This window comes from Phaenicophaeus curvirostris, chromosome 12 (genome assembly GCF_032191515.1).
Source record: "Phaenicophaeus curvirostris isolate KB17595 chromosome 12, BPBGC_Pcur_1.0, whole genome shotgun sequence".
Lineage (NCBI taxonomy): Eukaryota > Metazoa > Chordata > Aves > Cuculiformes > Cuculidae > Phaenicophaeus > Phaenicophaeus curvirostris.
This window is the reverse complement of record NC_091403.1, coordinates 7706655-7850833: the sequence shown is the minus strand read 5'-3', so window position 1 is coordinate 7850833 and position 144179 is coordinate 7706655. Positions and strand designations below refer to the sequence as shown.

General features: G+C 39.0%; 4 protein-coding genes and 2 long non-coding RNA genes across 10 annotated transcripts; 2 read left to right on the top strand and 4 right to left on the bottom strand.

Annotated features, from left to right (window-relative positions):
* Positions 1 to 12807: 12807 nt before the first annotated feature.
* CFAP161 (cilia and flagella associated protein 161) lies at positions 12808 to 19425 on the top strand. Its single transcript, XM_069867286.1, has 6 exons — positions 12808 to 12903; positions 14196 to 14431; positions 15639 to 15723; positions 16522 to 16680; positions 17942 to 18015; positions 18929 to 19425. Exons 1-6 carry the CDS (start codon positions 12841 to 12843, stop codon positions 19113 to 19115), a joined length of 804 nt encoding a protein of 267 aa, XP_069723387.1. The 5' UTR covers positions 12808 to 12840; the 3' UTR covers positions 19116 to 19425.
* Positions 19426 to 31049: 11624 nt separating this feature from the next.
* On the bottom strand, positions 31050 to 34826 carry LOC138725530 (uncharacterized). Its single transcript, XR_011338258.1, has 2 exons — positions 34567 to 34826; positions 31050 to 31144 (listed from the first exon to the last, which is right to left on the bottom strand). It is a non-coding gene; the product is annotated as an uncharacterized lncRNA (long non-coding RNA).
* IL16 (interleukin 16) lies at positions 32738 to 77991 on the top strand. 3 transcript variants are annotated; one of them, XM_069866527.1, is made up of 22 exons: positions 32738 to 32754; positions 42143 to 42196; positions 46227 to 46638; positions 56097 to 56233; positions 56883 to 57015; positions 59701 to 59794; positions 60251 to 60393; positions 61875 to 61985; positions 63447 to 63561; positions 63781 to 63854; positions 63947 to 64160; positions 65213 to 65330; positions 66339 to 66471; positions 67320 to 67407; positions 68131 to 68606; positions 71063 to 71201; positions 72387 to 73482; positions 73993 to 74176; positions 75654 to 75755; positions 75993 to 76245; positions 77117 to 77242; positions 77499 to 77991. In XM_069866527.1, exons 2-22 carry the CDS (start codon positions 42147 to 42149, stop codon positions 77690 to 77692), a joined length of 4392 nt encoding a protein of 1463 aa, XP_069722628.1. In that variant the 5' UTR covers positions 32738 to 32754; positions 42143 to 42146; the 3' UTR covers positions 77693 to 77991. The 3 variants fall into 3 exon arrangements, with proteins under 3 accessions (XP_069722628.1, XP_069722627.1, XP_069722629.1); XM_069866526.1 differs by having other exon boundaries at positions 71060 to 71201; XM_069866528.1 differs by lacking the exons at positions 32738 to 32754; positions 42143 to 42196; positions 46227 to 46638 and adding an exon at positions 55138 to 55223 and having other exon boundaries at positions 71060 to 71201; positions 77499 to 77986.
* Positions 45150 to 50778, bottom strand: LOC138725529 (uncharacterized). Its single transcript, XR_011338257.1, has 3 exons — positions 50635 to 50778; positions 46547 to 46604; positions 45150 to 45232 (listed from the first exon to the last, which is right to left on the bottom strand). It is a non-coding gene; the product is annotated as an uncharacterized lncRNA (long non-coding RNA).
* Positions 77992 to 80494: 2503 nt separating the features above from the next.
* Positions 80495 to 86849, bottom strand: STARD5 (StAR related lipid transfer domain containing 5). 2 transcript variants are annotated; one of them, XM_069866834.1, is made up of 6 exons: positions 86729 to 86849; positions 86601 to 86650; positions 85068 to 85200; positions 83550 to 83667; positions 82473 to 82566; positions 80495 to 81949 (listed from the first exon to the last, which is right to left on the bottom strand). In XM_069866834.1, exons 1-6 carry the CDS (start codon positions 86816 to 86818, stop codon positions 81802 to 81804), a joined length of 633 nt encoding a protein of 210 aa, XP_069722935.1. In that variant the 5' UTR covers positions 86819 to 86849; the 3' UTR covers positions 80495 to 81801. The 2 variants fall into 2 exon arrangements, with proteins under 2 accessions (XP_069722935.1, XP_069722936.1); XM_069866835.1 differs by lacking the exons at positions 86601 to 86650; positions 86729 to 86849 and adding an exon at positions 85396 to 85514.
* A 1992-nt stretch (positions 86850 to 88841) lies between these two features.
* On the bottom strand, positions 88842 to 110269 carry TMC3 (transmembrane channel like 3). 2 transcript variants are annotated; one of them, XM_069866432.1, is made up of 22 exons: positions 110082 to 110269; positions 108659 to 108802; positions 107325 to 107400; positions 105136 to 105217; positions 104329 to 104435; positions 103212 to 103310; positions 102977 to 103119; positions 101357 to 101504; positions 100390 to 100433; positions 100076 to 100223; positions 99180 to 99289; positions 98941 to 99019; positions 98215 to 98454; positions 96572 to 96700; positions 95846 to 95913; positions 95504 to 95632; positions 94571 to 94681; positions 93919 to 94044; positions 92467 to 92545; positions 92231 to 92273; positions 90826 to 91123; positions 88842 to 90111 (listed from the first exon to the last, which is right to left on the bottom strand). In XM_069866432.1, exons 1-22 carry the CDS (start codon positions 110189 to 110191, stop codon positions 89271 to 89273), a joined length of 3354 nt encoding a protein of 1117 aa, XP_069722533.1. In that variant the 5' UTR covers positions 110192 to 110269; the 3' UTR covers positions 88842 to 89270. The 2 variants fall into 2 exon arrangements, with proteins under 2 accessions (XP_069722533.1, XP_069722535.1); XM_069866434.1 differs by lacking the exons at positions 107325 to 107400; positions 108659 to 108802; positions 110082 to 110269 and having other exon boundaries at positions 103222 to 103310; positions 105136 to 105222.
* Between the last annotated feature and the right edge of the window lie 33910 nt (positions 110270 to 144179).

The following is a 144179-nucleotide window of genomic DNA, read 5'->3' as shown; positions in this document are numbered from 1 at the left end:
TTTGCCTGACACTCATCATATTTCATCTCGTCTTTGAATCTCATTTACAGGTTTCAACATCCCTTTCCAAACTTCCTGCCTTTACCCTTCATGTCCATACATCTCTGTCACTGCCTGCTGTACTTGCTTTGTCTCTAGACCTTTGTGTTGTCTAGATAGCTGAAGTAAAAAATATCAGTACTTTTTTTTCAGAGTATGTACAAATATATTATCCCAGATACTACCATGTCAAAGCCTGGAGATTAGGACAACACAGGAATCTATGAGAATAACATGTTGATGAAAAAAATGGTAAGACTGCTACAAGATTCCATCTGCTACCAGCAAACAGCTTCTAGTGACAAGCATGAAAAAACTATGGATAACAGCCTGGACAACAAAAATTACTATAAGGATGATGGTTTTTAATTTGAGTGCTTTGAATTGCCTTTTTTAAAAAAAATTTTGCACTAATAACTGGCATAAGCATATAAGAAATGTTACTCCAGCTATACCGTAAAAAAATCTGGACAGCTCCAGGTACTACTTAGCCATCCTGTACTGAAATGCCTATCTTAAATAATAAAACCAATTATGATCTATACTGGAAGAAAACTGCTCTAAAGATCTTCTTTCTCAGAAGTTCACTTCTCTCTACAAGCCTATGAGTAATCCTAACAATGAAAATGGTAACATACAAGAAGTTAATTTATTATAGTTGACTGAAAAATGCAAGATTCATTAGCCTGTCTCAACAACCACTGTAATAATTGCCAACAAAATCAGCAAAGCCCATTTTTTCACATGCTTTGTGAGGATAAAATGTATTATCCAGTGTACCTAGCCTCAGATGCGAGGAAGGGCAAAGCTTCTGCTGGAAGTTTTTGCAGCTGTAGGGTCTGACCTAATAACATAAAGATAACAATCCAGAGTGGGTTCTCTGTGCTGCCCCACCTTGGTTTGAAAACATCAAAATGTCTGAATGCTGAGAGAACACTCATTGGAGTTTGGTAGCTTGGTCTGTGGTCCTCGAACTCTGGGAGTTTTCAATGTGCTTAACATTTCCTCCCTGTTTTCCAACATGTAATTTTTGGGCTATAAAACCTAATTTCCCCACTCTGAAAGATTACACATCTCACTGGTATGTTACTGTTAGAGGAAGAGACAATAAATGAGGACACATTGTGAAATACATAAAGGAAAAGGTTGGGAACAGATGCAAAAGGAAAAGAACTGAGCACAGAACTAAAGTGAAGTATTTATCAGTAAGAAGGGAAAAACTGAGGGAATGATTAAAATATTATTTATAAATTTATATTTCCACAGAAAATTAAAAATTTGTGTATAACTACACCTAAGTATAACAGAGGGATGTGAGGCATTGCTGGAGAGTTATTATTGACTGCTTTTGTCATTTAACATACTAAGAAGGCAGAGAATCTCTTATTAGCTCGAGAGCTTTCAAACTCTATCGGAACTCTGTATTCTTAAGCATAGATATTAAAAGTTCATGGTTAATTTATGCCAGGTAGCTGCTCACCCTACCTCAATTTTTCTGCCTGTAAAGCACAGAGAAAAATAGCTGCCTTCCTGGGCTGTTGAAATTCCTCTAGCTAATTGTGAACATGTTTTGAAGTAAACACAGCTATGCACTACAAGCAAATTATTATTATATTCACCTGTCATTAAAGTAAGGAGGATAGCATAGAGTAGTTAAATATCTTCTTTACTACTTCTTGAACAAAAACCTGGTTTAATTTTTGGCATACTTGATAGTCTTTGCTAGAATTACTAATTCACCAGCTGGACAAAGGCTAACAGAGGAATAAATTAAATGACTGACTACTCTGTGCCAGAATATGTGAAACAATGAGAACAGCGAACCTTCGTAGTAAATTAAGCATGCTAAGTTGGCATGCAAATATAAACAATTTACAGGAGCAGCAGAAGTTATTAAAGCAACAAAGCTGTCCCCCAGCTTTCCAAGTTTAACTAGAATTGCGCAGGATTCCTAACAACACAAAATACGACATGCAAGAAAAATTAAGAAGCAAGAAATGCTGCCAAGCTTCCAGAATATTTTCATGCTGATGGGAACAGAATCATCCCTCATGATCTTACAGACTGAAGCTCTTGACTTTGATCAGCTTCTGTTAGAAGCTTAGAAAGGGCCAGGGCTATTCCTAACAACTTCTTTTACAGGTCTTGGTTTTGCATTTCCTATGTATACACAGAATCAGATACATTCTATGTTGCATCCATTTCTTCTTTCAGATACATGTTTATCCAGTTTGTTTGCTGCCTTCTTTTCTTTTTTTTTTTTCTTGGCATTTTGGGGGAAGAAAAACAGATTAAAAAGTCATTATTATACGTCAATGCAGACTGTATATTAGAAAAACCTTTTACTGAAAGCAGAGAAGTATGCAATCTTGTTATGAAAAGCTACTCAAACTTCACACAACCATGGTATGTACGTACAACTTGTGACACAATTTGCCACACCTAATTTCCACAACTCATTGTTGCTTTTAGTCACTTCCGTGCTTCACACACAACATACAGCCAGCAGAAGACACTTGCTACAGAAGAAAAGTTATAAATACATTCTTAAATTGGATATATTTATAAAATATATGTAAGAAATCACATGATTTTCAACATATCACTTAAAAAAATTAAGACATTGTCTTTCAATTTTATTGTGGCCTATCTTTTAGACAGGATATAATAAATAAGCGCAAGAGGAGAGGAAAAGAGCGTGGTGATTCCAAAAGGTAATAGATAAAATAACGAGAATATGTATGATAGTAAGTTCCTTCAAGAATTCATATCAGCAAAAATATCCATAAGAGTCTGATCTGAAGCACCTATGAACTCTCAAGGGACTAAGCAGCCTTGATGGATTCTATGAAATAGGGGATCTGAAAAAGAAACAACATGAATGAAGAAACCAACTTGACAGGTAGCAAAAGTAAACAAAAGGGAATTTGAGAGGAGCAGAACAACGAAAGAAAAGAGAACAGGAGGGGTGGGGAGGGAAATGTTTATTCTAAAGCTTCCTTCTCTGTCATGATAACACTATTGCATTCCTTATCAACCAGAACCACATGGTCAGATTTAATTTTTTCTTCATGTACTGAGCCTGAAAGAATCAGAAGAATGCCACTTATTCCTCCATCCAGTGGCTAAGAGGCAAACTTTTCTTTCTCCTTAATACTAGTGTTCAGATCCAGCTGATCTCCCAAGTTTAATTCACCTTTCTACTCCCTGAATTTATTCTCAGTTTCCCAAAGGCAAGTCATCTAGATTACCACAGGAAACTTCTTTGTTAACTTACCTAATTCTTTGATGTTTCTTGTTTTGCACATTCACTAATATTCAACATAAAAGCCTGCATCTTTTTATTTGTACTCTTAAGCCCTGCAATATGCATTCCTGCATGACCATGTCTATTCAGAATTTTTTTATCTCAAAATTGACTCTGCTAAGTTGTTTACATACCCTGTTACATCATGGGAAATCATGCCAGTCTTCTGTAAGACACCATTACTCCTTTAAGTTTTGCCAAAGACTGCTGCCAGGATCAACAGAGATTAAAAAGTGGTTTGTGGATTTAGTGATTGTTCTCCACAGAGAACTCCATGCCCACATGACTTCTGTAAGAAACAGAACAGTTTTTAATGTCAAAAGACTACATAAAGTGGAGATAAATCCAAATGTATTCCCTCTTTGATTTCCATTTTATGCAAATATAAGTCCATTTACTTCAGTGGTGTATCTTGCAACAAGAAGAAAATTCCATCAGCTTTTTCTCTTGTTGAATGTTGCTCATTAGTTTTTTTATTATTAGTTTTGTTCTTCCATTTCTTGTTTCCTGTAGCTACTATTGCTTAAGATGGCTCAAAGACAGTAGGGGGTTTTTACTTTCCCTGTGTAAACCCTAGTTAAAAAGCTAAGTAGTCCTGAAACTTCTGCAGTTATTTTACTTACTCCTCAGTAATTCCTACCAATACATTTTCTTAGGGACTGTGTAGGATAAGAACAGAATGTACAGATTAGGATGATTATGCATTCTTTTGTATATTTGCTTCCTCTCTCCTAGACAGATTCCTAAAAGATTAAATAATGGCAATGCCCATGACGTAGTGATCTTCATAAAGTACCTTTAACTTCTAATTAGTTCCGCATATGTTATAGAAATATATTATAATATATAATATAATGTATATATAATATATTATAACGGAGACACTGTTGAAGGAGGCAGGAAAGCTTCACTTTCATTTTCTCAATGAACGTAAATAAGACGTTTTAAAGACCTTTCATTCTGAAGTTAACCTCAGTCAAGAGCTCCCTATATCTAATGAGACAGAAATGCCATTCAGTGGTGCTGTCAGGGGCTGTGTTTCCCACGAAGGGAGCATCGCCACCCCCTTGTGGAAGCCTTGTGTGAGCCCTGCACACACCCACAGAGTGGTGCTCTCATCTCAGAGCACAAAACACAGTTCCTGTGGACATATATTCTGCCTCCTTTCCGAAGAACCCCAATCCTTGCTCTTACACTAATCTCTCTCTCTTCCCCCCCCCCCCCCCCCCCAGGGCGATTCAGGTAAAATTTGGGGAAAAACCATCCGATTCTCAATTACTCCATTCCACTGAAAATAGCAAACAGGAGGACCATAACCAATGCTTCAAAGTTATTTCAGCAAGAAATATACTTCTCCCCAGAATAGGTGTTCAAAGAATGAATGGTCTAGCTTTTAGTTTTGGACTAGTAAATACACTGTACGTTGCAATGACCACTTTAGTAACTGTGTTATTTATTATATTATTTGTGCTCTGTCTGTTCATTGAGTCCCCAGCATTATGTTGAAGTACCATTTCTCTCACCCAGCTCAAAGAAAAGCTACTAACTTAGAAGTGCTAATTTACTAACCAATAGCGACAAAGAAACATCAAAATTTTCAGTCTTAAATTAGAACGGTTGCCAGGATCTTCAGACGTATAAAATATTTTCTGTAGGCCGTGATGTCTGACATAAATGCACTGCCAGAGTAAGGTCATCCAAATCAAAACCATAAATAGCTGAATGGTGGCAGAAAATGTTAAAAACAATTACAATACACATGTTCTTTCCCCCTTAGGACAAAATATGCTCATCATGTTCCTTTTTGCTATGCCAGAAATATTTAACTGATTCATGTTTTGCGGTATAAATACATCAGTCAGTTTCTGTTCCTCTTTCTTAACAGTTCATTTATGTAACATACAGATTCATTTCAACCAAAGTGATGTATTCTGATCACTAACATTTCTTTACCTCTAAACCCTAACTACCACATATGAACTTCTGCTGTGGGGACAGTGGGATACAGCTTCTAACAAGCAAATTTAGCAAAGGTTTGCAGATGAACTGACATGCATCTCTAGTGTTATTTGTAAACGTCATTACTTTGCTCCAAGAGACTGAAGCAGATATTTCCACTACAGAAAACTGTTTTCTATCTTAACACTACCATCACAGGGAAGTAAAATCCAACAGGAGAAGTGACATAACCTGCTAAGATTGACAGACAGTCAATTCACAATAGGTGGTAAGGATCATGCTGCAGGCAAAGCTAAACGGGGAAACAAAGTTGACCCTAAGCACTATCTATAATTAGCCCTAAAGTGGGAAGAAACAGAATGAGATGGGTTCACAGGAGGTCATGCAAAAATGTTGCTTTTCAGTTTCAGGAGCAGTAGGTTCAGGTTGGCAGATCTGCATGCTTGGACAACCCCATAGTCAAAGTCAGCTAAGTCATGGAGATTAGGGCTTTTTTTTTTTTTCTCCCTACAGACAATCATACTATTGCTTTTTATAAGCAAAAAATGCTAACAAAAAGCAAATTTCAAAATCTCAAGCATGAGTTTTCATGGAAACCAAAGTTTAAACAGATCAGTAAACAAGCAAGACAATGACCTGATTTCCACCCTTTATAAATAGGACCACGCCTCATCCACAATGATTTTGTGTCAGTGCCTGTGAGTGATGACAGAACTTTGTAGTTCAGTAATTGCCATGCACTCAATATATTGGAAGTAGGGTGGAATAACGCTTAACAAAAGTCTCTTCAAGTAGATTCCTTGCAAGCAGTACTTAAAAGAAACTGACTGAGATCATATCATGCACATTAAATACTGCGAACTAAATATGAACCTTTTCTCTAGCCAATGACATGTCCAGTCTCACTGTTCTGGTCATGATACCTCAGACAAATAATCTGTAGCTTGAAAGATAAGAATTTTTAAGTTGCCTGAGGGTAGACTTACATAGTGCAAAGCCCTGTGAAGAAATAAACAAGAGAAGTAATATAGCTTTATTAATGGTGTTTCTGCTTGTGCTAATAAACACAGTAGTTCTCAGCTGAGCTATTTCTTGCTGACAGAAGTATTCTAGCTTCTTCAGTGTTAATGGAGATTTCTTTGTAAAATAAAATGTTATTCCTTAGAGACCTATTTCAATATTTCTATATTCTTTTCATAAGTTTCCACTCCTGAAGTAACAACATTTTTACTGAGAGATTCTGAGCTCTAGTGGTTATTCAAGCCCACCCCATGAATAAAATTTATCCAAGCACAGGAGAGAAAATCCTCAAGAAGCTAGCATGATCAGTCATGATGAAACAGCTCAATTTGAAGATAAAATATTCCATTATACAACAATTTCTCAAGACAGCATGCACTATACAAGTCTAAATTAGAGACAAGTAAAATGGAAATACCATGGAAACGGGGATAACTTGATCCAAACTTTAATTGGCTGGTGTTTGGTAGTCTTAGATGCATTGCAAATGATCCCCCACGCCCATCTCTCCAGGAAAATCTTTTGGTTATAAAATATCAATGAACAATCCTAGCAATGTTGGATGTCTTCAATCAAATGGGAATGGGTGGACTCAATGATCTGGTGGGTCCTTTCCAACCTAGTGATTCTATGATTCTAAATCTTATATTGGAAATCTTTCCACTTCTGTACCTACACCAGCAAACTTATTGCAAACACAGCACACAAGCATCCTGCTCCCCCTTCTTGTAAAAGGTAAACTGAGAAGCCTGTTCAATGGATTAGTACATTTCAGAAATTACTATACCCTGAACAGGTTGACTGCACCTCAGCAACAATGATGTCAGGAAAACGTGATGCTGGAATTCAAAGCCAAAGTGGGAGACAACAGCACAAGAGTCTGGGAAAACCACAATCCTTACATCTTATCACATAAACTACTTAATTCTTTTTGTACTGTGAATAGATGAGTGTTTGGGGAATAGGTTAAAATAAGAAACTGAAGTTATACTATTAACAAGAAAATTAATCATTTTAATAGCCAGAAACATAATAACAGCAATTTTATAAACTGCCAAACAGCAAACACAAGAAAATATTATCTTTTTCTTAATGAAATAAGAAGGTATAGAAGTGGAAGAGCTCACAGAAGAACTTAATGCTCTGCTACTTTCTCTAAATAAAGTTGGCATACCTCTTTCTTAGACTTAATATATGTTCATATCCATTCAGACTTTGCCCTTTTGCCAGATTCAACTAAACAATGATTATTTGTACTACTGATACATACTAGTGCATTTATATGTTAAAGTATTTAAAACATACTCTATCTCACACATTACTGACAATCTTAAGGCAATTAAAAGCCTAACCAGCCCAGTCTTTTATGGAAACTAATGGCTTATGCAGCTCTATAGGCTATTTTGAGTCTCCTCAATCATCTAGTTCTCTTTCCTTAAAAGATGAAAAGGAGAAAAGAAAAAGGGGAAAAGAGTTGTAACTCTAGAACAGTAGGGGAAAAGTCTCTGAAAGTACAGTAACTATAATCCTACTTAACAAAGACTTAAGAAAAAATAAAAAAAGATAAATACAAATACACACCTTTAAATCTGGTCAATTTGTATGCTGGCATAAGTTAAGACACAAAACATGGAACAATTCTTTCGCAAGTACAGCTTTTCTTCACACCATTTAATAATGCAAACAACTGTTCTGAGTAAACATAGATTTTATCTGGTTAAAAAGAAAGTGACATGAGTTGAATAGACCTGTAACCTTCCTTTCAGAGAAGCTGTTTGATTTACAAGCACGTTTATAGAGAGCTCTTTTTGTTTGTTTTCATGGAATACTATGCAATCAGAAATGAAAGTCTTCCAGGTAGCAAGGGTAGTCACAGCGTAATCCTACTGAGAGATGCGTGGAGATATTTCTGTACACAATTACATCTTTCTATATATCAGGTTGGTGCAAAAATAATTACTATTTCTGCCATTGCAATCTATGATACTTATTTTGGATCGAACTTTCATTTAATTGTGTTCACGTTGTGTACTATGTTGAAATGCACAATTTGCTCTACTTATTTATGCTAATGATATTTTTTTCACTGCTTATTCTTTTTTATGTTACACTGTCAAATTAAAGATGGGAAAAGAAGCAATTATGAGTGATTTTATTGTTTAAAAGAGGATGTAAAGCAGCGGAAACTGCTAGCAATATCAACCAAGCGTTTGTCCAGGGAACCATCAATGGACATACAGCCTGACATTGGTTCAAAAATATTCATAACAGAAACAAGAACCTTGACCATGAGGAGTGCTGTAGATGTTCTTCTGTGATAGAAAACCAGTTAGGGGCCATTACTGAAGCAGGCCCACACAAAACAACTTGAGAAGTTGCAGAGAACTAAATGTTGAGCATTTAACCATTGTTCAACATTTGTATCAAACCGGAAAATAAAAAAAGCTCAACAAACAGGTGCACAGAATCTCAATGGAAATTAAATTGACATTATTAAGTCTGCTCCGCACTTTTCTTGTGCAGCAAAACCAATCCATTTCTAGATGGCACTGTGACGTTTGATGAAAAATGGATTTTATACAACAATTGACAGTGTTCTGTGCAGAGCTGGACCAAGGTGAAGCACCAAAACCCTTCCCCCAACCAAAGCTTCAACAAAAGAAGATGGTTATGGCCACTCTTTTGTGGTAGGCCAGTAGAATCTACTACAACTCCTTGAACCTTAAAGAAATCATTGCTGCAGAGAAATGTTGCCAGGACATCAACAAAATACACCGAGAACTGCAACTTTTACAACCAGCACTGGTCAGTTGAAAAGGACTGGTTCTTCTCCATGACACTGCCTGACCACGTCTCACAAATGACTCTGCAGAAGCTGCACAAACTGGGCTACGAAACTCTACCTCACACAGCTTACTCACCAGACCTCTCTCTCACCAATTACCACATTTTTCAAGCATCTCAACAACTTCCTGCAAGAGGAGGTTTTCCACAACCAGGCAGCAACTCAAAACACATTTGAAGAAATCATCAATTCCAGGACTCCAGAATTCTGTCCTACAGGAATAAATGAACTTTTTTCTTGTTGGCAAAAGTGCATAGATTCTAAACGTCCTTATTTAAATCAATATGTTTTATTCTAAGTTGTGAAATATGGCTTTAAAGTTGATGTTTTAAAAAGGCAATTGTTTTTGCACCAACCTGATAACATTTGCATCAAAATCCATAAGAAACTAAGTACAGACAGTCCATAAGGTTACAAAAACCATGGAAGTTTTCTGTGGAGGCTCTGTTTTAGAATCACAGAATAACCAGGTTGGAAGAGACCCACCAGATCATCGAGTCCAACCGTTCCTATCAAACACTAAACCATGCCCCTCAGAACCTTGTCCACCCGTGCCTTAAACACCTCCAGGGAAGGTGAATCAACCACCTCCCTGGGCAGCCAGTTCCAGTGTCCAATGACCCTTTCTGTGAAGAATTTTTTCTAATGTCCAGCCTAAGCCTCCCTGGCGGAGCTTGAGGCCATTCCCTCTTGTCCTGTCCCCCGCCACTTGGGAGAAGAGGCCAGCACCCTCCTCTCTACAACCTCCTTTCAGGTAGTTATAGAGAGCAATGAGGTCTCCCCTCAGCCTCCTCTTCTCCAGGCTAAACACCCCCAGCTCTCTCAGCCGTTCCTCATAAGGCCTGTTCTCCAGCCCCTTCACCAGCTTTGTTGCTCTTCTCTGGACTCATTCCAGAGCCTCAACATCCTTCTTGTGGTGAGGGGCCCAGAACTGAACACAGGATTCGAGGAGCGGTCTCACCAGTGCCGAGTACAGAGGGAGAATAACCTCCCTGGCCCTGCTGGTCACGCCATTTCTGATACAAGCCAAGATGCCATTGGCCTTCTTGGCCACCTGGGCCACTGCTGGCTCATGTTCAGTCGCTGTCAACCAACACCCCCAGGTCCCTCACCTCCAGGTAGTTTTCTAGACAGACTTCTAGTCTGTAGCACTGCATAGGGTTGTTGTGCCCCAAGTGCAGGACCCAGCATTTGGCCTTGTTAAACCTCATGCCATTGGACTCAGCCCAGCGGTCCAGCCTGTTCAGATCCCTTTGCAGAGCCTCCCTACCCTCCAGCAGATCGACACTTCCACCCAGCTTAGTGTCGTCCGCAAACTTGCTGAGGGTGCAAGCTACACACAAAGTGACACAGAATGCATGTGTTCTTCTTAATATAGCTGAAAATAATACACAGTTTTATAACAATGATTTATTACTAAATATGATTTTAAAGTGGCTTAATTCCAAAACAAAATAAAAAAGACTTGAAGCTTCTTCAACACTGAGATAAGAAAATGCACACCATTTAAGTTGCAATATTTTATGCAGCTTTTAACAGAAGTATGATAAATTGACTTTATCGTTTGCATATCAGAATGATTAACCAGGCACCCTAATCAAAATCTTAGCTCAGTGAAAAGCATGAATGTAATTTCAAGTGCCAAGTAGAAATTACTAGCAACACGGGAAATTAATTAAATCTCTTTTTTTTAACCTTCAGATTTCAAACTACATAGGATAGATACAAAAGTATTTTATATTCGACCAACATGAACAAAGATTCTTTCCTATTTCAATTTAACAATTTCAGCATTGCTTCTACAGGGCTAGGTGTAGGAAAGCGTCGCTTACTACAAGTGACCACAAAGTGGTGCTATTTCAACAAAAATGATTTTATTTTGTCCTTAAAAGGTTTGTGAGGTGCTAAAAAACTTTTTATGGTTTCTATGTAATAAACTTTTGTTTTAAAAACCAACCCAAAAAAGAAACAGATTTCATGTTAGCTTTTGTAAAAACTGGCTGATGATAATGTGTGACTAAGCTGTCCATAGAAGAAACATCTTATTTTAAGCTTTTTGTTTTAAGCTGCTCTTTGCAGGACCCAGAAGGAGCACTCAGCTCATCTGACCCGGTTTGGACATAGATTGCATTTCATAGAATGATAGAATCATAGAATCATTAAGTTTGGGAAAGATCTCTAAGCCCATCTGGTCCAACTGTCAGCCCAACACCACCGTGCCTGTGAAAACATGTCCCCAAGTGGCACATGTACAGGTTTTTTTAACACCTCCAGGGATGTTGACTCCACCACTTACCTGGACTGCCTCCTCTAATGCTTCACTACCTTTTCAGTAAATAATTTTTTTCAAATATCCAATCTGAACCCCTCCTGGAGTAACTTGAGGCCATTCCCTCTCGTCCTATCGCTTGTTACTTGGTTGAAGAGACCAGCATCCACTTCTCTACAACCTCCTTGTAGTGGAAAGCGATAACGTCTCACCCACATCAGTCTCCTCTTCTAGGCTAAACATCCCCAGTGACCTGCTTCTCCTAAGATTTGTTCTCTACACCCTTCACCAGCTTGATTCCCCTCAATATCTTGTACTGAGGGCACCAACCGAACTTCAAGGTGCAGCCTCACCAGCGCCGAGTACAGGGGAACAATCTCTTCCCTGCTCCTGCTGGCCACACCATTGCTGATACAAGCCAGGATGCTCTTGGCCTTCTTGGCCACCTGAGCACACCGGTGGCTGATGTTCAGCCACTGTTGACCAGCACCTCCAGGTACTTTTCCACCAGGCAGCTTTCCAGCCCCTCTTCCCAAAGCCTGTTGCTTACACGGGGTGGTTGTGAGCCAAGTGTGGGACCTGCCACTTGGCTTAGTGAACCTCACATGACTGGTGTCTGCCCATTGATGCAGCCTGCCCAGGTCCCTCTGCAGAGCCTTCTTGCCCTCCGGCAGACCGACACTGCTGCTCAGTGCGGTGTCATAGAATCATAGAATAACCAGGTTGGAAAAGACTCACTGGATCATCGAGTCCAACCATTCCTGTCAAACACTAAACCATGTCCCTCAGCTCCTTGCCCACCCATACCTTAAACACCTCCAGGGAAGGTGAATCAACCACCTCCCTGGGCAGCCTGTTCCAGTGCCCAATGACCCTTTCCATGAAAATTTTTTTCCTAATGTCCAGCCTGAACCTCCCCTGGTGGAGCTTGAGGCCATTCCCTCTTGTCCTGTCCCCTGTCACTTGGGAGAAGAGGCCAGCACCCTCCTCTCTACAATGTCCTTTCAGGCAGTTGTAGAGAGCAATGAGGTCTCCCCTCAGCCTCCTCTTCTCCAGGCTAAACACCCCCAGCTCTCTCAGACGTCCCTCATAAGGCCTGTTCTCCAGCCCCCTCACCAGCTTCGTTGCTCTTCTCTGGACTCGCTCCAGAGCCTCAACATCCTTCTTGTGGTGAGGGGCCCAGAACTGAACACAGGATTCGAGGAACGGTCTCACCAGTGCCGAGTACAGAGGGAGAATAACCTCCCTGGCCCTGCTGGCCACGCCGTTTCTGACACAAGCCAAGATGCCAAGATGTCATCAGCGCAATTAGGGCAGGAGGGCGCCCTCCATCCCTCCCTCCACCCCCCGCCCATCTTGTTGCCATGGCGACGGCGGACGCCGTGAGGCCCAGGAGCCGCCATGGCCGCCTACAGCCCCCGGGTGCTCCTCGGGAACTGGGAGGAGGTGTTGCGCCAGGAGGAGGTAGGGAGGCGCCGGGACCCCCTCTCCTCTCCAGCCCCGATTCCTTACGTTCAGTTTCAGCCCGGCGAGGGCGCTGGGTGACGTCTCCCCTTCTCTCCTCCGCGAGCAGGAGCACCTGAGAGATTTTCTGCAGAGAAGAGAACGAGGAGAACTTTTAATACAGAAGATAAACAAACTTCAGGATAAACTTTTTAAGAAGGTAATTAGAATCATAGAATCATCTGGGTTGGGAGGGACCTTAAAGCCCATCCAGTTCCACCCCCTGCCATGGTTCCACCTCCCACCAGACCAGGCTGCCCAAAGCCCCATCCAGCCTGGCCTTGAACCCCTCCAGGGATGGGGCAGCCACAGCTTCCCTGGGCAACCTGGGTCAGGGCCTCACCACCCTCATCGTGAAGAAATTCCTCCTTATGTCTAGTCTCAGTCTGCCCCTCTCCAGTTTAGAGCCATTGCCCCTCGTCCTATCACCACAAGCCTTTGCAAACAGTCCCTCCCCAGCTTTCCTGCAGCCCCTTCATGTACTGGAAGGTCGCTATAAGGTCTCCTCAGAGCCTTCTCCAGGCTGAACAACCCCAACTCCCTCAGCCTGTCCTCATATGGGACAGGCTTAAGGAGGTTTAGTTCATCCTCTGTGATGCCACGTAGGATGGCATGGCTGCTGTTACTGTTTGCAACACATTAGGAATGCTATGATTAGCATTTTATTGACACAAAGAAACTTACTCTTAATAGTTTAGTTTAACCATTAAGGCAGGTACACTTTATACAGCACTGGAGAAGACCTGGGACTTGTCCTTAGAGTGCTTATACCCAACAGTGTTTTCAGAGACCTTTATATGCACAGAGGCATTTTCATATTCATGTTTTTCCACCAGGTGACAAACACATCTTATTCCTGGAACCTCATTGCATATCCATGGGGGATGAGATCAGTTCCACACAGAGTCGTAGCCATACACTTGGTACACCATACCTGTAGGGTCAATCTCAACAACTCTGAGTGACAAGAAGATAAGGGTTGTTATCATTATCTTACAATCATAGAATCATAGAATAACCAGGTTGGAAGAGACCCACCGGATCATCGAGTCCAACCATTCCTATCAAGCACTAAACCATGCCCCTTAGCACCTCGTCCACCCGTGTCTTAGTTGTTAATCTTGGTTTTTTTTAACACATAGCAGTTGACATCCCATCTCAACATTTACAAATCCCCATTTCATTATGTACTAAAATAGTTCTGATATTAGGTTCAGATAATTCCATACATATTTATATCTGTTTTCATTTAGATACAGCTGTCAGTATCTAAGGATGGTTTTATTCATTTTGGAGACACTGTGATGCTTTTGAACCCAGACAAGAAATCCTCAGTGGAGAATCACCCTGGAGCACATGGCAGTCTGTCTTTGGCAATTTATCTGGATATAACATCCGTATATTCAGTGGAATCATTGCAAGGCCCTTGTGGAGTTAGTGCAGTTGAGGCTCTGGACCCTGTGGGTCGAAATACTTTTTGTATTTTAAGGTTTGGTACTTTATTCTGAGTTGTTTTCAATTATTATGTTATCTTTTAGAATCTTTATATGAGAAATATGCAGCGAAGTTTGGTTACATACAAGTGAATTTGAGCTTGGTTCTGCTGTGCTTATTACTGTGAATAATTCCAAGGAAGTTTAAATCAGCTTAGAACTGGTGTGAAAGCAGAATCGAGTTCACTGCATCATTTGGTAAACTCTGCAGCTGTTTTCATGTGGTCATATTTCATCTGGAGAATACAAAACATGTCCAAAAACCACTTAGTATTATTATTCATTCTCCTGCAAATACAGTCCCTGAAACAGAAATTTGTGTCGATGTTTTTGCTGTATATAAGTGGGCAGTGTTTTTGATACAATAAAAACCCCCATAACCAAACACATTTCCTCTCTCAAAGACATACTTAGCTCCAGTTGTGTGTGGGAGAAGAAACAGAAGAACATGATCCTGATGAGTAGTAGAAGGCTCTGCCTGAGTGCACGTTGTTGTTAAATACAATAACAATGCATGAAAGTACAAACTAACCTGTGTAATCCGGATTGAACAAAACACTGCGAGTTAGACCTAAGAAAGAATTTTGATGCCAAAGGCATAATTTAGGCCTTCTAGAACTGCAACCAAAATATTTTTGCTTAGCTGCTGTCTGATCTTAAGAGTTGACAGCACTGAATGCTATCAAGTCTCCAACTGACTACTGAGTTTATCAGCTACACAGGTTTTTTATGCTGGACTATATTTAGAAAGCATAGCACTTAATTTATGGATTCTGGAAATAGAGATATACCAGCTTGTATGTTGATGTAATGAACCAAATTACTGAATATGTCATATATATTATTAGCAACATATGTTAAGTTGCAGAAAAACGCAAATGCACACTGTTCTGCTTTTAGTCTGTGATTTTTCAGATGCTTGTTATTAGGTATATTTTAAAGGGCCCCTCAGTGATGAATTCCCATTGAATTATTAATTGCATATTAATGAATAAAAAGTAATCAGTACAGTCCATTTCTGTTCTGTTAAATACTGTAACTGTTAAGTCAAGTATGAAATACCTTCTCAGTTAAGATATCTTACATATTTTTAAATGTAAACTTTATGTGAAGTGTTGCCACAAGGCCTAACTATAGACCAAACCAAAAAAAAAATAGTAAAATTGATTATTGGAACGTCTCTCTCTTTTACAATTTTAACAGTGTTGACGGATCTGCAGTAGGTGAACCGATAAGATTTGGACAAAACTTTGGCCTTGGGACAACAGGAGGGGTTTCTGACCAAATGGTAAAGTAATAAAGCCACAAGTGGCAATGGTAGCATAAACTGATGGTGTGCATTTAATTACTGTGTATGTGTGTATAAAGCTGTACAGTGGTTAAACATATTAGCTCTTCAGAACAGATTCAGAATCACATGTAGATCAAGATAAGCAATACCTATTTAGAAGTTCATACAACTTACCTGAGATCAAGTATGCAGGCCAAGGGGGCTCTCAGCCAGAATGACTGGATATAGGAGATTAAAAAAAGAAAAGAGCAAATTTAAATTAGTTTGTGAATCATGAAATAATTCATTATTAGAATGATTTTTTTACTTTTGCTTTAAGTAAATCCAAAATGAGAAAATTTCATTTCTTATGAAGATAAATCTCAAAAACTACTTAGCAGGCGTATGAAATAACGTAATATTCTATCATTCTGAGTGAATAGATTTCCATTAAATGTTAACATTTTATCCCTCTCGAATTTAGAATTAAATAAGACATTAAAAGTTACATATGCACTAAAAATACAACAGCACAACTTTGAAAAAAAAAATTCCCTTTGAACTACTTTAGTAAGTGAGAATCTTTGGAATGTAAATTCATTTTCTAATGACTATTCACCAATCTGCATATCAAATAGCTACTTAACGAGTTTATCATCAGTGTAGAATCTATATTATGGGGTCTGTGTGTGTAGCGTTAGCTTGGCAGACTGATTTTTCAAGAGCCAAGAGAAAGGTTTTCTGTTGAAATTTTTTTTCTTTCAAATTACTTATCTTGTTTCTGTTATATTTATATTGTCCCTATTTTATTTACAGTTCTATCTAGCAAGTGACCATAAATCATTTACAAGATTTGCTAAAATATCTTGCCTTCAGGAAGTGTTTTTGACAGATGAACTTTCCTTTTTGACGTGCTGGCAAGCTAACTTCTTGGATCCACAGCTGCGCCTGGAATACGAAGGACTACCAGTTCCTGTAAGAAATTAAAACTGTAGAAAATGTCATGAAGATTTAATTGAAACAGTAGATGGAGCACTTGGGAAAAGTTTATGTCCATTTTATTAGCATATTTTCCTTATGTAAGTTCTGGTCTGTAATTTTGGGAAGTGGAATGGGAATCATAGGATGGTTTGGGTTGGAAGGGACCTTAAATATTATCTAGTTCCAACCCGCCTGCCATGGGCAGAGACACTTCACCAGGCCAGGCTGTTCAAGGCCCATCCAACCTGGCCTTGAACACCTCCCAGGAGGGGGCTATCTTTTTAAACAGGGAATGTGCATGTGCAACTGTGAGTTTCGGGTGGTCATTTTGAGATGGACTTGCACAGTTTTTCTCCTCAGAATTTTTTAAAGGTTGATATTATCAAGTTCTGAGGATGCAGTGCTTGGAATCTGCTTTTCAGGACTTCTGGCCACTAAATTCCATTTCCAGTATTAGGAGCTCTGATTGATTAAAAACTCCTGTACATTAAATTTAAAGACTATTAAAAAAAAGACAAAACCAACAAAACAGTCACACAGCATCTGGATAAGTGGATGCTTTTCCAAATGAGGTTTTTAACCTTTTGTAAATATATTAAGCAGATGCAGTATTTTCCTGTTCCACATAACTGCTAGGCTTCCTGAAGTGCTGAGTATATAGCAAAGTATCACAAATATAACTGTTCTACAGCCTTGAGCTATGACTTAGTTACATGAATCAGCTCACTAATAAACACAGTCAAACTTATGCAACTGTCAAAGACAATATTCTTTCTTCACAGTATTGGTAAATTAGCGTGACTAAAAATTAATTCTGTTATACATAAAAAAATTGCAAATTGGTAAGATCCATTTCTAGGCTGTATCCCCAAACCATCTGGATCTCTCATGTGGAAATATCAGTTGTAAGTGGAATTACCTTGATGACACAGGCCACTGGAATGACTGTACTGCTTCCTTGACTTTATTTTATTTTAACGTGCCCAGCACAAGGGAGTGGAATGGAATGTATTGGACGTGAGAATGTGTCTGACCTGAGGGCTAAGCATTAGGCTGGTCTGAGCTGTTAAGACGATTGTGTTGACGACTGTTAGGGTGTAAAACATCTCACTATCAATGTACAGGAGTCTGAGTAATGCAGAGTATTACAAGCTTACACTAAACAGTAAACAAAAGCATTTAATTTGAATAAAAAGTGTTAAAATTAGTGTAAAAATGCCTGTCAAGCGTCTTCACTTGTTGGGTTTTTTTCCAGGCAAACTCCAAAATAGTTATTACTCATTGCCATACTAATCGGAGCTTAGCCATTCCAAGGAACTTTTGGACAAGGTAAGAATAATTTATAGTTGGCAGAGATGTGCATAATGATGTACCAACATCAAGAATTACTGCAAGAAGCAAGATAGTTGCTTTAGGAATGCACTGAGGAAATGGAAAAGAACACAGAATGGGTATTCTGCATTCCCTTATTTTATTTCTGGGCTGTAATATGTGCTGATGAGATGCTGCAATCAACTCAGTCTTACTTGGTTTTATTTCTTTTTAATTCATATAATATCGTGTTTGTAGTTTCTTTATGTTTCTCCCTTTGAATATCTTGAGCAACTACAGCTGTTTGGGTGTTTTTTTGGAAGAAAGAAAATAATATACTAAGAAGTGTAAGGAGTAGGAGAATGAAAGAAAAAATACTGCATAGAACTATATACATTGTTTATGTCCATATGAATAAATCTTTCAACAAATTGAAGTTAATCCAACCATTCAAGTTAACGTACCCGCATTGAAGTTATATTGATTAAGCATTGTTAAGATCTGACTGAGGATTTGTGTTAGGTTTTGGGGAATGAAACAAGGTGGGCAAGTTTGAGGCTGAAAGAGTTATTAAGTAGCCAGAGTCTTCCCGAGTCAAAGACAAATGGTGATGTTAATGACAATTGGAACCCAACCAGCTTGTACATACTGAGTTGGCATCGCAGTGTGTTATACTGATGGGGCTGCTTTAGCTCTGAAGCTAGAAAGGTGGCATTTCCCTTTGATTTCAAATTCTTCAATTATTCATAGGAAACAAAGTGGGTTATTATGTTTCTTATAAGGGCCTAATATTTGAAAGTGTGTGGTGATATTTCTGAATAAACCACTGGAAACATGAGAAAACCTTGAACAATTTATAGACAATGCAGATTTGCTGTATTTGTGTATATATTAATTCCCCTCTCTCATCCCCTTTTCTTTAATTGGGCAGGTCTTATTTTGGAAAAGAACATGAGGTAATTTGTCACACTTATTTGGACTCCCATAAAGCTGAAGAAGATAAGAATTACTGGGTAATAGTTACAGGAAATCCCAGCGATGAGGGTGGTACAATGATCAATACAGCAAACCCTCACCCAGGTGGGACTGGGAAGAATGAGTTTTCTGAAGAGACATAGAATATAAAAATCCCAGACTACAGTCAACAGAGGTTGAAGACTTCCTGATTCTTGGTTTTTCTGTTCAGAATTGAGAGATGTTTGTTTTAAAACCAGAAATTAATGTCTACCATTAGTAATATTGTATAATCTCATTAACACAAAGTTATGCAGTGGGCAAAACATAATAAAATTGGATGAACCATGCACGACATCAAAAATGCATTAATTGGGAAGAGTTCATTTTCCCATTTTCATGTTCACTAATGGCAAAAGATGTCAGAATCTAGGAAACCTAATGTATTTTCACTTCTTTGCAGGCAGTCAGAGTATAATTCATCCTTCCAAAGCCAAACCAGTTTCCAAAATACTGAAAACCAAACTCATGCAAGTTATCATGGGGTACTTGTACATTTAAAGTTTATCTGAAATAAACTTGGTCGCTGAGCTTGTGCTACCTAGCACAATATTGTCCATTATTAAAAATCACAAGTGAGGTCACTTTATCTTTAGATTGGCTTCAGACTTAAGGGAATTAATTAAAAAATTGAGGTTTTTACCTTTGCCCACGTACTCTAAACATTTAAATACTATGTAATCAAGAACTTGAGCACAGCAATACAGACTAGAAACTTCTGACAGCTTTATTCATGTGTCTCCATGTTCCCTTTGCCTCTTGCCCTCACAATTTTTCAATCCATAATAATTCCTACAAAGTTTGACAGCAAGGTGAAATTGTCAAGGAATCTTAAGCCCCCACAAAGTTTCAAGAGAATAAATGCCAAAGCAGAGAAAGAATAAGAAACGCCATAAATTTATCCAAAAAGAGAAAGATTGTCGTCTATGTTCCTAATTAAACACTAGAGAATCCACATGCAAACAATTGCCCAAGAATGGTAAAAAATTTCAGCTGTAGCTCACATTTTCTTGTACACTAAAATCAACCAATCATGAGACACAGAGATGTAGAAAATGTGTTATTACTTCATAGAGTTACCTGGCTTTATACGGAAGCTAAGACAGCACCACAGAGAATCATCTTAATATATGACATTCCATTAGATCCATTTAGTAAAGCTACATGTATACATATTCCAATTTGTACTGTACCACAGAGGCAGGCTCTTTTTGCTTAAAAGTATGTGGATTTCTGAGTAAAATACTACGTTAGTCTCCATTCTCAAAAAGAATTCCAAAGATTTTCAATCTTCATAAAGGTCAAATAAAACTTTTAAAGTTTCACCAAAGTAAAACCACAAAACTTTCACAGAAGAAAGGACCAATTAAAACATATTATGTCTCGAGCTCTATCCCAAACAGACTATCTGTTTCAAACCCTCTGATTAGGTTTTAAAAGTTTGTGCCTTTATTCAATATAAATTAAATCAGCACACTGCAGAATACCCTAAGTAGCACTCAGCATACAGGGTCTCAGGGCAAAGAGGTAGATTATGACGTGACGTGCAGGCTTGCTTTGGGAGAGTGTATCATAGTGAACAGTTTTGAATCACACTCTCACGTGCAGACATTCAAAGGTCTATTATAGATGGGGTATTAAAGAGGAAATTATCTCTAGAAACTTTTTCTTTCTCTTCCTATGTAAAGATATGATACCTGATGTGTAACAAATTATGCATGTTTTCATAGAGGCATTGTTATTACTCCAGTTTACAGAGACTATAATTCTAAACATTTTTACAATAGATATATGAAATTTTGCTTTGACATTGTAGGTATTCAACTAGAAAAACTTAGGCTGCTGGAGTGCACTGCAGTGTTTCTAATTTAAGCATTGTGGAAATTTATTGGTATTAGGGATAGCTATTTCAAATCTGACAAAGTCTCTTTCATCTTGGTTATACGTAAGAAATGAGAAGAGGCCTTAAACCAAACCCATTGCTGAAACAAAGCTTTCTGTGAGCTCATGCAGAAATGAGAACTGTGTGGGCAAAGTGCCTTGGCTGGCTAATGTTATGGACAGGAGTGTTTGTGTGAGTGTCTGTGCGTTAGTGCGGGCAAGAGGGCTGTACAAACACAAGTTTTGTAAGCCTTAGAGGAAAACCAGAGAAAAACACAGAAATAAGTACAGAAGTAGGCAATGTTTGAATTAAGTGCTGATTAAAAGTGGCTTGGAGACTCTTGTGTGTGTTTTGATTGGTCTCTGCTCATGGGAAAGGAGTTCCCGAGCTGCTGGAAATTAAACAGGGTTGAATCAAAAATTCATGATTCCACCATCAGCTCTTCTTCTTATCTAATACAGTTTTATGCCTAGCTTCTTATATCACATAAGACATATTTATAATTCAGCTGATTTGCTATATTGATTACAGATATTACCTAGTTTTTCTTTTAAAAACTGATTTTACATCTCTCAATACTGTCCACATGATGGCACCACAATTTTCTAAACAGCATGATCATTGCTACATAGGTAAAACAACCTTATGCGTTTAAAACCAAATAATTCCCTGATGTAATGCCACAAAAGCTAACCAAGGTAAATCAGGCTTAAATTTAGATTAGGAGATGTCATTAATGTTTTATCATGTTTTCTGAAGATTAAGCAACATTGGTCAAAGTTAAGCAACAAGGGTAGGTAGGAGAACATAGAACTGTATTACATACAATCAACTTTTTAAAGCTAATTGGAATATTAATTTGTCATCGAAACATACTTAAAGGAAATTGTCTTTAGGAGCCTTTTCTTTCATGTTCTATGTAAAGATATGAAACCCGAAGTGTGACAACTACTGCATGTTTTTATAGGGGTATTATTATTACTTGCACCAACATGTAGAGATTAAAATTCTGCGTATTTTCACGAGAGATTGATGTAATTCTGCTTTCATTTTGTAGATATTAAACTAGAAAAACTTAGGCTGAGTATAATATGCTGTAGTTTCTAGTTTGGCCATTGTGCACATTTAGCAATAAACACAGCATTTAATATAAAGAATTACAGAATTAAATATTAGTCCAGAATTTGAACAACCCTGCAACTGACAGTTAGAGACACAATATGGTCCAGTGGATTGGGCACTGGAGATCTGAACGATGCACAGACCTGACCATTGTGTAGCTGAGGGCTGGCACTGTAGTTTTCCTGTCCTAGTATTGTGTATCATAAAATATGGACAGTGATGCTTGCCTCATTTACAAAGCACAAGGACATGTAACAATGAAAAGAAAAATCATGTATTAAGAAAGCTTTTAATGTTCCTTCCAAATGAGAATCAATATGGATAGCTCTACAAAGCACATTGTGGGAAGATAAAACTTACTTTGCCTCCATTCCAGCCTGCTCAAAAGCTGTTAGCATAAAGCTGATCCTGAGCTATTAGACCTTGCTAAGAGGCAGGGCACATTAGTTCAGATTTAGTGCAATGCTAATATAGCTTTTCATAAGCTTGAGTTGCAGAGTGAACTCACAGCTGCACATATTTTTTGCAAATGTGTGTCGGCAGCATAATATCGAAGTAAAGAAGAATGCAAAGAGTCTGCAAAGGAAGGCATCACCCTTCTAGTAAACTCACACATTGGTAACACTGGAAAATGAAAAAAGAGTTTTAAATCTGCCTCTGCCCTTTCCTGCCTCTTTTGCATGCTTCCCCAACTCATATTTCACATCACATCGCATCACTTCTCCTCTGCCATGTAATCTAGCCCAAATGTACAGATTTGCAGTGGTTATAAAGTGCTCTTCCAGCACTCAGCACAAGTCCTTGGCCCTTCACCCTAATCACATCACTATCTTCAGAGGCTACTTTTCAATGGTAGTCATGAAGTATTGTTCTAGCTCAAACATCTGATCAGAGGGGGAGGCTGCATGCATAGCAACTGGATAAAACATCAGAGGAAAAAAAAAAAGCCCCCTCCCCCCCCAAAAGAAAAGCACAGAGACACAGAGAACATTACAATAAGAAATTCCACACAGCAGTGGAAGAAAATACCCAAGCACTGGAAAACTGGGTGGAGTTGGCAGGTAAGAGGGTCATTCTGTAACATCTGTGCCCACTCACCCTAAATTAATATCGCATGCCTGTTATAATCTGGTGGGTGGGGGGAATATTCTTTTAAAACCATAGTTGTAGTTAAGACTTTTCCAAGCATGAAAACTGAAATAAGGGGCCACAAAATAAAAATGCGGTTGTGAAATGCAAAATACTTTAAATGCGAGTGGAAATTAGGAAATCTCTACATAAGTTTGTCAGATATACTCTCTTCTAATTCTGTTTGGTTTTAGACTTTGTGCCATGTCTTTCCTCTTCTCTCTGCATAACCTGCCTTATTTCCCTGCCTGTATACAGAACAGAGAGGGGGGCAAGCCAGAGTTTTCTAGCTCCCCACTTCATGCTGCTTTGACTTCATCCTGGAAACCATAAAAAGGAATTTTACCCTCAACATTGCATTCCCCTGTGTAAGAGAAAGAGTGGAAAGTTCTGTTACCTTCCTGGATGTGTGCTATTTCAGCAGGGATATGAGCAGCCATAATAAAGTCAACTACATAATTTGGATGGTAGTTTACTGTTACTTATAATGAGAAGGACAAATTGCCCTAAAGACCAAGGGAGACCAGCCCATTTTGGTTTGTTCGCGTTTGGTTTTTTTTGTCAGCACTGTATATGGAGGGTATGTAATGAAACAGTTGATACTTTTCTTCTTTTTTTTTTTTCAACTGGAGGGCTTGTACAAGGCAATATCTTTTATACAAGAGACAGAATCATCAGTACTGAACTGGGAAGCATTGCTACAATGGTCACCTAACTTTCTCTTATGAAGTTCCCATATTTTTTGGCAAGGAGGACTCAAAACACAGTCGAATAGGCGCAAATGTTAAAAAAAAATGCCCGATGACATTAATAGTCACCTTGAATGATGAAAATAATTCATACACATGCATCTCTGCTGTATGTTTATATGAGAAGCGCAGAAAGCCGATTTCCCAACATCTGTTAAATGCTGCTTCATACAGGACGTCAAAACAAAACTAAACAGACCATCCAGTTACAGCCTGGCTAGTATGTGTGTTACTATAATGCTGGTCTTGTTTTAATTATAGGCTCCTTGGGGCAGGGACCTTATCTTCATCTATTTTTTCCCCCAAATACAAATAACGACAGCAGATAAGTTCAATAAGTAATAGCATTAAGATGTTATCAAAAGTGGTTGTAAGACAAGAAAGTGAAACAGACCTGGTGCAAGTAACCAGAGACACAGGCACATGAAATCTACACACAAACCTGTGCCAAATAGTAAACTCTTAGTGTGGGGTATGAAGATGCAGCTGCCCAAGTAATTCTGACGTTAACAGAAGTTGCTAAGAGAAGTGCCCACAAACCAAAGTGTTGGCCCTGTGGGTCTGACAAACCCACAGAGGGGAATAAGAATTATACATGGCATCATTTGTTTATATATATATATTTAGTTATTTAATTATATGGCATACTAGTTAAAAATACCTAACTGACTCCTAGCAGAAGTCCCATTTGCAAAAGTGTCACTGGTCCTAAGAAACTGAAGAGCAGTTCTGCAGCTTGTTCATATTAAAACTGTTAGGAATTAGGTTGTACATACCTCTCGAGATCTTAGACTGACTAAGAAAATCACTTTCAAAAATGGCATTTAGCTGTTTCACAAAATGTTAGCCATATACTTTACAAAAATGTTAAATCCCTATGCAAAATGAAAGCAAGAAACTATTGAATAAGCAAAGCTCTGAATTAAAGTATTAATTAACTTTCCTCTATGGGAAAAAACTCTTAAAACTCCTAAAATGCTAATTAGCATGGATTATTGTTATGGGGTCTCTAAAAGATTAAACACAGCAGTTCATGAAATCCACATCAGGCTGCAATTTCTCTGCTTCCTCTCTGGTTTCCTACTCCTCCTCTTGCTTGGGCTTTCTGCGTTCTCTATATCCTGAAGAAACAACTGAGCAGTTGTTGGGGAAAAGTTTAAGGTTCATCAGCTTTTCCGGTCTTTTCTGCTGACAATTTTGGCAGCATCAGTTTAGCCAGAACACCCAAGATGCATTATAGCCTCACAAATAACCAATGAATTTAACTGACTGTGAAGGGAGACATATCTTGCTATATAAATATACATACGCATATATGTATATACATAGCTATAGAAATAAAAATTATATACACATACACACAACTAGGTACTTTACTGCTGACACAGAGACAACGTGTAGTTCAGCATATGCAGGAGAACAATTTTTCCCTATCTACAAATATTAATTGGTTTCTTTTGAAACTACCTTAACTAATTAGGTTTTTTTCCCTGTAATCTTAGGTCATTGTGGACACTCCAGTTACACCTACTGCTTCACATCTTTTTTCTTATTCAACATCATTCCCCAGTTCTGCTTGCTGTACAATTGTGTCCTCAAATCCAGTTGACCTCAGGTTCTACTTGCAGTCTCACAGAGAAACTAGAAGGTTGCTCAGAGATGAGACGATTTACAAGCTGTGTTCTGTTCCTCCTAAGCCGATCAGTGTGATAATTCTCTCTAGAACTTGTTGAGTAGAGGACCTAGCAAACAAATGCAACTTTTAACCTTGGTTTTGTGATAAGGTCCTTATTTATTTTCCTGTGTTTTCCGAATTTACCTCCAAATGGGCAGTTGAATTCTGATCTTCAAAACTTTCTTATTGAAACATCAGCTTTGGATCAAATCAGGAATTCTGGCAGAAGTCACCATATTATGCAGAAAGGTTTCTGACCGATAAAACATTTTTAGACCTTATTTAACAAGGATTAATAATTTCAGCAGGTTGCTGAGGCAAAATGTTTTTTAGGAGTCCCAGGCAGGTGCAGTTGAATCCAAACTCTCTTAACAGAATGGGCAGCTTAAAAGGCAACTACAGAGCACGTCCTGCCTTGTCTCAAAGGGGAAAGCCAGCCAGGATGAAGGGGAAAACTTGAGTATGAAACTGCAAACCTTATGGACTTTGTGCAGTTATCTCTTGCCTAGCAGGTACTTGAAGAAAGAGGTCATGTATGGTAAACACTGAGAGCAGCATCAGAGGATGACACAGCTCAAGCTGGAGCTGTAGCACTGTCTTTTGTTTTTATGGTGTCACTGTAAATCAGCGATAACAGTACATAAAGGTAAAGAGCAAAGAGAAAAGCCAGGCTAAAATCTCCCTGTGTTTGAGCTCTGTATCTCCTGTCATTACTTCAAACAAAGACAAAACTCCTTCCATTTCCCTAGCTGATACAGGTAAGGATATTCTATTTTGCACCTTCTCACACATATATCATATGCCTTTTCATCTCTCATTTTCCACGTCTCTGCACCAGCATCACTCCCTGTTAAACAGGCATAACACTTTTCTCAAAAAAGTTCATAACAAGTATTCTGTGGATGTTTATTAGATGCTTAAGAACAATACAGAAATATTACAAATAAAAATTGAGCATTGTCCTTAAGTGTCTTGGCATTCTAAAATTTACCACAGAATTCGCGTGCACATATGTGCTCTCAAATGGTACAAAATTTCATTGGTAGAATTAAAATTATCAATGTTGATTAGGTCAACAATTAACACAGATGAAGATACTCTGGATCTATTCTATTTCCCCACATTCCTTTTCAGACCCAAGTGACAATTTGTTTAAAAAGGATCTATGTAGTTATCTAAATAGTTAAAATGTATGACCTTTGACACAACACAGCTTATTGTTCTCACTGCTCATTGAAAATCTTTATGTTTCCAGAAGACCTTGTAATTCAAAGTTTTCTTCTGTCCCATGCTAACTAATAATTAAATATATAACAACTGTTTGTACCATGTTAGGCGGTAATGGAATTTTTGTCATCAAGTGCTAACTGATTTTAAACAGCATCACGCTTTGGGACTAGTGAATGGTTTCTACTGAACACTAGGCTTTATGCAACATTCAGAAACACCAACACAAATTCCTGCTTCCTATGAAATTAGCTTAACAAGAATTTGGGGAGTAACCATTTGGTTAACTCTACTATACGGTTGATGTGTACAACTTTTTCTTCTAAGCAATTATTTCTGAGAACAGAATGTTCATTCATCACAGAAAGAATTGAGGCAAAGTCAATTTATACCACATATTTGGTTTGTTACATGACACAACCATTAGCTGTTTGGTTTTAGAAGTTAAGCATTACATACAGGCCAACAAGTGGTGAAGGTTTTTTCATCAGCCCACATAACCTATAGCAAAATCAGGTTTCCTGCAATAGCGCAAGATCAACATTGTAAAGAAAGACTTTGTCAGAATTTGTATAAATGCACAGAAGTGATTTTTCAAGCATATTTGAAGCTGAAGAATACTTATTAACACGTTGGGCTAGGGCAGCAATTTTTCCAAATGAACAGTGTAATTAAGTGAGAACAACCCTCTTGTGTAACTGTCATAAAGAGAGTATTCATCACCTAGAGTTCTTGTGCCTGCAACATAACAGCATCACTGGCTAAGACAGGGCTCCTGAGCTGAAGCTAAACTGATAGGAAATTAAAGCCATTCTTAGAGTTTGGAAAACACATCCATGAAAATAAAATTACTGAGAAAAAGAAGACAACACACTAAACCTGATCAAAATATATTTAAACTTGCAAGGCTACCTGTCCCTAAGGAGAATCCAATATGATATTTATTTTCCTCACAGAAATAAACAATGATCACCTTCACAATTTAGTAGTCAAATATAGACATATGTATGTTGTTTAATAACAGTCTATGAATTTTTGTGTTGATACCGTTCTCAAAACTTAAAAAGCGCACCTAAGGGTTTTAGAGATTAAAAGAAACCAAACAAACCAAAACAAAAAACCCACTTTGCCACATTTAAAAACAGTTTGCCCCGTATACTTCCTGTTACTGCAAAAGGTACGATAAAGCCATTGGTTATGGAATAAAAAGTGTATTGGGTTTAAGTTTCAAAGTACATTAATCTATGTAACATTTGCATGTTGGGTACAATCAGGCAACACCTAGTATGTTATAATTAATAGCTTCCCTTAGGTAAAGAACATAAACCATTAGTGAGGTGAATCTATTTTACCTGATTTTCGCTATTAGCATGTTACATTCTTCCAATCCAGAAGAACATTAATGCAAAATATGAATGGCTGGGAAGGCTTTTGAAAAAAGAGAACTGAACAGAAACAAAGCTCCCAAAAACTGGATACGAGGCTATTAACCATAGAAATGAGATCAGCCACTGTGCCCAAACCAGTGCGTTGTTGCTCTGGTAAATTGCATAGAACAGAATAAAAGATCCAGGAAGTCTTAATTACCTTAATGATGAACTTTCATTTAACCACATTTCTGATTCAAATGCATCTGCCTTCACATCCCAGACCTTTGAGTTTTGTTTCATGCAGGTTTTAAACAGACAGCTAAGAAATCATATGGTAACAATCTGTGGAAAGAAAATAATACAAATTCTTTAATTTCTTACTTCAAACATGCTCCTCAGGCTCCTAATAGTTGTTTTGTGAGCTCTTCTCACTTTGTTAACATCTGTGCTAGAAAATATGGATTTCAGAATTGGACAGAGTATCATTTAATGCTTTACTCAGTAGTAAAAGTGCTGCTGCTCCTCGATGCTTTCTGGCACATGCATCCATTTTCAGGGCCACAGTGAGGATGTGTGGCCTGGGACTTGCTGGTGTCACATCCTCCAACCCCTTCCTGGTCTCATTTCTTTTTGCTTGAGCAGTCTGACACCAGCACAAGCGGTTCCCCCAGGGTCAAGGAAACAGGGCTGGGGAGATGAAGAACTGTGGCTGGATGCACAGAAGAACTTGTTTGGGCTCAGTAGTTAGACCAACTGAGAACACCTGGGAGCTGCTCTACTGAATTCAGCTGTTAGTGAATTACTCCACACTGTTCTTGGGAGACTGGAAGGGACTCTTGTGCACTGAGGTTATGATTTTTCTCTCTCCTGCCATTCTGCTTCTGTAGGTAAATGCCAGCTTCCCCTGCAGCTACCTGGCTGAACTTCTCCACACGGAGTTTTAACATCCAATTGCCATTAAATTCTTTAATAGATAAAAGTATAACTTTAGAAGAATAACCTAGCTGTATATTTTAAGTGGTATGAAGTGTTTAAGGGTAAAGAATAGCTGAATACTAAAAGAAATACGACTCAGAAAGTAGTGAAGACTAAATAAATACAAGCTAATGGTTATTTTCAGCTGGCACGGATATTAACAAGAGGAAATCCCAAGACGTACCAAAACTGGGGTTAATTTGATACATTTACTACTCATCAGGAAAGCAAGTGTGCAATAGCAGAGACAGCATAATTGGGAAATTGTATGGGATTATTTAGAAAAGCCACAACTTAAAAAAAAAAGCCCAATTCCAAAGGAATGGACTGGCCAAGATGGCATCTGAAATTGAGTGTAGGTATGTGTGAGGTAACGTGTACTGAAAGGAACAATTGGAACTATTCATATACACTGATGTTTTTCAAAATCACTCAAGAAAATGATCCAGGGATTGCTGTGGACAGCTTAATGGAAACTTCTACTCAGTGCACAGCAGTGGTCAAAAAATCAAACAAGATGTCAGGCTACATTAAAGTTGGATTGGAGAATAGTATTGGAAATAACAACAATATCACCAAAGCCATCAATAAAGTATCCTTCATTTTAAGATTAGCCTCTTTTGCTTTCATTATCTAAAAAGAAGTCTCAGAAAAGGGAATAAAAGGGGATTTAGAGGCATAAATGAAATTCTATAAAGCAAAAGATTTTTAAAGGGTGTCAGAATCGTGACATCCTTCAAATTAAGTTGTTTTTTTTTCCTCTAAACAACTCTGCTCCTCAGATCATCAGTTTGTAAGTAAGGATAACATGAGCCACTGACCTTTGCCGTGTCTACTGAGATGAGTGGATTAAACAGCACACAGGCTGTGGACGAAGAGCTTTTGAGTACACAGCCTAAATGCTTTTTGCCTGCTGCTCCAGAGAAAAAGGGGAAGAGGCAGTTTTTCACTAAATCTCTTCTCTGCTCCCCCCTGAGCCCACTCTGCAGAGCCCAATCCAGCACCACATCTTAACCAGTTCAGGCTCAGCTGGTGCCTGTACCCAGCACCTTCTGTTCAAATCTTCACCCGCTTCCTCAAATCCAGCCTAGCAAACTAACTTGAGACCTTTCCTCCTTTAATCATTTCCTTCCCCTCATGCCTTGCACTCATGTATCTGAACTACCTTCTGCTGTTTTCACAGCCTCATGCTAGTTATCTCACTGCTCCCCATGTGGCTTTTTAGCCCACTTTCCCCTCACTGCAGGTGCAACACAGCAGTTTAATTCCTCCAGTGCCTGCTGGGAGGATTATCAGCCCTGCTGGATATCCATTAATTTGCATCTCCTACAGCATCTACACAGCAGGCTGCTTCCTCGCCTTCTGCAGGCTGCTGCTAGAGGGCATGATGCCCGTAACGTTATCAATTACTGTGCATGGCAAACAAGAAAAACCGAAATCAGAGGTTAATTTAGAGCAGAGGAACACCCCACCTCCCTATGCACAGTGCCCAGCTTAGGGCTGCAGCATCTGCCTATCAGTTAAGGCAGGAGGTTTCTCTCCTAATTACTTGACATGTCAGGTTGAAAGCTGCCCTGTGGATTATGGACAATGATACACACTAAACCTCTGTGGTTCCTAGGGTAGAGTCCTTGCTATAAATAGATGTCAGATTTGTAAATTTAACAGTGTTTAGTCTGAGGGGAAGTGAGAAAAACGAGAAAATCATTGGCTCAGCAGTGGGAGGGCGTGCAGTGTTATTTTCTGCTGGGGATTTTTATTTTTATTGCTAAACTCTTGAGAGACTAGAGATGGCACAAGGTCCTTTTGCTGCTATAGGCTTTAAAACCAGGAGGGGAAAATATGAACTGATGCAATTTTACGTGTTTAGCGTTTTCTATAACAGTGAAGGCAGGCAGAAAATTGAACTGTTTCCTTTGTGAATTTTATTTTGTTTGTCTGGAAGTTTGCTCTGTTCCAGCAGAACTGGCAGTAGTCTTGTCCGTAGCAGGGGCAGGACATTTTCCTGTATAAGAAAAATAAGGGGAGGAAAACAACAAAAAAATAAAGTTGTGCTGTGAAATGGCAATATTACCTCTCTAACAGGATGCACATAGAATAGTAGCATGCACATAGGTCTGAGAGCCAGGACGAAATCAGCACTAATCTAGACAAGCTGATTCCAGCTGTGGTCCTGAAACAAGCTGTTAGGGCTAGAATTTTATAAAGGCTAATAGCCATTTGGAAAGGATGATGAACTAAGGCAAAATAACACTGTCCCATCAGAGCTGTGCTACAGGTAGTCATGGCTGGGATGCAGGCAGGAGAACAAGGGTTGCCCACTGTAATCCCCCTTTTCTGACGGTGACTGGATCCACAGCAGTTATCAGAAATCAGTGTAGTACATCCTATGGAACAGTGACTTATCAAATAGCCCTGTTCTCTCCAGTATAGTACAGAAAAAGGAGCAGAGGAAATATCTTTACTTCAGACCTGTTTTCCACTTCTTACTACGGCACTCGCTCATGATTTCTCTTGTGCTTTGTCCACTGTGGCTATAGCATTTAATTAACTGATATTTATAAGCACCCAGAAGGTGGAAAGCCTACATATTAACTATTTAGGGCGAGTAATTACCTCACAGAAAGACATAAATAAACATTGACCGATAATGTAATTCCAGAAAGCAAAGCGCGAGCAGAGTCCTATAAACCCTCACAAAAATACCTCCTCCCTCCTCCTGCCCCCACTCACTTCCCCAAAACAATGAATCCCTCTCAAGTGGTCTGATATGAATAACATTTGCACCTCCTTTACTATCATCCTATTTTCACATAGCAAAAGGATCCTAGTATCTGTTTGTTTTAGCTTGATTCCTGCTATCCTTACACAAAACTCTTCCCTCTACTACACAGACTTTATTCACCAAAGCCCTTGCAGACCTTATGAAAGGCGTTTTCACTCACTTGGGTTAAATGAGCACTGTGTGTTTTCTTTCTTCTATTTTTTTTTTTTTTCTGGTGGGGGAGCGGGGGTGGTAAAAAGTAATAAATGAATCATTTCAACTTTGGGCAAGAAGTTTAGGTGTTGTATTTGTACCATGCGACTACATAAACACAGAACGAGCCAGTTAACCAATGAACTGCGGGAATGAGAAGCAATGAGATGATCTAAAATGTTTTAACACATTTTCCATATATTAGCCCTCGGACTAGTTTTGTTTTGCTTTCTTACAACAGACACAAGTCAGTAAAAGTCCAAAAGGAAAGTCTGAGGTTTTACATTTCTGTTTGTGGTACAGGAAAAGGGTTACGATCTCAGTGGTTGATTCAGTGAAATAACATCTCTTTTATACACATCTGCCTAGCAAGTAGGGCGGTAGTTGGAAATACCCAATCTAAAGCATTAAAGACTTGCTGGCAAGTAGCAAGGCATTTTCAGCAGAGGAAAAGTTGTTCTACTGAGTAGTCACTTTGAATGCTTAGGAGTTACAGTCGAATATCCAAACACTCTGGAGTCACACTGCATTTACTATTTTGTCAAGTATTTAACGCACTGGGAATTGACTCTGCTGCATGTTTCATATCCAAGAAGCCACGCTCGTAGTGGACTTAAATAAGAAGATACTTGGCAATGGTAAGTGATATTTTTATAGCAAATTATTTAAGCATCATACAGTCAGCTGTTTTTACATGTTGGTATGTATAAATTTTCAACTGTTTAAACTTGGGAATTTAAAAGAGAAGAGCAAACAGATAAGAGGTAAACTAAGTTATGTTTTTAATCTGTCTATTCACTGTCATTGCTGTTTTGTTTTTTTTAAATAATATGAGAAATCGGAAGTAAATTCTTGTTCATTTATCAGCATTATGACTCAAACCAGAGGCGCTCTCCATGGAATTACCTTAGTTTAGGACACTTTCAGTTTGCTGTATAATATTTCTCCTATTACTCCTGACATATATAAGAGACAGCAGAGTGAATCAGAGACTTTTGTGAGTTTGTAACTTTCTTCAGTTTTGAAGGCCTCTCTAAAACTGCAATATTATCAGAGGCAACAAAGAAACAAAATCACATATCTAGTCATTCATTACTCGAAAGAATTTTAAAACTACAAAACCTCTCTCACTGGCAACTAATATTTATGAATAAGAGAAATTAATTAAATTCAAAACCAGATGAAGGGGAGAGGATATGGGATTTTTTTTCTTTTTAGCTTTTTCTAAGTCCATCTTTCCCAGAATTGTTCCTAACCTTTTTGATAATTTCAACTCTTCTGTGTAACTGTAGGTTATATTCTTTAAATATTTTATTTTTCTTTAAAGAAGCAATGTAGAAAAATGCATGTCTCCGTGAGAACTGTATAAAGGTTGTATCTGAACCTCTGAAAACACATACACATATCTGAAACATTTTAAAAATAAACATTAATATGATTATCTAGTACAGTTTCAAAGCACAGTTCCCAGCAAGACATCCAAATACACTATTTACTTGAATCTCTGTATGAACCAGCCTATACAGGAAATCAGTAAATTGCTCCAGAGTCTCAGCCTCAAAGGGGATACGTATTTGTTTAGTCATATACTATAAATAACATCTGTAGACTTGAAACCTTGCCAGCATTATTAATGTAGTGTTCACTTAATAGCACCCTTTATTATAAGCCTCATTAGTAACTGATTCATACGGCATAAGCCTACAGAAAAAACACGCAGGCACACACTTACTGATGATATATTATCCATACTGCCCCTGTAACCTCATTTGCTGTGGAGCCTGGTACGCTCTGAGCTGAGCGCACACCTCCTGGCAAGCAGCCCCTTGGGAGACACAGTGCAGCGGCTGCTGGAGCTCGTCCTGTTGCTCCTCTGCAGGGGGATTATTGCTGTCAGGGCAGAGGTGGGGACCAACACTGCCCTCTTCCCTCACTGTGCCAGGCTGTGGCTGTGAAGAGGTGACGTAAAGTTGTGGGGCTTTCAAATTACTTCAATTTATGCCGAAGATCTGATGTAACAGATGATGGCCTCTTCATCACTTTTACAGCTCTTTGCTAGTCGAGAGCATCAGTGATGTGATCTGCTGCTTTCATTTGCCCAGTGCTGTTATAATATTTATGCTGTCTGTATTACAGTATGTGTCAGACTGTACACTGTAAAATAACTTGTGTGCTTGTGGAATAAACTTTGTATGCAATAGATTCTGCCTAATACATGATGAGTTGATGAAGGGTATCATTACTGGACACCAACAACTCCTTATTGTTTTCTAGCAGTAGTTGTTGTGCCTTTTGTTCTTTGTCCCATTGAAAAAACCCCAATTTAATTATCTTATAGTTCTTTTCATCAGAGGAATCCCCACCCCACACATCCAAGAAAGAAGGTGGCAGCCACAACTAATTCTTATTGATGAGGACAAGGGTTCAGAAATGAGGGAAAGTAAACCTACCTGAGGTCAAAACAGCAGGTCACCATCAGAGATGGAAGGAGGTCTCCATCCTCAACGCAGTGTTCTGTCAAAAAATGAGCTGAGGCAGATAGTTACTGTTTTACAGTGAGTGGTTTGTATTAGGTGTGTTTGGGGATGTTCAGTTATAGGTAAATTATGCCTTTGTCCCAAAATAATGCTGAGCCTAAACTGGTATTGTCAAGGTCTTAACATTTTTTCTCTAACCATTTTATGCATTTAGGTTCATTTGTTTTAGTCAGAAATAGCAAAAGAAAAAAAAAATCAACTCGAAGACTCTTATTCTTGTTTATACCTCCCAAAGGTCTGGGTATTCTTACCCCCGAATGTTTATTTAAGTCAAGGCTTTTAAGATTCACTCCATGAATTAACAGACAAAATTTAGAATCAGTTTAAAAGATGTTGATGAAAAAGGAAAGAATCGGAATGGAAATCCTGGTTTATGTTGGTGATTGCACCGTTGTCTTGGTACGTGATTTTAGACAATTACTTGGGACTTGAAGTCTAGAAGAGGCTTTTCTTTTGGGAAATCCAAACTGACACAAAGAATATAGTATTAATTTTTCCATAGAGAGAGATGATTAGCTATTCTCTGGATCAAAAATGAGCATACAGGAGAAAAGGACACTGGAAAATTTGCCCTCCCTGAGCTCATCTCTCTCTGCTCCAGCATTAGTGTGATTCAGTTGCCCTCAGGACCAAACCTACTGTAAGACCTGGCATTCTGTGAGCCTCAACATACTGGTTTACACATTCGCGGTCGTACATGCTTTTTGTGGGTATCCAGATGACCTTTCCAGATAGTCCATTCACAAGACCCCCATGCAGTCAGGAGGCAGACAATCTGTCACATAATCCAACCATACAGCTGCTCTTGTCCCCTCCATCAGCTGCAAAATAAATATAATACCTGTGAATCTGAGTTATATCCATTTCTTATGGATTAAGTTGCTCTTTCCACTCCTGAATGCTACGGAGCTTTATTACTTACTATCTGGTAACCCTGAACCGCAGATGCAGTAGACCTAGCAGTTATTTTTCCAGTGTTTAAACTGAGGTCACCACAAAACCCCCAGAGCAATATGTTAGGTCATATAATAAAGTTCTGTGACATCTCCCACCACATTGTCCCCCTTACTGTCTTCACAAAACGTTGTGGGGAAGCGATCAAGGGCCTTTACTGTGCTCTACTAGTAGCAGTCAACCTCTTCTGGACAAATACACAAATGAAAGTAAATGAGTACCATGAGACAGCAATATTTGAAAGAAATGGTAACTAACCAGCGTAACAATATAACTGAGGATTTAGCAAGTTTTCAAGACTGGTGGAATTTTGTCTTTACATTCAGATTTGGTGCTAATTTTAAAATATTTGCTTTACCTGGAACAGAAATTATTGCCATAAGTGCAGGAATTACAGGTTAAATTTTTCTCTTTGACAGGTCAACCAGACTAGCTAATTAGAACAACCTTCTGGGTTTAAGACCTGTGATTCTGCAGGAAAAAAAAATTCCAAGATCAGGAATTCTCAGCTGAGACCTCAGTCTCTGGCTCCAAGCTATGTAACATTCTATACTGCTCTGAAGGTGTAGGCTGATTTCAAAACATGAAAGAAAAGTCACCTCCTATAGACACTACATCCTAGACTGTTTAGGATGCTACAGCTGACTCCAGCACCATATATCGCACCTATGAGCAGGGTGTCATCCAATTCCATGAAACATTGTGTTTTGTGTCTTATGAAGGACAATTTATGGGGCAAATTAAACCTCTTTACCCATGAGAAACCTGTAAAATAATCTAGTTTCATCTTTATGTAAACAACAGTGCTAGTGAGTAATGTATATGGTGTATGCTATGACCAAAGTTAGCATTTAAAGCTACAGTACTGCAGAAGCGAAGGGCAACAGAGCTGTCGTTGGAGCTTTATACTGTTATCTTCAACACCCCAAGTAAAATCCATGCACCCAGCTTCGTTCTGATTGTCACAGCCTTAGAGATAAAGTCAAGCAGCAGAAATATGAAGAGTCCTCAAGACTTGTTTAGTGTAGAATTAAGCAGCAGCCTGTATTAAGTAGCTTTGCCTCTGCCAGGCACCAGGAATGACAAATACTCAGAAGCAGATACTCCTAAAGCCCTGCAGTTAAAACAACAAATGTACTTATAAATCTGGTAAATTAATCTTATTCAGGTGTATATAGCCAAGAGAAGAATTGCACAATTCCTCATCAATCACTGACAACGTTAATAAAAAAAAAAAATTAAAAAACCACCAAACAAGTCAAAAAATTCCACAAAATCCCTCTCTCAAAAGAAGCAAAAACCAAAAGACCAAAACCCAAACCAACAAACTCTGCAACCAAGACAGTTTTACACATGCTGTTTGTGAAATGCTAAGGAATAACAAGCCCTTGACTTCAGTGAGACAGGTCAGGCTGCTGTAGAAAGTGGTGCCTGTGCCAGAGTGTATAACGTGGCGCATGTTCTGCCACTGGTATTCAGATGGACTAAATATATTAATCCTTTCAGTATTTCCATTCATTCATATCTGTCTGTTCAAGGACTAAAGGAGAAGGTAGTGGTAATGAATATGATGGAATCCAACACAACTCACAATAAAACATAAAACCAGACAGGTCTAAATGCACCCTTCATACTGAACTCAGGAAAATACAGAGAAAATTTTAATTTGATTTTTGTATGTTGAGTAAGCTAGGGTTTTTTTACCCTTTACCTTTTTTTTCCTGATAAATCTTAATTTGGGCAATTGATAATTCTCCTTTTATTCAACCTAAAGGGCCCTTTATGTCAGTTCAGGGGAACATAAATCGAAAGAAATGCAAAGTCAGAAGAAAAAGGAACACTGTGTGATCGGAAACATGGAAGAGGTGAAGTCATATAACAAAAATATTTGTTTTAAATTAGAATGACACCATACAGGGGAGCTCACAACGTTTTTACTACTCTGATCTGGAAGTAAGTTATAAACTGCATATTGGTTAATGGCTTTAAAAAATTGATGAAACTTTTCTTCAATACCAGATATTTAGCAACTTCATAGCTGACACAAATATTCTGCAATGTTTTTCTAAGCATAGTCACTTACTCATAATCTATATGCCCAGTACAAAACCATTAATATAACAAGAAAACTCCACAACACTTTGTTACAAAGGTGCCGTTCTTGCTGTGCCTCATATACCACATCGTGACTATGGTTGATGATCTTTACACTGATAATGCTGTAATTTTTCAGTCACGCACTCTTCATAAAATACTTACGTAGATTCCAAGAGCTGGGAAGACAATGCCTGCAAACTTTTAACTCACAAGAAGGCAATTCAATCGGAAAACAGTCTAGAAGGCTGTGGAGCTGGATACCATTAGGAGGCAGTCAGGTAATAAAGTTCACAAAAGGAAGTGGATTTTTAGAAAAAAGATCTGAAGAAAAAGGAGGAGACCTGAACATATGAAAGCAGCATGAAGCTGAGAGAAAAGAAAGAGAGAAGAAGAAAAGATAAAAGTATGAAGAAGGTTGAGGATGACATCAGTACAGAGATCAATGAGGAAAGGATTCTACAGAGACTTGAAGGTCAGGACTTTTTTTCATAGTACAAGAACTGAATACATCTTAGAGCCAGTGAATTTTAACAATTAGAAGGAAGTACAGTTTTATGTAACACATGAAACTCATTGCCTCTGGATACTCTTGAAATCAAAAGCTTAATGTGAACCAGAAATGGATAAATCCCAGTTATATTATACGGGATTCATTTAATCTATAGAAGAAAAAATAATTCCTTGTGCTTCCCGGCAAAAGTTAGGTAGTAAATGATGAAAGGAATTAGAAAGAGTTTTACCTATTCTGACATAATGCAATACTTATCCATGATGGGGCAGCTGTAGCTTCTGCTAAAACAAGACTATCCAATCACAATGTAAAAAGCTTCAACAATTTTGGAATACATACAAACCCTCAATGCCAGCCTGCTCTTACCAATAAGATATTCAAGCAAGCAAACTCTCTCTCGAGCCTTTTTTTTCCCCAAGGTAATCCTTTTGAAGAATCTCTATTAGCCATTGCTGGAGAAGGACAGTGGTTTAACTGTGTTTATAGGATGTCTCAATGTGCCATGTTGCTATGTTTTGCTGGATGGAAGGCAGAGTGAAAGTTGCGAAACCCAAGGCAGAGATGACTAATCCAGCCCTGGCTTAGCAGCAAGAAGAGGATGGATTGTCCTGTACAACATAACTGTTTTCTGGAATATGGTAAAACGTGAAAATTGTGTCTGTAAGGCAAAAGTAATTAATCATTTGAATGAGCAATGTAAGGACAGGACAAGAACTACAACACTCCAAAGTATTGGCTTTCTTTCCTATTGACACAAGCAGCATTTGGAGTTGGGTGGAGATCAGGACTGGGGCTAAGTTCCATCATTACTTAGATTTGCTTTGCTCAGTACTAATCTTCTGCATAAATTTATATGTTCCTTTTTGGAAAAGGTTATCACCAGTAGCAACAGGCAAAATATTTACTACTGAATAGTCTGCATACTTGTCCTCTAGAATCCAAACCTTTGGATAATGAAAATAGTTTGGGAAAAACAGGGATCAGCTCCTGTATCTGCAATAGTTCCAGACACATAGTGGATTTAGTCAGGCAAAAGAGAAGAACTGCCATAAAAAATAATTTCAATGGCTCCTCTATTTCTTTACCCTTACTTTGAATAGACACTAACTCCACATGCCAGAAAAGTTCCTCTCTTTATGGTAACAAGGGCCCTTTCCCAGGGCAGAAGAATGGTTCTACCTGTGAATGACACTGTTTGACATATATTCTGAAGCAAAGTTGCTGTTCCTTCTACATGCTCTTTTCTTTAACTGCAGATAGTATTTTCATCAACTCTCCTTGGTGGGTGAAATCTCTGTCCTATGAAAGTCAAAGGCAAACCAGCTAAATTCAATGTGTTCATGATTTTTGCTATCTTGTTCCACACATTACTTACGCTTTACATCTCAAATATTTCCTTTTATTTGTCTGAACTCTCTTTGTTTTATTGCGTTCTTCTTTACCTGTCCCTCACATGAGAAGGCAGTAAAGAAACCCAGCTGATTTACCTTACAGTACCTATTATCTTATAAAAATATAAGCAGCTCTTTTCTGCAAAGGAGAGTCCACATAATTTCCATCTTTTAATAAAAAATTCCAGCCTCTGATCAGTGTTCATTGCCCTGGTACAATACCTGTGAGCTAAGTAATGAAGATTGACCACAGTATCCCATATCAAAGCACACCCTTAGTGCAACACGGCAGGCACTGAAGAGGTTCTATCTCTCTCTCACTCTCCCTTTCTCCTTTTCCTTACAGCTTTTAAAAATATCCTTTTCTGTTCACTACTGGGCACCGGACAATTACTGTACAGAGAAAATGGAAAAAACTGCAAAAGGTTAGGCTGAAACAGCATGAAAAAAGCCAGCCCCTCCTTGTGATATTTATGTTTCTGCTGCTGGCCCTGGCAGAAGTCCAGACTATGAATGAACAAAACTCCCAGTGGTTTAGGCACTACAGGATTCAGCCCATAGTCAGGAAATGCAATAGCATGTGACAATGGGAAGAAATAAGAGAAGCTTTCCAATGCTTTTATGCTTCCAGCTCAATAAGCTTGTATCAAAACTCTTGGGCTGTTGAGATTTTGTGTGAATGAGTTCTCTATTGCTAAACAAAAACATGTGTGTGTTGCAGTGTAAGACAGTTAAATGGTAAACAGTATGTGGCTTTGCTTCCTCACTGATATTTAATTTTTACAGTACTAGCACTATAAAAGTCCATTTTCTGTGTAAGGCCACTGTTTGTTCTATTCAAATACAGTCAGGAACCATTTCCCAAAACACAAAATCAGCTCCCTGTTTCTCCTCCTTTCCAGGAAAGCTACTTGACAACTGTCGTCCACTACTCCGTGTCCAATCATAGTTCTACAAAATTAGGATTTAAGAGAGTTGCATAATGTTCCATGTTTATTGTCATCTATTGATCCAGGTTAAAACCATTTCCTTTACTACAGGTTCCTTTAGGGAGCTAGTATCCTAAAAACTTAATTGTTAGGAAAAGAATGTCTTTTTTTTTTTCTTTTTGTTAACAGTGATGATATGAATTAGCCACAGCTGTGTTATCAGGAACAGAGTGTTTTGGGGCTCCTGTAGACTCTGTACAGAGCAGAGATTTCATCTTTATTTCTTCTCCCAGTATGTGTGTCATTCTCTTGGGGCAGATGCTTGTCTTCCCAGTCCATGCTTTATCTAGAAGTCACAGGATGACTAAACACGAGACCATATCATTGCAAAATTTTAAACCTATTTTAGAATTTCTCTCTCTTTTGCAAGTTTAGTGACAGACCAATAAAACCAGGACCTTCAACCACAGAACACAGGAGGCAGCAGGTGCCTAAACACTCTTGTTGATCCTTTCCGTGCCCAGACAGGGCCTGGTGTAAAATTCTGGGTTTTGTTTACATTTTCCTGAAAAGTATAGGATTTGTATTTTGTAAGAACGTTCCGAAGAGGCCTCACTATTGCAATAAACTAGCATTAACCGTTCCAGAATCAATTCTTTCTACCCTGTTTTTCAATTTGCAAACTCTCTCTGTATCTTATCACACAAATTCATTGAAAGAAAGAAAGTTTCTGGAGCAGGATTGTTATTTGTTTGAGCAGACTGAGGATTGACAGGTGGGAACTGACACATTGATCTGTGTGACTGATGTAAAACAGCTAAATGAGCCCAGGGACGTGGCAGAAAGGTGGGTACCTGCTCCTGGAGTTGATGCAACTCAAGAAGTGTTTCGTGGGGGGGTGTTGCCACAATAGCAGAACAGACAGTGAACGGTTTACTCTGCAGCAAATGAAAAGTGTAATTGAGGCAATTTGGAATCCATGGCATCATTCTCTTTTCCTGGATGCTTTCTGAAAGAGACAACAATTTTCTGAGTCCTCGATCATGTTGGATCATGAAGTTGCAGTCTAGCCCATAAAGAGGAGAGTATTTATGAACTGGTAGGTTAAAGGGACCCTGGTGCATGATACAATGGGTCGACATTCAAAAGCGGCTCCTATTCTGTTCTGCTCCTGGAGCAGGAGTGGCCTATGAAATTCTTATTGGCTTAATGCTTAAAATATCTGCTAAAAATTACAAAAAACATGCTTGCCTTCTCAGCCTCCAGCAGGAAACCCTACACTTGATTCTGGCTGCCCCTCCTTACCTCCTCCCAAGCAGGTTTAGCATGCCTGAAACCCATCAATCCTAGGATCAGAGCACCCCGGTTAAAAATAAATGACACAAACTCCTTAGATGGTCTGGCCACCTCTGGGTAGCGGGGAGCCTGCTGGAAACAGTTTTGCCAATACTGCATCCTATTGCTTTTGTTTATCTATCCTTGCTGACATTTTCTTCAATTAGGAAACAATAGCTCCGTTCCAATGTACTGAGCAGAATTACTGAAAGCGAGTCACGTGACACCATGGGAGTGTGTTTTCAATTATTTACTCTGTCTTTTTTTGCCAGGCCTATGAAGAGGAACAGCCTTCTGCAGGAGTCAGGTTTGTCTGCCTTGCTATTGTAAGTTCCTCCTTTTGAATATTTATTTTACTGTTAGGGATTTCTTAATTTTTTAACAGTAAACTTGACTCTCCAGGAGTTTCTTACTCTTCATTAGAAAACTTCCAGATCTCTAGCTCTTCCCGCTCCCTGGAAATCCTAGACATCTGCAGTAGTTCAGTGTTAATAGTGCTCCTCAGTAATGAATCTGGCAAAGATCACAAGATCTATATTAAAATGGGGTGCAAGATATCACGCTGTTAGCACTTCATAATGTAAAACTCATCATGCTCTGGCTAGTAAAGAAAAGCTCTGTCTTTCCTACTGTCTGCTTAACAGCAGAGCATTCACATTCAGTCTGGGAGCTACACCAAATTATTTGCATCTTGTAAATGCTCAGTTTAATATCCAACCAAAATTTGAACCAAATGGGCACAGCTCAAATTGTGTATTTTGTTTGCAGAAGACAGACTGAGCTAGGGGTTTTTAGATTTAAAGCTGGAAAAATAAAGCTTGGGAAAAAAAGAAAGAAACAGAGAAGGAACATTTGGTTTGCATTACAAACCACAGACAGCTTCCATCAGGCATTCTGGAGGTATAAGAATTTCAAGAGAAAATGACAAGCAGTGAGCGCACGGGAGGAGATGAATGGCTTGGAGAATCGACTTTGAAATAATTGTCCATGACACCAATAATACCTTGAATTAAATTTGGTGGAAGATAGCAATGAATCATAAAGCTTCTCTGGCACTTGCGATATTGTTTTCTGTGTAAAATAACATTTCTGGATATTTTTATTGGAAAGCTTATAGACTATGTTTTTGGTACCTTCTATATATCTGTCACCTATGCAACCCTGAATCAGCAGCTCTGGAAAGGATATTGCCTTAGTTAAGGCTTGGGCTGTGATCTAATACTTAGAGCAAGAGCAAACATTTAACCAAAGCCTGCAGGTCTACTGGGTTTATTTTCACTGCAGCTACTGGCTTGCTTTGAGATACTAGGTAAGTAATTCGGGGTTAAACTTGGTCTCTGAGCTGAAGGAGGCTGGTGGGGTGAGGGAAGAGGAAATAGCTAATTCTGTAGGGCAAAAGAGATGTTCTTGCTGTACAAGGTAAAGTTCCTTGGGGGCATTGCAGGAGGGTGGGATGGCAAAATACACTTAATGTTTCCTCCACTGTTTCAGCAGGTGCTTCTGTGTGTTCCCTGCATCCCAGATACTTAGCACAATCAGAGAGGCAACTCATGGAGCATTTAGTACTGATGGCACCACTCTCTCTTAATCTTAGCAGCTTCAGGCAGGGCAAGAAAGGGCTCCTGCATCTCCCCATCCTTTATTCTAGCATGCCAGTCTCCAGAGAGCTGCATTTTGACCATTAAGCTATTAAGTCCTCTGCTTACCTATGCACTTAATAGCTCTTTTTAAAAATTCTTTTTATTTGGGGAAGTAGCAGTGCAGTAAGTGCTTGTACAACATTAAAGTTCTTGAATGAAAAGTGCTATTACTTCTATTTTCCCCCCATAGACAGGATTGTTTAGGTCTGAATGTGGAACTCAGGCTCATTTCTGACAGTATTACTGCTAGCAACAATCTCTGTTGTTGACTTTGAGGAGATGTACATTCCAACACACCTGCAGCAAGTTGGCTCATTTGCTTCTTACCTGGGAGATAAGTGGAGGTCCTTGGAAAAATTCCACTCATCCTAGCCATCCTCTTGCTGTTTCCAATTCCACGTTCTGGTCTAATGGGCCAGACTGCATTTTTATCTACCTTTAAACGTAGAGAAAAAGCACCATCAAGCTTTACAAGATTAATTTCCTAATACGGTAGGAATGCTAACAGGGATTTCCCAACTCAAAAAATTGCAGTTAGGTACACACATATTATAGCAGACTAAAGATTTAGGCTTACCAAAAGACTAAAATCTTTCTGTTTAAAAACAAACCAACCAACCTTCGAAATCTTGGAAATCTATGTTTTAGTAGGAATAATTGTCAGCCAGCTTTTAACTAATGTAATCAGCAAAAAGCATACCAAAGATTGCAAACTTGTGATGCTGATTTACACCACCACCAACTACTCATTTCACTTCTCGAAACTGTTGGTCTAATGTAATACCTAGCACTTTTTGTCTTTTTACTTCAAAATAAATTACTGCATAGTGGTTCTGAAAAGTAGCTTCACTCAATAGTGCAGGAAGGGAGATTAACTGTAGACAAATAAGATCCCATGTCAACCGCAAAGCCTACATGTAAAGCTGAGCTCCATCTTATATCCTACCTTTCCCCACCCCCTCTAGACTCTGTGTCCTTGTACATAGGCTTAGATGTATTGCAGCAAAGCAATATTAGGATTGGTATGATAGAAAATAAGCTACAATTAAAGACTGTAGGAGCATTACCTATAAAAAATGCCAGGAAGGACCACACAAATAACATCTTTCTCTCTGAGAAACGTAGGGGCCTCTTTATGTCTCCTAAAAAAGCTATAAGAAAACCTTTTCTTTTACAAATCCAAACAAATTCAGATTCACGGAGGACACTGCATTTCTCCAGTGATGCCATATAGGTCCTTTAGATAGGTACTCAGTGGCATAGTGTTTTTCACCTGTTTTTGGTTTTCCTGGTTATTTTTATAAGAGGGGAAAAAAAATCCTGTAGATTTATTACTAGGCTGGCTTGTATTTATTATATGAATCTGGCTTGGTCAGAATGTGCAGGCCTGTGTTTATTGTTGTGGCTGTAAGGATCATTTAGAAGATTTGTCCTTTTATTTCTGTATCACCAGTGACATTTCAGATACAAAGTGTGTACATTCTTACCTAATTCTGCATAGAAGGAGGAGAAAAAACCCAACAACCCAAACACACACAACAACCTAGTTTAGAGCACAATGAATACGTTTTTCCTCCAAAAGATGTACTTGAATAGTACTTTTCAAATTACATTGATTTTTCAGTTTTGTTTATAATACCTATAGAATATTTGATTTATGCAAGTCCTTTTGTTTCAATAGGTATTTTCTCCAGAATGGCAGCATACAGTATCAATTAAACACTGTGAAAAAACATTAGAAATGTTTGTATAATAAATGTGATAATAAAAATAAAATAAGAAAGTCAAAGTAATTAATTTATTCTTCCTCTTATTGTATTTTCAGCATTGACACATACCCATCAAAACATTTATGTAAAACATTTTCTGAGAGAAAAAGAAATAGTTTAACAACGCTCCCCTTTGTTATCTTAACATGCTCATTACTTTACTCATTTTATAAAAGCTCCAAATTTTGTCACATTCTGACTGCGTAGCACTTCTTCCATTTTCTCTTAATTTTGTATGCTGAATCATATGCTGAAACAAACCTTTTCGTTAATGGGACACTTTTCGATTGATGTATTGGAGCTGTATTCCTTTATAGAGTTGAATTCCTAATCAGATATTCACATCTTAAGTGCTTCACTGGATGTCTCTGTTGCTGTTAAATGCATGATCTTAAGTGAGTTCTGCAAAGGTAGGAGTTTTGTAGCAGCTTGACATTCCTTAGTCTCTTATGGCTAAAATCTACTTTTGCTAAACCACTTACAAATTAGATGTGCCGGGCGGAGAACTTAACCTTGACAATTTGATTAATCTTTTTTGAATTACAGAGGTTTCATGAATCAAACTTCAGAAGGAGCTTCCTCTTTCCAAATAATGTTAGGAGCATAGAATAATGCTTTTAAAGTATCTTTCTTTTCAGCTTGGGATTTCAACATGCAAATTCAGCAGAAGCCCGAAGCGAGCATCACAATGGAAGCATCAAAAACATTTATTAAAAGCACTCCATTGTGCTTGGGGAGCATGGGAAGAGAATGAGAAGGTGAAGGAGAATTTAGTAGAGCACTGCTAGAAACAGAATTAGCAAGTCATGAGATATCACGTGGCTGTTAGCAGACTGAAAGGCTCTGTTGATTCGATTTATTCATCAGGGCTTTTCAGTAGTGTAGGTTATTAAGTGGGAGAAAGTGGGGTATGTTACAACTTACTTTTTATATTTCCTTTCCTGGAGGATGATTAGCACCAGAGAAGCAGAGAAAGTTACTGAAATTATCATGCCACATAAATGGGAAAATGATAGGAAGAAGAGCAGCATCACCAGCTCTCTGAAGATGGATCGAAAGAGCAATGCTGGGAACAGGAAGTCAAGAAAATTTCGCTCCATTTCAAGATCGCTTATCCTTTGCAATGCCAAAAACAGTGACGATGGGTCAAGTCCTGATGAGAAATACCCTGATCCTTTTGAGATCTCTACCAGTTGGGGTCAAGAGGACTTTGACTGCTGCCCTAGAACACAAATGCCGTGCACATCAGAGACAGAAGACAGCCCACCTGATCCTCCACGTGTGATCACCAGCATGGTTCAGTCCAAAGCTGCAGCAAATGAGAACTGCAACAACATGAGAAGAAAGTTATTTACCAAGGTAGGCAATTCGGTGAAGCATATTGTAATATTTTCCATTGAAGTAGTTCCTAAAATGATTAACTCTCATTTCCTAGGAAAGCACGATTCTATTGGGCTTTTTCAGGGCCTATGATCTTGTTCCTGTTCTGTATAAATAGCATGAAAATGTATTATCTTCCCTGCTTTGCTGTTGCACTCTGCTGACTGACGTTCTCCTGAAATCAGTGACTGCCAGGCCACTCACACAGCTGCTGCTTTTTACCTGCCATACAGTATTCAGCTCAAAATATAAAACAGACCCTAGAGTAAAGTGCATTTGTAAAGTTTGATACCATGAGATCTCACAAGCTATGCAAGTATGAGTTATGTCAATACTATGAAAGACACAAGAGATTTAGCAGGTAGATGTTCTTTCTCTCTGGTTCAGGAAGGAGCTACTTGTAACCTACCAGAGATGTCACTATTTCCTAGAGGTGTAAAAAATCTTAACAAGCCTCATATTACAACATAATTCTTTAATCAAGAACTATGCTAACCCTAACAATCTGAAAAGTTTTTCAGTCTGATGCCTTTAGAACGTTCCCTTTCAGTGACATATCTTAATTTTTCTACTTCCTCTCCACTTGTTGGTGTGATGTGCAAAAGGGACCTCACTGCAAGTATGACATGTCTTTTAATACAGTCTGTGTCCTCCTGGCAGGTCTATTATCACACACCTTTTTCCTATGTATATAGTGGCTTATGTGAAAGAACTGATTCTTTCAACTAAAATATTTCTTTCTCATATATTCTATTCTATTTTACATACCTCCAATAGGAACTGGCTAAAATTAGACCTCTGTGTCTAAACACACAGTAGCACAGTGGTATTGAAAATCAGAATCTCTCCTTAATCCCTGAGTTTTTTGCTGATGATCACAGCATGCAGCCCAGCATTGCAGACTGCAGCAGGACAGAGTTCTGCATGTGAGGTTTTTCAGCCTCTGACAAAGTCCCAGTATGAAGACAAAACCAAGCCAACTTTCTGTTACATTCTGACAGAAAACAAACAGGTGACACTGCTCCAAGCCCCAGAATACACTCAGTCACCTGCAAAACTGTATCACCTCCTTCCTTTTGGAAACAGTCCATATGCACTCTGCTGATTTCCTTCTATGAGTGAAGAAGGAGCTGGCCTCTGTGGACTCCCTTCTCTTCTCTTTTAACAAAGCTGAAGCACTTTCTTAGGTGTTTGTCAGCTGCCACAGTCTACTTGCTTGCATACCTCCAAAATATGCAGAGTTCCAATAACTTGTAATCCATACCCATATGAAATTACTCTATCCTACCACAGACTGTAATTTTAGATCATTTGCTCTTATAGCTGGCCAGCAGCTCTAATGGGGATCCAGGTAACAGAGTAAGTCTCATAACGCATGCTATTGCACAGATAAAATATAACTGCTGAGGGTATGAATCCACTCTTAAGCTGGAGTGTTAGTGTCACTGAACAGGGTGAGTCAGGAGCCTGGATGGATGGCAACATAAATCAGCCAGCAACCCAGTCACTCACAGCACCGTTTGGGTTGCTTAGTGCCATTGTAGCCAATGGGTGTGTTAAATTCCCTCTCCGGAGCCCTCACAGCAACAATAAACCTCTTCAGGTGATACTTACTAATCTTCCATACCTTTCAGAGTCATGGATCAGTGAGTGATTCTAAAAAGTCTTATCTCAGCATGCTAAGGGGATGAACTTCGGTAACAGCTACACTGACCTTACCCTTTACTACTGCTGCTGAGGCTTTGTCCTGTATTATGAAAGCAGTGATCTCTTACCTTCCCTATGATAGAAACGTGCCAGAAGAATCCTCCTGTATCACATGTCTTAGCTTAAGCTTTCAAGCCTCTCTCTTTAAGGAAGGAATCAACAAGCATTTTTAAAGTCCCAGCCTTACACTCACACTCTCCACCTCCATGTGGCAATTCAGAAATTCATGATGTGTGCCTCAGAGGTGAAGGATCCTTGTCTTTCTTCAAGAAAATTGATTCCATTCTTTCTGTGCTGTTGCTGAGGATATTCCACTATTCATCTGCTTTCCAGCACCTGCAGCCCTAAGAATGACTCTGAATGTGCTAATAGCACCCACAGAACTGAACAACTTAATTTTTGCTGCCATGTTGGAATAATGTTTAAAAGTACTGCATGATTTAATGCTCCCTGCACATTTCTTCTCCAGAGCTAAGGGGGAACTTGGAACATCAGTATTACAAATACTAGTTCCGCTCTTCTGTTCAAATATTTAAATATCTTTCTAAGCCATACTCTGCCAATTGCATGGTATTCACTATTGCATAAATTATGAGCAGATCAGTGTTTCAGGATTTCTGCACAAGTATTAAAGGCATATTTTCCTGATCCCGTAATCTTTAGGATCCCAAATAGTCCTATGCCTCGCTACTAATAGTCTGAGAAACTACTTACAACAAGGAAATGAGAGGTAAAAGGAGGATTTTTGAAGAGAGGGCATCTGTGCATCGTAACATCAATTAATTTCACTTCGGTCTTCAATAGAAAATGGTGCTATAGCTATTGAGGGAAGCACTGCAGCATTAGAACAACCTATCTTAGACTCTGGAGGTTCCCCACAGAAACACTTTGTCCTTCTTGCATTACCTGTAGAGAAGGCTTTGAGCTGGAATTCAGATCTTATTATACAACAGAGAATTTCCGAAGGCTGAAATTCTGATGATATCAGGTTTTGTTCATTCTTCTTTTCAACTAGTATGCATAGATTTTGGTGTCAATAGTATCACACTGACTGGGGTGGGACTGCAAATTGATCTGACACCTGACTCATAGCACAGTGCTAGCACGTGTGTGTGAAGGGATCACAACCTTGTATCCTGGATAAATTTGGCTCTGTAAGGAGTATTGCAAAGACTGGCCCCAAATGCAAAAAACGGGTAATGAACAAAACTCACATATGCCCGTAAGCGTTTTTGTTTTAACCAAAGCATCCACAGTCTGCATTTACACCATTAGTACACCACAAGGACAAATTATGGACAGTATTTAACTCTGATGACAGGGGTTTCAGTTCATTACGGAATCTTCTCAGCAACTTCTTTCCTACAGCATGTGGCATGGTGGCATAATCAACATGGAAAAGACAGATAGCTTTAGCTGCAGGGATTGACTTTCATCTATAAAGAAGTTATAACAAGTGGAGGGAAGTAAGGTTGGGACGAGACTTAAATCAACAGCTATTCAATAGTTCATTACATTAAAGACAAAAACCTCTCTCAGTGCTATGTCCATGTGAACTATGCAGTTACCTCAGACATTTGGATGACCAGATGGTCATTCACATCCTGCCAAGACATAATCTCTCTGTGTCACATAGGGCCCTGCGTAACAGTCCTTAGCGGTTACGTCCTCCTTTGACCTCAGCTTTCCCTGCTGCCACGCGTATCTGGCTTTGCTGCTTGAGTCCTATTTCTAGTAATTTTTTTTTTTGTCACAGAAAAACTGCTGCCATGACATACAGAGAATAAAACAAAACAGAAGATAATCTGAGAAAAGGGAAATGGAGAGGGAAGAGAGTGTGTGGAATTGCAAAGACAGGAAAAGAGGAAACAGTTGAGCGTGGAATACTTTAAAGAAAGGGAAGTGAGGGGAGAAGAAAGCAGCAGTAAGGATCAGTGAAGGTCTCACATCTGCAGCAAAGTGTATCACCTAACTACTCCTCACGTCCTACTAAATGCCACCTTCTTCTTTTCTTCTCTGTGTCCTCAGCATATTTTGTACCTTGCAGCAGCAGCTGCATTTATTTACATGTTTCTCTGCAGAAGACAAGTAGAGATGCTCCCACTAAGGACTGTCACTTCATAAACTTCCCAGCCATCTCTCTACTTCTGCCTGGTTGATTATGCAGGAAGGAAGCAGAAGCAAATAATAACTCACCACACATATACAAGCAAAAAGCTGTATCAAAATCTTATGGTACATAACAAGTCCTAATTTGTAAGACAGTACTTGGGAAAGAATGTTTCAGTCTGATTCATTAATCTCTACACCTTCTTCAAAGTAACTCCTTTCATTATGTAGTCTAAATAGCAAAGATTTTATTTTTCTTCTCTAATATATGCCAGCAACAATGAGAGCAGATGAACAGTCTTTTAATTCTGTGTTCCAATATTGGCTCCCGTTGACAATTGTGTCTACAGCCCCCAGGATTACCTGATTGGTATCTGTTTCACCAGCTCCCAGGTCACTTAGCTTCCAAGATGAGGTGCACTTAGTCTGGTACGGACAGAGCTGGAAAATGGGCTTGTCAATGTATAAACAAGCAGATTTTCTTTATAGTTGGCTTCTCACAAAATCAGCAATTTTCAGGTAGCCTGAAAGGAAAAGAGGAGAACAAAAACCAAACAAAACAAAAAAACCACCCCAGTGTCTCACAAGGTGTGCACTGACACAGCAAACACCGTGGAAGATGGCTTTGCCTGCTCATGTCATTACAGAGGCTGAAACTGTGCCTGTTCTAGGGAGAATGGGTAGAACTAGATAATATCAGCTCCTGTTCTTCAGAGAACAGAAGTTTCTGCTGGGTTTGAGAACTGCTTCAAGAAGCGTTCCCTTACCTCTTCCCCACACCACCAACACCCTGGGAAGCACTGAAAGCTGCCAGGCAGAGGGGCTGTTAGCAGAGTTTAAGTGCCATCTAGAATAAACTATAACAGGGAAGAGCTGACTCATTATGCAGACATTGGATCCAAGCTGATCTGACTGCATGGCTCCACTCAGTTCCAGAAAATTCTCTGTCCTTGCTTCCTTTAGTCCCTGACTCTTCGCTTGAAGGAGAAAAAAAGCAAAATGACATTTTTCTCCCTCAGTCATCACCAGAACATATTTTTATTAACTCAATTTTAAGCAAACACCAGTTAGCTAGTCCTTTGGTACCAGGTCAAGTGTTATGGCAACAGACTGCAATGTCTCAAACATGAGCCTGTGGGCAGGATGGAAAAACAAAGCCAGGAAAGGAGAGTGCATTTATGTAGACATTTATGTGTTCTCCTCCCTTTTCCTACTTGTTTTCTTTTTCTGTCTTCCTGGCCTTCTTGCTTTTGTGACATCGGGGCCATGCTATCCCCAGAGCAAGTTGGGAAAGAGGCTGTTATATTAAGACAGTGCCTGCTGCAAAAGGTTGGCCAGGGCAAAGGCTCCCAGAAAAACATCCCAAAGGCCAGATGATGGGTGGAAAGGTCTGTCTGTAACATCTGATGTGCTGAATTGTCTATCTAGGGCAAAACTGAACCCCATACTCCCTTCTTGCATCATCCAAAGGTTTTCTAGCTTCTGCCATTTTATTAACTGCGAAGGGAATTTGCTGCTGGGAAAATGAATTACATCTACTATAAATATTTTGAAAAGACCAAGACATTGGCTGGAGTACGTCAGAATCAGTGGAGTCAGGTCAGACACTCTGGCCCTTTGAAGAAAATCCCCAAAGACTGTATTCTCTTAATCCTCCACTTGGAAACCCCAGCCATTTCACAGTCAGAAGGGATAAAAAGCTAAATATTTAAATTTATTGTTGTACTGTTAGATATTTTTTTTTTTTGCCTTTTTTTAAAACAACAGTCAATCAGCTCATTGTCATAGGCATGGCTGAGTCAAAGACCTTACTTGAACCAGCCTTGTATAACACTTTATTTCAGACAATCTAACTACTGTGTCTTATGTTAAGAGTGCACAAAAGTTTTTCAGTTTTCCACAGATGCCATGGTTACCCTTATTACTAAACAACATCTGGAATTTGATGTTTTGAGACAGGACTCTGGGCTAGAAATGTCTAATGAGAGCATGAAGGAAAAAGAGACCTTTTAAATGGCAGATAGAAAAACATCTCCAGAAGCTTTGCATTTTGCACGACAAAGAGGGAGGAGGAGGAGGAGAGAGTTGGCCTGGAAGAGTAAATTGCTTCTCCAGAACTAAACACATGAAAAATTAATCTACTGTCACCTGTGACAAGAATGCATTCAGGAAGCCTCTTGAACTCCACCTTTGATTTTTATCTTTCAGCCAAGCATATTCAGTTTAAAGACAAATTTTGCTTATAGTGCACTCCCACAGACTTTCTTATCTTTATTTTCACAGTGATGAGTGGCTAATGCAGATACAATTTTCCCCAGTCTTGAACTGCTCAGTGGCAAAGCTCCTTATAATCAGAGATATTTTATTCACTGGTATCAAATGTATGTTTAAATATATGTTTTAATAATTAGTAGGTAAGGTTGACCTTGAATCCACCTGCCTACACACCAAACCTGCCATCTTTATTTTAGCAAGTTTTCAGCATTCACTATAAATCACCTTTCAAAGTGAGAAGAACACTTTAAAAAAAGAGGAGGATGCAAAATAAATACTGTCTGCTCTTGGAACAATTGGCAGTATTTCTATGCATAAAATAATAAGTGAGATGGGAAATAAAAGATATTATAGAACAAAACCCAAAGCAAAATGACTGCTGGCACATGAATTGCTCAAATGTTTATTTTCCTAAAGAACAGCTTTTATTAATTTTCTGTCATGTTGCAATAACTTGGATGTGAATATAGTGATCTATATCCAGGACCTAAAAAAGTGCAGATGCTGACAACACGTGGATATTTGCCACATGTCTCTACAGTCCAATAAAACCTTTTTTAAAATGTAATTCACATAAATGAGTTGCAGAAATGATTGACACACAGAGCTTGTTTGAAATGTAGCCCAACTTGGTAAGATGACTACAGTTTTAAACAAAAATTGTTCCCAAGATTTTTCTGCACTGTATAATGGGTTTAACCTCTACTTGCCTTCTGACTAAGTGCATGCAACTTATTCTTCTTGGAAAGAATATTTGTATCAGTTTTTATTTGGTGTCATTTCACATGCATGTCCCAATACAACCCAGAATTTCCAGCCTGGCATATGTCCCATTGTACAAAATACAGTGTCTTTCCCAAAGTACTTATATGGTGCTGCAAAGAAAAACCCCAGAGCCAAACCCTATGTGTTCTGTGATGTCCTGTGAAAATGATGAGAGCCAAATGATTTTTTGAAAATTAATTATGACGATTTTTAAAATCACCATGAACACAGCAGCTGTACACTGTGAAGAAGTTACAGGAAGAAAATCTGCATGACTGTGCTCTTAACAGTAATGAGTTGGGGATAGTCTGAAGAGGGGAACTATTATGTTATTATCAAGAATGAAATAGCTATGTTGTTGTCTGTGTGTCCCTAGCCAATATCCGGGAGAGGATATATGGATATTTCAAAGGAACAGTACACAAGAGAAAGGAGTCCTAAGAAGAAATGTAGGCAAGTTCAAACTTGAATTCTGACTACAAAAAAAAAAGGGAAACACCTTCTTTTTAAACACTGACTCTATAATACAATTATTCTTTCACAACAGCCCCAATCCATAACCAGCTGGCATCTCAAAATACTTATACAGATGGAGAATAATTTCTTATCTTTAATATCTATTACAATTCTCATGTTTTGGAACAACTGCACTACTCTACTGAAAACCATGTGACTGTAATGGATGCTTCCTGTGTGGAGAATCTAGCCTGTAGTTCCTTACTGATACCTAAACCAAAGGAACAATGCAAACACGCACAAAAGGTAGCTCACATTTGTTGCTACTCAAGATCTGAAATTTTAAGACATCAGAATCCCAATCTTTTCTATATTACCGTGTCAAAGACTTCAAAGCACTTTCATAAGGTAAAAAAACCCACAATGTAGTCCTGATTTCAAGTATATATTTTCTGAGATATTTACCTTGGATGGAAAGCAAATATAAAAGCTCCAAAACTAATACTAGCGTTCAAACAAACTGGTTTAAAATAGAATTCCGTCCATGCTTATACACTTACCTATTACTCACTAGAAGCACTCTTCATGAACAAAAGAGGCTTCGTAGAATTCAGACGCTCCTCATTAATGGCAGACAATCTGGAATGCAAGTAAAGCCACAAAGTTAACAAGTCAGTCAATACAAGTAGAGCCCTTACCCATTACTTAGTGAATTCAGCCTCCAGTAAGCCCAAGGCTCAAAGTTAAATACTACATTTATTCACAGCCTTAGATTTACTCTGGCAGGTCTCAGACTGGGGGACAGGCTCCAACAGTCAGCCTGGAAGATAATGACCCTTATTGACATTGCTATAAATTTGAAGTTTGTGTTTGCTACCAGTCAGGTGTGATGTGATCCCTATTGATTTGTGGTGAAGGGGCATAATGAGTCTAACCCTTAGGGCTCGATGAGCTCTGCTTAGGGCAGAAATGAAGCTCTAGTGATGGTGAAGAGGGTGGTTACACAGCTTTCCTTGTGCAGATTACAGATGACTGGAAACAGTTCATGCCATTCTGACCACGGGACTTGGGAGCAATACAGACAGTTGACCACTGCTATATTTTGTGGCCTGTCCTAACATATGAAATTTGCCTCCCCTTCAGAAATCTATACCTCAGTCATACAAATCTCTCGGGAACAAGCCTGGATCCAGGATACACTGAGAACCTTTTTCACTATGTGGAGTATGGAGAGGCTGGCGAGGGCAGAGGAGGTGGGTTCAGCTGGGAGCAGAACAAGTGAATACTTGATTTAGGAGACTTAATAAGTGAACAGAAAAGAAATTGTGCGCTAACTTTCCAGCTTTCCTTGTCTCTTTAGAATTTTTAAGTGTTCATGCATTTCTGCCGCAGGAGAATATTTCTTAGAAAAATGTGCTGTCCTTCTTGCGCTTAGTCAATCCATTCTTTGCTTTACTTACCCATATAGCCTAAGTCACTACTTCTATTTCTGCATGGCCACATGTTAGTGATTCATAACTATGTTAAAAATGTGCTTAAAATTAGTCCTCCAGATGCAACACGCAGACTACAGCACCCTCAACCAGTCTGGAGTGGACAAAGAACCTTCCACTGTTGCAGTCCTCTCTGCTCCCTTGCCTCCACTTAACAAGTCAACAACCGGGTGGAGCTTCTAGTGTTCTGTATACACTTATTTTCCATTCAGACCTCTTCTATTATCCAGAGGTTGGGTTGTTGTTGGTTTTTTTTTTTTTTCCTGGCATATGTTTATTTTCCTCTCTGTCTTTTCTTATAATAGTTAGAATAGGCAAAATTTATCCAGTTACTAGGAAGTCTATTATCTGTTCTCTTCCCCTCTATGCTAAGTATTCTAATACTTCCCTCTTGTTGCCAGAAGCCACTGAAGGCCTAAGGAAAACAAATTCTTTTAAACACTGACTGTAATACAATTACTCTTTCACCACTGCACAGTGTTAAAGATCTGTTCCTGTTCTGCTTGGAGGCAATCTGGTTCTAAGAACAAGAACATTTTTCTGTATTTCTTAAAAAGGCTAGAGATAATTGCAAATAACTTCTAACATCCTTGCTATGTTTTCTTTCATGCAACCTTTCATCTTCTGAATCAGGACAGCTGCATCTGCAGGCTGTGTACAACCACAGGGACCAGCAGCTCAGGAATCAGGCTCTCTAGGAGTCCAAACTGTGCGTCGCTCTGGAAAGGATTCACGGGCAGCCACATACCTGCTGGAGGCACAGCAAACAGGTATTTTTGACTTATATTTGACTTGTGGAGTCAGCAAGCTTATTAGGGAGCCTTTTGCCTGCATTAAATTTGCATGATCAGTTTTCTGTGACAAGCTATGCCTTAAAGTTCAGTTTCAGAGAAAGGCAGTGATGTTTGGGAATAATTTCTTACAATGCCTCCATTTGGAGAAACAGGTCAAGATTCTAGCAAACAAACCTGTGACCATCCAGGGATCTAATGCTTCTCAATTAGGGTAAGAAACAAGGCCTGGAAGATTGAAAGTTTGTACAAAACATCAAGTTTTTAAATGCTCTTTTCCTAGCTTCCCTATTAAAGGGTAATGTTGGATGTCACCATCCTAGCAAAGCACTGGAAAGGAATATTGCCTGGCTTGGGCTATTCCATGCTGTCATCTTAGCGTGGATGTAAGCTACTTGTAGAAAGGCATTCATTGATCACCAGGACCGAGTAGGAGAGAGCAGTAAGAGGAAGAAATCTTAGCAGGGGGTGGTGCATCACGCATCAAGTCATCTCACAGCAGCTCTTTTCAAGGCAAGGGGAGGATTGCAGCAAACTCCTCAGATAGTGAGGCACATAGCACAATAGTGAGATATTGTTTTTTGTAAAATACTATGCAAGCATGTTCCTTTTATTTTTTTTTTTAAAGGGATGGCTGTCTGAGCCCAAGGGATGAACTGTTAACACTAAATGGACAACCACTTAAAGATCTGTCCAGCAAGGAGGCTGAATCTCACACTCACCCAACAACACGGCTGATGAATGTTATGATGGCGAGCAAAGTAAGCATGAAAGTTGTGGTTCCCTCCCACAATGGTGGAATGATTTGAAAACATTTACTTGAAAGAAGGGGAATTTGTGCATCAGACATTTGAAGAACATAGTTTTGTTCTTCCTGACAAAACCCCAGACCTCTTGTGGTCAGACTCTGGTGACTTTCAGCATAGCTTTTTCCCAGATAAATAGAGGCCATGGGGAGGCCAAGACCCTGGGAAATTCTAGCAAGGGCTCTACAACCCATCCTTTTAGAAACACATAGCTTGCCAACATTAATTTTCTATTTGGAAGTTGAGCAAAGGCAGAGGTGGATTCAAGGGAAGATTCAGAATCCAGAGAGCAGGCCCTACACTGAAGTAATTTTGTGGATCTAGGATCTATAGCTAGGAAATTTCCATGGTGAATATTACTGGAGTCTGCTACACATAGAGGGGCAGAGGAGGCAGAATTAACAGGTCAGCAACCCTGGTTTGTCATAGATGTCAGTGGAAAAAAACTTTTGATCTTTCTTTCACAAAATCCATTCATTAGATTAGGCTGAATCTCAGGTTACTTGTCCTCTCATTCACGCCCCAAACCAGATGGCAACAAAGGCTTTTCACTTGCCAAGGCTGAAGAAAATTTGTGAATGATAGAATCATAGAATAACCAGGTTGGAAGAGACCCACTGGATCATCGAGTCCAACCATTCCTATCAAACACTAAACCATGTCCCTCAGCACCTCGTCCACCCGTGCCTTAAACCCCTCCAGGGAAGGTGACTCAACCACCTCCCTGGGCAGCCTGTTCCAGTGCCCAATGACCCTTTCTGTGAAAAATATTTTCCTAATGTCCAGCCTAAACCTCCCCTGGTGGAGCTTGAGGCCATTCCCTCTTGTCCTGTCCCTTGTCACTTGGGAGAAGAGGCCAGCACCCTCCTCTCTACAACCTCCTTTCAGGTAGTTGTAGAGAGCAATGAGGTCTCCCCTCAGCCTCCTCTTCTCCAGGCTAAACACCCCCAGCTCTCTCAGCTGCTCCTCGTAAGACCTGTTCTCCAGCCCCTTCACCAGCTTCCTTGCTCTTCTCTGGACTCGCTCCAGAGCCTCAACAACCTTAGTCCCCTACCACACATTTATCACTGATGACAACAGAACTCAGCCAGAGATTTGTTCCAGGCTTCAGATCTTGATAATCGAGATTAAAAGGCACCTTCTGCTTGTTATATGCAATAAGGTCACAAGGAAAGCTCTGATATAATCCTAGTCTGAGGAAAACACTCCTGACTGGAGGTGCTATCAGGTCTGAGTAGATTGTACCTCTTTCCAGGATACCAGTAAACTGTCTCACCCAGATGGCTGCTGGATTCTGCTAAGATTTTTGTTTATTTTCTCTCCTTTAAATGCCTAAGTGAACCATATTCAACTTCTGAAGCGTAGTACCACCCAAGAACCAGACAGGTGAACTGTAAATTTAAGGATAAGCCTGCACCAAATTAATTAAGGGTTAATTGCAACAGCTTTTCAAGCTACCTAGCTTAGTAAAAGAAACAATGCAAAATAATTTTCAAAATGCCTCCTTAAGGATCTTCTCTGTATTTTTTATTCTGAGTTCCCTAAGAGAATGGGACTGGAAAGCCCTAGTAGGATTTTGCTACTTGGCAATGCCTCCACCTGCTGTCAGAGAGGAAAATTATCATTCTTTAGTTCTTTAGGTATCTCCTAACAGCGCTACTAAAATCTGCCTTGTTGAAGTTAAGTGTTTGTCTTGGTTGGCTCCAGTCAGATTAGAACATATACATTGAACATATAGATTCTGCTCCAATATCACTCTTGTGGCCTTCATAGCCCCTGCAGAATATCACTGAGGAAAAAAAGCTTTTATATTTGAAGTTTTACTATGTTTCAGTTTGCACATGCTGTCTGCATTTAGTAATGTTCTCCTTTTAACTGCAATTCCCACAGCATTATTAATGACTTTCCTTGTGTCACAACAAAAGCGGGACTTTCAGGAACCATTTACATCCAGAAAGTATTCCTAATATCAACTGTTACTCAGATGTGATCATTTATTTATTTACAAACTGTTCTAAACCCCTGCATTTAGAAACCTGAATGTTTTATTTACATGTTTTTAAATGCTAGAATCAGCGGACATACTTCCAAAAGCAATCAAAAGTTTCTTAGTGGAAGGGACTGAATTTTAGGGAAAATAAAGCCTAGTCCTCAAAGGCTGTTAAACACTGGGATTGTATTTTGTCTTAAAACCATCTCTTGGAAATCAGCAAAGTTTAGACACCTATCTGCCATTACAAAGCTGGGCCTAAGCATTTTTCTTTTGAAAATAACACCTCTCTAAAATGATGGAAACTGAATACCCCAAAGCACCAGTTATCTCCAGAAATTAGGCTACAGCTTACTGATACATCAAAATATTAGTCTGTCTGAACCAGCCAGGGGTGTCCAACTAATTTTCTATCCATTTTGACTAAAGACTGGAGTCTATTTCTATCTTGTCACTTTTGCAAGTTGTAATCAAGTTTATAGCAAAGTTTTTAGCTGAATTCTCCTTTATCATCCTATTTATTTTAAATAATAAATTTTGCTCCATGTTTTTTGAGTGAGGGTGAAATTTACACAAGCCAAACTTGGAGAAATTTATTTCATTTTCAAGAATTTCTTGTATAACAAAAGTTTTTTTGTTTTTTTTGCTAGGAAATGCCAACCTGTAAGGAAAGGCCTTTGGAAATACAAAATGGTTTTCTGCACAGGAAAGCTGCATGTCAACGGACTCGCAGTAATTCAACCAGTAAGCTGAAAAGAAGTGGTCTTTCATCTTGTAATATTCAGGGAGCGCACAGTGCAGCACTTCATCCATCGTGTGATGATACTGCAGCTTTGGGAGAAACTGCACCTATTGTCCAAATTTAGTGTGGGACCCTCAGCTAAGAATTGCTGATGCATCAAAGTATCAGCTGTTTTATTCACAATATCCTGCTGTTGGGGTTTTTCTGCATAAGCATTCTATTTTATATTTTTAAGGCGTATTCTAAATAGGCCAGTGCTATTCTGGCAGGGGATGTCTGCTTTTTACTGTATTTAACATTAACGGCTATTCCCACAATGAGGGCTGAAAGATCACCCCCTTTGCAGAGAGATTTACAAGAAAAGAAACATTTCTAAGCAATATTTACATAGTAAAAGAGATGTGTAGAAATTTTTAGTGCTTGAGAAATAACCCAGCCTCTCTCCCCCCATCTGACAGGTGTAAGCTCGTACTGGATAGGGGACGTGGACTGCACGGCGCCTCGGAAAGCCGTGCCTTTCAAAGAACGCCAGCCCCACACTCTCCACACCAGCCGCAAATCTCTTTCCCAACAGCTGGACTGCTCTGGAGGGAGAACCCCAGTAAGTGCTACAGGAAATCACCTAAAAACCAGACAAAACCATCTCCATTAAGAGCCTCACAATGACCTTGTCAGTCCCTTTCCTGCCTAGCCCTACCTTCCTTGCTGGCCCTGCACGACTGCTTCTTCCACTTTTTAATGCTGTCTTTCCCTTGCGAGGAATAGGAGAGCAGGGAAGGCTCTGCATCAGTAAAACCCCACTTCTTCAGCAGCTTCTTCCTCCCATTGCCCCTGCGGGTTTTACAGTGAGTGTAAACCCCCCTGTGTGGTTCACATCACTTTGGCAACCACATGGAGCCTCCTCAGAGCTCACCACTGAACAGGCGCGTGCCTCCCTCCTGCTGCCTGTGGAGAAGCTCTGTGCACACGGCCAATAAATCCCTGGCCTGAGCTTTGACCCCAGTGCCCCAAGCCTCCCCTGAGTCACCTCCGCAGGTCCAACCATGGCCACAAGCAGGTAGAGACTCAACTTATGGCTGGTGGTCACTGCCTCTGGCTGCACTGGCTGCATGAGGCATCCCCCTTCTTCCCTGCAGTGAATCCCTTGTATCTAAACACCCTTGATATAGGTTAGACACTGACAGTCTCTTGCTCTCCAGATGGATGCCAAGCAATTCAACGCAGGCTAGAAGAGTGGAGATTGGGCAGGGTAAGGAGGGTGTGGGTATTAATGGTTGAAGTTCCCACGGCTCAAGCCTAGAGTGAAGTGATGGAGGTGAAGCTCCTCACACTCAGCAGCCACCTCCTGTCCCACCTCACAGCTGACTGGGGTGCTTGCTACTGCTCCCCTGCCTTTTCCTGGCCAGTCCCTCACCCTGGGAGCTCCACAGCCTGACGTAGGGCTTCAGCAGGTGTGAGGAAGTGGAAAACAGGAGCACAAACCCCAGCAGAACAACACCTGTGCAGACAGACAGACCCTCAGGGAGTTGCTGGGCTTCCTCCAGCTTCAAGGTCCTGCCTGGCAGATGATGCCCTTTGGCAGAGGCTCCTTGATGGTATCCTGGTTTAGAGTATCATTACTCACCACACATACAACGTACACCTCCTCATACAAAAGCAAAAAAAACCTGAAAACTTTGGATTTCAGATTCAGGAAAGACTCAACAAAATAAGCAATCACCCTCATCTGGCAGAGATGTACTTCTGAGAAAGGATGTTTTTGGTACTGCACAGACATTTCTCTCTTAATTATGTTAGCAATCTCACATTGAAGAAATAACCTTGTTTTCATGTTAGAATTGAGAGTTATTTTCTTACATATGCAGAAGCTGAAATTTTGGCTAATGTTAAACACATCAACACGTTAGTTTCACTTTGCTTCTGAAAATTAGAGAGAATTGATTTTTTAAAAAAGTATTTAGTATCATCAGTTATAAGAAGGAAATTTTGAAATACACAAATTGTCCTAATGGACCTTCAAGAACTTATCATTCTGCATTACAACCTTTTTTTGTTTGTCTGGGTTTTTTTTTCTGTTCACAGGCAATTTCAAGGCCTTCTAGATCACTAAGTACAGCACAGCTAGTCCACACATCCTGTGGCTCACAGGCTTCAGTAATCTCAAACATCGTGTTGATGAAAGGACAAGGGAAGGTGAGACTGGATTTGTTGATTTACCATAGGGCTTTACTTCATTTCACAAATGTAAGCTGCGAAGTTCAGGAAAGTGACTTCAGTTATTAAGGTTGCTGCTTCAGGTTGCCATTTCATGTTCTGGCTTTGCCAGGAATGACTAGTTAAGATCACTTGCTTCTTAACCTCCACAGAATCACAGAATTACTAGGTTGGAAAAGACCTCCAGGATCATCGAGTCCAACCATTCCTATCAACCACTAAACCATGTACCTGAGCACCTCATCCACCCGTCTTTTAAACACCTCCAGAGATGATGAATTCTGAAGTGTCTCTTTGCTGAAGCACAGTCTACAGGTTCTAATGACACACCCACATTGAGGCAGCAACACCTACACTGAAATTCAACACTACCGTTATTGGCAGCTGGAGGAAGGCTTGAAATCACAGACTGTGTCATCTATAAACTGCACTAGCACAGCAACCTTAGAGCTTCCTTCAAGTCACAGTTAAGCTGTAAAGGCCGTTCTGTTGAGAATGGAAACAAGAGCCACCAGGAACACACAGGACCTCAATAAAAAACAATAAACATTCGTAAAAAATCAATAGAGTCTGGGGAAAGACAGAAGACAGTTGTATCTACAAAAGAAATATCACTGAAGAGTCTTAAAAAGAGAATACAGAAGTTATGAACTTAAACACACAGCTGTTGAGCTTGTTATGAATAAGGTCCTGAATTCATTCATTAACAATCTTTTCAGTTAAAATATTTACTATTTTATTTATAAGTATTTAAGCTGTGAGATGACTTTCAGAAAGCATTCAATTAAGTATGCTTGTCACCATGATTTACAAAGTAATAATTTGTGGTCTGTATGTTGGGAGCCTAAGAGGATGTCATGAGCACAGTACTTTCACTTTTCTTTTGAGGGACATTAAATAGCTTGAGAGGCATGAATTAATCTTGTACCGTCCTTCTAAGGGTAGCACGTTGACCTTGTATAAAGGGAGGAAGGGCTAGGAATAAGTAGATCAGCAGTATCTACCTACAAAGGTGTATTTGTGTTGCTTAAACTTACAATACATGTGTACTCTGTTAGAGGGTAAGAAAGATCTCCATGAGATCGCCATCTCTGTGTCTGAGGTTAGTAGTAATATCAAGATTTATATGGTGTTTTGATTGCATTTAAAGGAGATGAAATTAAGGAGAAGAACAGATAAATTAATCTCTTAAGGTCACTTATTGGTTCAATAAGTGATTGTGTCTTAATTGATTGTAACAAACAAAAAGCAAATCATTAGGGTATTCTGCTGAAATTTTGATTTGCTTTTACTACTAGCATGAGGTTGACTACTTTTTCAATGATTATACTACTCTGTTGACTAGTACTGCCCATGTAGGTAATACAGAAGAAACTGCAAATTAATTATTATGAGAACTGAATATGGGCTCTTACACACTATTTTTCTTCCATAAATTAGGGTTTAGGATTCAGTATTGTTGGAGGAAAAGACAGCATTTATGGACCAATAGGCATCTATGTCAAAACCATCTTTCCTGGTGGAGCGGCTGCTGCTGATGGAAGGCTACAAGAAGGTGTGAAAGCTCTCTTCTTTCCATTTTCCCACTCCAGATTCCCAAAGACTAATATCTAAAGACATATTAAAGTGAAGCTGAAATAAGGCACAATTGACTTTTACACTCGCATCCATTATTGCATTTGCAAGACTTCTTTTCAGTACACATATATATCGTGTAACTTATTGCACAATGCAGTATTAATAATGCAGAGCTTTTTTTTCTCTTTAAAAACAGGTGATGAAATCCTGGAATTGAATGGAGAATCCATGCATGGATTAACACATTATGATGCTTTACAAAAATTCAAGGTTATATACTCCCCTTCCAGCACAACTTCTGTCTTGACACACAACACGCATGTGAACTCAACCATTTGTTCATTATCTTTTCTTTCTTGCAGGCCAAAAAGGGTCTTCTGACACTTACAGTCAGAACAAGCTTTGGCACACCTCATTCTGCTTCCAGCTGTCTGTCGCCTCACTTGTGTCAGTCACTGGGCTCTAGTACGTGCATAATCAAAGAAAACAGCTCTTTCAGTTCAGAAATTGCAGCATTCTCATTAAATGCCACAAAGCCCAATGACAGGGTCATTATGGAAGTTACTCTAAACAAAGGTAAGCACTAAAATTAGTTGAGCACCAGCACTGATTCACAAAATACCATTGATTTTCTCTCTGAGTGCCTTTCCTCACTAACCTGATATTTTTCCTTGTTTTTTTAATACACTACTTTAGATCTTGATACCTGTCTTAGTGCCAACAACTACTTATCACCAGCAGGGTTTTTGACAAAATCTGTCCTCAAGAACCAATCATTTTTTTTTCCACTCAAGCATTAGAGTCACATTCATATCTTTCATATGAAGAACCTCTTGGCAACAACTACCAACTCTTAAGTAAATTATGCAACTCTTAGCCTTTATTATGCAAGCAGTTAATTCTTGAAAAGGCTTAAAACCAAATAAAATACATATCTATATCTTCTTGTAGTTCTTTCACCTCCTCTCCAACTGTCATCATCTTCTATTTATAAACAACCACTGGCAGAATGAAATAAACTTTTAAATATGGGAACATCAAAGCAAGAAACGAACAAAGCAAAGTCTCTACGAGGTAACAGTATGACTTACCAAACACACAGTATGGGATCTGACATCTGAGTGATTGTCCAGAGCACAGAGGGTAAATTCACAAAAACCTGAAGATGTAATATAAAAAACAGAAAGGAGATTGAAATGATAGAGCAAAAAAAATAGCCACACCTAAATATTTTTGTTTGGTTTTTCCCCATTCTTAATATAGGTCTTTTTTTTTTCTATTCTATCTCCTCATAAAGACATTTGAATTCTGTAATGACAGATATTCTGCAAAGAAACCACCTGAATTGCATTGTGTCTGTGACACAGTAATGAAGTGCAAACAAGATCTGAGAACCCCACAAGCAGTGTTGGTGTGCAATTACTTTAATCATGGAGGGGGTGTGTGTGAGAAGAAAAAAAACAGTAGAATCAGCAGCTAATATTGAATGTGAAAGATTCATGAACACGAAGTTTTGGTTCTGTTTTGCATAGAAAAGAAAAATTAAATTGAAGACAGTTTGTGAAAAGGGCTCTCTGATGGTTTGTTTTGACTTCTTACGTCTTCTTTATTATTATTAATTCTTTCAGAGCCAGGTGTTGGCCTTGGAATCGGGCTATGCAGCATCCCTCACTTCCAGTGTATTTCAGGGATTTTTATTCATACTCTCTCACCGGGCTCAGTGGCACACATGGATGGGAGACTCAGGTAGGATGAGGAAGAATGTCTGCTTTATGCACAAGTTTTTCGTTGCTCTGTTTTATGGGTTTATTTTTGACCTGTTTGGGCAGGAAGTCCTAGTGCTTTCTGAGAGTTTAAGGTTTAAAGCACGTGTACAATTCTGAGGCTTTCAGCGCCTGTAATTAGATATGTGGGATATCCAGTTACATAGCAACCTAGTGAAATTACCGTCACTGGTCCACCCTAGGCTAAGTTTTGGGGGTCTTAGACAAGCATACAGCATTCTTCCTGGAGATTTCTAAATGAGAAAGTATCTGGAAAATCCCAAACATATGGCATGTTCTGGCTTGTTTGAGCACTAATTTTTCATAACACAAGCTCCTCAAATTCTATTCTTTCTTGCCCAATAGAAATACAGATTTGCTGAAATGAGCTCTAGTGGGAGTATAGAAATTCCCTTTCAGTAAGCCTATTTTAAAATATGAGTATTTGCAGTAGAGCAGAGAAGGGCAGTCTCAGTTTCCACATGGGCTAAATTCTGATTTCATCAAGAAAGATTCAGTCTAGCATTTAGCAGGATTACAATAGTTTGTCACTAGAATTTTTCTATCAACAATTTTTTCATACGTAGCAGAAACACAACGTCCTTTCAGGCCTTAAATAACACTAGAAGACCATCAAAATGCAAAAAGTGAAGTATTAACTTGAAAGGAAGGAAGATGTAGGTGGAAGCAGCAGCTGAGCTGCTTACAGCTGAAAGATCAGAGCCATGATGTGTGCGTAAATGAAACTCAAGAAAGCTCAAACATTGCATACAACAAGACAGTTAGAGCAAAAAAACCTTGATGTCCAAATCATTCCCATTCCATTTTCTGTAACAGGAACAGAGAGACAGAATGGTTTAAGCTGCGTTCAAATTAGAGGCCAATCACATGAATTTGGTGTTTTTATACTGTCACGTGGGTAAGACAATGTTGGAAGAAAAAGAAAATCTGTTTTGCTTACAATCTCTCTCTTTTTTTAATATCTCTGTAGATGTGGAGATGAAATTATTGAAATTAATGAAGCTTCAGTACAAAATATGACTCTTAATGAAGTTTATGCTGTGCTAAGCCATTGTGATCCTGGGGCAGTGCAGATTATTATTAGCAGACACCCTGAACCACAGGTAGACCCACTCTGCATTCTTTCTGACTTTGAATAAAGCACATACTGAGAACTAGGACTAAGTGAGGGAGCAGGTTCTAATCTAAAATTGGTTGAAAACTGTTGATAACAAAGCTGCTCTTCTCATTATAAGCATCGCTGCACACAAATACAACTGAGACACATGTTATATTCAGTATAAACATGTAAGATTTGAAGACCACTGGTGACAGTCTTGCATGAGTTTCTGCTGTGAATAAGGAAACTACAGAAACAACATTTAAGGAATAACCCTGAATATATTTTTTTATTCAAGAAAATACCCAATAATAAGAAAACAATTCAAAAGAGATAACATACCCTCCCCGAAGACATAACCATTTATACACCTAATTTCAGTTAATTAGAATTTATTTTTTTTCCCAGACAATATTTATAATTAGATTAATATTAAAATAAAATATTTTATTTTTTCAAGGTTTTTCAAAATGCTTCCTAGCAGTGAATACCATATAAATGATTATCAGGTTTAAATTTTTGCATGAATTATAATAAAAATTCAATATTGAACTATCTTGTATGGTAAATCCAGAACTCCACTTCTAGTGAAATGTACAAAAGAACATTTCTCTTCAAAAGATCCCTTTTTACCTAAACAACCAATATAAACATCACATTTGTGGATGTACTTCAGCTAAAATATAACAGTGTGCACTTAGTTTTAAAATTAACTTATGTATGATATATCTGGGTCTATTCATTTCCATTAGAGAACTTGCAGGACTCAGAAATCTTTGTGAAGGGAATAAATGTTTAATGTTGCTCACCCCAAGCAATCTCTTAAGAGTATAAAAGCATCATATTCCCTAGGTGTCTGAGCAACAGCTGAAAGAAGCTGTTGCACAAGCTGTGGAAAGCAACAGATTTGGAAAGGAGAGACATCAATGGAGCATTGAAGGTAAGTGCATTCATTGAAACATGGTAATTTTGACCTAAAAAATACATATGACAAGTACATGATGTATTAGAATCCTTGGTAACAGCAAAATAACCCAGAGCAGAAAAGAAGAGGAAGAAATTTCACAGGACAACGTTCCTAACATGCCTAAGATACATTACCAGCAAGATGAGAAAAGACTGCATCTGTTCCATCTCCAGCAAAAATTTTTGTGCAAGCTTGCTCTTGTTCATCTTTTCCAATTCTTAACCTCTGCTTAGAGCTTTTCAAACAACTGTCAGTAGGTGACAGGACTACTGATGTCAAGGAACTGTGCAATGCGGGTGATGCCCTGGGGACAAACAGCTTGTTTGTGAGGAAAATCATATGCAGCCATGGTTAGAGCTATTTGCCCAGTTCTGGTATGAGATCCTCTCATAGCAACATATTGCAATGATACTCCTTCTAGTGTCCTCATTTATTCTAAAGGACTGAAGGTAATAGATTCATCATCAGCAAACTATATGGCTGTAACATATATATATATATATATGGAAAATGTAATGTTATTTTGCTGTCCAAGAATGTAATGGCTAATTCTTTGACATGTAAGCCTTTAAGGCATAAATTATACCTTTGCATTAACTGGTGACAGTATTTAGCTGCAAATTTAATTAACTGAATCTTAGAAGTGAGCACTTCACATGTATCTGAATAGACATTTTAAACATCTTCCTGATACAGGTGTTAAAAAACTAGAAACGAGTTGGCATGGAAGACACCCGTGTGAAAAATACATTGAAAGGAATGCTGCTTATTGCAGCCGCAGGACACAGAAGCTAATGATCCGCTCCAGCAGTGACAGCAGCTACAACCCCAGGTCCTCATGTAGTAATGGTGCTACATACCAACTGATGGACTTGAAAGCCAGAGTACATAGTGTCGATGTACCAATTACCAGACAACCTGGCCTGCTGTACTCATTGTCTGGTAATAATTCAGAGAGAAGTTCCCCTCCTACTTGTAGTGAGGGAGGTCAACCCTTGCAAAACACTAAGAAGTCATCGGAGATCCTCGTTAGAAAACCTAAATCATCAAAGCCCAAACCTCCACCAAGGAAATACTTTAAGCAGGACTGCACATGTAATGACCAGTATAACGCAGACAGAAAAGAAAAGCATGTATCAGAAGTGGCTGTATCACCTTCTGCAAGTGTTCAGGTAAAGCAAAACTTGCAAATTTTTCTTGTGTTTGCATATTTGTGAAGCAGGTGAAAGAAGCAGCAAAGTGACATTGTGTGACAGCAGGAAGAAAGGGCAAGTGTGCATACATAGGTGAGGACTGGGGGAAGTGATTGAGGCTCTCCTGTTCTGAAAATAACCTATATATCTTAGTGAAGAGAGTTTACTTCAAAATGTGATGTTCAAACTAAGGTCAGAAGGCAGAGAAGCATTTAAAGAAATTTCCTTCCGTATCAAGGAACCTGAGTTAAAATCCCAGTAGAAGCAGCAGCAAGAATGAATGAGTCCTTCACTGTCATTCCTGCTGGTAATATTGGATACTTGCTTGCTCCAGTATGGCTGGGACAGCGATGTGCTCTGGACTGGGACTGGAGGAGTTTGCACAGCCTCTGATGTCAGCTTGGGATGGTAGAGCCTAAACTCAACAATTACAAAGTCAAATAATTTATAAAGTAGAGAAGCCATGAAACAATTTTTTTGTTTGTTTGTTTCAGCAGTAGATTTCTTTTGGGAGAAAGCACTAACATTAGGTACAGCAGGTAACCTTGGTCTCATACACTTCTTGAGACCAGGAGCTACTAAATAAACTAATTTAAATTGCCAGTCACATACTTTTTTTTTGATGAGCTACAGCATCTGAAGACTGAATGTACACTGATACATTAGAAAATGTCAATTCCCTTTCTTATCTAAGACAGAACCGAAAGACAGTGTTTTGCGTTAGCAAAAGCGTGAGAGATCGTGAGATCTGCATGTTGAAACAAAGTTGTGGTTTATTTAGAAATGAAATCCCTTTCCTCTGGGCTTAGTAATATGCCAGTAGAAATGAACAGATCTCAATGCGATGCAAAAAAGTGCCCCAAACTAGTTCCCAGGCTACAGAGATAAAAAAAAAAAAAAAAAAAATAAAATCTCAGACTGAATTCTGTGTATAATGTTAATATTGAAGAAAGTTTCAATTCAGCACCTCATGTAAGCTTGCTTTTTTACTGCCTCCTAAGAAGAAGGCAGTAGGAAACACATTCCTCAACAGATATTGAAAAATCACCTTTCAGAAGTAAAATTCAGGGAAATAAGTCTCTGTTGAACTTATCAGCACAAGCAACTTATTATTCTTCAAGACTCAGTTATTCTAAATGAGAAGGAGAAAAAAAATAAATCTTAAGATCAATAAAGTCCGTGAAAAGTCAAGCTCTGCTGATGAAGAGAACTCCCTCTAGTATGACAGCCTATATATCTCAAGGCAACAGCTCCTTTAAGTCCCCAGGAGAGAGAGTTTCTTGTCAGAATGTATCTCAGATCATTAAGAGAGGGTTTTATTACTGCTTTTTTTTTTTAACTTTATTCCCCTAACAATTTTTTTAGCCAGTTTGAGGTATGCATAACAGTTTTACATGGGGGTTCTGCAGACTGTAAGGTTGCATCTTCTAATCGAGAATGCTTAAGTGATATTTCCGACTGTGCTTTAAAGTGCATCAGTAAAAATGTAGGTATAAATGCTATCCGCAAAGCACAAGTTCAGACTATATGTTCATAGGGCTTCCAAACTGCCTACTTCACTTACTTAGTAAATGATGTACACATCTGACAGAACAGAAGTGCAGCTTTAAAGAGGGATCCTAGCAACCAGAGGATGGAGAAAGGTTTTCCTAGAATAAAAAAGTTGTATAACAAACACCACCCCATTAGAGAAAAGCTAAGAAATTGTTCAGTTTCTGACTTTTTTTTTTTTTTCCAGGACAGTCTCTTTTATTTCTACCCATACACTCTCTGCCCTATTTGGTTTTGGTTCCTATTAGTAATTCTGAAGCTTCTGTGCATAGCAGAGAGAACCTCCAGCCTCACAGCAGAGCAGAGAGTAACTTGGTGTTCTCAGTTACAAAAGAACTGAGTAATTCCAGAGCATGTGTTAATGATGTTGAGAGTGCCACTTACTGCAACCTCAAAGTAATCCTTTCACCCTATTTTCAGCCAAAAACAAGGAAGAGAGAAATCTGAAACGGCAGCAATGATTCAACTTGTCCAGCTTATGTTTAAGGACAAAAGGCTTCAATAGAAAAGAGAGTTTAATAGGAAGTTAGAGAAAATTTGCTTGACTGGTTTGGAAAAGTCTACTGAACAGCTGATTTTACAAAACCTGAAAGTTATAGTAGTCTGTCTTTTAGTTTATTAGTAAATTTTTTAGATGTCAATTGCATTTTTAAAAGTCCATTTAGAAGTACGACCATAAAATATTATCCCAGCACTCTTGAAATATAGAATAAATTAAGTTCAGTGAGGTTAACCTCCCAAGCAGAAGCAAAAGCTTGATTCCTATTCAATATTTCGTTTCAAATGAAAAACAAAAGAAAACATGGGGTTTTGTTCAGATTCAGAAATAGTGTGGCTTGTATAATTATATTCTGACACACTTCTATTTCCTGTTTGTGCAGCAGGAAGTTGGAGAACCAGTGCTAGAGGGACATCAAACTGATGTAACCCACAGTGTCTTTACCACTTCTCCTGCAGCATATGATACTGAACACACAACTGCTGTTCCAGCAGGCAGAGGTCAAGAAAGAAAAGCAAACTCAGGTATGTTTAATTCCATGAACTTTTTGTTTGCAGCCGAACCTAGCTTTAGTGTGGATTCCAAAATGAGTATTGAGCTGACTTCATCTTTCTCTTTAAATGTAGACTTAAACCCATATTTGTAAATTTTAGGGTGAACAGATGGAATTTCAGACTACTGATTAATCTTCGAAAAAAAAGGGGAAACTATATGAAAATAAGAACACTAGATGAGTTATTGCAAAAAATGTTATTAGACAGGTATACCATTGCTGTATTTCTTCAGATCAAAATGCTTATTTGCATTGAAAAAAATTATATTAGGGGTTAATTTTAGCATTTCTAAAGGATATTTTTACACATACTTTCAATGCACAAGTGTTGCAATGGCACAAGCCACTGATAATAAATATCTTGCTGTGCTAGTTAGAATTAAAGAAATTTAGTGTTAAGGAAACTTGGCAATCTCAAGAGGTCTCTTACAACCCAAGCCATATTGTAATTCTGTAACTCCTGCTCAGATCATTAAAATATAATGGTGTCTTAAAAAAAATCTTTTTATTTACACTGAAGTAGGTAAGATTAACTGTGCAACTGTGCAAACAATGTTTTGCTGCTATTCAGCACTACCATGTCAAACATTAAAATGCTTAATCAGTCTGTGATGTAAAAAATATTCTTACATTAGAATTAAGATTTTACTTACTAGTAAAATACAACTGGAAATGCCTGCACAAATTTAAGGAAGCATAAATATTTATCAACAGATCTTCATGAGAGAATCTTTTTGAGTAGGTTATACTTATAAATGTAGGAAAAAAATTTAAAATAATTTATTGCAACACCAGCTTTTTGCTAGGCTGCAAACAATATTGCAATTGTAGCCTTCTATTTTATCTGTTATAGACTACATCACAACACCCCAAGATTTCAGGTTACCTTCAAAAGTTGCAGCCCCTTTAGAAAATGGACCTTGTATACAAATACAAAAGAGTCTTGTTTTTCAGTTAATTTCAGTTTCAAGAATTAGAACTTGTAATCGGGAGTTCTGAATTTTAAAAAGGATAATAGTATATAGAAACTTAAAGAAATTGTATTTGAGGCTTGAATGAAATGCAAATTTAATGAATTAATAGCAATGCATAGATAAGGAATGGAGGAGGAGAATTAGAAGACTACTTATTAACAATCAATGTTTCTCAAATACAGGAAATTCACCTTCATCAGTACAAAGGCCTATACTTAAAAGACAAGCACGGATAGATTATAGTCTTGATACAACAACAGAAGACCCTTGGGTTAAAATTTCTGACTGCATAAAAAGCTTATTTAATCCTAACATGAGTGAAAACAACGTCCACTTAGATTTGCAACCTGGCATGGACACAAACAAAGAGAATCAAAATCGAAACAACTCAGAGACGGTTCTGAAGAAACCTGAATCAGAAATAGCTGGTTCAAAAGCACTAAAATCAGATGAAAACGACAGTGTGAAAAAGGGTCCTCCTGTTGCACCCAAGCCAGCCTGGTTTCGGCAAAGTCTGAAAGGACTGAGGAAAGCAAATTCAGAGCAAAAATCACAGACAGATCAAAGCACTCCTGACCTAGAAAGTATTTCCAGCAAAGAACTGCAATGCAGCTTATCCCGTATCTCTCCTAGGGGATCATCAATAAAACAAAGAATAAGCTCATTTGAATCCTTGAGTGCTCCGCAGTCACCTGAAAAAGTAAACCGAAGGTTCAGCCTGAAATCATCAGTCCAGAAAGAACAGTCTCCCAGCACAACAGGGTCAGAAGTGGTTCCAGCCCATTTACACCAAGCCTTTCTCCAACATCCTGAAAATAGCCAACGGCAGTCAAAGTCACCTGTGGTCACAGGTACAAAGAGTCTAGATAGATCTTCCTCTCCCAGGGAAGTCCTTGCTGCTAGCTCAAAGAAAAGCAACAGTGCCAACACTGAAAATTCTTCGGGTCTCTTAACCACGGAAGTCATTGCAACTTCCCATGTTGTCTCCGTTGCAAAAGCACACGGCCTGAGATCACGAAGCTTCCCACTTACTGCTACCCAGTCTTCTGAGATGATGAAGCTGTACGATGAAAAGTGTAGCAAAATCTATTCCATCAGTAGCCAGGTGTCATCTGCCTTAATGAAATCTTTGCTTTGCCTTCCTCAGTCTCCCGTCTCTTCTGGAAACAGTGCATGGGAAACTCTGGACACATTGTCTCAGTCCTCTGTGGAGGAGGATGGGACTTCTTTCTCACCTGCAAGTGAGAACCATCATCTGGACACTGGGTTTTCACTAAAGTAAGATACCATATTTAAAAATCAGATTTGCAAATCAGCATTGGTGAGCATCTGTGCTGATCCTCTGACAGATTAACATTCTAAGGTAGCAGCATTCAATAGAAAAACACAGACTAATTTAAGAGCTTCTGAGAGAATAAAGCTTGAATGATGCATGTGTCTGTTACAGTTGTTTTTAATCTGTACTATATAATTGCACGTGTATTTCAAGCTTTCTCTTGCATAAGGAGAATTATTTCTAACACCTTCATGATAAAAAAACAAGTCTAGTTTTGCCTCAAGCAAAGAGATGATTCCTATTCTTTGACATGATGGATTCTGCATCTGTTAAGCTAACTTGAATAATTTACATTTGTACGTATTTATAATACTTATTGTAGGAGCCACCATCTCAAATAAATGCTGAAAAGATCAAAAGATGACTGCTTTAAAATTGTCTGTGCTATGCTTTTGTGGGTATGTGCTTTCATAATTCAATGTTTCTTTTTTATTCTTGTCACAATGGGACAGCCTCTCCGAGTTGAGAGAATATACTGTGAGCCTAGCAGACAATGAGAAAGAGGAAGAGAAACAGGAACACAGCTCACCTCAAGCATCTGGCGTGTCAGGGCAGTCTGTCATCTCCCTCCTTTCCCCTGAAGAGTTAGCAAAGCTTATAGAGGAAGTCAGATCGCTAGATGAAGAAACCTTAAAGGTAAATCTGCTTTTTCTTTTTCTGCATGATTTTCAGAAAGCTGTGGAGTGGATGTGCCTGGTTAACCATTGCCACTTGATGTTATAACAGATGAAACAGTCATCTCAATATATACCAGTAGTAATGTTCAGCTCTTTTAAAAAAAATATCTTCAAGAAGTCTTCCAAGATAACTAGGTAAGAGTAATACCCGTGTAATTAATGGAATATGTGTTATTCAGTAGGTAAAGTCACTGTGTGCAGAAGCAGGTATTGATATTTTGGAGGCCCTTCTTTTTATTCGGGCTGTCAATCTGAGATACTCAATGCCTCATTTCTAGGATACCGAGCAACATTTAATCAGACTGGATTCATCTAAAACTGTGATAAAGCTCAGAATAAGTAAAAATCAAGGTTAAATATCTGCATTCTTGAATCGTAAAGACTTTTAAATACTGCTCACACTCAAAGAAAAAGCAGATAATGTTCAGAGCTCTGTGCTGAAAACAGTTCAGCTTCTGCTGGCAGCTAAATGCCTGGTGTGCTAAAACACTCCAAGCTGTGAAAAAGCAGCATAATTACATTAATGCACCAATGAATCTAAGCTAACACAGTTTTTGCCACGTAGCCACCTCCAATTGCATGTCTCTCAGTCCTGATTTGTGTCTGTACTGCATGAAGCAGTTGGTTGGACTCGATGATCCAATGGGTCTTTTCCAACCTGGTGATTCTATGATTCTATTCTATGATTCTAAGCATGGGTAGAAAATTCACGTCTGCCTGTCAGAATACTAGGTAGATATATTCTCACGTCAGAGACAAATTCTTACTGACTACGTCAAACTTTGCTAGTATGTTGCAATCTAGAAGTTTGACATGCAAATTTAAAGAAAGCAAAGTTTTCTATTAATTGGTGTTTCTTGTCAACATCCCACGGTGGTATTTTTGGTCTGATTAGCAATAGAAATGATGTTGCAATGCTTCCCTCAATGGGACATTAGTATCTCTTCATAGAACTCTCAGGACAATCTCTGAGCAGCACATACCCTCTGCCTGGTCACAACTGGCCAGTGGATTCAATTGTGGAAGGAAACAAGACAACACAAAAAAAGTACGACTTACAGTTGCTCGCATACTGAACATGTTTGTGAAATTGTGGTCAAGAAAGCCACATTTCTTTAGGAAAATATGTCAAATAAGAGTTGTTATCCTATACAAACTCAACACATTCAGAGACAACTTACTCTACTTGTTACTAGAATGTTGTTAAAAAATAAAAATAAGATTGAAAAACGGTTTTTAAGCTGTGAGACTTACATCTATGTGACTTGTATGCCAAATTCTTTTTCCTCTTTTTCCACTCAATGAAAAAAGCCTCTAACATAATTCAGCAATACTTTCTGTTTATATTTAGACTTATAAAATATAAAATGGACTTTTCCCAATCATCCTGACATATCTGTTGAGAAGGTTTTGACATTCTTTCTTTCTCTGCGTAGGAATTTGATGATATTCATGTTACAGTTTTGCATAAAGAAGAAGATACTGGGCTTGGATTCAGCCTGGCAGGGGGCATTGATCTAGAAAACAAAGTGATAACAGTAAGTAGCACCTTTCTTAAAAGAAACTTCAAAACCAACTAACGTAACCTTTCTGTACAATTTATTCAGCCCTTAGTCCTGAAATGTTTTAGAAGCAACTTGTTCCTGGCAAAAAAAAAATCAAAAAAAATTGAAAAATACACGTGGTAAAAAGTATTAACTATGTGATCTAGTGATTTGTACATTTTTTTCCTCTTTCCTTGTGTGCATGTGTGTGGTGATTGGATTCTTCAATAGGTTCACAAAGTGTTTCCCAATGGACTAGCATCCCAGGAAGGAACGATTCAAAAAGGAGATGAAGTACTATCCATTAATGGAAAGTCTTTTAAAGGTGCAACTCACAGTGATGCCTCAGCAATCATGCGGCAGGCTCGACAACCCAGACAAGCTGTTGTCGTCACTAGAAGAGCCAAAGATGGAGAAAAAAATCGCAATGCTTCAATCGACTCTAGTACATCTTCAGTAGCGAGTGATACCTCACAAGAGTCTGGTAAGTTCAGTGACTTTGCCTTGCTCCCACCTGCTAAGTGTTTACTCATCACCTGAAATCCTGGGTGTTCATAACACAGCTCAGTGTTGGCTGTGTAAATCTAAGAACCATGATTAAAGACAGCACGGTTAATGAAACATTGCTGAAGCATTTGGAATGACTTTGTTAGAAAGGGAAAATAGATTTCTAAGATAAAGGAACCTTTTGAAACAAGGCAAGTCTGATCCTCTGTATGAATTTCTGTAGATTATTATTGTAGTAACACACCTAATTCCAGGTATAATGACAACTCACTGAGCAGTAATTCTTCATTCTAATATTATTACGTTCCAATTTTCAAGATTTTTTTTCTGTGAAAGACAATTTCAGGTTGAACAAACAGTGTACTATTGTTTGACATAGCAGGTGGCTACATCTGAAACACAGCAAGGTCAGATTTTTGCAGAAACTTTCACATTCTTAAGATATCTTTGTGGGTTTTTTCCTAAAGCATAATTGGAAACCTGTAGTTTTATTTACATACTACGAATAAGCATTATCATCTTTGTAGCTGATAACGATTCATAACTAACATCAAATTGAATATGCTTACCTTAAATTTTGTTCATTAAACAAATTTTTCTAATTGTAGTAGATGTCACTAGCTTTTGTTTTTGGATTTCAATTATGCTGTGAATTCAAACATAACTTTCTCTCCCCAGCTTTAAAGAAGGCCTTGCAATGACAAAAAGAGGAATTAAAAGTTAGAGTTTTATCTTGCATTTAGCAGTCTATGGTGCCTTTGCAAACAAAACAGTTCATTTTTTGCAGCAGATGTTTTAGCTTTTCAGACTATGTGGTGCTCATCTGCTAAATTTCCATTTGTTTTCAGCAACTGAAGATACAATCTGCACTATAACTCTAGAAAAAACACCTGCTGGTTTGGGATTCAGCCTGGAAGGAGGGAAAGGCTCTATTCACGGAGACAAACCCATCATCATCAACAGGATATTTAAAGGTAAACATGCTTAAATGCATACACTGCAGGATTTTAACCGATTCAAACTTGTGCAGTTCATGACTGACTGCTGATTTATACCCACAAAACCTGCACTTTTTGTCAATGCATCATTATACTGTACAGTGCCAGTAATTTGTTGCCTGCTGAGACCAGGTGGTTAATACCAAACATGCTGGTGATCCTTAATAAGTGAAAGATCCGTTAAAGACTCCTCCACACAAAGAATAAAAGGAAATTCGTTTTCTGTCTCCAGGGACTGCATTAGAACAAAACAGCCCTGTCCAGCCTGGTGATGAACTATTACAAGTGCACACAACTGCCATGCAAGGACTCACTCGTTTTGAAGCATGGAATATAATCAAGGCCTTACCTGATGGTCCCACCACAGTGATCATCAAGAGGAAGAAGCCAAACTCTGTTACCACTAAGTCATCTGAAACTTTGTAGGAGGATATATTTGTAATATTTGCCAATATTGCAAACAGAAAAATGATTTTATTACTTGCAGCCATTTGGCTAGCACAGCACGATACTCAGAAAACACATACAAAAAGTACACGATCTCACTGCCAGTTACAGAGCAAGGTACCTGGAACAAAACAAGCCGTGCACAAAACGTGCATGATTCTTATTTCAACATTCAGAAACAGATGTTCCAAAATGTAGAATTATAAAACAAAGATTATTATTAATATACTGGTTGTAATAAAATTTGTGACAGCTATGGTACTCTCCTATTTTAAGCCATTAACATTAAAAAAAAAAAAAAAGCATATTCCATGTTAAACTTTCAGTCCTACAAATCTTGCTTCCTGCCTTACCTTCCCAGAAGAAAGAAATGTGTCTACAAGCCTAAACATTGAAGAAAAGGAGAACCTAGAGAGGATGCGCTAAGGTCACAGAAAGGGGGATTTAACTTTTTGTGTCAAAAACAACATGACCTGAAAAATTCCAGCTTTTCTATTCAAACCACAAAACAACTATAGAAGTCAAAATCTGTCTAGGCTAACCTTCTGCTACTGGTTGGTGGAGCCATCTCACGTCCAGCAGGCAAACACAAGGTGGGTGGGGGGAGGAGGAGCGTCTCACAGTGTCGCTAAGGTGAGGCAGGATGCTGAGGGTATTGTAAAAGAGATTTTCCTGACCTTTCCCTGGCCAGAGCTCTCAGAGGACTACAGGTAGGGGAGTACAAGGCTGTTTAGAACCAACACTTACCTTCTAACCACACACATTTTTTGGTGTCAATATTTTAAGGAAAAGTACGAGAGAGACTATTTGGGAATTAAAAGTTCTGAATCCAAATGGTTATTCTGGAAACGCTAAATAATTTGGAGATAATCTCTGCTTCAGACGTTGCTATCGGCATTTTGGCAGTGCTCTCCAAGCGTTGTATGGAATTCTACCAGAAGTAGCTCATATATCTAGGACAAGACAGTCTCGTGCACCCATTAGGGCTTCTCTGACCTATTTCTCTAAAGGGAGAGATGCCACACCAGTATGGCAGTAACAACTCACCAGCTGAAAGCCAGATGGCTGTATTTGTTATTGTCCTTGGCTGTTCACCTTTCCATAGTCAGGAATTGCTGCGGTCTTCTTCGATTACTTAATTTCACTAAATCATAAGCTGCAGGAGTACAGAAGTTGTTTTCCATGTACTTAACACAATGACACAGAAACAGCAATTGAGAGAAAGGGAAGTAAGAGACAGCAGAAGGTATTAATTGAATCCAGGCATGTAACTTGCCTTTCCTCACAAGTCAATTCTATGTTAATATCCTGGAAAACACATTCTTGCCCCACCACCTCCAAACCGCTTCCAAACTGACTTGTCTTTTCCAAAAGCCAACCAACCCAATCCTCCAAACAAAATTTCTGTAGATTGAGCAGCAACAAGAATACGAAAAAAATGTGAGAGGGAATCTTTTTGTGCATTTTTTAACCAGTACTTACCTGAAACTCCCTGAACATTTAAATAAATGCCTGATGTATATAAAAGATTCTAGGATTTCTCAGCCACTTGCTAATGTCACCAATATAAGAAAACCTGAATGATTTTGTACAGAAAAACAGGTCTGAACTCCTTAGCATGTTAAAAATATTTCCTGTGAAATCAAAATTACACTTTTGAGTCAGCTTTGTACCTTTAATGAGAGAAACTGGACTAGCTACAGCCATGGCACAGAATGCCTTAATTACTTCAATGCCATCTGCTGAATGTGTCCTCACCTGAAATAGCTATTTAATTTCATAATTTAAGAATTTATACAGGAACCACCAAGTTGAGTTTGATCTCATTTCTTTCCAGAGGTGCTCTTACCTGCACTGGAACAGGCTGCCCAGGGAGGTGGTTGAGTCACCTTCCCTGGAGGTGTTTAAGGCACAGGTGGACGAGGTGCTAAGGGGCATGGTTTAGCATTTGATAGGAATGGTTGGACTCGATGATCTGGTGGGTCTCTTCCAACCTGGTTGTTCTATGATTCTTACTTCAATTCAATAGTTTTTTCAAGTTCTTGCGTGCCTCTGCACTTCCTGGTATCTGCCAAGATCAAAAGTCAAAATGTGCTGTGTGACAGGAGGTGTGTGTCACTGGCAAGCCCTCCAAAATCTTACAAGATGATCTTTGCCAAGATGTTTCCATCTCCAATTTGGCAAGGCAGAAGGCTTAATGTTAGTGTTAAGCACTCAGAAAAGGGATCTTTAAATTATTCCAAGGAAGAGCCTCACCTACCACCTTTATTGCTCAGAGCAATAAAAAAACATGGAATATATAATAAATAGCTGCAAATGGTTTACTTGCAGGAATAATTTGTGTTGACTTGAGCTCTACTCCTTGATCTTTCTGCTAATTAAATTAATCCTAATCCTGCAAAGACTTGCCAACGTACTAAACTTCATGTCTAATAACTTCAGTACATTTTGATAAATATGTATGAGCCTCTGTAATATCAGGACCCAAATCTCCTCCAGGTGAATTTGGTACTCTCCTTAAGTACAGAAAACAGCAATCTAAATTGGAAATAACAACCAGCCAAGGGCAAAGAAGCTGGGATAGTGAGAGCTGTCACCAAAACACATCTATCCCCAGTTAGTGCGGAGTGTAAAAGGTAGTGAAGACCTTTCCCTGCCTTGCTGCATGGAGTTCAGAGAGGTGCAGGAGGTTTAAGTGGTTCTTACGTTTCCTTGATGGCAAAGCAGACGTACAAAGAGCCATTGTAAAGGATGATCCCAGGAAAACAGCAAAATGTAGCAGAAAAATATTTATTTTACCATACTCATACAAGTTTTTACATTTTTGTACACAAAGGAGATCAGATTAAAATAATGTTTTCTTGAAAAATCTATTCCATAGTATGAGATTTACAGAAGGAAACTTGGTATGCAAGTCCAAGCTCTCTACTAAATATAAAACAAATACACGGACAGAAAGCAGACCATATTAACGTTGTTAAATAATCTAGTTATAGCATTAAAATCACAACCTGCATTTAAATTCCTAATTCAGCAATTAGTTTTCCTTTTGTAATTATAGGTAACCCACAGTAAAGTCTGATATTCCTGCAGTAACCAGCACCATAAATATTTCCTAAAGCTGCACACAAGATCAGCAGCTGATTTCCCAAGATAGTGCTGTGAGGCAAACCAGTCTTAGAAAAAAAGCAATGTCTTTATGGCCTGTCAAGTCACTACAAAGCTACAGAAAAGATTATTTACCCGTTAAAACCTCTCACCACAAGAGATTGAAAAATGTTCAGGTGCAGTTTAAAATTAGCAGTTAAAGTGCTGAAATCTCCTTATTTATTGCCACTCTTTCAGTGCAGTTTGTTTCACAACACTGGAAATCACTGCTTTTGGTACAGAGCGCAGAAAGGAAGAACATCTACTCGCCAGCCCGTGGACCTATGAACTGATTTGCACTGGTACACCTTGACCTAGAAAAAAAACCCACTTGAGGACTATTCACCATTAGTATTTGCTGGAACAAACAAGTGGGATCCTCCACACAATCCAATTTGTTCTGGCTTTTACCATTTGCTGGCTTGGACACACTGAAGCATTTTAGCAGCTTGATGAGTGCTGGCAGCAAAAGAGCTACCTCTAATTTAAGGGAAGGAACATTTTCCAAAGGAGTTTATGGGGGACTTCAAAGACAAAGCAGGGCTGACCTATACCTGGCTGATGCCATAGTTTTAAGCGGGTTTTAGCAATGCTCTTCCTCACACACAGTAACAAAGTGTGGGCAAGAAGAGATCTAGTACCTACATCATCTCCCTGCAGACAACCAGCAATGCTGCCTCCAGGATTCTTCCACCCTCTGGCATCATATATATATAATTATGAAAATGAAAGAGATCATATTAGAAAAAAATGCATTGCTTTGCATAGAGACAGGTAGAAAACGCCGTTTTAAAAGCTCACTTTACTCAATCCACTGTTCCCCTTTCACAAAAAAACTCTGCTGGTAGTAAAGTCTGGTACAGCAAGCTTCCTATTTTTGCCCTCAGGCTGCCAGGTTTTCTCCTACCCTCAGCTGGTGGTGATGTCAGCAATTCGTCTTGTCACACTTTTAATGCCTTAACAGCTTTGGTCAGGTTGCTGTAAAATCCAGCTATACTAGCTGGAAAGAAGGAATCCACCACTGTCTGAGGAAGATAGCCACCAAGATCAGTCTGAAAGAAACTGAGGAGTTGAGTCCTGTCTGGCTCCCTGCAAAGACAATGCAATGATTTTATAGAGTGCAGTTTAAAAGCATTAAGAAGTTTACGATGACACATATATGTACTGTCTGATCATAGATATTTCTAAGCACTTTTCTCTTAAAAAACAAACAACAGACATTAATTGAAAATTTAATGAATATGGCTATCCCTACAAGTGGAATTACTTAAACTAGCCCCTAATTAGATCATGACTCTGTTTATGAATGGCAACAATGTAATAAACAACCAGATACTGAACCTCTGCTTAGCAGATCAGTGGGAATCCTACCATGATGACGGTTCCTGTAACATTAAAGATTTCCCTCTAGGAAGCTAAGAGATACCAATTCATTGCACAAAAAAAGAGAACAAAAAAAGGCACTTGGTCGTAATGATTATCGGTCAAAGGAAGACAGAAAGATGTTACTGCCAAGAGGCTACAGATCCCATGTGGTCATAAACACAAACACACTGCACAACACATGTGAAGGGCTTTAGTATATATAATGTTCAACTAGACCACTTCTTACCCTGGAAGAGGTATACAGAAACAGCCACAGGGATAATTAAAGCCTCTCACGAAATCTGGTTGAGGAGGACACAGCGGGTGTTCCACATTGGTGGCTGTTAAGAAAATGCATTCAGGAAAAATGTTATTTTCACAAGAAACGGGAAAGAGTCTTTGGTACTCAAAGCACCATCTGAGAAGAGAAAATACTTAAGAACAGCAGCATAACCTTTTCAATGCGGGGCTGTGTCATCCAAGTGGTCAGAAAAGACCATTAAAAGGAAACACTCTGGCCATGGAACAGAGAAACCAAAGAAATGTTAAATTTAGAAGCGATTGTTACTAATTCTGTACTGAGCTCTGAACGAAGCATCAAGACACTTTGAGGGAGTTTCACGGAACCCAAGTTGTGCAAGGGCATTGCTTTTCTTGAGAGATTATTCAAGTTACTTCCAACAAATCCATGACACAGAAGTATATGCCGCTTGACTGCTAAGAAGCTGCACTCTAGCAAGCACATAAGTTCTTGGCAAGGCATTCCTGAACAGGATGGGAAAATGGGACAGCTGAACAGTGAGACAATAAAAGCTTTGACTTGTAACAAGTAAAAAACAGGATGAAGGTGAAAAAACAAAGAAACAACCTTCTATGCAGAGGCAGCCCCTTAAAAACCAGCACTTTTTAGTTCCATAAGAACAATTATTCCCACGTACAGGAATGGTATATTTGTTCAATGACTGCACTGAAACCTAGACGCGTTGTAGAAAATGCTACTACAACACTTAGCCTCAACAGAACTCCTTTAGGAAATTCTGTAAATTCTTAAAAAACAACAACAAAAGCTTGCACAAATACTCATTCAATCTCAGCAGCATAGCAAAGGAATAAACCACAGACAAACAGTATCATCATTATCTGTATCTTAAGGACTTACATACTCCAAGGACAACGATGCAGAGACCACTAATAATTTATCGTCTGATCCAGATTAACAACTGTTAAACAGCATATTACTTATTTTCTATTTAAAATTTATTTTCAGTAGCTGCTGGTTATGTCTTCACATAATGTGAACATGTTGAGAACAAAAGAACCTCACCAGCGGATAGCATCGTCCCATCTTCATATTGCTTGATGAGTACCACATCCACAAATTCTCTTGGTGAAATAATCCTCATGAAGGCTGAGGGAGTTGTGGTTCTGCACACAGAGACAGTCTGGAAATCACAAAACAGTTTTGTATCAGTTGATGCTTTCAGAAGTACAGCAGAGAAATCCCTGTACTTTCTGGTATTCTTTCAGCTACACTTTATGAACTGTATTGAGGAGTTCTACTACACCCTCTGTTGAATGAAACGCAAATCAGCACAGTCAAAAGGCACTACACTATGTTGATGGAGGACAGTCTAACGGAGAAAAACAGACTGATAATACATTGCTCCCATGTTGTTTTAAGGACAAGGGATGCTAAAAAGTAAATCTGGCATATCTATTCTCACAGGACAGTTAAAATCCTTCTCTAACTAACAAAGATAATTTATTTGCATCATATTACATGGGATACAACTTGACAACCAGACCTGTTGTACTGCAGAAACCTTAACGTTACCACTCTCTTCTGTGCAGGCTCTGGGGTAGCAAGTTCCCCAAAACGGACATTTCTACCACACTGGTAAGTGCTGGCAAGGCTGATAAAGTCTATGAATTTCAAGGGGAAGGCTGCAGCACTCCTAAAGTTTAAGTTTGTAATTAACACTAACTGCTTGTAAGGTTCCCTGAAGAAAAATATTTTTTCCCAGGACTTCCACAAACTTCCCTAGAGCTGGTTTTGCTTGTACCCTGGTTGCCTCCGAGCACCTACACCCACTTGAGATTTAGGGATCTAAATCCAAAGCCCTTTTAAGGTTCTGAAATGCTTAAAAAAAAACAAACAGGAAATTAGACTGTGTAACTGCAGCAGCAGAAAACTACTGCTCAAACACAGCCCTTTTAATTTGTGATCCTCCAAGTGCAGTATCTGCGTTTTAATGACAGAGATACTGAGGGAAAGCACTGAGGGTGCCAAGGTCAGTCAGCCCATTAAAGGCAGAGTACGACATGCACAGTGCAAAGCATCACATGCTGCCACAGTGAAAGACAGGGCCTCAATTAACAGCTGATGTCGTGAACCCTTCACTGCTAAACTAAGTCTAAGTCAATGTATTCTCTGCACCTCCTTCTCCCTCACAAATAGCTTGTTAAAAAAAATGATATTTTGCTTGATCTGCAGCATTAACCACATTGTGGTGCTGGAATCTTTAATGTTAGAAATTTACATATTATTAAGTATGTAGTATTTGGCCATGAATGTATCAATAGTTTCTTTCAGAAAGATAAGCCAATGTTCAGAGAACATAAACAATTTATAAAAAAAAAAGGAAGAAAGAAAGAAAAGCTGCCCAGTCCTAGTACTGCTACAGAACCAGAGCGGCTGCACAGCTTCCTGAAATCTTTTCACATCCCTGCATATAAAATCAGCTGTTTCATGAGGCTCTGCAAGGAGGGGATCTATGCAGAACTCAATGCTTCTCAATACTGGGCTGCATTCATTGCACCAAAACAGTTTGAAGGAACTTACATCATTGACAGCTTCGATGACCTCGAAGTCCTTCACGTTTTGGTCCCACTTGGTTCTGAGCCCACCGGCCACTGGCTTTATACATTCCCAGACCATCTGTGGGCTGGCGGGCACAATCCCTTCTCCCCGGTACCTGCAGTATGATGAAACAAAACCAAACCCTGCTGCTGTCCCATGCCTGGCCCCATCGCCCTGTGGTGGGGGGGGGCACCCCTTGGGAGCAACACAGCTGCCAAGACGGTTCACCGTGTCCTGAGGTGCATCAAGCACAGCATTGCCAGCCAGTTAATGGAGAAGATTGTTCTGCTCTGCACTGGTGTGACCCTACCTTGAGTGCTGTGTGCAGTTTTGGGCTTCGAAGAATAACAAGGACATCAAGCTACTGGAGAGGGTCCAGAGGAGGCCACAAAGTTCTTGATGGGAAGTCGTACGAAAAGCAGCAAAATCACTTGGTCTGTTCAGCCTGAAGGAGACTGAGCAGGGACCTTGTAGCAGCTTACTGCTATCTCACAGGGGGAGAAAGAGCAGGCACTGATCTCTCTGGTGACAAATGATAGGACCCAAGGGAATGGCAGGAAGATGTGCCAGGGGAGGTTTAGGTTGGATATTAGAAAGACTTTAAGATATTAGAAGAACTATAGGTTGGATGTTAGAAGTACTGGGGAGTGCTGGTGATAAAAAGCTCGACATGAGACAGCAATGTGCGCTTGCAGTCCAGAAGACCAACCGCATCCTGGGCTGCATCAAAAGAACTGTGGCCAGCAGGTCGAGGGAGGTGATTCTGTCCCTCTGTTCCTCTCTTGTGAGACCTCATCTGGAGTGTTGTGTTCCTTTCTGGAATTCTCAACGTAAGAAGGATACGGAACTGTTGGAACGGGTCCAAAGAAGGGCTACAAAGACAATCAGAGGGCTGGAGCAGCTGAGAGAGTTGGGGTTGTTCAGCCTAGAGAAAAGAAGGCTCCGAGGAGACCTTACAGTGACCTACCAGTACCTGAACAGGCTACAGGAAAGCTGCGGAGGGACTGTTTACAAAGGCTTGTAGTGACAGCACTAGGAGCACTGGGTATAAAACAGAGAGAAACCAACTTAGACTAGACATAAGGAGGAATTTCTGCATTACAAGAATAGGGAAGCACTGGCCCAAGTTGCCCAGGGAAGCTGCCCCATCCCTGGAGGGGTTCAAGGCCAGGCTGGATGGGGCTTTGGGCAGCCTGGTCTGGTGGGAGGTATCCCTGCCCAGGGCAGGGGGGGTGGAACTAGGTGATCTTTAAGGTCCCTTCCAACCCAAACTACTCTACGATTCTCTCTGGTGACCAACGACAGGAAACGGCAGGAAGACGTGCCGGGGAGGCTTAGGTTAGATAGCAGGCAAAGGTTCCTCACTCCGCGATGCTGGAGCACTGGAACAGCCGTTCAGGGAAGCAGTCACGGTGCCGAGCCTGCCAGCATTCAAGCAGCACTCGGACCCTGCCCTCAGGCGCACGGAGCGAACGCCGGGAGCCGTGCCGGACGATGCCCGCCGCCGGTACTCACACGCTGCCGGCGAACTCCGCCGAGGGCCTGCAGGACACCGCCACCTCGCCCTGCGGGAGGGGAAGCGTCAGCCGCCCCGCCGGGCGCGCCCCGCCCCGCCGCCGCCGCCGCCCCCCCCGCCCGCTCACCGTGCGCCGGCAGCCGCGCCAGCCGCCGGGGTCCCGCCGGTACAGGCACAGCTTCTCGGCCGCCGCCTCGCCCAGCGCCGCGTACTCCATGGCCGGGCCGGGAGCGGGAACAGCAGCCGCCGCCGCCGCCTGGGAGAGACCGCGCCGCCCCCTCACCTGAGGGACCGCGGCCCGCCCCGCCCCTAAAGGCTGGACCCGCCCCGCCCCTAGAGGTTGACCCCGCCCCTAAAGGCAACCCGCGCCCCCTAAAGGTTGGCCACGCCCTCTAAAGGCTGACCCCGCCCCGTCCATAAAGGCTCCCCCACTCCCCCCGGTGCCGGCCGCGCCCCCTTCACACAGCCCACGCCCCTTCGCACAGGCCAAAGAGTTTCCGGGCAGCGTTGCTTGTGTGCGATTTGTCTCTCGTGGAGCCCCTGGGGGAGGCTTTGCTGCTCTCTGAGCCCAGAGACGGCACCGGGGTGCGGTGGGGTGAGGGGTATCAACCCGAGGGACCCAGAGAGCTTGGCCCTGGTGAAGCTTGTGCGGTTCAACAAGGCCTAGTGCGTGGTTCTGTCCCTGGGGCTGGGCAAGAGCATGCAGGACCATGGCCTGGGTAGGGACTGGGTTGAGGAGGGCTTCAGAGGGAATCCTGGAATCATAGAATGGGCTGGAAGGGACCTTAAAGGTCATCTAATTCCAACCCCCCCAGTGTGGGCAGGGACACCTCCCACCAGACCAGGCTGCTGGAGGCCCCATCCAAAAAGCTGCTTGGTTAGAAAAGACCTTTGAGAGCATCAAACCCAGCAGCACCTGCCCATTACTAAATCACATCCCTAAACACTTCATCCACCCATCTTTAAATACCTGCAGAGATGGGGACTCATCCACCTCCTGGGCAGTGGGTTCAGAGTTTGAGAGCCCTTTTGGTGAAGAAATTTTTCCTGGTGTCCAATTGAACCTCCCGTAGCGCAGTTTGAGGCTGTAAACAGTCGTAGTCAAAGGCTCCATGTCCAGATGGAGATCCATGACAAGAGGTGTCTCTCCAGGGCCTGTCCTGGGATCAGTGCTGTTAAATATCTTCGTCAATGACATAGAGAGCAAGATTGAGTGCACCCTCCGCAGGTTTGCAGATGGCACGAAGCTGAGAGGTGCTGTTGTCACACCAGAAGGATGGGATGTCATCCAGAGGGGCCTGGATAAGCTGGAGTAGTGGGCCTCAATGAATCTCATGAGGTTCAACAAGGCCAAGTGCAGGATCCTGCAACCTGAGGCAGGGCAGTCCTGAGAAATAGCAGGCTGGGTGGAGAATGGATTGAGAGCAGCCCTGAAGAGAAGGACTTAGGGGGTGCTGGTGGATGAGAAGCTCAATGAGACTCAGCAATATGGGCTTGCAGCCCAGAAAGAAAACCAAGTCTTGGGCTGCATCAAAAGAAATGTGACAGCAATGGTGAGGTGATTCTGCTGCGTTTCTCTGCTCTCATGAGACCCCAGCTGGAGTCCTGTGTTCAGTTCTGGAGTCCTCAGCACAGGACAGAATGGACATGAATCTGTTAGAGCAAGCCCAAAGGAAGGCCATGAAGATGATCAGAGGGCTGGAGCACATTCCACATGAGGACAGGCTGAGAGAGTTGGGGTTGTTCAGCATGGAGAAGAGAAGGCTCCAGGGAGATCTTATAGCAGCCTTCCAGTGCATAAAGAGGGCTACAGGAAAGCTGGGAAGGGGCTCTTCATCAGGGTTGTGCAAGTGGGAATGGTTTTTAGCTGAAAGAAGGGAGATTTAGATTAGATATTAGGAAGAATTTTTTTATTTTGAGGGTAGTGAGGCACTGTCATAAGTCGTCCAGAGAAGTTGTGGATGCCTCATCCCTGGGGGTGTTCAAAGCCAAATTGGTTGGGGCTTTGAGCAACTTGATCCAGTGAGAGTGTCCCTGCCCATGGCAGGGAGGCAGGGTCTAGATGATCTTTAAGGTTCCTTCCAACACAAACCATTCTATGATTCAATCTAGAAGACTGATGCTATGATCGATTAAAGCAGTTGCCCATGCATTACACTCTAAAGAATCTCGCTATTCTCTGTAATTAATGAATTACTGATTTATTTGAGCTACAGCATATTCAGACTCAGTACATATTATAGATAGCAACTCTACCTGTAGGAAGCTGATTACCTGCTGAATTTATTCAATGGAAGCTTCCTTAGCTGTGGCTTTGTCAGAGAGACAAGAGAGCCTCATCTAACATATTTTTGTACTGGTGTAAATTAAAGTGCCCCAAGTACATAGCTTTTGATTTTTCCATGTGTAGGGGCTTTGTTTTTTAACATCATAACAAATAAGAAATTGGAATAATTTTCTTTTCCAAAATTTGCAACGTATCAGTTGCGTTGTTAAAGCGAGGTACAGTTAACAGTAAAACACAAGGCTAACTATGTTTTTCCCACCTCAAATAGCTGCATATACTGTTGTTGCAAAGACTGTGCTGCAGTTATTCCAATAGGCGTCAAACAGCAAGTACAACAAATGCACGTACACCTATTCAGAACACACAGAGGTGAGGCAATTTCTCAGACATTTGAGCATACCAGTTCATTAGGCTCGGACCTATTTAGATCAACACTGGCTTTTGATTTCTTTTTGGTGAGTTTTTTCCCAGATTTTGGATACTTTTCCTTGCTGTGAATGACCTGGATATACTGGTCATTGCTGCTGTTCTGCGGATCACTGCTGGATTCAATGGAAATGGAATCAGATTCTGTTAGAGATTGCTCCAGCTTTTGCTTTGATTTTGGTTTCACGTGTGGCTCAGGATAGTCCAGGTGCACTTTCCTGTAAGCATATGGAGGCCTGTGCAAGTCTAGCTCAAAATCATCATCCCAGGATTTGTAATGCACTCTGGCTAGATCTTTACTCATAAGAATGTGGCCATCAGCACGTTCCCCAATGTAAAATCGTGGTGCTGGGCGAAGATCAGACAGTGAGCGAGGGCGATGGGATCTGTTTATGAATTCTCTCTCAAGTTCCTCTTCATCTTCCTCATCTTCACTGGCTTGAGGAGAATACATCTGATGTGGTGTTCGAACCACGTATCTTCTGATATTGCGTGGGTACAATTCAATAATGTCTCCTGAGTCATCTTTTCTGAAGTGCCTTTGGAGTCGGGAGGTAGAACGGAGTGATTTTTTGCGGGGCTCATTTTCATTAACAACAATATACCTGGTAGCATATGGTCTACGTCCCACAAAAACAGGAGCCTCTGCCCCAAGGGCATTTGGATTTACCTGCCGAATGCCTTTTCTGAAGAGAGGCTCAGAATGAACATCTTCAGAGTGCTTTTTGAAAGTCACTGGTGTGTAGGGCTTTGTTTTACAGAGCTCACTTGCACTCCCATGCACAACACTTGGGTACCTTCAGGAAGGAAAAAAAAAAAGGAAGGAAATACTGAGATACACACTTAACTGTTACTGTAATTAAAATGTATATATATATAAAGTCATTGCTCTGGAAGTCAAACACAAGATTGTAAGGATGGGGATTACAGAATCTCCATTGTTCCAAGTTTTTAGGCTCAGTTTGGGAAACGTACCCTAGGAGTTAACATATATCTGTTCTCCCCTAGGAAAAGGCAGCAGACAATTGATATCTCAAAGTTATGTGCCCGTTCTGTTTTCTTATTCTGAGAGCTGTTTAAAAATGCTCTTTATCTGATCACTTGGAAAACAAAAAACAACCTACAGGTTGCTTAAAGCATCAGTCTGCTGATGTCCAAAACCTGTTGTCCTGCAATTAGACCTGCAGAAGCATTCTGCACAGTTCCTTCACTCTTGTGTTTGTCTTGCTCATGGAAACAGTGTTGTGCACAAACTATTTTAGTCATATGCCTGAGGGGAAGCTTAGTATTTACTTTGCTTAAGGTGCTTGTAAATCCCATCAACTGTGTTATTTCCGAAGTTTTACAATCCCATCTGAATTAAGGTAGAGTTACGGAAGTGGTGTCACTGAAAATTCTTCAGCTGTTTTACTGCCCCAGACAGTCTGAATACATGGCTGTTTTGCAATAAAACACAGGTTTGTCAGGGAGCTGCTGGAATAAATACCATTTCAAAATCAAAATGGTCTTACCTGCTTGTGATATGATCATTTCTTTGTTTCTGAACACTTGATACTGAGGGAGCTGGTGTTAAGGAGGTTGAAGTTGTGGGAGTTGGGTTGACAGGTCTTTCAACATCAGTTGAGGGCACAGTTTGGGGCACAGACTGAGAAATGGTTTGTATTCTGGTGCCTTTGCTCACAGGAGACTCAAAGTTCAATACACTTCCATTCTTCCGGGGAGTTGAGGACCGAACAGAAGACTCCTGGCTGATCAAATCACCTTTGTGCTCTGGTTTCTTGTCATTCCCATCCAGATTTTGGATTCTGGCTAGAAAACAGAAATTATTACAGGAACTATCCAGGCATTTAAATTTAGAAACTGCTGTGTAAGCGCAGTGGCTCAAAGTCACGCTTCCGTCACGGGAGCCATGCTAACAGAACACCCTTGTGTTCAGAAAAGAGAAACTGGTGTCAGTGCGAGACACAGTGATAAAGAGGTGGATCACCATACTACACCACACGGCAGATATAGTAATGGGGAACATATTAAAAATACTGAACATTGCACTGTAGGATTCCAAAATGGGCAACAAGCTGATGACTCTTCAAGAGCCCTGTTGCAGTTCACAGTGTACACCGCTTCCAATTTGAAGGTGTCCAGATTCAGCAGACTGCCTCCAGTAACTGTGCTGGTTGTAGCCAAAAGTTGAATTTCATTTCTGTAGCAAAGGAATTCCAACTAAGACACACACCTTATTAACTGTAATAGTTACTCCTGATCACAATGTTGCACTACATCTGGTATTTCATCATTTATGTATCCACTAGAGAGCTATAAGGGTGACAGAGTAGCATAAAGATCTAGCCATAAGGCTACTAAATAATACGTTCTCTTTGGCTTGGCAAATTTTGACTTGTTCCATTCCTGGGAGGCATCAAGAGGATGACATTCTTTCTATGGTTTCTCATTGCTAAAATCTAAGAAGCAGAAGGTGCAGGTTCCAATTCCCTCAGGCACAGTACACAATTAAATCTGAAATCTTTTCATTGCTGATAAAATATTTAACCCACTCAGGTCAAAGAATAGGGGCCATTACCATCCTCCTTCTCTGCCTACTGCTCTCTGAATTTTATGGAAGGTCTGACAGGATTTGAATCATCAGAGATGCCTCTCCAGTTCTACCCTGTTGGTGGTAAAAACAGGAAAACTATCCAATCCAAAGATCTCAGCATAGTTTAAGTATTAACTAGACACCTTGTTTTCCAATACTGGCAAGATTAAGTAAAACTGAGCTCAAAAAACATTTAAAAGGAGGACTCCGTAGGAAACAGGTTTTTAAATGTAGTTTAACTTCCCTTTGTATACGAGAAATGAAATTGGTTTTGCATCCAAGTGCTTTGTTTATAGTGGCATTTCTAGAGCTCACCAACTTACCTACTGCCATCTGAACCACCTTCTTCTTATCTTCAGTTCTTTCCTACAATATATGCAGGAGAATGAAAAGCAATAAATTATGGATCAGAGAGTAAATCTACTGCTGTTTATGGATGAAAAACACAGGATTGGTCTTACATTGTGAAACACTGGAAGTGACTTTAGATATTTAATTAGGTTAGTACTTTCCTGAAGAACAACCAATTCCACGCAAAAGTGTTTTGCACTATACTTACTGTTTGGATCTTCATTCTCAGCTGATTGTTGGTGAATTTTAATGATCTTGCAATACTTTGTAGGTAATAGATCAGCATGCTAGAAGTGAAAGAAGTGATTGTGAGTCACTTTGAAGGTTCTTGGCAGTTTTTTCTCGAGGCTTTATAGGTCATCAAAATGAGGTACAAGTTCAGTTGCTGCTTTGTAGCATTTCTTTTATACTGTGATAATGGATCACAGCTTTCTTTGAGCCAAACATACATGAGAGAAAAAAAAGACACTCAAAACGGATTAAACAGCAGTTCTAACTGTGCCTGCACTTTTTGCAGGTCTTTTCATTGTGAATGTAACTCTGGGTCCATTTCTAGGCATTTTTTTTGCTTAAATTCTAAACACACTATAAAAATGAAAATTTTGGTATTTTCTTCCCCTTCCTCCCTCCCCCTCACCCCTAGTCCAAGGTTATGGAACAGAGACACCAGAATTACTGCTGAGTTTGCTCACTCATACCAGTCTAATTCTGTTGACTGACTGGAGTAACAGGTTGTTTACACTGGCACAGCCAAGATCAGATCTGGCCTGACTTAATGGGTTACACTGGCTTTCAGATGAAGCAAAGTCTTATAGGTAGACTTCATACCACAAACATTTCCATATGTGCTTAGCCATCAGTTTGAAGTAGTCAAGAGATCTACTCAATTTTGTAAACATATTCATATTTAAGTGGCTGGGACCTTAGAGGAAAAAGTTAGAAGTAGGAAGTATTGCTTTGATCTTTTTAATTTGTCTGGAAAGTGCACTGGTGTGACAAACTGCATTGGGCTGTAGTTTACAGGGAAAAAAATGATATCAAGGTTCATGATACACAGACAAATGATAATTTGTCAAAGCCAAGTGAATTTCAAACAGCTCAAAGTAAATACTAATTCTGAGCTGTGAACAATTATTTAGAGACTGGAGTAAGAAGGGACTTGCTCTGGAAAGTCTGCAGCAAGTTATATTACATTAAGCACTTAAGAGCAGACCTGCGTAATTTATTTATCTTGTCAGAAATCAGGATGATTGAGAAGCTTCTTTATATTATAGACTGAGCCCCGTTCACAGTCATAAACTGAACTAATGACTGTGAGGAAATTGAAAATTAATTTCTGAGGCGCTCTTGAGAGGGAAGAAGGATCTTAAAAGTTCCTAGAACCAGGAGCATTGCAAGCCCTGACATAGTATAATGAACTTGCTCTAACACAGTATCCCTGAACAAGAAATTGCTTTTGAAAATGCAAGTACAGCCTTTTTAATATAGCCCGATTCCTGTCTGATCCGTATATTACATATTCAATAAGCTAGTTTTTTTTCAGATACACTTAATAAAATTACAGCATTGTAGTGTTTGTCCCTCAACATTTGGCTCTCTGGAGATAAGGCCAGTATTAATACAGTTCATTTAACCCTTCTGTGAAGAACAAAATACTTACAATAAAAGTAGTAGTGCGGGGAGGACCACCACAGGACTGCTGATGTAAGCAATCACTGTGTTGAACCATGCAGGAAAATCAGTTTTAATTGTTTCAGAAACAATATCATATATTTTTTCTTGCCCACTAGGAGAGAAAAAAAGAAAAAAAGAAGGCAAAGTGGTAAAGTTAAGTTGTCAGAAATCCTGGGTGCATAAATTTGTTAAGCAGTGTTGGCAGTGGATAAACAAGGAGTTTAATCCAAAACTACTTTGGAATAGTAGAGTGAAAAGAGAAAAAAAAAAAAGATAAAAGCAACTTGATTTGCTTTTTAAAAAAATTTCAAAAGCACAAAAATGTTGGCCATGCTTGGAGGGTGCCTAAATTGAGACACAAGACAATGATATGTGCCAGATTGCTCAGTGCCATATTATGTTGTGTAAGTGGAAAATAACTGAACCATGTATATAAAACAAAATATCAAGCCTCACTCAGAAGATCAACATAGCCACCTAATTAAATCTTAAACTGGAAAATACTGGCAGCAGAAAAACATTGTCATGTCTATATTTTTTTAATTAAAAAAAATATGGGGTACTTTTGAACCTGATGACTTTTTTGTGATAGGGTGAAATAAAATCTTTGCAATTTTCATTAATCCATTATAACTTACCTGAAGGGACCACAGCTTAAAGACGGTTTGTATCTGGCAATAGCAAAAATTGTTGGCAACATGCATAAGAACAGCATGAACAGCAACATGGCCAAATAGAAATTATTTGATCTGCAAGAAGGTAACATGTTTCAGATTATACTAATCAGAGAGCAAAACAGAGGCAGCATAAAAGGTTCAAGTCTGTATCTACTGAACAAGTTCAATATCTACATTTCTGAAAGATCATTATCATTCTGCTGTGATTAGAAAGTCTGAACAGAGCCAGTTTAAACAGACTCTTAATGATCACAATCATATTTGCACAGTTTCCCAGATGCCACTGCTGCAGCTGGAGAACAGTTTATAGCACCCCTTTATAAAAACTGACCCTACTGTCCAGTTGTGTTAGGGGAGAAAAAGAACAGTGGCAGATGTTGATTCACCTTCAAAACATGATTTTGAAGAGTTAAAGATGCCCTAAAGTATTGCCATTTTGAGTAAACAATTAAGATATTCATCATGATAGAATTAAAATGGGGAAATCTGCTGTGTGATGCAACAGACAAAAGCAGATACTTCATAGCATTCAAAGAAAGAATCATCAATAAATAGGATTTGCAACAGTCAGCACATGTAGGTTATTGTGCTCAGACTTTTTATGGAAATAAAGCATTTGTGTTAGACTACGTATATCGGCATAGGAATATTCCCTGACATATTTTTCAGTTCTTGCATATCTTTACCCTGCTTTACAACCCTCCAGTTTCTCAGTAACTGTGTGTTTAGGTTTTTTTTTATTCTCACACAGACATTTGCTGTCAATATTGCTGTCAAATCTGGTTGTCAACTTTCAGAGATAAAATCTCCTGTCATTTTATTCCTATGCACAGAAGACATTTTCATTGCCTGCACTGGATTTATTCTTTCTCCTTTCTTCTTATTTTGACTAACCGAGATGCTCTGAAAACCTGCTGATGTGGTACATTACACGTTAACACAGCCCAGCTTCTCAGGTACATGAGTCCAATCAACTTTAGGACATTGAATGCTGGTAAACAAGGTGAAAAGAAGGCTCCCATCCTGCAAAAATAATATCATGTCAGTGCCCAGCATTGCCAGAAGCAATTTTAACAGCAAAACAACAGAAGAAAAAAACAGGTGAACAACAGCTCACTATAAACAGAAAATCCTTTATTATAATAATGTATAAAAGATTGCTTTAACCATCTCTTACTTGATTCACTTAGTAATCAGCTAAAATGGACCGGAAAAAATCACTTATGGATTACCTACCAGATCATTCCTTGGTTGTACACCAAATGCAATACGTTCTCTGCAATTTTGAATTCTCCATATTCAGGCTACAAGAAACAAAGTGTAGGATGAATACCTTGCCTTAATATTTTTTTCAGATCATTTATTAGAAGCATTTGACTGAATCAGTTTGCTGACAGCACGTAGCCTAAAACATCCAGATAAAATTCCAGATTTTGTTAGGCAGTGGGAGCACAGAAGAACCTACTCTGCAGCAAGAGATTATATAAAATCGTTCCTCTCTAGTTTACTTCACTTTTTTAGTTAAAGACAAGGAACAGTCCTCAGCGTTTCATGGCAACATCTTCTTGCTAACTAAATACTACTCACCATCATTTTCTTAAAGAGCTCTCTGGTTTTGTTTACCTGGACCACTACCTACATTATGGAGAGATGTTACAACTACAGAAAAGAGGATGTGGGGAGCAACTCCATGCCCCCTCTCTCATCTTTGACTGCTCCATGATCTCATTTTGCAAAAGAATTTTTTGCACCACAACCATGGGAGCAGGCTTGAGAAAAACATCCAGTCTCAGCATTTACCCTGTGACCTCCAATTTAAACTTAGTGTGAGCTGTGTCTTTATAGATGTGTACTACCAAGATACTATGTACCTGTTGAAAAGCTTTAAGGACATTCAGCACTGTGGGAAGGAGCCTACACATCTTCAGTATCTTAGCTTGATAAAATAAAGACTGTACTTACGAACTTGCTTTCTAGATCCCAGCACCAGCAATCACTTAAATATCGGACACACAGTCCACGGAAGAAATCAATTAGCAGGATGCTTGCAACCGTGAAAATCATGTCGATAATTGAAAGCTTTAGCATCTCCTGAAATACACATTTCACACGTACTGAGTCATTCTGAAAGCAAACTGCGTATGGCTCTTTTGCATTTGTGCTTGTATTTCAGTTCAAGCTTAGGATGCTGATATGATTTGAATATATAAATTATTTCCTGTTTGACTTATCCCTTACTTGTCTTTGTTGTACCAAAGAGGACAAATATAATCAAGCTTCCAGTGTGCCTTCTATTGCTTGCAGCAAAACAACTCTCGTCATGATGGCTTCAAGCTTTCTTTTGAATGACTATTCTGAAAATTTATCTAGATAAATTGAAATGGGCTGTTTTTTCTATTGTATCCAATCCTTTATTATACTGCCTTTTGCAATACACACATACTTGCTAAATGCTTCACAAAAACCCAAAACGTAATGGCAGTAGGATTATCAAGCCGTAAGAGATCTGATTACTGCTTACAGATGAATGGGGTTATCTTATATTTGAGATTTAAACCATAAAATCAAATAGAAGATACTCAATTCCAAACATTTCTAGCCCATACAACTCATCAAAACACCCCATGAACACTGATTCTAAAAATTTCCTGATGCCTGTGCAACAGGAAGAGAGATATACAGGAACAGAAGTCAGACTAATAAATCTAGGAGGGGTCTTTTGCTCCAGACTATCAAACAAGACCTCTAATATTGCTCACTCTAGAACAAGGAGCAAGCTCAGTGAATTAGAAACATGCCAGCAGCGTTCTTAGTCTAGTGGTCTAGACTTAAGGTCAACACTGACAGAGACTGAAGTACATTGGATCAAATTACATCTTTTGAATTTTGTGTGGTTAAAAACTCACTCTGTATGTGTTGCTGCCACTGCTAGTTACTTAAAGTAAAGGTCACAAACAATGTACGCTTCGCACCTAGGGAAGCAAAAAGTGTTATAATAAGCCTGCAGGTTTTCTGCAACCTAACTGTGGGAACATGAATATGTGGCACTACCACCCAACTGGCTCTAATCTTATGAACTAACAGTACTTTTAAAGCTTTGTTGGTGCCCTCTTTCTCTCTGAAGAAGTGAAGAACGCTTGATTCTCTAGTGATTTAGTGAGTCAGAATGAGTAGAAACTTCAGAGGTGCTGTACAAATGACCAAGAGCCCAATCTCATGCTTGGCTAAGGTCTGCATCCCCATCCACTCAGGCAGCAACTTGAATCTGCACAGGGTACATGTTACTGCCTTTGTATTTTTTATAGCAATGAATTTAAAATAGGATCTCTATCACAGATCTGTAGAGATCTGCCTGTCCAGAGCTGAAGACAGAGACCAAAGCCTGGCAAAAGAACATTTGTACGACACTAAACACAGAATAAACAGCTTATATCTGTGCCCATATCACTTTTCCTAGTCTTTACTCCTTCTACATAATCCTTAGCTAAATTCTGGAATTTATACAAAGAAAAACTCTTAAGATTGAATACAGCACAACATGATTTTAATTTTTTGTCAAATGTCAATTAGGAATAAATTGATGACATAATAAAAGCATTACATACTTGACCAACATATGTCTCCCAGCACTGTTCCTGTGGGTTCTGGGTGTTAGAAGAAGCTGTTTTGTTAACCAGTGAGTCAGAGACTGTTGAGCCTTGACTGTGACTATCTTCTGGTGTGGCAATGCTGCTTCTCTTAAATTGTACATCAGGAATGGTTGTAGATAAATTGTCTCCTTTAGAAAGAGTTTGGTTTGCTGATAAATTGGTAGAATTACTTGTACTGTTGTTAACATTAAAGTCCTGAAATAAGAAATATCCCAAAAGCTGCTTTTTCAACTGTACATACATGCAGATGTCTGTACCTTCTACAATGTACATACATAGATGCATTTCTTCATGTATTTTCAAGCATCTGGATGGTGACTGTTAACGAAGTGTCAATGTACAGATGCAGATGAAACTCATAAGGAGAATTCTGCAAACTGGTTTTAGGTAGCTGGAAAAATTCGGCATAAATTGATGGATTTTTTATAAAATAATTAAGCGCTGCAAGAAATCTGTTTATTATAATACACTAGCAATCAAATGAATCCAGTTATCCTGATAAACTAAAAGAAGTTGTAAATGAACATTATAAACTAAATCTAACTTTACAATTCTATCAAACTGTAATATGCTTTAATCGATTAAAAATTTTTGTCTGACTTCATATATGTATCGCAATAAATGGAATTCTCTCCATAAAGTCTACTAGATTCACACATCAGAAAACATTGTTAAACTTACAGTGATACTCATACTGTTCACTTTATCCAGGAGAGCAATGATTAAACTGTAGAGGTTTCCCAGATATAGAACAAGGACCCTGGAAACAAGAAGAATAAGCGAAGAGTTACTGACGTCTTTATCCCATTGGCTTCTCATACATTCTCTGGTTTGGCTGGACTAAAACATGCGACCAGAACACATCTCTCCTCTTACTCTCTTTTTCCTCAAGTATTTTCTTTACTGCATAATGCCCATACCTGGCAAGCTGGAAGCGAAGAGTGGTCCTTGGGTGATACATCTCCAGAGCTGCCACAAGTTCAAAAGCAGAGGGTGCGATCATTGTAATCAGTGACACAACTACGCTTACCTACAGAACAAAAAGACACAGCATTTTTATAGCTTTGCATGTAGATCTTCTATGGCACCTTGGCTGCTGATAGGAGCGCTGCTGGTGCATGTGCTTTGGTGATGGCTTTTCTTGGAGGAGATACTTTAAAAAGTTGTTATTGACATTAGTAATAACATTAGCTGTGATCCAAAATTATAGATCTGGAATACCACTCGGGAATCTTTACTGCAGGCATTCTAGCTTTAAAGTTACTAGTTTATTGATTAAAATAAGAACTGAACATATGGGAAGTATGAAGCCAGCATCTTCCTCTGAAACGGATGAGTAGCTTTTCCATGTATATTCACTTCCTGCTCTTAGTATCTCCTCATTCCTCTGAATGGAAATATTCACAGAACGTTCAGTATCCCCTAGCCAAAATCAATAGCTATTTTCAAAGCTGATCCTTTTCTAGTCAGTTGGCCCAGGGTTTGATCAACTCAGTCATGGGCACAGAAGTACATTTCTAAGTGACAAGACAGTTTATGCTTTGTCCTTGCCAAATAGGGGCCAACTGGAACTGTAATCTCTGTGAAATGAGGGCCTGCAGCATCCCTGTGCCCACTTCAGCTCTGCTAACACCTTGCTGCAGAGCAGAGGAAGCAACCGTGTGAAGACAGATCCAGGTAACTGCTACTCTGCCCTCTCCTTCCCCTTTTCTCCTGGCTAATCTCTTGCAATTTACACCGCAGTGCACACTGTTGCTGCAGGGAGCCCTGAGACAAGACCTGCTTCTAACACAGAGGTGGCATTAAGGCAGCGTACCTCATTTTTTTCCCAAAGAGTCAATTCCTTTTTGGTGCGCTCTAACTTTTGGGATCGATCCACGACAAAGTATATGATGTAGATACTTCCAGCAAGTGAGAGAAGCACAAGGATGTTTGCAATAATTCTCAGGCTGATAGTCACTGCTCTGGGGGGGAGGTAAAAAAAAAAAGACAGAGCCGATACAGTATGTTGTCCTTTATCACTAGAAGTCTTTTCTAACATGGTTGTTAGAAATATGAGAGAAGCAGATTAACACTGCTATCTGTATTGAAACATTGCTTTGAAAAGTATCTCTGGTCTAATATACGTACAAGTTTTTGCTTTTCTTCTTTTCCTGCTCCTCCAATATAGCTTCCTTGAAAGAAACACAGCATTGTCATTTTAATAGTGTTCAGCAAAAATAACATATATCTTGCACAGAACGTATCACGCATACTAATAAAAAACTTCACATTCTGGAAATACAAGTAGATAAATGCCTCTCTGTCCTGCATCGATTTTTAGAAGTGATAAGTGAGCTTAAATAGTGAAGGAGATTTCTGAGAAACAAATATGCAATAATCAAATACTTGTGCACTTTCAGTCATGTGTCTTCAATGGGGTACAACCAGTGGTTTACACCACCGTGCAGGACATGCCAGTGGAATCCATGTGTCAGTAATATAATACAGAATTGTTGAAAGTTTACTCATTGAAATAACTAAATAGCATAGCTTATTAATTTATCCTTGACACAATTTCAAGTAATTTTGTTCAATGGCCTAATGAGAATACACCAAATTTGGGAAACAAATTACTTTTGATGAAAACCACATCTGTTCTTAAATTCTAAATGGAAAACATCTGTATTTAAAGCAATTTTGTAACATTGAGAAAGACCTGTAAGATGTCCCTGGACCATTTGTTATGAAGAGTTGAAATAAATGAGTGTTTTCACATCGTTAACATGAATTTGATTCTACTACTTAATGAATTTGCATCACAAAAAAAATGTGTTTCTGGTTATCTAACTTCTTGTCACACATACAGGGGCATTAAATATAACTCTTCCAAAGAAGAATACAACAGCCTTGATAGGACAGAATGACAGTTGTCAGTAAGCATAATGTGACTGCAGTATCACACAAAGATGCTATACCAGCCCTCCTATAGGCGAATGGATGTGTAAATTAATAGCAAAAACCAATAGGAAATGCAAAGGAATAAGAGGGAAGGCCTATATAGCATGCAGATTAACAAACAAATTAACTCTAAATAATTTGAAGCGCAGTTGCTCACTCTGATGCTGTTAACTATGGCAGCAGCTTTGCTCTCTGCAGCCTCAGGGTTTCCTATTAAATAGTCCCAAGCACAGAACAGTCTCCAGCAGAAGGTGTAATTTTCATCAGAGGCACTTGCTAAACTCATTCTTGAGTTCTTTGCCATTCTGTAAAAGAAATAACAAATATTCAAATCTTACTAATGTGTGAAGATGAATATGAAGGAAATCACTGGTTTGTTCATAGTTTTCAGATGTCTGAGCCTTTAGAACTACCAAAAGTTTGCAGCAACTAGTGTCCTCGTTGGCAGCTTCATGAAGAAAATAAAACAGGGTGAGGCTCAGAGCATGAGCTTCAGTTTTGTTCTAGTGCAGAAGTGACTCACTATGGAAGGGCATTTTGATATTTACACTCTTCATAGCCAAGACAAAGCAAATAAATCTGACTAGAGCTGTTGACTTAAACATATTTAAGTTTTACAGCCTTCAGGTAGGATCCAGCTGGAAGACACTATAATAATCATCATTATTACCATGGTTACAAGCTAGTTTGGCAGAACTAGTGATCACATGCATGATCTGTTTTCTATATAGTTTCCACCCTCAAAATACATGTTTTTGCAAACTAGGAACTCAATGCCATTTTACAGACCTTGGGAAAATGATAAAAAGCCCCACATACTCATCTCAGATAAGCAAGATAGCAGAATAGTGCAAAGTGTAAGAAATAAAATGAAGATTACTGTCATATGAAAGAAAGGGCATCAAAAAGGATATTGTTAGAAGGGGAAATGTGAACAGCTAAGAAAAGAGTCAGTGAGCTGAGAGAGAGGAAGAGATAATCACATCCAGAAACTGCAGATGCATAAATCATTGTCAAACAAATCAGTGATCCTTGGCACAAACCAGGAGGTAGAATAAAAATAAATTAAAAGGGAAGGTTCAGCTTCAAAACTGAGTTTTATTATAGGCGGTGCTAAAAATGTCCCAGGACTGCACCGTGCTGGATAAATAGGTATCCAGAAGGGAGAGGAAGGCAAATCAAGAGAGGATAGAGTGACCTTGTCCCTCCCTCTCCAAGCTTTGCACATTCCTAGGATTTATGGTCAGTGCTAGCAGTCTTGATCTCTCTGCTAAGTAACTCCTACTCTCAGCCCTTCAAAAGCAAAACAATTAAGCTTGCATTGAAATGGGATGCCACATACCAGCTCAAACAATGCAAAGGATATTAGCTCTAGGATGTCATTTTCATATTTGTGTTTCAATAGATGGGAATAATACTACTGAAATCATTACAGTGAAAATAAATATTTCTGCTATGGCAACGTTTATACTGGAAAAGGGGAAAAAAGAAAGGACTTCCATGTTTGTCAGACCTTGCACTGTACAAACACAAAACACAAATCATCTTTTGTGCTGCCCTCCTTTTATAGACTGGAAAACTGAAGAGAGAAAGAGGATAAATGATTGCAAAATAAAGAGCAACCTCGAATTAAAATCAGTCTGCACCCCTGGTATTAGCAGACTTGAATAGGTTAAAAGAGCTATGCGGAAAAAATACGGAGGAAATGGGATAAATAAACCATTAACAATTGCCTGATCCTATAAGTTTATGAACAGTAATAAATGAGCAGTCTTACTTTTTTAAGAGAATGATGAAGCTGTAAGCAAACACTGCCATCCCAACAAGGAAGTAGGCAAGAGGCAGCCGGTATCCAGCTTTCCCAATCTTCTTGTCACTCCCGTAGTAGCCATAAAACAGAACAGAGTATTGGAGGTAGCCCTGCAAAGACCAGAGGCCCTAAGTAAGAGCAGTAATGAATGGTTACCAGAGAACAGCACTAGTGAAACAAGAAAGAACGGTTTTAGTCTTGCCCCTAGTGACCAGATGGTGTCCAGGTCTTGAGCGGATCCAATACGGTCCTTGGGAATGGTCTTGCTGTCTCTGCTGCCGAACGGTGCTCCGGCCAGTAGCTGGGAAAAAGGGAGAAAGTCTCAGAAACGGTCTGACCCAGGGCTGCCCAGCAGAACCCACCGAGGGCTGCCCACATGGACAACGCTGCGAGGATAGCGCGTATTGGGTCATTCCTCATTCTAAGTGGGAAACTCCATGAGAAATCCTACATTTATTTTCCGCTAAAACAGATAGGAGTGTTTTGCTACATGTGGTCTCCATATAAGGAAATGTAGTGCTCTATAAATCTCCTTGAAATGGCTGAGAAATTAAAAGAGAGATCAACTAAAACCATTAACAAAGTATTATAGCTTTAAAAGTTATGTTTGTTTTAATTTAAGCATTTTAATATTATATATGACAGTGTTTGATCTCAAAATGTTATTTCAAGAATAACTCTACTTTTCCTTAAAAAAGTAAACAATTAAAGTGATTGACTTTTTTTTTTCAGTTTACTTCTTTGTTTTGAGGCTACTTACTTTTTTTATTTAGCCAATTAGAAGAAAACTCAGATATTCCCATGTTTTCTGATAATGTTATTAAAGCACAGTATAGGTGAGGCAAATAAATATTTATGAATAATTTAACAAAGTTTACAAATAGTCTTACTTGCATGCAAGAGCGAAACAAAATTGTGGCTGTTCAGAACTTCTAGAAAATTACTTCTAATGGACAATAATGCAGAGTCTGGAGAGGGATGTTATATTTTTCTGCCTGTAAATGACGCTAAGAGGACCTGAGCATACTCAACACCAACTACAGATTTTGGGATTTAGATCTCCGTTTTAGTAATTGGATACAAACGTATTCTGTAAAAGCACTAGTACCATGTTGACATAATATCATCTCTAACAGTAATAGCAAAAATCTCTTATCCTGTGGCAGAAAAAACATCCTCTTAATAGGAGACTTTATTTTAAATAATTCATTTTAAATTGTACATTTCAAATTGATGCATACCTTTAAGTGTGGCATGTTTAATTCAGAAAGGAAAGTGCAAGAATAAGCATTTTTCTGTAAATATTAACATGTTCTTACCTCTGGTAAGACTACAAACGCTCCTGTCATTATGGTAAGGACAATATTGATTCCAAATAGCCATCTCAAAAAGATGAAGTAAGAAGCAACTCCAGATCCAAAATGACCTTAAACCACAGAAAAATGTTTATCTGACCTACGCAGTTTATAAAAGCTCATATATTTTATTCATGAAGTATTATTTGAATAATAAAGCAAAAGAAAAACCTTTCTTATTAGCATAGGGAGTACAGCAAAGTAGAGAAAATTTAACATGTCCTTAGGAAAATATAATTCCAACACAGACTCTGTTGGGGAAGTCTCACGATTCCCAGCAGCATTTCAGAAGAATCTGCTAAGCTGGGTGATATTGTGCATCCATTTTCCTTAACCATTGGAGCACAGGGGTATGACCTGACTGCTGAGGTAGTGTCAAGAGCTGCTTTAATTCAATTCAAAGGTTCAAGGGCTAGTGACACAGGTTGCAACCACACTGAATCCTGGGCAGATCTGGGATGTGGCCTGAGGATGCTGCCCCGTGGACTGTGATAAACTACAACCAAATCTGGCTGCATTTTCGGAACCATAATGGGACAAATTTGGCTTCTAAAAAGCTTACTTCTAGTAAGACCATAAATGAGAATTGTACAGTGTCTAAGGCATGAGGAAAAGAAAAAAAGTGAAGTTTTAAATGAAAATGTCACTGCTGAAAGCCTGCAGTTAATTTCCCAAATGTTATTTATTTAAGTAAAATAAAAAACTAAACCCTGCTACCCAACATTTTAGTAATCGCTTTACTGTTCAATACCATTAAATCTCTATACTCACTCTCGATTTTCTTTATTCTCATTTCCCAAGGAATAAAGAGCACCACAAAATTATATGCCAGTCGAATAAACTTCCTCCAAAGCTGAGAAAAAAGCAGAGAAATACTGCATGACTTTACAGTACCCACAGAAAAATAGTATTTATATGTACTATAAAGTATTTTTAGTACAGCTAGATATTAAAAAAACCCTCTCATATATTTTAGTCAGCAACAGTGTCAATATTATATCATCTAATCTAATCTCCTAAAACCAAAGAGAAGTAAATAACATTTCAATGACTGAATGTACCATAAATCTCTTTGGCCAAAGTTAATTCATTTTTAAAGTGGTAGGGGTATTTTATTGCACGGATGGGAATTATTTTAATTAAACAAAGGGACTGTAGATGCTATGAATTGCATGGGAATTGCTGGGATTGCTGCTTTCGTATGAGAACTGGGTTCACAAGGCTGAGGAAGGAATCAAGGAGCTTGTGCCAGTTGTACTACAGATTTATAAAGTATACAAAAGCTGTCTATGGGGAAGTTGTATTTGTTAAAATTATAATTGGTTTTCTATCATCTCTTTTCCTGTTTACTGTGCACCTGAATAGATACTATATGCTGTTAGAATCCTGAGCACGGGCATCTGGCATTAATCGCAAATTTAAAAAAATACAGTGAAAATGTAATTGAGCTGAAAAGCAAAAATACTTACAATAGCAAAACAGTCAAAGGTATTTTAACTTCAGCTTTCATTATTAATACCATGAATGAATTGTCCAATTATGAACAGTTTGTAGGCTGCCAATTTTAAAAAATTATGAACTTATAGCTGCATTTTGTTCTTAGCACATGCTCAACAAGTAAATTCCCAATTTTGATGAAGTAGTGCTTTCTTTGCTGTGCTGCAATTTTGTCTCCTTGGTCACCATGCTATTTTCTGAGAAAATAAATGAAAATGAAGCTTTTCCAGGTAGGAAAAAAATATGCAGTTGCATTTGCTAAATTTAGCCCTGATGTAAACTCTATATGCCCTAATTTGTGCTAGGAAAAAGAATACAGTTTCCCTAATGAGTGGTACTAATTAACTGCTGAATTATGTCCCTGTGCTGAATATTTTCAAGCAAATACACATTACAGAGGCAATTAAACTAGATGCAAACTTTTAATCATTATGAACTCTAAGATGACAGCCTTGATTTTGTTATGAGAAAAGGGAGAAGAGCAAGTAATGAGCTCAGTCTCCGATTTACTGACATGTACTGCAGACCCTTAACACTTATTTCTCATTCTGGGTAACATCCTAGTTCCACTCAAGTCAAAGGAAAAACACAGTATTTATCTAAATGGCGTCCCACTTCCACTGCATTTGCCGCATGTATAAAGGCAGAACAAGACAAAATAACTCTTTCCTACCTTGCAAAGTAGTACTTTTAACCTCTGCTGTGGGCTAGCATAATAGAATAACAGATAGATATGCAGGCTTTCGCTTGTTCACCGAATAAAATGCATGGTGTTCTACTTCATTATTACAACCCTGCCTTTTTGAATTAAGATAAGAAATTCATTCAAATTTTACTCATTGTGATGACAAAAATATTCTTGGCTACTTAGAGGACTAAATATCTCTTCTCTGTTAGTTGCATATTAGGGACAGTTTCCTATGTTATTAGTTTTCAGCTGCCAGGGCCATGGTCTGTTTTCAGTGGTGTGAAAAGAATTAAAGTCTAATTATAGCAAATCAATAACTATTAGGCAAGCAAAACCCTTCCTTCACATTGTATTTACCATAAGCTCTTGTAGAATTGCCTTCCAAACTAAAAGCTAGACAAATTTTTCATACTAAACTATTAAACTGTGGCCCCAGAGTCTGGTGAAATTGCTCTTTGGAGAATAGTGACATCATGTTGTTGGTATCCCATTCTCATCGCCTCCTTTAACACGCATCAACATTTGTAGAATATTTGAGAGGGAAGCTTATACTGAGTTAAAAGAAAGACATTCCTCCCTCAACACATCAAATTAGCCTGCAAAAATGTAATTACTGAATTCACAATAGAAAAAAGAAGCTTTTAACTGCTTTTCCCTCCGTGTATGTAGTTCCCAAGATGGAGATCAAGACTGCAAAGCAAATGTGCACATCTTTAAATGAAAACCACAGATGACTGTTGGTAAAGAGCTGTAATTTAAAGAGGAGCAGCCGTACCTCTGCACCAGCAGCTTGGTAACCTCTTGTTCTTGTAAGCCTCCCTTCGTACTTCAGCACAATCTCCTTCGCCTGCCTGCAGAAGAAGGCATCAGTTTGTTTTACTTAGATCCTTGGAGCCCCTTATCCTGCACAAGCAGCAGCTGGCAGTGTTGTCAAATACACTGAAACACAATCATGGACTGTCTCACCATAAGTTTCTCAACCAGGCGTAGGTTTATTTTCCTACTGAGGTTTTAACTGACACTTTAAAACCACTGAGAATTTTGTCTGAGAAAACTCAGCATTCAAAAGTTTGACTGCAGGGAGAGTTCACTATTCCTCCATTTTTTTTCTCGGTCCTTTTGATTCAAATTCTTTATTAGCTGAACCCAAAACGTAAAATAAAAAGATCCCTGTTATAGTCCAGTTAATCTCACACCTCTTCTGCAAATATGGTGTAGCGCTCTTATAAGAAGAAGAAAGGTGCGTATTCATTTGGTCGTGTGCAGTCTTCGACCTCAGCAGAAGGTCCATAGGGACCACCAAAATCTCATCAACACCTTAAGCAAAATATAACTCTTTGTTTCCAAGATTACACGAGGGCTCTACTGCTGGTAGGATTTCCTCATGACTGAAATGCTCTCCTAGCATCAGGCAGAGTTTTAAGAGAACAGTGCCAGGTGAAAAGGACAAACAAAGCAAGCCCGAAGTAGAACACACTGTGAAAGAATTGACAGTTTAGACAGGCAATCCAAAGAGTTAGGAATTAATATAATAATTGTAATTAATATAATAATTGCAATCTTAAGCTGTGAGACATTATTGATACACTGAAAATACCTTTTAAACTTACAAATGTCCAGCGTTTCCTGCCATTTACAATATATTACCTGAAGAGTATGACTGGCTTCTGTTCTTATACCACACAATCATCACGTGCAATTACCTTGAAAATGGGAGACTGTTTTTCCTTTTGGGGACAGAGTGAAACACTTCAGCTTAAAAATGTGTTACTGAGCATTACCAAGAGCCTTTCCTTACGCCACCAAAAGGCTGACACACTGTTTTAATAGTTAATAGCCAAAGCATGATTTCTTCCTCTCTCTTCTGTACAGAGGCTGTCTTGAGGGAGGCACAGGAGACAGCTTCACCTGACGACTTGCCTCCCTGTGGCTATTGCCCTGACTTCAGTTAACTCTCAGATCCTGGCAGAGCATCCTTGTGGCATGTTTTCTTAGCAGCTCTTAATCATTTCTGTGCATAAACCCTTCCAGCTTACACTGAAAAATTTTTGAAGCTGGAAGCACTGTCACTGCCATTGAGCCTTAAAGCTTTCCTGTAAATGCCTTTACCTGAGCACCCTCAGCTTTTGCCTCATCGGCCACGGTCGGCAGCGTATGTTGGATATAATTTCTTTCTGGTACTGGATGTTCTGAAAGATCTGCTCCGGGTCATGGCTCTCAGCCTTTTCTCCACCGATATCATCGTCCGAGTTGCTGGCAGCCCAGGACAGACCCCACGAGACAAAAAACACGATGAATTATTCCCATTCAGATCACTAGTAAACTGTTAATTTGCAGAGGATCCAGCCTATTAGAGCAATATAACAGCAGTGAGCTAGGGAACTTGCATGACTTTATTATTTTAAAGTTGATGAATAATTTGTATGATTTTTCCCCATCTCCAGGATGTGCCTCCTTTCCTCCCCACTGCCTGCTTCTCAATTATAAATTATCCCTGCTCCCTACCACGAATCCCAGCCCTTCCTCTTGGAGCATTTCCAGCCATACAGCTTGTATATCACGCTAGCAAGACTCAATATATATTTTTCTGGAACAAAGTGCTGTCTAAACATTTCCAGCAAGAGCACTTAACATTCATTTACTCAGTGTGTGGTTTTGGCCTTTTATTTTGATTATAATAATGATAAAATATTTTCTTGCTAGAATGGGGGGAACAGGCATTTAGATTGTGGTCATCCTTTTTTCCTCTTCCCTGCTGAGGGGGCCGGGAGTGTGGGATCCCACACACCAAGAATTACTCACCCCTGTAAAAAGATTAATGTGCTATGATGCACATGTGGATGATTATTAAACCATATTTTCTGATGCTGCCACCACATTTGCTAAGCTACAGCTCTCACGATTCCCTGTTTGAAACAGGGTATTGTATATGAACCAGCAGCAACATTCATTCTTGCAGAGGCTTAAGTCTGAAAACCTGTGGTGACTGTTTCCCCTTGAATGAAATTAAGGGATCTGAAGTATTGCAACCATCACCAACAGGGAAGTACCTAGAGATACAATTAAAAAACTTGTTGGGAAAATCGCCTGCAATTTTGCTGAAAAAGCCACACCTTTTAATCACTTTGAAACAAATTGTAAACTAAACAATGCCTTGTAAGAACATTCGAAAGACATATTCATCAGCTCACTGACCCATCAATCCAAAGTCCTGGTTCCTCGATCACAGGACATTCAAGGGAAATGTGTGATTACACAGAAAAAGCATAGAGAGATTTCTTACCCTGCTGTACTGTAAACCCATTGGAGTCACGGTGCTTTAGGTACAGTGTTTTTGTTGTATTACAAAACATGACTTTTGTGAAAATAATAATAAAACAAAAGATATTTGAAATATATCTAAATATAGAGATTTTTCTCATGATCCTTTCCACGTTACCACGCTCCGTCTAAATGAAAGTGAAAAGACAAGATCCCACTTCTGTGTTAGATAAGGCAGATTGACTCTCCAGGAGAGAGCAAGGTCTCTTACCTGTGCGGTGGCTCCTGGTAGGTGTAGATGCCAGCATGACGCTTCACCGTTCGGTACTTTTTGCAGGACTTGGCAGCTTTTGCTGCAGCTGATCCCGCTGCTGCTTCCATGGTGGCAGCTGCCGCCTGCTCCAGGTGAAACTGCCACGCTGGAGGGAAGCCTTTCGTTCTCGGGTCAGATGTCTCATAAGCAGCCAAATGTTATTAAGCAGAGAGCAGCGGGTGAGTGTGAGCCCTGCAGAGCAGAGGATTGCTGCCTCTGCCTGGTGCACCAGCAGTGGTGAGGACCTCCAGCTGGCAGTGCCTGCATGCCTTAAAGTGGCAGCGCACAGCAAGGTGCTCAGAAGCAAGGGATGGAGCAGAGTCCAAGCTTGGACCAGCTGCTGGCTTTAACTCAAAGCCATGATTCCTTGGTCATGGTTGACAAGGCTTAGCCTGATCTAGTGGGAGGTGTCCCTCCCCATCACATGGGGGTTGGAACTAGATGATCTTTAAGGTCCCTTCCAACCCAAACTATTCTATGAGTCTATGGTTGAGGTGTTGATTTCCTGGGCCCAGGCTCCAACCTCTCTACATGACCTCAATTTATTATGCCTACTTACAACTTTTCTTTTGGAGGTATCAAAATATCTGCTATTCAGACAAGTACAGACTACCAAGTGATTTAATTTTTCTTGATAGGTGTGATATCTTTATTATGCTCAATTCCATTAATTACTGTATCATCTTTAACTTTTACACTAAGCATCTCCTAGATTATTGGTCTTAATGCTAAAACATTAGGATTAAAACACTGGAAAACATTATCATCTGATGCTCATTTCCTGTTTCTTCAGCTCTACTACTTAACTAATTTTATTACAAAATTAATTTAATAGATAGTAAAAGTGTATTTAACACAAAAACACTTTAAAAGAAAACAAATGGGCTGATGCTGTGAGCTTGATAACCCTGTATTAAATAACTTTTTTCCGCTTCTTGCATATCCTGGGGCAAATTCTTGCACTTTCAGGCTTCATCTCCCACCCTTAAAGGCAGACAGCACTTCTGCATTTCACAGGATGCACTCAGTGCCTAGTATAAGATGCTTACATATTATGACATCATTAACTATCATCATAAGGGTATAAACTCCCTAAGTATTCGTGTGCATGATAAAACTGATAGTAAAATAGGATTTTTTTCAGTTTTGAAAGTCTCACAACCAAAATACAGTAGCATTAGCTTTGACTCAGTTTATATCTATTCAAAAAGTAATCCATCTGTTTAACTCAAGATTAATTTCTGGGCAACTGACATAAAGTACTTGCCAGCAACGTATTTTCATGTTGGAAAGTCCCCCGACACATTTCCTATAGTCAGCTCCAAAACTACATCTCTGTCAGCATCTCTGTGATACTCGTGTCGCATTGTTGGGACAGCACAGACTTCTCTTAGCTTTGCTGAGACCAGGGTAACTGAAGAGCTTGACAAGTGGAGTTCCAGTGCCTTTCTCCATCATTCTGGGTCACATCATTAAAGCAGAGCAAAACAGATGAAGAAAACTTGATTTGAATAGTTTCTATGGCTGTAATTTGATGTTAAGAACATGGGAGAGAGAAGAAAAGTTTACAGTTTTTACTTGTTCTTAACTTGGTATTCTCTCCTTAACAGCTCTGCGCACAGTGTGCAAGGGTTTCTGTTACATAAATTAATGAACTGTTAACTTTTATTTGCAGCCTCTGACAAGAAAGAACATTACGTTCTCCACTAAATTTCCTGTAGAGAATAGCACAGGCTGCTTTCTCCCTCTGCCCTGAGTTAATCTAAAATATTGCCAACTTGCTGAGAAATTTTATTTTTCCATGGCCATGGTTCTACCCATTGTACTATGCTTATTAAGTAAAAAAAACCAAATGGCTATGTAGTTATGAGCTTTGTTATTTATACTCTTGACAATTACTTGCATGGTTTTACAGTCTTGAAAGAGTAATTCCATTTGGTGTAAAACTCACCCCACACTTTTTAGATTGCAAGTTCAGCAAAACCAGACAGCTCTATTCTGCACCACCGCTTTCTCTCTCCCTTTTGTCACATATGCGTGACTTAAACCTAGTAAAAACCATTGGTGGAAACATTACAGCCGTGTTCTACTAAGTGCATGTTTTTTTCCACGAACTGAACTCACTAGCCCCCACTCCAATCTGAATATCTCTTGTGCACACCTCCTAGAGACACTATAGAGACTAAAGGGTGCCCTTCCCAAGAAGGATGGAGCATAGAATTTTACTTTTTCTGTGCTGCATTTTACTATTTTCATAGTGAAGTCTGTAAAATAGAGCCTGTTGGCTCTTTGACACAACAAACTATCTGTACCATACTTAAATCCAACAGCCTTGGCACGGTTTTCTTGTTTGGCTTCTAGATCACAAGACAGAAGAAGCACCTGCTATCCTCTCTGTGTGTCAGACCATTTGTCAAGTGAAAGCAAACAGAAATGCATCTCTAACCAAAAAGCTTATTATCTCTTTCCTGCTCAAGAAGCAAACAGAGAAACTATTCTGAATGCCAGAAATGCCTTTTAAAGCTTTGATTCTCGGAGTGTACTGCAACACGCTCACATCACCACTTTTTTGACCTGCTGCAAGATAAACTTTCCGTTTTATAATTTAAAAGCAACAACATGTGAGTTCAAATACATTTCCTTGGTTGTAGATATTCTTTTGCCTTTAGGCCAGTGGCACAGCACTAGGGGCCAGATTCTTCTGCCTTAGCTCACAAGAATAAGTGCCTCTCCAGTCAGGCCAATCTATTAAAGTCCATTAGCTGCCTCCTTATTTAAGTTACATGCAGAAACATTAAAATTATGTTGCAGATTGACATCTCAATAAGGAAAATTCCCGTATACTCATAAAGTAAATTTTGATGCTGTACCATCCCGAATCCCCGAGAGAATACAAGCTAGATCTCCCAAAACTTCAGGAGACAAACTCAGCTGTTTCTCCCTCTGTGTTACTGTTCCTACTTCTTACTTTTCCCTGGGCTTTTGGATGCCCAGCTTTCATTTGAAAGAACCACACTGGAGAGAATAAACTTAAGATCATTGGTAATTCCTAGAGATAATTCCATTTTACAGATAAAGCAGCATCCTTTCATATGGTAGTGGTACAACACTACCAGAAACATGAAAATGCTAACATTAGTGATTTATATAGATTTAATTAGCTAGTATATCATCACATGTTGATAAGGAAGAATAATTTTGTTTCCATTTGTTAGAAGAAAGCCTAACATCTGAAAAACAAAGGGACAGTTTAAACCTGATGTTTATATAGCTTTAATACTTCCAGTGATGGAGTCACGTACATAATCTGAAGTTACTACCAAACACTAAAAGCACAACAAGCAGCAAGAGACTCATGAATTCAGAGCCCATATGACAGGGGGATGTAGAGTGCTTTTTAAGAGAAAACAAAAAGCTGGCTTATCCCTGAAGGTGGTGGCATCCTTCATTGCCCATGACCCCTGCAATGGCCTCTTCAAAGAACTCGAGTGTTAACTTAAATCACAAAGAAGCTTTGGTTTTGTTTTTCAACTCCAGCAAGCAGTTTAGCAACCAGAACACCCAGCTGCCCATTTCAATATGCTCTATTGAATCCAGAAACCTCCTGGGGTTTGTTTTACTTTGAATGAATACTACAGGGGTTATAGATTTGATTTCAATTGTCATTAACTGGATGTAAAACAGGATGTTAACCTTTTACTGCAAAACTTATAGTGGCAGCTCTCTGCATAATAGGAAGCCTCACATTTGATCCATAGGATCATTTCATGGTTTTAAACACTTATTCAGGAAAAAGATTGATGAACTCTACTTCTTGAAAATTCAAGCAAAGAGTAGGCTATATGCTCCACACTTGTCCCTTCCCACAGACTTTTAAGTTCGACCCATCTATCCAGCACTATGGTTAAATTCTGGGACCTTTCAAAATCTCCTTTCTTAGGGGGTTCATGACACTGCTGATCCCAGTTCCAAGGTGAAAATTCAAAAAGGACTTAGTTTTCTAGTCATCTTTATAAAAAGAGAATATTATCTCTCCAGATCCTTAAGTACATAAAACAGGTGGGAAAAACATATTTGGAAACATTGAAAAAGGAGACTGGTGCAGCTTTAAGTGTACTAATTATAATATCAGTAGTACTAAAAACATTCAACCCCATAGAAAGCAGTGATAAGTAATGATGCTGTACAGCATCCACATCTGTGTGAAAACACTGAAAATCCTTTTAGTTTGAGGACCTTTACTTTTAGAGCTGCAAAAGCTCAGATCAAAAGACAACTCAAAGACATTCATTCCATTCTCAAATTATTTTCTCAGTTTATCCGTTTGGTCCCCAGAAATTATATAGGTGGGCAGCTGGACATAGAGTGTTTATGGGATTTCCAGGATAACAAAGCCAAAGCCACCATATCTTCACTTACTGAGAGTAAAATTGATCTACTGAACTCTGTTAAATCACTATCTCCCCATAAGATTGTTTGAACAGTTTAATTTTAAACAGGAGGTTTCACACTTCAATTTCAGCGTGTTCATAACTTCCTGACATTTATCAGACTTGGGTCAAGGGGAATACTCCCATTGTGGTTCAGTTTTCTTTGTGAATTCACAACCCATATAAAAAAATACTCCATTTAGAGAGCCGTGCAGCTAACCAGTCTTACATCATCTTAAGATGACCGTTTGTATTCATTAGATGAGAACCGTGACTATTAAAATATACATTTCTGTGACAGCGCAACCCACAACAGAATACATTGAATTCAGAAAATTGTCAAGAGTGTTTTAGAGCCTGATGCCAAGACGGTGGCTAAGGACAAACAGAAGGGGAGCAGAGAGGGACTAAGGGAAAACAGAAGCAGCCACGTGGAGGGCCAGTCATCCATGGTGGGGTAGAGCAGGCCCCACAGGATTTTACAGCCAACTCAGCACTGCCCTGGTTTGAATGGCACACAATGAGCCCCCATGACTCATTGCTCTCTACTTTCATGTGTAATTAAACGCTTGTAAGAAAACTTATTTTTCAAGCGTCATTAGCTGTTGCTGCTTCTGCTAGAAGGGAATCTGTACTTTGTGTGGCTTTGTCTGTCCAGCAGTATGACGTGCATCCTACAGACGTGTTCATTTCACCAGAGACATTTTTGAAAGCCCTGTAACCGAATTATTGCCCAGACTTACATGAGTCATTATGAGCCAGACCTAGGAGTCAGTGAAAAAGAAGATAATGATAGAACATTTAAAAGTAAATAAATAAAAGGAGAAATTCCACCTTTTAGAAGAAAAGAGGAATGTGTTCGAGGAATTAACAATGGCAGAAAGTAACTGAATAGTCAGGGGCTGGGTTAGGTTTAACGTTGTTGACTGAAATGAAAAGCTTGGATTTCACAACTGCTTTTCAAGGTCTTTTGGTCAACACGTTCTTCCATTAGGCTGTCTCATTTTGGCCCAGGGCAAGAAAGCAAAAAATTTTCAACATTTGAAATGCATAAATATTAGGTCTTGTTCAATTCAAGCTGGTTTTCATAGTTCTCCAGACATCAGTGCAATGAAACATGTGGTTTGAAATGTACCTAGTGATATCACTCCAGCTGCATCCCGCACAACAAAATGATGGATAGCAGCAGTACAGCTGAAAGGTCCATGAGATATATGTGTTTGAGAGCAACAAACTGGAAATCCTATGTTGGGGGAAGAAAACAGTAGAGCTTTCTACAGTAACGTGCGTAGAAACAAATTCAATACTGAAATCAAGAAGCTCACATGTGAGTTCTGATTATTACTAGATGACTACTTAAGTTCAAAATGTCTTAAAGCTTTGATAAGAAAATATAAATACAAAGCATTAATATTTCATTTTAAAGTCTCCAGTGAATGTTTTGAAAATGGAGTTTTAGGGAACAACACTCAATACTTCTGATGTTGGTTAATGATATGAAAAATTAACTCCACTTCTAGCTTTCCCAAGGGAAGCACTAGCTGACTTAGAAGGGAGACAGGGAAATTAATGCAATAAAAGAATAATGAAATACATTTAGCCAGGTTTCTCTTCAATTAACTTTTAAAATAGAGATTTTTTTGAAGTGACAATTGTACCCTTCAATTACCCAGCTCAGAGTCCTGGAAAAACTAGGTTTGGACTTCTCAAGTGGGTCATCAAAAATATGGTGCAGAAAGCTGAGCAAAGGGAATACAATGGAGATGAACTTTGCCAACTACTATTGCTCATTCTCAAAATAACAGATTAAAGGGCTGCAGGGATAGGGTGAGTAGGAAGTAGCAGCTGGATAGAGACAGGGAGGGAGGCAAGTACTAACATACCTTGTAATAGTTCTGACAGCAGGTAGATTCAGATTTGGAGACATCATGGTTTTATTGTGTATTTCTTTGCTGTGGTACTGTACATTGCTATAATAAGCAATTTCAGAAATATTTGCCTTTGAAATGACACTGTTGCTTAGTGTAAAGTGTGTTAAATACAAGAAACAGATCTACTAGACTAACAATTTCTGGAGGGAAGATACTTGGGAAAGTCTTACAAATCAAAAGCCGGAGAGAGGTATGGTGTGGCTGAAGCAGACATCCATAAGAATCTATGTTCTAGTTTTCTTGCTTTTTGTAACATCCACTCAACTTTACAGCCTAAAATTGCACTCCAATTTTAGAGGGCCTTTGGCATTGAAATAGTAAGATTATTTCACCCACATTTAATATCTAACCCCTTCACAAACCAGATATTTACAAAAAAAATGGGAAAGGAAGTCCAGATCAGCTTAACTTATTGCATAAGGAATGAAAATAATTCTATTACTGCATCACCTAGGAGGCTGTTTAGATACACAACAATTAACTCACTAGCAAAGAACAATCATCTTTTGTCCAAGGAAAAACCCCAAACACAGCTATTCAAAGTATTGTCTGCAAGGAGATGCACTCCTTCCACTTGCTTCCCAGGATATCACATCAACACAATACTCAGAAAAGCCCAGATGTACCAGGCTGTGGTTACACGAACACTTGTATTCGGCACCTCTCTGTAACGCTTCTGACAATCCCGTGCCTCTCTCCACCTCCCACATTACTTTTCAGCACATCAGCCCTTTGATTCAGCTACCATTTAGCAGCGCAATCATTACTTGTGAGCGCAAGAGGAGTGGTGGGAATGAACCAGGAGGAGTAGTTCTTTCACAACCTGTATGTCTTAGGAGAGGTTTCCTTCAAGCTCTGACCAGTCCCCTCCTCCCTTCCTTGGAAATGAGCCTGTTTCTTCTGTTAAACCTGTCTCCTTCTTTCCTCATTCAGTCCAGAACTCTTAGGCTTCTCAAGTCCAGACTTTGAAGGCTTCAGTGAAATGCATCTCCCAGTTATGTGGGGGAAGCGGCTCCCTGTAGTTTTCCCACATGTAATTTGGAACAAACTTTCTGTTTAGATCTAGGAAGCAAAATAAATCAAATGCCACTTTTAATAGCCAACGTACTCACAGGCAGCTGCTTTATGGCCCATTTCTGTTTCTTAGTATGTGAAGCCTATGGTAGGAGTGCAATGAAAGAAAGTCAAGCCTATACAGAGCCTATACTCTTAACACAGGATTCAGGAATTCTACCTAGGCAAAGTCCACAAATCCTCAGAGTCAGCGATCCATAATGAAGGTATACAATATCCTTAGGCTGGAAAACCAAATCCAGCTGATTATATCTAGACATAGGATGAACCAGGCTGGTGATGAGATGAACAGGTAGCATAGTGATTTATCTACAAGATTTTACTAAAAAGAAAAAAAAATGGGGTTATGAAACACATTAGTCAGAAAAAATACATTCAGGACCATGAAGAATTTGCCAAGGGAAAACTTTGAAAGTGTAATAAAAGAAAATTGCAAAGCTTTGGAGACTTTAGAGCATAATGCCTTGGCACAGAACTATTCATAATGTTATTCGCACAAATACCACAGTAACTCAACATAATAAGATTTGGCATTTCTTCTTACGTTACCCAAAAGACACATCTCAGTTACTAGAAATAATGATGTTAAGACTGATGTTTATTAAAAATAGCAAAATGTTTTTATTTTGTACAGTCTTAAAACTGCTGTGCTGCCTGATCTCACTATGTATTGGATGACCTTGAACGTGCCTGAGTCACAGTGCAATCTAAACAACCATCTTAAATCTTACGCATTGTCATGTTCTCATTATCTGGACTTTGTACTTTCCTACCATGGAAGGATTTTCACATAAATTACACAGGAAATGAAGCAAAATGTAATTACAGTGTCCAACAGCTTCAAGGCAGATAGATAGCACAAAGAATGGAACAGAGTTCAAGAGTCAGCTTTCAATAAATGTCACCTATTAAGAAGAAACTAAATGAAACATATATCACTAAGCCACCCATTTCTAAATTATATCATTATCTCATCACCGGAATAAGGAGTTATAAAGTTACAGCAATTTCAAATAATCAGCTTTCAAGCAGATTTCTCAAAGGGACTTTCATTCTTTGCTTTCAGACATCACCGTTTGGACTTTAACATATACTAGAAAATTCTATTATACTGTATTAAATTGAGTTATCCCAATGAAAACATCTCTAGTAAGGTTAACCCAGATATTTAATAATCCATTAACACCCTCACTTTTTCAACATAACAATTTTTCTCATAATAGCTTTTTAGTCTCAAAAGGAAAAGATGCAGACATAGAACTTTTGAGTACTCTGAACCGATGTGATTCATCTGAACAAAAGAAACACTACAATAATGAATAAAATCACATTTTTGCCCCCTTGCTTCAGTGGCTGCAAAGTCAGAATCATAGCCTTTGCATTTCATAGCCTAGGTTTTAGAAGAGAGCACAGACCACTCATATCTTCAAGGGAAAATCCTTTCTTTGCTCTTTTTTGCAGAGTAAGGATCTTGGGGTTTTTGTTTCTTTGGATTTGGGGGCTTTTGTATGTGCTCCCCTCAGTGTGAAAGGATCATAAAACAATGCAAAAAAATGCAAAATATGATTTGCAAACACTATAGAAATAATAACAAAATTGTAATATATATTTCACATAGTCCTTTCCTCCAAAGACCTTGTGATGCAAACATATAAGCCTTATTCTGCTGCTAAATGTCATCATTGAGGTTATGGGAGTGGAATATTTGAGACCTGAAAGTTAGAAGAAAAGCCTTAGATTCAGCAAGCAGTGCAAAGACTCTCTCAGATACTGCGGTAATGATCGTGTCCCTCCTGCCATCACACATTAAACACACTGTTTTTTGTAGAACTCGTCTGTTGTGTCCACTGATCTCACTGTATTTCTTATATGCTTAGCAGGTGGAATACTTTGGGAAAGCCCTATAAAAGACAGTATAGGCTTAGCTAAATTAACTAAGATTTTATATGTGCTACAAAAATTCATATGGACTGTTTCTAAGGCTCAGCTCATGCAAAGCAGTTTAAACTTTGGTAATATGATTTTGGATCACAACCTATTATTAATATTTAGCTTTTCATTAATGTTGCATAGCAAAATTAGACTGATGAGCTTTATGTTTTGCTCCCCTTTCCTGTCTTTCTCTGCTTACAGGGTTTTCATGAAGTTCTTTTCTAGTCATGAATTTAAATTTTCACACGTCCTTTAAAAAACATATGTTCTTCTCAAGGTTTTAAGATATGCAGTTCCTTTCACAATCTGAAAATATTTCCAAGATGAAACGCAAATGTAGAAATTATTTCAATAGAATTAAATTGATTTTTGCAGGTTTAATTAAATAAGTGTCATCTCTTTTTGTACTTGTAAATCACCTTAACTGTAACTAATACTGATTTATTTAATTAGATAACTGGTTTAAGTGTCTAAAGAATTAAAATGAACCAACACCAAGTTAGGAAGTTATTTAATTAAGCCGGTGCAATTTGTGCGTATAGACAGACCTTTAAATTTGCATTCTCATTCAAAGCACACAAGTGAGAGAACAGAATCACTGAAAGAGTTGGCTTATGATCTAATGAGTTATTTCAAGATGAGCACTCGTTTCTGAAGGGATATCTACCAATAGGTAAGAAAAGATGATGCCAATAAATAAATTTGGGGGAAAAAAATTAGTGAAAGTTAATTCCTATAAAAATCTTACTTTTATCAGTGAAAGGATTTTTCTTTGAGGCTTCATTTCTATTATCACACAATGAATCTTCTGCCATCACAAACACAGATGTTCCCTTAAGTCTGTACAAATGCCAAAAGCTCTTTGTCTTAATATCCACTCTGGAAGGACTTCGTTAATGAGGATGGATTAGCAATTTATTAAGTAATGTTCCTGCATCTGCTGCTGGTCCTTAGCCTTTCTCTAGAACGTCCAAGTCAAACACTATACAAGATGAGCCTGAGGAAAGGCAAAGCATACGATGAGCTTCTTATAGGCAGAAGTCCAGTGAGGAAACAGAGTAAGGATAGTATATTGCTTTAATTTGTAAAACCGATATACGTGTAGGATGAAATTGATGCATCCAGGGATGATGAATAGGTCGAGGACCTCTACACTTGCATGTGATACTAGTCTAATAGTGCAACCATCACACTGGAAGTAAACCAGAATTTGCTGGTCTGAATCAAATGCATTGGTAATTAATTTCACCATTAGAGTCAGTGCCCACACCTGGGGGATAAGAAGGAAACAAGCACCATCCTCACCTCTCATTACGCATACAAACATAAATCACTATAAAGAACGATATTACTAGGATAGTTGACAAGACTTAGTATCTACCTCTTTGCTGAAGGAGTCTGGCAGTTAAAGAGCTCTCTTGACCATTTTTTCCTGCAGTGAAAGCAGAAAGCTCCACCATGTGGCCAAGTTGCTTCCCTTAACAGGTTCCTTTGCGTTTTATCTCTTCTAAAATTTAGATTAGTTCTCGGGAAAGCAAAGAATACAGAAGAAACAGAAAAGACTGTTTTCAGATAAGCAAGAAAAAAGGCAGAGAGTTTATTAGGACATCATTTGACCTGAATATTTCTTTTCAATTATCACAATTTCATTTAAAAACTTGAAGTGTTTTTCTTGGCCATTTGACTAGCAATTCTCGTTTGAACTGTTAAATGGTACAATCTGGGACTTTAGAGGTATGTTCTATTCAAATAGGAATAACCTTGACTCATACAATTTTTTTTTTATTATTCACCATTCTTGTTTTTTCCCACTAACTTATTTGCAGAATACTTGTGACACTTCTAGTTCAAAATCAACTCTAGATACAGTCCTTTATATCTAGTTCAGTTGCATTGCACAAGGTGGCACTGAGAAGCTGAGATAAGCCCAAAACCACCGAAGTCACAGGAAATTGAGTTCAAAGTCTAGAAACAATTAAATCTCCATTTGAAATCCAGATCACTATTTGAAACTTAAAGACCATTCTTCATATTCATTATTAAGAAAGAGTAAGCAATTAGTAAGGAATGAAAAATAGAACCTGTGTAACATGCAAGGTGCTTTTACTCTCCTTTTTTTCTTCCTCTATGAGATATATGGACTGCACCACTTTTACATCTAGGGGTTTTTATTCTTTACTTTTAATATTGGAAACATTAGAAGTAGAATGTTTTTTACGTTAGCCTTTTTGCTTAAGGCTTTAGTGAGTTTAAACATGACTTTTTCAGTGTAGCATAATTATTCAATGCCTCATTAAATGCTTAATATCTGCAGATGACTAGAGAAATTAGTCTTATTGTTGCTAACATTTCTTAACAGGAAACATAAATGAAGGTATATTTATGCTCCAATTCAAAGCCCACTGAAGGTTTTCAGTGTTTTTTTCCAGTGCTTTCTAAGGGCTTTAAAAGTGCTCTAGTGAGACCAAAGGTTCCAGTCATATAAACCTTGAAAATATTGTTTCTATAGGATGAGGACTCCACCTTCAACTAATTGCTCATTATGCAGCAGCTGAAAAGGTGCGAATGTAATACAGTTTTCTTCAGTCTGAACGTCCCCCACCCTCTGACCTAGAGCAAATTCATACATTTACAGAAACAACATCTTCTGCTGAAAGGTGAAGCTCTCATAAGAAATTAGAACATTTTGATAAAAAAAGAGGTATCTGATTCAGGTAAGTAGTGTGGTTCTTAGAAATGTGACTTTGTTGCATAACTGTCATAGAACAAATTTCTTTTCTTCTCATAATGATGAATAATATCAATATACTGTAAGTGCCAGGTCATGAAATAAGCTTGGAGTGCAGACCACGTGGTATGTTGTGTTCAGAGGAGATTTTTAAGAAAGTAAATGATACTTACTGTGCGAACAACAGTGACATTTCAACTACCAGAACATTCTTCTGAAAACTACTTTCTTGGGCTATTAGTTTAATCCAGTGTTTACTTACTACAGAAATTCTTCTTGAAATAAAATTAAGGGGCTGATGGATCCAATACTGCGTGTTCTACTCCTCCTGCACAGCCAAAGTAGACAAAGTCTGTAAAATATAGATGTTTAAGTACCAGATCCAGACATTAAAGCTGTTCTGCTTAATTACAAGAAAATAATCTGATTTGGCTGTAATCTGATTTGGAATTTGTAACATGACCTAATTTGAAGAAACCAGATCAATGAGATTAGGAACCTGCACTTCTCTGAGGAAAAGCCAACAGTATAAATCCACAGACATACAGAGACAAAACAACTGAAATCTGAGATGAATGTAACTAAGCAAGATTCTATCATTTGAGATGATATGCAATAATTTCCTGGAACATTTAACATTAATGTGATTTGCAATAGGTCATTGGGAACCAAGAATGCCTGAAAGTTTCAAGCCACTGGATCACAAATCTCCATTTTAGATGATGAAAATTCTTGTGCACTGGTTCCTGGTGGCAATATTCTCATTCCAGCCAGTGCAGCATCTAGCAAGGAATGGAAAGACAAGGCATAAAATCCATGGCCTAAAGCATTTACCTCCTGATAGTGGAAGTGTCCACAAGATAAAGTTTTATAGAAGTGGGAAATGTAGAAATGCATCAACTGCTAGACAACAACAGGAAGAACTGGAGGGAAACATGTTGCAGATGCTGGAGCTCAGTTATTCAAGACTCTACGAGTTTCATTGATAGTACATGATCCATTCATGTTTCGGCAAATAATGTGAGCAACGTATGAATTATCAGGTTAGGACAAATCTGTGAGAGATTTCTAGGAACAGAAGTTAAAGATTTATTTCAGTAATAAACATCTTTCAAAACCCAGATAGTCATGTCAATAATTATATTCTTGGTAATGACACTTTGATTTAGCTCCCACATCAGGGATCTGTGTGACAACTGCTTAATCAATCTATGTTACTTTTTTACACAAATGCAGGTCATTCAGCTTTTTAATCATTCTCATTGCAAGATCATCCGTTGAGGATAATAGTCTCTGAGCATTTAAATGAGCATCACAATAAACTGCAATTCCCTGATCAAACAACAAGAATACATATATATTTTTGTAAACCTTTTCTGTGTACCCTTTTCTGAGGCACAGTTGATAGAGCTATATCCAGTGGTGGACCAAAGCCAGAGGGACCTTTGGCGGAAGCAAAGGTCACAGCCTCTCCAGCCACTCACCTCTTCGCAAAGATTTGGACATTGAGTTATCATAGAAGCCTTTTGTTGTGGCCTCCACAAATGTTGTACAATCTTGGTTTCCTATTCAGAAATTTACCCCTGAAAAAATAGGTGGATATTTAGAACAAAGGTGTAAGCCATCCCCAAGAAACCATTATGCTGCTTCCCACCGTATCAAGGAAACAAGGTCACTAGGAGGCAAACCAGAGAACTGGAATTCTCCTGTCAACAAGTGGATGGTTAAACACGGCCAGCTTATGTGGGGAGAGGATGGTGGTGGTAGGCTGCCTTGCTAGAGATCTTCAGGAAGTTCCCCTAAGGAATTAAAAGAAAAATGATACTCGGTGTTAGGAACATATTTTTACTTGGCTGTGTAGCCTTTGACTACCTTTCTGACTCAAACTGCTGATGAAGCGTTGGAAGCAGAAAGGGAAGCTTCAACTGGGATGTGTAAGAGCACGTGCTGTGCCAAAAGGCTCCCTGCTGGCAGAAGTATGGCAGTAGGACACAGGTATAAGCATCATCAAGAGTCATTAAGAATTCTTGGAGAATAATTTGTGAACTGAATGGCCTGTACCTCCATCACTTGATCTTGTCAGGACGTGCCTGTTTCTGAAGGAAACCTGATTGGTGTCTGCCTTCCTAGAAGGTGTATCCACAAAATGTTCAGAAAAATTATTTCTATTTCTAGTGAAGTAAGGAACCTTTGTTTCATTGGTTCAAAAAGAAAAGAACTGCCAAGAAGAGTTAGAGGGGAAGACTGTAAAGGAGTTAGGAGAAGAAAGAAAATACTTTCCCTCAGTCGAATTTGGCTGGTTGGGTTGGCAGGATGGAAACACTAGGGTATAATCAGAGAGAATGGAAAAACAGAGGGCATCTAAGTTGACAGAAAGAGGAAACTGATGTGCACTGCTCAGCCTTTCAGCCTATCAATACTGCTGACAAACACAGCTCAGCCTTCCAAGGGTGCTTAGGGAAGTCAACAGCAGCTATGCCATAGCACGAAAGGGACCTTCAGCTATTCAGCAGTCAGTGCCCTAAACTCCTATAGTAAGTCTATATTGATTACTGGGGGAGGAATAGGATTTAAATGTAAATGAGATCTTGTCTACAACTACCTACAGTCACTATTCAGTGACACGAGATAAGGATCCGTTCACACTGACCCAGCAAAAATTCATCTGGATGAGGAAAGTGAAACTTTGAGTTTAGATGTCCCCAGTAAGGCTTGTGCTGCTCACTGCACAGCATCCCTCTCTGCCTCTGCCTCTGCACACACTCCCCGCGAGATGGCTGCAGAGACTGCAGCATTAGAGCTGGAGGCATGGGGTCCAGGTCAAAGGGCTCAAAGTATTTCAAATGCAGATGGATGCTCCAAAAAGCTGCTTCTTTCAAAAATGCGAATCCTTGTGAGAGTTTTGAAAATCTCATTAAAAAAAAGGATGAAAAAATAGACATTAAACAGTCCCCCCTCTCTTGAGGTGGGGTTTTTCCTTCATGTTTTTCATTTTGTTCTTCTCATTCAGTTTTTTTGTTATACGCTGCGCATGATTCAAATCATCAGCATCAAATTATTTTTTCTTTCTGCTTTTTTGAAATAAATGGCTTCTGGGGGAGATCTTTTGAAGCCACTAGATTTTTGTCTTCAGCTGTTAGGCTTATTTTTGTTGTTGATTACACTAATTGCCAAGCTTTTAATCCTTCTAATGTTTGGCTGTAATTCAGCTGCTTTAATTACTGTTTACATTGAGTGGTCATTATACCACCTACCCCATTTAATTCTGTGATTTTTAATAATTGGTCATTCCATGCTTTAGCTCAACACTGGCTTTGGATCTTAGGCTCTAATTCAGCCAAGGAACATATGCATAAATCCTAACATAGGCTTGAGTATGAGAAGCTTCACCAGTCACAGCCCTGGAAACCCTGCCCTGACAAGGAAGATCAACTCCACCTAACCATAAACCTGAGGCAAGGACTGCTACTCACTCTTTCTTACTGTCAACAGCTGCCATCCAAATTCTACTGCATCCTACCTTAAACAGTTTTAGCATGGCTAATGCAAAAACTTTATTCCAGGAAGATCTACATGCACTTACCCTAACTGTAATTTTCTGAGGTCTGATGGACATAATGCTGATTTTAGTCTTGGAAACTCTTCTGTGACAGATACTAAACATCAACAGAACACAGGGTCCCCTTTTTAGCCTGTATCTGATTACTGCCTTAGTTTGGAAAGTCCCACAGAGATAAACCAACAGAAGATGTCTCCAATATGCATCTCTATCCCTCTCTTGGTTGAAAAAAATATCTCATCAGGTTTGTCTGCCATTCAGAATTCTTACCCTTATTCAAATCCATGAATATGTTGGAGCAAACTTTTGGCTAAACAGGACCCCAAAGCCTACCTACTTCTACCCAGTTAGGCCTTAGGTATAATTACTTACAGATTTACATCCTCTTTGTACCATGCACCCATTTTTCAGACTAATTCCTCCAAAGTTTAGTCGAAGTACTGATGCCAACCTCAGCCACAACCTTAGCGTGGAAGCCAGCTGCTCTTGCCAACTTTGATTTTCATCTAGGCCTAACAAGAAACCCTATTGTTATCTTTCATTCATGTCTAATCATCAGCCAAAAATATCTACCCTTACACACATACTTAGTATCTCTGTAGTTTTTATATCCCTCTCCCTAATCCAGCAGTGAACAGAAAGATTCAGTGTCAGCCTCCCATGGATCTTTTCCATCAGAAAAAAAACCCACTGATCCAACTTTCCAACATGAGTCAAACTTCATGGCCTTGTCTAAAGCCAGTGTCTTAATTTTCATGATTACAGCATATACAGAGCAATGTGAGTCACACAGATATCCGTTTGGATAAGGCCATAAAGACTTTGTTCTCTAAGCCCTGAATGTGCATAGTTAACCTTCTAAAATCAATTTACATAGCCATTACTCGTTGTTGTTTCATGCTTGTGGATTTGAGGCTTGGCTTTTATTGAAGAGTTGATTGATTAACTTCAACATTACAGAAGCTTCATTTAGCTATGGGGACATTTCTGGAGTTTAATTTTCTAACTTAAAAGCAACTATAAGAGTACATTAAAATTACCTAATTTTGAAACTCTGAAGCTCCTCAGGAGAATTCGCATTTGGAAATATTTCTCATTTGTTTTTTGAAAATACTGTCAGGTCACTGAAATTAGACACGTGTAACATTTTCTGTATTTATTATAGAATCTGAAGCAGATTCTCTTGGAGCCTGCTTGCAATTTACAACCTCTAAAAAAATGTAGGAGTTAAAAGAGAGTTAGACATCCCTTCTCCCAAGTGATGGGGGACAGGACGAGAGGGAATGGCCTCAAGCTCCGCCAGGGGAGATTTAGGCTGGACATTAGGAAAAAATTTTTCACAGAAAGGGTCATTGGGCACTGGAACAGGCTGCCCAGGGAGGTGGTTGATTCACCTTCCCTGGATGTTTAAGGGATGGGTGGATGAGGTGCTAAGGGACACCTTTAGTGTTTGATAGGAATGGTTGGACTCGATGATCCAGTGGGTCTCTTCCAACCTGGTGATTCTATGATTCTATAAGGTCCTGAACATGCCATGTACAGGCTGAAGTCCTGGACCTGTGCATACATACTTGAGGCCAATGCTAAACCAGGCAAAACTATTTATTTTAGAAATATCTTATTACTAAAGCAGAAAGGTCAGTTAATCACTTTATTTCTGTTTCCATTGGAAACTGTTCCATTAATGGAATTTCCCACCAAAAGTAATACTTTATTAATGTTTTATTTGAATTGAAATCAAATTATGGTCATTTGAAGAAAGTCATATAGTTGCAATTTAATTTCTTTTCCATTTTCCCTTCTCATTTAATTCAATCTGTGATAAAGGATATGAAAATGGGAGGGGCATCTTTTTATATCTACATTTCTTAGTTGTGAGAAAACAGTGGGTGGTAGGAAATACTTGAAGAAATTGTAAATCTTCAAAAAATAACACGAAAACACGAAACAGTTTGATGTACAATTCATAAATCAGCCTTTGAGGTGAAACAAAGCACACTGCATTATTCTAAGGTTTTTAGAATAATCGATAATTTTTATCTGGCCTTGGGAACAAAAGAAGTTGCAAAAGAAAGATTCCTCAATGAACACACAAAGACATTGTATCATCAGATGAACTATGAGAAGAGAATTACTTTCTCAGCTCAACACATTACTATATTCCCCCCTTTCAAAGAAACCCTGTAAAGGGACACTGAAGATGTTAGAAAATCCTGGAAAGAAATATTTTTATGATATATAAAAATCAATGCATAAAAAGCTTTTGCAGTCAAATATAAAATCTAATTTTTCAAGCATTTACATTCTAAAGTAGGATTAAAATTCATGCACCATAAATTTAAAAACATAGTATTTAATTATTAAACTATATTCTGCATATAAACATTATCTTTAAATAATTTGTTTTAAATTACAACTTGTCCTGTGTGTATGTAATTTTTCTATTTTATATATAGATGAATACATATGTATAGCTTATGAAATTAAGAAAACAAATGGAATAGTAAAATTACTATGAAATTAGATGCGTTAAGACCACTTACATCTATTGTCTGAAAAGGTCAGTTCAGATATGTCCGGCAGATTAATTAGGAGCTATAAGCTTTGTAATTATGCAGTGAAACAAGTGACACAAAAAATAAATATATTTTAGATGTTTTTATAACACCATGTATCAACAGTTTCGTTGATCCCACCTACTCCTCTCCAGAACCTGTTTGGTTTTTTACTCTGCTGATTCTACAGTTGATCGATACCATATGGTTTTTCCCACTTGAGAGGTTCACCTTTACTTTAAAGGTTCTTCTGTATGGTCCCACAATTCTGCACATTTAAACAACCTCAGTGCATGTTAGACATATTCTCAGCTTTCAGGAGTCATGAAAATGCTGAAGAACTCTTACAGATGCCCATGAAAAATCTCTCTTAACCGAAAGGTCACTTTACACCCAAGAGAGATAGACATTTGTCCTTCCGTATCCCTGAGGTTACAGACAAATTACTGAGAACTCTTGGGAAAAACTAGATGCTTAAAAGAAAACTAAGCAGTGAATAAGAGACACAACCCCTTGACTAGAAATAAATCTTGTCTACTTTGGAAAATGTACCCATTGAGAGTAATTTCTTCCCAGGATAGAAATCTAAACCAACCTCAGGCAACGAGCTGTCTTAAGAAACCCAGTCTCAGTGCAGTTCTGGTAGGGTATCTGGGTTATGGGTGAGGAGTATGGGATCTACTCTACACCAATTATCTCCTGTTAGTATTGTTTAAGAAACCAGCATCTAGCTCTTCCTCTTACATGGATTGCAGTATCCTAGAGGTGGCTTGCTCATTCTTACATGATCCAAGAAATACGTGTACATGAAAGAGAAGGACAGCTCATCCCTTATTTGGCTAATTAAGTAGAAAACCAGTATTAGCAGTTTTGAGAAAATCCAAGACAAATTTAAGCATCCAGTATTTTCTACTCATCTAAACTTGGTCTTCCTTGGCATGTGAGCTGTCTTTTGGCTGATTTCCACTACAAGCGGAGAGCTTGCATTATAGGAGAAGTCAAGAAGAGTCCTCATTTTCCCACCATCTGTTCTCCCTCTTCCAGAAGAACACTGATAAGGCCAGAGTAATCTCTTTGGGCATCCCAGGCATAGTGGGACATGTGACTCTTCTAAAAGATTTATGGTATATACTGTTGCAATGGTTTTGACATATTTTCCCTACATGTCAAATTACTTGGGAACTCTTGATGGCCCTTTAGGCAACTTTTCTTGCTGCCTCCTCTGCTACAAAGGGCTGTTTTCCTTGACAATCCTACTTGTATTTGTGACAAAAAAAACAGCCAAAACAAAGTTGGCAAGAAATCAGCCAAGGAAGAAAAACCTTCTAATTCTGTTTCTTCTCATGTATCTACAATTCTGTAAAAACAATATATTCCCATATTTACCCAAGGATTGCAAAAATTAATGAAAAAGGAAAATATCATGTAACTAATCTTCAAAATGCTGGTGCTTGAAAAACATCCAGTCTCTCAGCTGAGCTTGGTTGACTTTATCAGGAACATGAGTTTACAGTAGCTGATGCCTAAAATAATTAAAATCCTTTTCTTACACGTGATGAATATAGGTCTTGCACACATTCACTCTAAACATTTCCAGCTTTCGTTCAGGCAAGACTACAGTGACATGTAGTTTGGGGTCTTATGTAAAACACCAGAAAAAGAAATCACAGCAATATAAAATACAATTTGATCTCCAACATAGACAGTTTAATAGGCCATGATTTAGCAAAGCATTTAAGAGAACGTTTAAATCTCGTTGATTTAAGTGGGATTTAAGTACATATTAAGTACTTAGTTGAATTGGGGCCATACTGTGTGGGGACTCTTAGAACAAGGAAAGCACAGTAGGCTTTGGGGATCTTTATTTACAGCTCAGATGTTTAACTTAGCAAATTTGGCTTAGGAACCCGTATAATGCAAAAGGAGCCAAGGACAGACTGCAAGAACATTTGGCCGCCCGGGGTCACTTCAGGATAACATAACATACTGATATGAGATAAATTTAGTTTCTGAAATACTTTCATCTTGTCATTTACCACATGTAATTTATAATTAAGGTGGTTCAACTTGATGCATCATCCAACACTTCATTGTACACACAGATTTCCAATGCTGCCAAATTTCCTGTGCTCTCATTTATTACTTTCCCATTTTTCCCATACGACACTTGCTGTTTGTCAGTCAAATCTCACTGCATAACCAGAAAAAAAAAGAAGCTAAGAGCAATGAGTCCTTCTGCTGGAACACGAAGATGTGGTTCTCCAAGAGGGGATCAAACCAGACATTTCACCATAGTTAAAGGAGTTTTGTGAAAATTATATAATTCCTCTCGTAGGTGTCCTGGAGTGACATCAAAACTATGTTTAGTCTAAATGTATTATACTACCCTAAATTTTGTAGCTGTTGCAAAGTATTATATTGCCTATAGAATGACTTCTAATTATTTCCTTATCTTCTTTTCTTGACTCCAGACATTATATAAGTTATCTAACTCTCTGACACTATTGCAGATGGCTGAACTATTTCTATTTATCTTGCAGAGTAGGAGTTAGCTTTTGGGGGACATTAATAATTCTTGTTGTCAGCTTTTGTTTTTGGGAATGAGCCTATTTCTAGGGAGGTCTGGGAAGCTTGGTTTTCTCAGTTTAATAATAGACTCACAGGAAACAGAACATTATATCATGTCCAAGCACCGCCACTTGCAATGAAATTAAGACTCAAGAATGTATGAAATTACATAACCATCTTTAATCTTAAAACAGATTACTTTTGAGATGACTTCTTCTTTAGCAGTATGCTCTGAGACTTATTAGAAATCATTTCTTAGTACTGTCTTTATGGCAGGTCCAAATAAAAACATGATCCAATTTTAGATATCTAAAAAAAATCCCTTAACTTCATTGCTCAAGCATATTTCTAATAAACATTTAGTTATATAGATAATGCTGTGGAAATCAATAATATCCATAATTCCATAAATAAATAGTAAAGATTACTTTCTGTTAGATAAGAAAGATGAACAGTGTTTTTCAGGCATTTAATTTGGTGTGGGGAAGGAATCCTAATGAAACTAATGCCTGATTTATAGATAAAATTTGCAGATTTGTGCTGAACAGATTTGTGATGGTGTAGAAGCAAATCTCACCTCCTGACTCCTGCCTCGTGGTAAATTTTCAGAAAAAAATGTTTCATTCCAGGGAAGATACAGGAATCTGTTTACAGCACAGCCACCAATGAAAGTACATATAGTTATTCACCCAGCTCAAAACCGCCTCTCTAAAACAGTGAAAGATCAATTTAATTTCAAAATAAACTGACTTTTCTGTCATTGCATGCACTGGTAATTAAACTCTTCTAAGGAAGTTGCATTAACCATTGAAAAACCTGACCTTTATGGCTTCAAGTGGAGAGGAGTACACATCCCTGAACATACCATCAGCCCTACTTGTTCTCACCTGAGTATGTGCAAAATACTCTAGTTTCATTACATAGACTTGTTTTGGATTTCTTAATACTGTATTAAACCCAGCTTGAAACTTAGGACACTATAATTTCTGAACTGAGGCCAAATGTGCTTCTAATGATTAGAAAATAAATTAGGAAAACACTTACCCTGTTAAAATAAGCATACTCAGAAGCGTAATTGGATAGTGAATGAAATAATTCCTTTCACACTGATTAAGAAAAATAAAGTAGGATGATGGTTCATGCTCTGGAAGTGTATTACCTGGAATTTTATACAGTCTGTCAGAAAACAGAACAGAAAAAGCAAGTTTTTTCAACAACATTCAGAACATTATGACTACTTAAAGAAAAGTCAGTGTTGCCGCTGTAAATACTTATCCCCCCCCAAAATGTTTACGCTACCCAACATGTAAGTGTTGACAATTAAAAGAGGCTTAATTTTTCTTAATTCTCAATCATGACGAAATATATTGGTCTCATTTCCCTCTTCAGCTGAATCAAATCTTTTTGTTAGTAGTATGACATGGCTACAGAAGTCTACTGTGTGAGGAGATTTAAGTGAACAACTGAATCACAGCAATATTTTTTTCAAGAAATCCAGTAGAAGTTTCCAATACCTTTTGTTTTCACTTCCAGACTCTCCAAACAGTCATAAACTCCAATGCAATAGAAAGCAAATAGCTTGCATAACACAGTAACACAGTGGTTTTGTGCTGGAGGAGGAAAAACAGAGCTCATGTCAGCTTTATTCAGACTTCATATTGTATGTTGTCTAACTTCACAAAATAAGTGTTGAAGAGGGACTGTCCTCATTCAGAAAATACAATATTCATATCCCATTTCAATTAAATGTGAAGTAAAAAAACTCCAGGATCACAGTGGGTCCAAGAATCTTGTGCCTGTGTGGTTAAAATATACACAGTAGTGACACCCCAAGTGGGGTTTTCTTGTTGCTTTTTATTATTTTTGGTCGGATGGTTTGAGGTTTTTTTGTGAGGTGACGTGAGATATGTGGGTGTTGTCCATTTGTTTTAAATAATCAGGAAAATTCTTAATGATTTAGGACAAGTGCCAGTGTCTCTCTTCTAGAGAGAGTAAAGTTTGGGACTCATGAGCTATAACCAGGACAACTGCACTGGGTTTGAGTCCTTCTGAAATGCTGAGAAAATGCAACCACAAGGTCTACCACTGCGTTCTGTTCTCTGCCTCATTACAGAGCTGTCAGAGCCATGAATGAAAAGCTAAAGCAGCATTTCTAGGATATGTACTTTTTCAGACCACAGGAATCCTGAAGTGAATCCTTGGGCTAATGCTATGCAGGCCTGTTTGGTTCTTGGAAGCCATCCAGCAGTCACAATGGAGAGATCAGGACAGATTAATTTTATCTACTGCTTGAGTAAAATATCCTATTTAAGGTAAAAGAGTGTGTTTTGACCTCGTCTTAGTAAAATTAGGTAGTTCATTGTACCAGAGTACTTTTAATGCAAGTGAAGGACTTCATTGCGGTTTTCAAAGAAGACAGACTGCTTTTTTCTTTTCTTTGGTTTTGTGACTATCTGTTTAAAACTGTATTCAAACCTTATACAGTAACGTGTACAGGGAATGCAGAAGGTAGGAGCACGACTGAAAGCTCCTGAGAAGCCACTGACAACAGCAGTGAAGAGACAACACTTTGCCTGGCAGGTGAAAATGCGGTTTCATCTCCCCAACACTTTGTAAGACTAAGAGATTTATTGGGACTCGTCCAGTGACGAGACTTTAAAGGAATGTGATGAAATCTCAACTTGGCCTGGGGAATTTTATTGGGGAATCATCACGGATGAGGAGGGAATTTACTGAAGGATTTATCCAGCTGAGGCTGGAAGGCTCTAAACAATGTAATAGGTCTTGTTTATTGCTAGAACCTAGGGGATAAACTATCCCTAAGATGGAAACTAAACCCATAAGAGGGGACAGTTATTTGGTAAATTCACCACAATAAAACAGAGTCATAATAACTTCAAAAGCACAGCTACTTTCAGGCCAGTGATAGATAGGGATCTGGAATTCTTACCTATAATTATTCAAAATCTTACAAGAAACATTTTGAGATCCCATTTTACATGGCCAAAAGCACAGACATTCAAGTTATTCCTGTTCCTGTTGTTGGCTTTGAGTGATTTCCTATAATTTTCCACTGAAATCTTTGTCTTGTCCTCCACAGCTCATGACTGCTGTAAGGCTACTGAGGAACAGTGTCACCGACAACAGTTTTCCCTGTAGCTTTCCTCCACTTTTGTAGGTTATGTTTTATGGTTTGAATCTACTGAGGTAGACATAAAAGGCAAATACTTACTCCATTTCCTACAAATTTTATAGCAGAGCTATGATTTTCTTACACAGACATTTCTGGTGCATCTCAGTGCAAGCTGTAACGTACTTGCAAATAACAAAGGTGTCTGTACGAATTCCTGCTAATAGCTACTCAGGAATGTAAAGCAACTAAATTAAAAAAAAACCCCTATCCCTATAATAGAAAACACAGTAATATAAATAATTAGGTTTGGGTTTTTTTCTTTCATTACTTTTTGTTTTTTTCCCCTCCCTTTTAATAATAAAGTAGCAAAAGACAAGGGCTTCTTGCATGCAAACAAAAATCAAGAACAGATAATATGATCAAATAACTTTGTTTTATCAACAGCTTTTAGGCTCGGAGACTAACAAGTCTGTGGAAAAGTCGATGCACAGAACCTGTGGGCATATTTATATAATTTCCTGTTGTTTTTCTAAGCATCCTGTAATCATTTAATGCAGCACTTGCAGGAAATACATAAAAAGGAGTATAGAAGGCAGCACCACAGCAGTGTGATGACATCAAATCCAAATACACACCATTAAAAGATTATTCCCAAGAATGTTATTAAAAAATAATCAGCTCTATGAATTCTGAGAACCTCAGACGGGTGTGCCTAATGTATCCCTGAGCAGTTCTCCAGAAGACCATTGCCAGCAGTCAGATTACAGAAGGCAGAATCCAATAAATCAGGCCATTCTTTTGAAGAAATGCAAAGGCTGGTACATAAACAGCATCTGAAGAATCACCCAAATCCTGGGAAGCCAACATGACTACTGAAATGAACACACAACCACAAAAAAAAGTAGTAAATTTAAGTTTCCAGAGGATAGGGGAGACACCTATTTGTTCAGCTGCAGTAGGTACAAACCATACATTTTTCCTTTGTGCCAGTTATTCTATAGAGTAATGGTCTTGAGGTCTAACACCTTCAAAGTTTTACTTGCATTTGTGCATTAATGAATGACCCCTCTGTATCTCACCACAATGTATCCCCCTGCACCAGTCAGGAGGGTCTAGAAGCTGATTGCACCGGCTTGGCACACGCTGCAGTAACTCCCAGGTCAACGAGCTAAGAGAGAGGATCAATATTTGCTGCAGGAGAGCAGCAACAGAAAGCAGGGTGGAAAATCCAGCTCAGGCTGTTTTCATCAGGGTTTAATTTAACCCTGTGCTAGTGCAGTTTAATCTGTGTTAGCGTCAGCTACTACTATGAAATTTATTAGAAAGGAATGTGAATGGCACCTTAAAACAACATCCTTTGTTTGGAAGAGGAAAGTACTTGAGCTTGCTAAAATCATGCCCAAATATGCTCAGACTCTAAAATGGGATTGGTACAGCAGATTTTATTAGAATCAAATTTTAGCAACTTATTTTTAGTATATGCGCCCAGTGGAGGAGAAGAGATCCCCCACCAAGTATTCAATTAGTAATAATGATCCCACAATCATATTCCTGCTGCCTGGGACACTGATTACTCATAAAAAAAAATGAGTTCTGAATACTAACTGAAAATATTGTCACCAAGTGTGAAATAAGGCATCTTGGCTTGTATCAGAAACAGCGTGACCAGCAGGTCCAGGGAGGTTCTTCTCCCTCTGTACTCAGCACTGGTGAGACCGCTCCTCGAATCCTGTGTTCAGTTCTGGCCCCTCACCACAAGAAGGATGTTGAGGCTCTGGAGCGAGTCCAGAGAAGAGCAACGAAGCTGGTGAGAGGGCTGGAGAACAGGCCTTATGAGGAACGGCTGAGAGAGCTGGGGGTGTTTAGCCTGGAGAAGAGGAGGCTGAGGGGAGACCTCATTGCTCTCTCCAACTACCTGAAAGGAGGTTGTGGAGAGGAGGGAGCTGGCCTCTTCTCCCAAGTGACAGGGGACAGGACAAGAGGGAATGGCCTCAAGCTCCGCCAGGGGAGGTTTAGGCTGGATATCAGGAAAAAAATTTTCACAGAAAGGGTCATTGGGTGCTGGAACAGGCTGCCCAGGGAGGTGGTTGAGTCACCTTCCCTGGAGGGGTTTAAGGCACGGGTGGATGAGGTGCTAAGGGACATGGTTTAGTGTTTGATAGGAATGGTTGGACTCGATGATCCGGTGGGTCTCTTCCAACCTGGTTATTCTATGATTCTATGATGGCAATGAGAGAGAATAGGGAATAATAAGGAAAAAACCCTAAAAGTTATAAATCTATAAAAAGAAGTCTAAATGTTACAAAGTAGAAAGCAGGAGGTGTTAGAGAAATGCCCAGGCCCCAGGCTTCTACTTCTCATGCCATCTATCCTAAGGGACTTTGAAATCTGTAGATTTTCTTTAATATGTAGTTAAGGTCATAAAAAACACAATACCCTATTTGTCCGGTCTTGTTAATTTTCAGAACGTGCAAAAATGGTGAAGGGCAATTATAGAAGAAAGAGAAAGGTGTCAAAACATCTGCATAACAGGTAGTGCTTTCAGTATTTCTGTCCCTCTGCCAATACACTCGAAAATCTCGTTAGCTCCTCTGACAGCTACTGCCCAGTGGTGTCTGCATGATGCACATACCCAAGAATTTCACACTGAGCCTGAGCTCAGCTGCTCTCCTTGAACCTTATTCTGCTACGTCTTACAAAATATTTTTGCTAACATCTCACTGTTCAGGCTTTCCTCTTCAATCCTTGCTGTAGTTTGTCACGATGTGTTACAGCATCTATGCTATCTTCAATTAAACTAATTTTTCTCTTAGACCTGATGACTTTCATCTGATAACTGAAGAGGGCTCTGGTGATCAGGACTGGAAATCTATTTTCCCTTTGTTTCTATGTGTTACGCCCCAACTTGGATTTTCTGTTGAAGACAGCAAGAGACTCAAGGTGGCAATAAAGAGCTGGAGAAGGCATATTCCAGGAAAGTACTATAAATATCCCTTTTGTTGCTTAATGTGTTAATAAACCTCTTGCTAGAGAGGCCTCTAGTGTTAATCTGCCCATCAGTCTCTCAACAACTCCCATCTAAAATTATCAACAAATAGTTCTGTCAGTAGAGAATGTTTATTTGCAGTTGCACAATCCTCGGTGTGCAGAATATTAGCTACTTGAAACATAAGCAAACAGCCACAGTCTAGAAAAGCCAGGACTGTGAAAATTAATTCATAGCCTTATTTTGCATTAAATTTAGCAACATTTAGCATGCTGTGGACATACCAAGTGCCTTAAAGGCAAATATTTTATTAGACGTTTTTAAAATGTTGCTCAGTAAAAAATATGATTTTAAGATTAAAAGAACCATTTTCATAAAGAAGAGGTTTCTACTTCCCCTTGTGTAGAATCATCCCAAACTGCAAACTGGATGCAGAGTTTCTGAATATGCCTTGAGGCTGCTGTGCAGCCCTGCTGTGTGCTCCTTGACAGCTGCTGCCTTCCATCCCAGAGGTGGCAGCCTATAAATGATGAATGAACTTATTCATATGGTCTGTAGCTATCTGAGTGTAAGAGATACGCCTAGTATGCATTACATGCATCTGTCTAGATGTATGTATGCATAAACTAAATCTGGTTTAGTAGCATTGAACAGTGTCCCAAAAGTAAGGAATTGTACAGTTATCAGTTACCAATATTTCCCATGTTAATTATGTCAAAAAATGTAACATCTTCTGCAGGATTATCTTTAATTGGTATTTGTACCTTGAAGATCTTCTAATAGTATGCTTCTTCCAGCCTAAGTGAGTCTACTCACCAAAGAACTTGTTGTGTTAAGGGCTGGGCCAGAAGGGTTTATTGCCTTACTTCAGTGGACTTCAGATCAAGCCTACAGCTCCTGATAGGGGAGGAAAAAAAAAATGTCCTTTATAAACAGGAAAGGCCTAAGCCTCTGCCTAAGCTCCTGTTTCTGATCAGAGCAAATGTTGGAGGCTTTAAAGCTGATTACAAATTAAAATATCTGTGTCCCCAAATGTTTGTCTAACTTCAAACAATTGGCTGCTGCGGTCTGCTGAGCTGGAGCTGCAGAGACAGGTGAGCCGAGAGCCGACACCTATTTCAAGATCAGAAGAGGGCACTAGGGTTTAAGCTATGTTCAGAATAATCCAAGACAAAGAGGGGAAAAAAAAACACCCAGTGAAGTGTGTTAGAAATAGTCTTTTGTTACTCAGCTGGTTCTCTCATATAAAGTGAGAATCATAGAATAACCAGGTTGGAAGAGACCCACCGGATCATCGAGTCCAACCATTCCTATCAAACACTAAACCATGCCTCTCAGCGCCTTGTCCACCCGTGTCTTAAACACCTCCAGGGAAGGTGAATCAACCCCCTCCCTGGGCAGCCTGTTCCAGTGCCCGATAATACAGGCAGGGCTGGATGCCAGTGGAACAAGGTGCTACAGGAGCTCCAGCACAGCTCAAGGGGCAAGTTTGGTCATCAACATTTACACCAGTGTCTCCAAACAGCAGGAGCCTCACCCCTCCAACCACAGTTCTCCCTTGCACTGTCTCACCCTTCGTGGGCAAGTCTTTGCATGTTGTTTCTCTGTTGGGTTCTCTGCTTGTGACTGTACTGGCAGCAAATGTATATGGAAGCAGAATGACAGCAACTCACAGAAATGTGAAGCTGCCCAATCCACCCTGCTGAGAAGCAGTCAGAAGGGTCAAGAGACATCCCCTGGGGGCTTGAGTGATACAGTGGATTTTACACTGCAGCTCAGTAGTGATAAAAAGCCAAATGCACCCAACAAAAAGTGCCATTGTGTCTTATTCTCCTATGAAATAGAGTAATAGCATTGTGATTTTTATTCTCTGCTAAGTCTGACAGGGCATTTTGATACAGCACAACACAAACTTTTGTTAAACAGGTCTCACCATGGATTGTGTGTATTCCGTGTTAAGGGGTATGTTTATTGGTGATGGACAGGCTGGGGTCAGGGTAAACCATTCAACACTAGGCAGCTTATATCAGCCATCTCAGCTGTTTCATCTCCCTCTGCTGTCGGTGGATAGAGGATTAACTGGAGAAGGAAACCCAAGCTAGTGTCTTTCTCCAAAATACTTGCTGCAGGAATATTTTCTCCTCATTAGCTCTACAGCAGATTTAGGAAGAACTATACCATGTACTAGCCAAAATGGATATGTAAATATCCACTGTGTATCAACAAATCCACATATATCTGAGTGCAAGACAAGAACAGCTGTACTAGGTTAAGCTAAACTATCCCGTGTGATAGAAGATAAAATGCAGAAGACTGGTAGGAGAGTAAGCGATACTTTCCCATGTGTCCTTCCCTAGCTTCCAGCAATTTCTCGCTCAGGGACTTCAAGTCAGATGTTGTCATTTTGTTAAATATCCCTTTGTGGCTTTTTCCCTCCATGGATTTCCTCTACCTTCCTCCAGAGATGAAACAAAGCCTTAGAAGAAAATATAGTGAATTCACTGTCATGACATTGATTTATCCTGTCACCAAAGACTTGCCCCAAAAATCCATCCTCATCCCACATGGAAAAGAAGCACCTCAAATACAATTGTTATTTAAAAATACATTTACAATTTAGAGCTTTAAATGGAAAATTCAGGTACTGCACCAATGTTGGAAAACATTATTTGTAAAACGAAGAGGATAGAGATGTATGTGTAGCAGCCTTCACACTCCAAACATCAGTTATCCTACAATCAGCGTAGGGTCACTTCATTGCATCCTTCCTAATGGTGTTAACTGTAGCACATACTGAAATACTGGGGGATATATTTGCTATGGAAGTTGCACCCTAAGAAATTTTTCTGTCATAAATTTTAATTGTATAAGAGCCGTTTAATTCTATACAATGAAATACCTGAAGAATCTACGTGACTGTTAGCTTGATATTTGTGTGCTTGTATATGATTCTATGATTTAAGAGGCGTCTCAAGCTGAGCTAGAAATTATTCATCGAGTATCATCTTATTTAGTGTATGTTTGTCTGTAAGCTAAAGGAAGAAAAAACTGTCTCACACCTAGAAAAGAAAAAATGTTCCAAACCAACTGAGAGTAATTCAAATTTCATCGTAATAAGCAGGAATTTTGAGTACAACACATCTTTGTAAAACCAGTCTTTGGTTGGTTTTTCAAATGTTGCCTATCAAAATGCGAGGTCCCTAGCATGAGTTCATTCTCTGCTTAAAAAAAATAATTATTATAGTGTTCTGCTGGAAAATAAGCGAGGAAAAACTGAATTTCCCATGCTGCTTCTAGACAGACAAATACAAAACAGAACAGGCAAGTTTATGTGTAAATTAGGGAATAACTTCAGCAAAGGAACAAATACACCGAGTAGAATGGAAAATAATAATAATGCATCAGCAAAACAAGCATTTAGATTTCTGAGGCAGCCTGTGTTCAGAGAAGTTCCACCAGCCTATACAACGCAGCATCTCCTCACAGCTGGACCCTACAAAAACTTATTAATAGGCAGTTTTCTACTTTTTCAGTCTAGCAAGTCTTTTTGCAGCAGAATTATAATATTCTTGGATCACTTGATACTGCTCTAGCCTCTCCCAAGATTTTAAAATCTTGTTCTGCAGCTTTTATGTCGTCTTCCCAATCTATTTTACCCAGACAGACATCTCCATTGTTCCAGGGAGAAAATGCTAATACTAGTCTTCTAAAGCTTCAGATAAAAGTACACATCTTCAGCACAAGTATCAGCACACAAGGAATCCACATGAACTCAACAAGAGAAAGAATAAAAAAGCTAAACTACAGTAAGGTAAAGTTGCTGTATGTGCCAAAGAAATGGGCTTGGCCACTTATGTTGTTCATCTTGTAAAAATATATAGGCGTGTGTGTGTATGTATGATATCAATTACAAATCAACAACAAAAGATACAGAATTCCTAAAATACAAACTTTGTTAACTTAACAGGGGAGATCTGATCAGAATTTTTTTTAACCCCTTTCAATTGAGTCAGACCACTGAAATTTCCTGGACTAGCATCACAAATTGAGCATCGCTTCTCTCCAAAACTGTCTCCTTTTGATTCTGTCTTTGCTCTTTAAACTGAAACACTTGACTTAATAAGCTAAAAATGCAGATTATCAAACAGACACAAACAATATTGTCTTTCATATAATCCATCACGTGCTTACAAAAAGCAAGACATTTTTGTCCAAGGACAAATATAAGAACCTGTATGTTGCAGATTCTCCTTGTAGTTAGTAAAAACACCTCAAAAGTAGCCAAGTCATAACTCTACATCACTAAAATATGTATTACATTACTGGGCAGCTATTTTTTTCATGCACAGTCACAGACATGACAACAGAGGAGAGGCCTGTGTAGGATTGCACAGATTAAACTTGCGATCTTCCACAAAGAATTTAAAAGGCAGTAACACCCACAAAAATTTAGTACAGTTATGATTCAGGCTCATAATACCACTGTCTTGGAATGTCTGGATGTTTTAGCATAGACAGTGCAAGGGACATACTCTACCAGAAATATCAAAAGGTTTTCCATTAGAGAAGAAAGAGTAAGAAAATACCTAAGAAGGAGATATTCTTCTTTATAAACAAGATTATTCTGAGGTACAGATCTTAAAATGTTTCAATTGGTCTCCCAGCTCCTCTGGTATAAGGCTGGCTAGGAGTAGGATTTTTGACAGTGCCTGGGCAGAACTGGGAGCTGAATTTGAGCTGAAGGAGTTAATTTATGGCTAATTCCAGTTAATGATAGCAGCAAAAGGGCACGTTTATCACAAATGTTAAAAAGTTCAACAGCAAACTTCCACAAAGGTGATAGTAAATAATGACTTAATAAAGCTGGAAAGTAAAGGGACATAAATGAGTATTAATAGTATTTTTAAAAGGAAATTATATTAATGCATATGTGGAATAAGAAACAATGCCAGTAAATGGAATAATACTTAGGGTAAGAAGTGTGACAGCCTAGTGGGACTGATCTGTTCTTCGAAACATAAGAATGAAAGTCACTTCCTTGGAAAAGAAAAACAATTCTGCTTAAAGACATTCCTGACTTTTATTTACAAAGTCATTCAAAATAATGAGGAAAAGTGGAAATTTAGGGCTGCATCTTGGAGGAATATAATATGATCTGGAAGTTAAGTGGGAATAAAGACCAAACAGCAGCAAAAAGTTATTTCAAACTAAGACTTTCAGAGATATGAAATGTATATTAATATTCCAGGAATTGCCCCTTTCTCTTGGAAAAGGGGGCAATGATTTTACAGGTCTTTCTTTAAATTTAGACCTTTGGTATTTTCAGATATCGAATATACCATCACAAAGTGTTAGGAGCAATATGCCAGCTTCACTGGTATCATCCGTTTCTATCTGATCAAGCCAGTAACAGATTGGGCACAGATTGATCAGGATAAATTTGCATGGTGATCAGCTCTTTCTGGAAGAAAGCACCGCATGAAGTTAAACATGGTTTCATGGTATTATGCAAAAATGTTGCAAACAGCACAGCGAAGCAGAGGAATTCTTTCAGGCTCTCAGTATTTGTAAATGAAGGGGCTTCTAAAACAAGTGACAGCAATTATGCAAGAATTGCCTTAACATGCTTAGCCTTCAAGCTTTTCAACCATACTCTGCCACTTAAGGTGAGGCCACTTGCATGATGATTTCCGTAGGACAGCTAAACATGCTCTTTATTCCTCATTAAATCCTCCCTGCCCTTATCAAGGCAAGCAAGGGAGAAGAGAGTGTTTCTTATGTTATTTTTCTGTTACGCTCCTCTCAGATCACAGTGAAGATTTGCAGTGAGGGTTTGATTTAGCTCCGGCTTGTGCACGGCTCTCCCTAATAACCATCCAAGTAAACAAAGCATCCTAGGAGTGTGCTCTTTTGATTACAAAACATGCTTTTTGGAAGACAATAGAACCACCACCCACTCACCTCCAAATCCCAAACAGACTAAAACCTTGAAGAATTCACAAATTGACAATAAGATGAAAACATAGCTAATTTCTAAAGCGTCAGTGCTCTATATTTTCAAGTTCTGTCTAGCAACACATCATTCTCTTCACTTCGATTTCATTTTTACATAACAGTTTGCACCATTATAATTACCTGTCTGAACAGAGATCCCAAAAGGATTTAGAAAGGTGTCCATTATTGTGGCCATTTACATAATGGGTTGATTGGGCTTATTTACATGATTAAAGTGGATTAAATTGCATGCCAGATATTAAGATGTTCTACAGCTAATTTATAATCTTCTATTTTCATGGCATTTATAATTACTATCTACATGAAAGAAGGCTGACACTTCACTGTATGGATCCTTTGATGGGGGATGATGACATTACTTTTTAAAGTCTCACATGACAGCACCTGAAGACCTCCAAAAAGACTCTTCATAGAATCATAGAATAGTGTGGGTTGGAAGGGACCTTAAAGATCATTCAGTTCCAACCCCCCTGCCATGGGCACAAGGTCTCTGTGCGTACAAACAGAATAAAGGCTGATACTCAGTGACCCCATGGGAGTTGCTCAAACATAACCAATGATGACATCTATTCTTATCCCTTCTGCATTTGGAGAGAAAAACCCTCCCAACTTCTGCTTCTCTGTGGTAGATATTGAGAAATACAACATTTACAATGCAACAGTCTCAAGCGTGCTGGCCTATTCCTTGTGGACAGCAAGCACAAAATAGCATTCTACGTGACTGAATTGAAGGGTGCAGAGTCTTGCTCAATATGCTTCTTCCTTTAACCACAGCATTTGTGGCATATTACAAGAGCTAACAAAATTTTATATTTTCCCATAAGGAAAACTGATTACTTAAAGCCAAAAGCATTGCTGCATAGCAATGCCCACATGTAAGATCTAAAACTTGTCAATGTAATAAGTAATAAGGAAATCTCACCAAGACCTTGGTGGAATTGAGACAATTTTTACCAACTGAGGAGCCCTGAGACAGGAACAGGGTTTCTCGGGAGGGAAGGCATGAGGATTGACTTTGCATGGCAACACTTACCCATAGCTCAGGCAATGTTTTTGGTGAGTGTTGAGCCTGATGGGGCAAAGGCAGCTCCTTCCACACTGCAAACTGAAATGCTGAAGTTTCACACACAAGCTCACATTAGCCA

What these genes read in the sequence shown, in the direction of transcription:
- CFAP161 (XM_069867286.1), top strand. Translation starts at nt 12,841, where the DNA reads ATGGCCGCCTACAGCCCCCGGGTGCTCCTCGGGAACTGGGAGGAGGTG. An exon ending in AGGTGTTGCGCCAGGAGGAG is followed by an intron (nt 12,904 to 14,195) that starts GTAGGGAGGCGC and finishes GTTTTCATTTAG; the next exon opens with ATACAGCTGTCAGTATCTAA. An exon ending in CCAAGGAACTTTTGGACAAG is followed by an intron (nt 18,016 to 18,928) that starts GTAAGAATAATT and finishes TTAATTGGGCAG; the next exon opens with GTCTTATTTTGGAAAAGAAC.
- IL16 (XM_069866526.1), top strand. Translation starts at nt 42,147, where the DNA reads ATGAAGAGGAACAGCCTTCTGCAGGAGTCAGGTTTGTCTGCCTTGCTA. An exon ending in GCTCTGGAGGGAGAACCCCA is followed by an intron (nt 60,394 to 61,874) that starts GTAAGTGCTACA and finishes TTCTGTTCACAG; the next exon opens with GCAATTTCAAGGCCTTCTAG. An exon ending in TGATGGAAGGCTACAAGAAG is followed by an intron (nt 63,562 to 63,780) that starts GTGTGAAAGCTC and finishes CTTTAAAAACAG; the next exon opens with GTGATGAAATCCTGGAATTG.
- TMC3 (XM_069866432.1), bottom strand. Translation starts at nt 110,191, where the DNA reads ATGGAAGCAGCAGCGGGATCAGCTGCAGCAAAAGCTGCCAAGTCCTGC. An exon ending in TGAACAGTATGAGTATCACT is followed by an intron (nt 98,455 to 98,940) that starts GTAAGTTTAACA and finishes TTCTTATTTCAG; the next exon opens with GACTTTAATGTTAACAACAG. An exon ending in TTAAGCTGTGGTCCCTTCAG is followed by an intron (nt 94,045 to 94,570) that starts GTAAGTTATAAT and finishes TTTCTCTCCTAG; the next exon opens with TGGGCAAGAAAAAATATATG.
- STARD5 (XM_069866834.1), bottom strand. Translation starts at nt 86,818, where the DNA reads ATGGAGTACGCGGCGCTGGGCGAGGCGGCGGCCGAGAAGCTGTGCCTG. An exon ending in GCGGAGTTCGCCGGCAGCGT is followed by an intron (nt 85,201 to 86,600) that starts GTGAGTACCGGC and finishes ATCATACTGCAG; the next exon opens with GTACCGGGGAGAAGGGATTG. An exon ending in TTCTGTATACCTCTTCCAGG is followed by an intron (nt 81,950 to 82,472) that starts GTAAGAAGTGGT and finishes TTGTCTTTGCAG; the next exon opens with GGAGCCAGACAGGACTCAAC.